Here is a 143,027-nt window from a genome sequence, read left to right as displayed (position 1 = left end):
ATAATAGAATCTTTATTCATCAAATTGTTCACGTATAATGAAATTATAAAACACACCAAATAAAACTAAAAAACTCACCAATTGGAATTACATAAACACACCAAATAAAATTACATAAACATACCAAATAATAAAAAACTCACTACAAAAAACACACCAAATAAAATTACATAAACATACCAAATAATTCACACCAAATAAAATTACATAAACATACGAAATAATAAAAAACTCACTACAAAAAACACACCAAATAAAATTACATAAACACACCAAATACAAACAAACATACTAAATAAACTTAAGTATCTTCAGCTTGTTTCAATGCCCACTGGTGCTCTATCAAGTCAATTTGCCGATCAATGTGCATAGATGACCTTTGAAGTGCAGTATATCGTTGAAGGACCCTTTCATTGTAACGTCCATCCCTTTCTAATGGATCGTGTTGCACGGGTTATTCGGTGGCATCATGCGCACAATATATCCGTGTTCTTGAATTGTTCATCGTGTCTGCCTCTGGCTCATATTCATCAACCGCATCATAATCGAACTCATCTTCCACAATCATGTTGTGAAGAATGACGCACGTCATCATGATGGATCAAAGTGACTCTACATTGAACATTCTGGCAGCACCCCTGACGATCGCCCAACGAGCTTGAAGGATACCAAAACAACGCTCCACATCCTTCCTGCACCCCTCTTGACAGCTTGCAAAGTGTTTTTCCTTTGCACTTCGCGGACGTGGCACTGTTTTGACAAATGTTTCCCACCGTGGGTAAATGCCGTCAGCTAGGTAGTATGCCCCTTCGTACCTACGTCTGTTGACGACGTACGTGACTTTTGGTGCCTTTTCTTACAGGACGTCGTTGAACACTGAGGATTGGGCAAGGACGTTGAGATCATTTTGAGCCCCTAGAACCCCGAAAAAGGCGTGCCATATCCATGTATCAAAAGATGTCACTGCCTCCAAAATGATAGATTTTGATCATTTTCTGTCCCCATATGCGCCTTGCCATGCACTTGGATAGTTTTTCCACGTCCAGTGCATATAATCGATGCTTCCTATCATCCCAGGAAAACCTCGCATCTCGCCCTTCTTCAGAAGCCTTTGCAAGTCCCAGCGAGTAGGCTTTCGGAGGTACTCTGCGGTGTACAAAGATTCGACTGCTCCGCAAAACCTCATCAGGGCCTCAAGAATGGTTGATTTCCCCATCCTCGTTATCTCATCCACTTGGTCTACAGATGCTCCATACGCAAGCATCCGCAACGCAGCAGTGATTTTTTGCTCAGGCAGGAGACCCATAACACCAAAAGCATCCTGCTTTTGCACAAAGTAAGAATCATGGTTGCAAACATCAGTCATGATTCTGTTGAACAAATGTCGTTCCATTCTAAAACGGCGTCTGAAGTACGTATCAGGAAATGCACTGTTATGGACAAAGTAATCGTCCAACAACTCTTCACCCCGTCGTTGTCTGCTTCTATCAAGATTTCTTGAACAGTTGGGCCTGCATATCTGAGCAACAGTCTGGATGACTCGACGGGAATGTGAGGCTCTGGCCATTCTTGTTTCGTCATCTCTCCTTCTACGCTCCTCATCCTCTTCCATCTCATTTTCGGCTATCTGAAGGTTGAACATTCCTTCAGATTGGTTAAACAATTCTTCCTCTTGCTGATCGATTTCCCACATCATCCTTGATGAAGAAGAAGACATTGTAATGATGGGTGGTGAAGAAGAAGCAGAAACTATGAATAATAAGATAGAGATGTTGAGAAAATTGGTGTGAGATTTGTGAGGATGGATGGTGGATTATATGGACGATTCAGAAAGGATTGGATTGTAGATAAGGCCACGTGGCATGCCGTCATTCGTTAAAAATCTGATCGAAATCTATCCTCAAAGATTCTGAAAAGATAATGACACGTGGCACGATCGTATTGGATAAAAATCTTATCGAAATCGATCTCCAATAATTATATTTTCGGATAATGACACGTGGCGCAATTTTGAACGAGTTAAAATCTGATCAAAATCTATCGTCAAAGATTCTCAAAAGATAACGACACGTGGCACGATGACATTGGATAAAAATCTTATCGAAATCCATCGCTAAATAATTGTTTTTTTTTTATAAAAAGACACGTGGCGCAACGAGAACAATTTAAAAAATCTTATCCGAAATTACAAATAATTTTATTTTGTATTATTTAAACAAACAAAAAAAACTAATATTTTATTGCCTATTGCCAGGGGGGAGGGCTCCAAGGGTGGAGATGCAAATGGCAATTACTGTTCATTAATGGCAGTTACTGTTCATTAATGGCAGTTACTATTCATTAAAGGCAGTTACTGTTCAAAAGGGTGGATTCATTAGTGGATTGCCAGGGGGAAAGGCTCCATGGGTGGAGTTGCTCTTAAATCTCTCATTTCCTGTTTGTGGTGCATGTTTTTCGATGGAACTATTAATATTGCTTATTGGTGGGAAGATTTTATTTGTGTTGGAGTTGATTCAAAGCTGACCAAACACGGAGAAGTGACTAGCCTTGATTACAAGAAGTTCTATGAATTAAGTACAAACATATATATTACAATGGCTAGATCTAAAGAGATATGGGAGTTTATGTACAAATCCATAGCATCAGAGGTAACTGAAAACTCCAAATTTCTATTTGTTTTACTTAAAAATAATTGTGTGTGTGTGTATATATATATATATGTATATATTAAATTTTCAATTGAATGGTGACAGTTTTAAAAAAAAATCTAAGAAGCATCATACGGTGGAGGCAGCAGCTCTTCTAGCCCATATGATCCTTATGATAGCAACTGATGCAGAACCTGATCTAGCCTGCAAGGTGGGCTGCCTTGTTTTGGGATGAGACTTTACAAGTTCACATCCCCAAATGTTTCGAGTGGTCGCTGGTAATTCACTTACGACGAGTGATAGTGCTATGGCTGTGGATCAGGAGAAGAATAGTAAGTTTCAAGAATTTTGCCCTACTAGTAAACTATGAACTTTTGTCTTGTGGTATTTCTTTTGTATTTATAGATATAAGATATTACTAATTTTGCAAATATAACATATAAACATATTATTATTTCTGCAAACATAATATACTAATTATTTTGTTGGTTAATATGCAGATCTGACAGAATCTTACCATGAGAAATTAGAAGATGCCTCCCGTAACACAATGTCCTTACTCAGTTGAGTCTGTATTTCAATTTCTTATTGTGATGGAACTGTTAGAGGTATAATAATAATTTAAAATTTGTTAATTATTATTACCAAAAAATACAAATTGTTGTGGTCTATATTTATCTGACAGAGAGACTAGGGCCGGCGGCAGAGAGAAAGAGGAGAGAGATGTGTGTTTGTAGAATTGTAGGGGAATGTGTGTGTTGTTAACCCTCCTATATTGTGCCTTTATTTATAGTAGTAAAGGGAGAGAATATATTATTTCTCCTCCAAGTAATACAAGTTGTAATAGGAAAGGATAACTAGAATCAAATCTTATCTAGGATTTACACAATCATACTTAAACTAGGAATGTTTACAACACTCCCCCTTGAATGTGTAAATACTCAAGGTAGATTCAACATCATGCAGAAGTTGAGGAAGTCGACTCGTCGGCATTGATTCCAAGGAACAACGTTTATTCTCAATAAGGTAGGAACTTGCATAAGTAGTAAGTCTCACTAAAAAACCCTAAGGCTATGGCAAAAACCCAAGTAGGGACAAAATCCATAGTCTAAGGAAAAATGCGTGAGAAATGCAAAGTCAAAAGAAATGTCTACAGGACGTCATCAGGGATATGACCAGCCCAAGGTGGGTGCCTCGTTAAAACCTAGTTAGGTAGCAAAAACCCAGTGGGAAAAATGCTCCTAATCGTAGGGAAAAAGAGTACATTAAGATCAAGCAAGTATCCAGAAGATACTCCCCCTAAGTTTGACATAATTCCAAAGAGAAATAGCAAAGTTACAACTCAGAAAGTTTACGCATACCAATTCCATGAACAAGCTTATGAAATGTCGCCTTCGGTAGTGATTTGGTGAAGAGGTCGGCCAGATTGTCTTGTGATCGGATTTACGTGACTTCAATCTTCTGATGCTCTTGTTGTTGATGTGTAAAGAAGAACTTCGGCGCAATATGCTTGGTGTTGTCTCCTTTGATGTAACCCTTCTTGAGCTGTTCGATGCAAGCTGCGTTGTCTTCAAAAATCGTCGTCAGGGCATTAACGGCGGGATGAAGATCATAGTAGCTTCGAATATGGCCCACTACTGCTCTCAACCAAAAGCATTCCCGAGTTGCTTCATGTAAGGCGAGAATTTCAGCATGGTTAGACGAAGTGGCAACTAAGGTCTGTTTAGTTGACCTCCAAGATATTGCGGTGCCTCTAACGGTAAAGACATAACCCGTTTGAGAACGCGCCTTGTGCGGATCAGATAAGTATCCAGCGTCGGTATAACCAACAAGGCGAGAATCAACCCGATGAGCATAGGGTGCGGCATCACTCGAGGATTCGTAGGGATAGAATAAGCCCAAATCCGTAGTACCCTTAAGGTAACGGAAGATGTCTTTCACGCCAGTCCAATGTCTGCGTGTTGGTGCATTGCTGTATCTTGCCAAAAGATTAACAGCGAAGGAGATGTCGGGTCTAGTGCATTGAGCTAAGTATAATAAAGCGCCTATCGCACTTAGATAAGGAACTTCAGGCTCCAAAATCTCTTCATCATCCTCCTTCGGACGGAAGGGATCTCGCTTTGCATCTAGCGTACGAACGACCATAGGAGTACTCGAAGACTTAGCTTTATCCTCATTAAAACGGCGCAACACCTTCTGGGTGTAGTTCGATTGATATACTAAGATTCCATCCGAACAATGCTCTATCTCGAGACCGAGACAGTATCAAGTCTTTCCTAGATCTTTCATCTCAAATTCCGACTTCAGGTGCGAAGCAGTTCTCGCGAGCTCTTTAGGAGTTCCGATGAGATTCATGTCATCGACATATACTGCAACAATCGCAAATCCGGAATGTGACTTCTTAATGAACACACAAGGGCATAGTTCATTGTTCACATATCCCTGACTAGTCAAATACTCACTCAGACGGTTATACCACATTCTTCCGGATTGTTTCAAACCGTATAGTGAACGCCTCAGCCGAATTGAGAGCGTGTTCCGGGGTTTGGAAATATTTGAACCAGTCAATGTAAGTCATTCGGGAACTTTCATATAAATTTCCGTATCAAGATCCCCATAAAGATACGCGGTTACTACGTCCATCAGCTGCATATCCAGTTTTTCGGAAACTACCAAACTGATAAGGTATCGAAAAGTAATCACATCCATAACGGGTGAGTAAGTTTCGTCATAGTCAATCCCGGGGCGTTGTGAGAAACCTTGTGCTACAAGACGAGCTTTGTAACGCATAATTTCGTTCTTCTCATTACGCTTCCGAACGAAAACCCACTTGTAGCCAACGGGCTTCACATGTGGAGGAGTAGGAACTACAGGTCCAAACACCTTACGTTTCGCAAGTGAATCAAGTTCGACTTGGATTACTTGTTTCCAGTTTGACCAATCAACTCTACGTCGACATTCATCAACGGAACGCGGTTCAATGTCATCGCTCAACATGATCTCAGTAGCTACTGCAAATGCTAATGCATCGTCGACAATCATCTCATTTCTACGCCACACATCATCTAAGCTAGCATAATAGACCGAAATCTCACGATTCTCGGGAGGAGGATTTGTCTCTTCAAGGACACTTCCATAATCTAGAATTTCCTCATGAGTTGGGTAAAATGAGTAAGCGATAGTCGGATTCACGGTAGGCTCTTCAGGACCTTGTGCCGTGGTTTTCCTCTTCCGGGGTTGTGAATCCTTTGAACCAAGGGGTCTGCCACGCTTTTGTGTAGGGGCAGATGATTGGCTAGCCGCTAATGTACGTGGATCACCAGAATTGGCGTCCCGGGCTTCCAGGAGGGTAGTCCGTCGTACATTTGGTACATCTATCTTTGCAGGCGTATTCGCAGCTGGAATATGTGATCTTGTCACGCGCGCTAGATCGGTGAAAGCATCTGGCATGCTCTGAGCTATACTCTGGAGATCTAATATGCGCTGCACTTCAGCTTCAGACTGAGCGGTGCGGGGATCTAAATGAGACAAAGTGGGAGTCATCCACGATAATTTACGTCGTTCATTAGGAACGTTGATGTTCTTATCTCCCCCTAACGGCAGGAAGACTGTCTCATAGAAGTGACAATCCGCGAAACGAGCGGTAAACAGATCGCCTGTCAAAGGTTCTAAGTAACGAATAATCGAAGGAGAATCATATCCGACATAGATTCCCATCCTTCGCTGTGGCCCCATTTTTGTACGTAAGGGCGGTGAGATCGGCACATAGACCACACAACCAAAAACGCGCAGATGCGATATGTCGGGTTCGCATCCGGTGACCAACTGAAGGGCACTAACTGGTTATGTCGCAACAGGCCTCAGATGGACCAACTTTGCTGCGTGCAATATTGCATGGCCCCAAGCAGCGATCGGGAGCTTGGTACGTATGACCAACGATCGAGCAATCATTTGTAAACGCTTAATGAAAGCCTCTGCCAGGCCGTTCTGGGTGTGAACATGGGGTACATGATGTTCAACTTCAACCCCAACCGACATGCAATAGTCATCAAAAGTTTTAGATGTGAATTCTCCAGCATTATCCAATCGAATAGATTTGATCGGATAATCAGGGTGGTGAGCCCTGAGCTTGATAACCTGAGCCAACAGTTTGGAGAATGCAACGTTCCTTGTGGACAACAAGCACACGTGTGACCAACGTGTAGAAGCGTCAACCAAAACCATAAAATATCTAAATGGTCCGCAGGGAGGTTGAATCGGTCAACAAATGTCCCCCTGAATCCGTTGTAGAAAAATGGGAGGATTCGAACGAATCTTGTCATAAGAAGGCTTAGTAATAAGCTTTCCCATAGAACATGTTTGACATGTGATTTCATGGATCGAACCTAAGCTTCGGGTTAGTGGATGCCCGTGTGAAGTTTTGAGGATACGGCGCATCGCTATTCGTCCAGGATGTCCCAAACGATCATGCCAAAGTGTAATTTTATGCGCGGTCCCTGTGGTAGGGCCGGCCACATAGTGGCATTCTATGGGGCGTATGGTCGTAGTATACAGACCACTCGGGTTACGCTCCATCTTCTCTAGAATACGCTTCTGGCCATATTCGTAGGAAGTTATGCACAGAAATTCAACTCCGTTTTCTACGTGGATTTCAGCGTGGTAATTGTTATCTCTAATGTCCTTGAAACTTAGTAACGTTCTTCCGGAACGTGGAGAATAGAGTGCCTCAGCAATGGTCAAGATTGTACCATTGGACAACATTATACGTGCCTTACCGTATCCTTCTATGGTTGGATGGGCCTGAGAGGGTTGTCAAAGGTGCATTCTTAGGTACGAAGTTAGTGAAATAGATGCGTTCACGCAAAACAGTATGCGTGGTTGCACTATCTGCCAGACAACTAACTTTCCCACTAGTCATACCTAGAATGAAAAATTAATTTGAATCGGTCACATACATAAAAGTTTATAAAAACAAGTATCAATTCAAAATAATTTCATTTATTCAAGGATTAAAAACTTAATATCCAAAATAAATCGCCAACAAATAATCCAAAACATAAAGGAAAATTGTTCAAAATCAACCAAAAAACAAGGTGGGGTTCGGCCACTAGGTGGAATTCGGCCCCAATTGTCTTATTTTAACTGAAAAATAAGTCTATGTTTAAGATTCTAATCTTCCATAGGAGTGGTATCCTCCTGAAAGTCAGAAACCTCCATCTTTGGAGTCTCCGGTTCGTCTACTTGCATGAAGTTTGATTAAAACTTCTTACGACGAGAATGATATTCATCTACAACCTTCTTGGGAGCACGGCAAATACGGGACCAATGGTCCTTTGAACCACAACGATAGCACATATTGTCATTCATTGTGGCAGGTGTTTTGCCCTTATTCTTGAAGTTCGGGGCCTTGGGAGCGAGGTTTGGGCCCTTCTGGGCTTTATTTCCTCCCTTGGATGGGCCTTGGCTCTGTTGACCATGGTGGGATGGCTTCTGGCCGCCCTTACCATGCCTTTTTTGGTGTTTTGGGTGCTGATTAGTGCTATAATGTGCTTCAGGCACAGTAGTAGCCTCAGTAGGTCGAGCTTGATGATTCTTTATCAACAGCTGGTTCTGCTTTTCAGCAAGAAGTAAAACAGAGATCAAATCCGAGAACTTAGTGAACTTCTGAGCTCTATATTGTTGATGTAGGACAATATTAGAAGCAGAGAAGGTCGAGTAGGTCTTCTCCAAGAGATCTTCTTCAGTCAAAGTTTCATTGCAAAACTTGAGAAGTGATCGGATTCGACAAACTTCAGAATTATATTCATTCACAGACTTAAAGTCTTGGAAGCGCAAGTGCTGCCAGTTGTGTCTTGCTTCAGGCAAGAATATGTCTTTTTGGTGATTGAAACGATCAGCCAAAGCGACCCATAATGCACGTGGATCCTCCTCAGCAAGGTACTCAGTTTGCAGAGCGTCATGAATATGTCTTCGGATGAAGATCATAGCAGTGGCTTTTTCAGCTTCGCCAACAGGTGCATCCGTTGCTTCTTCAATAGCAAGACGCAAGTTCTTTGCAGTGAGGTGAAGCTTCACATCTTGAACCCACTTGAGGTAGTTCCTTCCAGAGACCTTCAAAGCGGTGAAGTCGAGTTTGTTCAAATTCGACATGTTCCTATCACAAAATGGATGGACAAGATGTGGTTAGTGTAATGGAGAAAAAATCAATCCATTCACATAGGAGTAGAACATACAGGTTCTAATAGACATGTATTGGTTTAATTTTGCATGAAAAACTTCGGGTTTCATGGGTGATATATTTAAGTGAAAACTTCGGGTTTTCAAACAAGGCATGTTTATAAGAAACTTCGGGTTTCAAAGTAATTATGAACTTCAGGTTCATATATTCATGCAGGCAAACACAAATATATATGCAAACAAATATGCAAAGAATATATGCAAAAATATTGTATAATGATAATTGAATTAATTTATTTTTGGTCTTCGGGGCCAAATTAAAGTATGGGTGAAAATATAAAAACCCATATTATTTAAAAAAATATTAAATAATAAAATCTCGGGGCCTAAAAATATAGGCCGAGAACCCTCGGGTGGGGCTACAGGCCCACGGGGAGACCCCAAAAATTTTTTTTTTTCACAAAAGGCTGCATCAAGCAGGCCTAAAAGAAAACTAAAAAATCTTTTTTTTTGGACTGGGCTGCTGCAAGCGAGCCCAGAAACAAACAAATTTTTTTTTTTATTTTCGCGCGAGCCGCTTTAGGCTGGAGCCCACTAGGGCTCGGGTTGCAGGTATCAGACACCCCAGCGACGCTGGGTGTGCTTGGCCGAGGAAGAAGGCCGGAAAAACTAGGACGGCGCCATTGCAGGTGGTTGTCCTTGGTGTGTGCAAGCCATGGTTCGTCGGAGAACCAAGTATCCATCGACGGAGATGAAATCTCGACGTGATATCAAAACCCTAAAAATTGAAATCGAATTTTCAAAAAATTTCGACGAGATTCCGACGAGATTTCGTGGGTTTTTTCTGGGAATAAGGAGAGCTGCATGCTCTCTGCTTGCGTGGAGACCCCATCTGCAGGATGGTGGTCACGGGTTCTAAAGAACCCAGGTCCCAATCGCAAAAAAAATGTTTTTTTTTTTTCAATTCAATTATATTATATGCATGTATAATTTTAATGAATCACACATTTACGTTGATGCATATGCAAATAATAGTTTCAATGCATGTACATATGTAAGATGCAATTCATGGTAAATATCAAATTCACATAATTGTAGCAATTTTGATTATGAAGCATACACAATTTATGTAGAATCTAAAATACGTAAAACATTAAGTTGGGTCATGCATCATGGTGAATGTTCATGCTATCAGGGCTTGCAAAATATCGAGTTAAAAGTCGTTGTTTGGAAAGAGCTTGATTGCGTGATGATATGGATGAACTGGTTTGATGCAGAAAAAAAAATCTCCAACGTCAGATTCCTAAGCGCACCGGTAGGAGCGTGCTGATAACGTGTTGTGGTCTATATTTATTTGACAGAGAGACTAGGGCCGGCAGCAGAGAGAGAGGAGAGAGATGTGTGTTTGTAGAATTGTAGGGGAATGTGTGTATTGTTATCCCTCCTACATTGTGCCTTTATTTATAGTAGTAAAGGGAGAGAAGATATTCCTTCTCCTCCAAGTAATACAAGTTGTAATAGGAAAGGATAACTAGAATCAAATCTTATCTAGGATTTACACAATCATACTTAAACTAGGAATGTTTACAACACAAATGAATTTTGACAATTTTCTTTTGTAAATAAAAATTGTGACTTATATTTAATTTACTTTGTAATTGTAGTGTGGGTCCTGCAAAGAGATCAGCCACCATCTGCAAGTATAGTAGTTCATTCAATTAGTTCATTGCGAATGAAGTTGGGTTCTGATGAAGCAGTCTTAATGGTTGAATCAGTAGCTAGATTGGCTTAGCAAGTGTTTTGTAAAAACATGAAACCTCTTAGTTTGGAATGTTGAATTTCTTGAGAACTGGTATCAGAATTTCTTTTTGAAACTTGTATCGGATAAGTTCAGAAAAATAAAGTAAAGCAATAATACAATTTCCGTAGAGATAATGTAATTATGTTTCTGGTAAATCAGTGAAATCACTGAATAAAAGTCAATGGCATCAAAATTTACAACTGAAATGCTTAATTTCAAACCCGAATCGAACAATCTGCAAAACCATTAAGCGAGGCAGAGAAGCCAAACAGATCACTTCTTGCACCAGCCAAGCACATCTCCTAATGAATGGAAAGTAATGAAAAAGGAAACAGAACATATCCTAATGAAATCGGATGCTACAAACGAGAAAGTAACGTTTGTTACCTTTCAGAAACATATATGAAAGAGCTTTTCTTTGTTTGGCACTATGAATATCCTCCCTAAGCATGACACCACCAGCGTCTACCGGCCAAAAATGTATCATATCAGAACAAAGGCATATTTAGGTGCATAAAATCATATTAAAACAACACAGCACAAGGAAGAGATGTTTAGTTCAACCAAAGAAGGAAGACTGATGAACCAATTACCAGGTCTTTATGACAATTCCACACATTTCAAGCAGCAAATCCACAATTCCCATGGTATATGTAGAATCACTGCGATTAGGATTGAAATCTTTGACAGCCATTGAAGGAGCTTTGATCTGCACAGAGGGAACATAAAATCATAATGTGAGAATAATTTTAAAACGATAACAAGAAAAGCTTGGATCACGCCATGATTTGAAAATAATACATACTAAAACATTCAGCATAGCTTGTGTAGTCGTCATTGGCTAGCTTATGTTGCTGATAAATAGTAAAACTATATGCTTATCCAACATTAGAGGATATATGGGCCGTATGCATGGTCAGTTGAGCAGTCACATTCAGTATATTTAGGATTTAACCATTGTCAATGCGGTATTACCGTGCCAGATTATGTTTGCGAATGTATTCTGCTGTGCTCCTCTTGGTCAAGTTTGCGAATGTATTCTGCTGTGCTCCTGTTGATATTGACCAAGAGAAGAACAATAACTAATCCATATGAACGAGAAGCAGAAGAGCATCATCCTCAATCAAACTTTGTGCTGCCAAAGGATGGTTTTCCAGTGCTTTCATAATATGCACATCGCTCCCCCTCTACGTGCATAATTATAGGTTAGAAACAAAAAGAAAGTTAAAAACATACCATGAACCGATAACATAACAAATACAACAGCACAATAACGTATTACCAAGCACTACTACTGGCTGTAGTTAAAGATGTGGCAGGGTTGAACTTTTACCGAAAGGTCCAAAACTAAGCAAATCATTTTTAAGGATTCATTTTCTAACGTATAAAAACTACCAAAAAATTCCAACAAAATTATGCATCTGTACATAAACAAAGTTAAAATCAAATAGAGCTCTCCAACTTGACAAGACAACAGTGATGGCCCTTTTGCATTCACTGAAGAATTACCCATTACTTCACTGTAAGTTCATGAAGAATTACCCGTTACTTCACTGTAAGTTCATGGATGACAATACAAAAAGGATCCAGTTACCAAAATCTGTTGTCTTGTCAAGTTGGTAACTGGATCCTTTTTGTTTTGTCATCCATGAACTTACAGTGAAGTAACGGGTAATCCTTTTTGTTTCCATCACTGATTGAATATATTGGTAACTGGATCCTTTTTGTTTTGTCATCCATAAACAAGTTTTCAGTGGCACAAGGATGATAAAGTGGAGTAAACGTAGCTCAAGATTCATACACACAATATATTCAATCAGTGATGGCCATTTTTTTTTTGTCATCCATGAACTTACAGTGAAGTAACGGGTAATTCTTCATGATGGCAAGAGTTATCATCAATGAAAGATATATAGAATCTGTAACCATCAAAAGACTCTAAGGTTGCAGGTCCCCAAATGTCGGAATGGACAATTTCAAAAGCTTTGGTAGCTCTAGAGAGAGAATGGGGAAAGGGTAACCTGGTAAACTTAGATTTGTGACAAACTTCACAATCTGGGATCACTTTACAGAAACTAGGAAAAAGAAAAGACATAACATGTGAAGAAGGGTGAGCTAATCTCATGTGCCACAGCTGCTCCTTGTTTACTGTGTTTGAGTTTACGTAGAAACTCTTTGGAAAACTTGAAGAGAAGTTGACATAGTATAGGCCATTGAGGAAGAAACCTTTACCAATCGTTTCCTTCGAAACTCGATCCTGGAAAATCACACAGTGAGTGGAAAAAATTGCAAGACAATTGAGCAATTGTGTTATTCTTCCTACTGACAGCAGTTTGAAAGGAAAAGAAGAGACATGCATGACAAGGGATTCTTTTTTACTCGAGAAGATTTTGAGTTTCCCTTTGCCTACTATACGAACTTTGGTGCCATTAGCTACGGAGACAAAAGAAGGAGTGGAGAAGTTTTGAAAATCATTTAGTAAAGATGCATCGTTAGTCATGTGATCAGAAGCTCCTGAGTCAACTATCCAAAAATCACGACTACTACTAAGATCCAATGCAGTGGAAATAGTTGCAACAATACCTGGCACATCATTTTGTGGCACTGAGCTTGATTGTTCGAGGAAGCCAGCAAACTTGCCGAGCATGGCTGAGGGAATTTCATGATTTGTTGTTCCTTGTTTCTGTTGCAAGAAGTTAGCAAATTCATTTATGGGAGTAATGGGACTAGAGGAAGAGTTTATCACATTATTGGAGACATTGTCGCAAACAAGGTTTCCTCTAGGAGTGTAGGCAGGCTTCATTTGGTTTCTTGGTGCTCTTCCATCATCGTTGAACTTGGGTTTAAGTTCTGGATGAAGAATCCAGCACTTTTCTTTTATGTGTCCAACACCTGGACGACCTATCTTCACACAGTGAGAACACTTTAAGTCTTGTCGTTTTCCCTTGTATGGTCTGGAGAAGGTGAAGGCTCTCGCTTCTGATGGCCTAAGATCTGATTCTCCAACGACCACGTCTGCGTTCATGACCTTCTTTCTTACTTCTTCGCATTGAATAACATTGCAGACCATCTGGAAAGTGGGAAGTTCGGGTGTCATCAAGAGATGACTTTTAAGGTCTTCATACTCTCGTCCAATGCTGGCAAGCAACTGGAACACCTTGTCTTTTTCAGCACGCTTTAAAAGAATGGTTGTGTCCGTGGTATGAGGTCTGTAGAGATCCAATTCATTCCATTTGGCCTTCAAGTTGCCAAGATGTTGAACAAATGAGAGATTTCCCTGTTGTAATTCCGTAAGGTCTTTCTTTAGCTGGAAGACTCGCGCAGCATTGTTTAGATCTCCATACATGTCTCGTACAGAATTCCAAAGGTGGTGAGATGACACTGAATAACTGAAAATCTCAGCCATCTTTGGTTCCATAGAGTTTAACAGCCAAGACATGATAAGTTGATCTTGGGACACCCATGCTGCATAATCTGGTGAAGTTGTTTCGGGGATGATGTCATCCTTTTGAATGAACGGGAGCTTTCCACGTCCTCCAAGAGCGAGAGAAATAGCTCGTGACAAGGGCAGATAGTTGAATTCGTTTAGGAGCACAGAGCTCAAACGTTGAATTGGGTTGGTATCCATGGTTTTGTTTTTTGAAATTTTATCTGCTGGTGTTGCCATAATGGCTTAACTGGTTTGGATTTCGGAAGAACACAGAGGCAGGTCCAAGAGGGATCACTGCTCTGATACGATATAGAAAACTTGATGTATATTTCATGTGTAAAACAGTTACAAGTTCATACATAAATAGAAGAAGAAACGGGAAAGAGAGTGGAGAACAAAAGGTAGGGGACAATGGCAGCTCAGCAAGTATAATGATGACCTCCACTCTCTCTAACTTAAGCCACTAACAAGCTTTACAGCCACTAACAAGCTTTACAATGATGAGGGAATAACAAACAACTAATACTAGCACTAAGACTAGCTGAATGCAAGTTGAGCTGTTATCCATCAAGGCTAGATAATGCTTGCATTATTCTTCCAATAGGGTTCAAGACTGTAAAGACTGATACTTCAATACTTTGATCTGCACAGAGGGAACACAAAATCATAATGCGAGAATAATTTTAAAATGATAACAAGAAAAGCAAGGATCACGCCAAGATTTGGAAATAATATATGTTAAAAAAGTCAACATAGCCTGTGTATTCATCATTGGCTAGCTTATGTTGCTGATAGATAATAAAACTATATGCTTATCCAACATTAGAGGGTATATGTGCTATATGCATGGTTGAGCAGTCGTACTCAGTATATTTAGGATTTAGCCATTGTCAATGCAGTGCAAGTGTATAATATATTACCATATCAGATGATGTTTACGAATATATTTTGCTGTGCTCCTGTTGTCATTGACCAAGAGAAGAATAAGAATCTGGAAAGATAACCTCAACTTAGCACAAACAAAATCCAAATTACGGGTTCCAAAACTAATTGAAGGTTATGATTGTGGAAAATGTTGCTATCCAACTATGTCTTACAAATAGGGAAGGCAATACATGTAATGTATCTACCTGCATAACAAGTCTATGAAGGCCCAACTTATATCGAGAGAACTGTCAATGACCCAATCGCAACCATCTGAAAAAGCAACCGAAGAGAATCATCCTCAATCAAACTTTCATAGTATGCACAGCACTCCCTGTACCCGCATAATTATAGGTTAGAAACAAAAAGAAAGTTAAAAACATACCATGAACCGATAACATACCAAATACAATAGCACAATAACGTACAAGCCAAGACTAGGTTCAATATGAAAAAATTGTCACTCACTACTACCGGCTGTTTTTGTGGTATTACTTTTGTATTTATAGATATAAGATAAAAAAATAAAATAAAAAGAAGATATTACTATTTTTGTAAATATAACATGCTAATTAGATAGAAGATATTACTATATTTTGCAAATATAACATACTAATTATTTTGTTGATTAATATGCAACATCGACTTGCAGTACGTGACAGACAATTGTATTGTGGAAGTCATAATGTTTCTACTCGCCCAAGCTTGCCGTTTAGATCATTCTTGTGGAAGTCATAATATTTAGCTCTTGGTTACCCGTATCCGTACACCGTATGTTACCTTGTTTGAATGTCGAATCATAAATTCAGATAGGGAAGAATTTAAGTTCATCTATATTCTATTTATTTATGCATTTAAAATTATTATTCTTTAATTTAAACCTAAAATAAAAAGAATACTTGTAGAAGGAGTAAACGGGTGTGCATAACTTGTTTATGTACAAAAATTTACTCTCGAAAATACTATTGTGGAACAAAAAATAATCCAAAAAATCATGTAGGTGTTACGTAGATTTTTTTAGCGGAAAAAAAAAAGTAAAAAAGAAGGCCCAACCCGAACTGGACCGTGAAGCCCAACGCTATAAATAAAAGGGAACCGGAACCTCCGCCACCAACTCACGGAATCGATTCCGATTATCAAATCCCTAAAATTCCTTATGGAGCGTGATCGATCTGCAATCTCAGAGAGAGAGATAAAGAATATGGCGTCGGCGTCATCGTCATCGTCATCGTCGGCTTCGGCGTCAGCTTCAGGGTCAAAGTTAAGGGCAGACGCGAAACCCTACATACGGGGGTCGAACATCGGGTTTTCGTCGGAGGTACCTCTACCTGCGACTCTGTGCGCTTTCCCGGTTTGCGACGGTTCGAGGATGCCAGTACCGGTGTTCAAACCTTTTCCGGATTCTCCTATAGAAGAAGTAGCTCCTGGAGGATATACGCCAGGGCTTCTCCCCCCAGGTGATTGATTCGGACCCAAACTCTCTCTATTTTTTATTTATTTAATTTTTTTTACACTAATATTGTTGCTAAACAAATAAACTTTGAGTACCATTTTGATTTGACATTCAAATGATGATTTAATATTCAAAACCGTAAATTGACATGAATCGAACCGGAATCGGTATTAACTCGATTTTAGTAATAAATTTAAGTCGAACCGAACCGTTGAAATTTTCTAGTTTTGGTTTGAAGATTAAACTGCACCAAATTGCATCATGCCCACCTCTAATTGGATTCCAGCATCTACTAGTTATGTAACCGTTCTATACTTATTATCTTATATTTATTTAAACGATTATCCATAACCGTAACCATCAATTTTAAATCATCAATTTTAAATGGACGGATACTCCTATCCATGTATATTTTGGCCAGACCTATTCATTATTCACGTCCCATGCCTTGTTGTACCGTGAATTCTTACTAGGGCTTCTTGTTTGGTTTTTCAAGGTTTAGTATGCAACTTATTTCTCAGTTTTGAATCCTTCTTAGACGAAAATCATTATGCAATCGAAAACATTCGGTTTATATTGATTCTAAAACTGTCACAACAGATGAAAACTCAGCGCGGGCTTTTGTAAAGAATTTCATTTCGGTCCAGTTGTCCAAGGTATCTGAGGAAGTTGATGAAAGTTTAGTTGATTATGTCAATGCATTGGACCCTTCTAAAGTTGCTGCTCAAGTGGAGGCTGTGCTATTTGAACGGTGGGGTTTCTTTGATCTGTCGAAACCAGTGAGTAGAAACTATTCGGTGGTTTTAAGTCGCCTGAGCAACGATGGTATCAAAGATTTCCGCAGACACATTCTTCTTGGAGAGATCTCCCCGCAGACATTGTTCAACATGTCCTTAGATGAACTGTGGCAGAAGTACCTGCCCCCAAACAGAATGGGCCCTATGGTTTGGGAGTTTTGACAGCAGCAGGAGGATCAGTGCAAGGATGTTATATATGTGTGTAAATATGTATATGTGTGTGTGTGCGTGTGTGCGTGTGTGAAATTTGGCAAGACTGACTTGTTTTAGCAGAACTTAAGATTTAGATGTTGTTAGTGGTTTTCTCTATTCATTTGAACCTAGTCTATATCTTGTTTTATGTGGCAAACTGATATTTTCTCTCAAGATATTAGTCCATGACACCTCGCCTGAGAATTCGTTGCAACAGCATACCTCCGTGCACTAGGTTGGTTTGTAATCTTTATGCGTATCTCAAGCATAAGTTATATGCTGAACTGCCATCATTAGAGGAAAGGATCACCCGGCTTGAAATATGGATCCAGAAAGAAAATGGGTTATGTTTTGGAGAAAATCTAGTATACAACAGTCTCTACTATTAATCGCACTGATATTGTTTCATAGTATGGTTGGCAGGAACATCGCGTGCCAAGGCGTTTGTGCGCAGTCCCCTTCTTCAAAAGTTGACAGAGACTGGAATTCATCCGGACAATGTCCACACATCAGATTGACTTAATCATACTAGTTTCTTCATCAAGAACACCAAATTCTACTTCATGCCCTAACATACTCTCAACTTCCCACTTCACATGGCCGTCTCTAAGATTTCGGGGGCCTTTGGGTACTCAAGTCCTCTCACACTTTCAAGCTGGGTTCGTTTACTTATTCCAGCGAAGTTTTCTGAATGCATGGATAAACAACCGCATCCGTAATAATGTCACCTTTTACTTAACCTCTATATAAACTCAGGATCCAACATTTGCGTTCCAGACCAATTGATTGCATGTCACCAGCACTTCAAATTTGCCAAACTATCACTTGAACGGGTGGTGACCTTTCTATCGCTTTACAAACATTTATTTGACGGGTGATAACACTAACATCTATTTGACAGGTGATAACACACACAAACACCTATTTGACGGGTAATAACACTAAAACTATGTCGTTGAAAAAAGTTTCTCCGGTTCTGTACTAGGCTTTTGGCATCTTAGCCTCTTTCATCTCTTTGTAGAGATGGAGGGCTCCCTGCGCATCATTTTGACCAAGATTGTACTCTGTACCATTTAGTCCATGCTCATCCATTGCATTTTGTATGTCCCCAACTAATTTAGCCGGATCTCGAGCCTGGACCAAAATTATTCCGGCCACAGTTGAAAAGCAAGTTCCTTTAACTGTAAATGTACCTGGTAATCCCAAAAAATCTTGTAAACTCAACTCGGCCAAAGAAGAAAACCCAAAAGAACACAGAAACCGGCCCCGCATTTGAACAAGCTCGAAGCTGAGGATTCCGAGAACATATAGAACCGAAGTTGTCCAATGATGGCTCAATTTCTTCACAGAAAAGAATCTCAACCACAAAAACATTTACGACTCAATGCCCAACTTCCCTAAAATAACGAGCTTTTGTAACTTGAGGAGCAAGTAACCTAAGACATTGAAGTGGCCAACTTCGTTGAGGCGTTTAACCAAGCAGCTTGTGATCGAACTGGACTGAGGTTGAAAGGAGAAAAGCGTTTTACTGGACGTGCAGGGATAAGTTCAAGTTGATTTGGCGTTAGCATGTCGGCGGAGATGACAAGAGACCGGCAGAAAAAGAAGAAATTTTGGATATCTAGTTTAATAAAAGGGAAGTGCTTCCGCAACCCCCATTTGTTCCGGTTACGTTTATGTTTATTTATGTCTTTTTAATTAATTTTCTAATTTAAACCATAAAAAAAATTAAAAAATTAAAAAATCGCCCAAAGAGTAATCGAGTGTGCAGAACTTGTTTCTGAAGAGAAATATACTCTCAAAAATATTTTTACTATAATTGCATTATTTTCATTTTTGGCATGCTAAAACCTACTCAAACCGTTGAAGTAAAATTCAAATTTTAAGTTATAAACATACTCCAACTTGCTCCAACCCATAGGCCAAATATGAGTTTTAACCCAAAATTCATTTTTAGGGCAAGGCTGACCCACAATATATGTATATTTTTTTAGTTTTATATTTATAAATTTATTGAATTCAACAGCTAAGATCTAATATTAAAAAAGAAGATCTAACGGTCCAAATTTAATTCTAACGACTAAAATAATTATAAAAAAAAAATTATTTCATAAGTTTCATATTCTTTCATAGTGTTCCACAAGTTTTATGGTGTGGATTTAGTAATTTTTCAATACTTATTGGAATCTAAATATTTTTAGATTAAAATGTTCATAACATTAAATTAGGATAGTCTACATTTTTTATTTATAAAAAAGTTAATTTAATAATTTTTTTTCTTAAATTCATTATTTAATAATCTTGAGCTAAAATTTAACCCATAAGGATTAGAGCAAAAAAACTGCTTCTGAGGACCTGTTTGTTTCAATTTGAATCCAATTTTTAAGTGTTAAACCTAAAATTCTTGTTTGGTACGACTACAAATTTAAATAGCATCCAACATGTTTATTAAGCACTTCTCATGAACTATCGCACCTTGTAAACTCCACTACTTGGCCAAGGAAGAAAACCCCAAAAACACAGAAACCGGCCCGGATGTGAACAACCTCGAAGCTAACTCGCATACCGTATTTGATCCTAAAGGTGGTGAATAGCTGACATTGAGGTGCCAAACTTTTCCATCGATCTAAGATTTTGAGAAATATAAACCTGTTAACCCAAGAGTAACTTTTATCCATTAACCGACGACCCCCTTTACTTGACATTGTCGAATCACTAAGGTCAACTTTCATCCCAGCTTGACGGGTGGGTCTAGTAATCAAACTCCATTCTCTCATATTTAATAATGTCAAATTTTCGAAATGGAGCTCATTAAATTTTCGCATTCTTCTTCTTGGACAACATTGCACCTACAAAACAATTAACACCTTACGTCAAGGCCAAAAGCCTCACGCGCCCACGATGAATGGGGGGGGGCTTTGGCCGAAGAACCTCCAATGCCAAAGTTAGAATTTAGAGATAAAAGTATTTGGAGAGTTTTGCAAGAGTGTGGAACTCTCTTTTTTAGAAAAAAATAGGGTCATATATATAGGGTATGGAGGTGGCCGGCCTTTAGAGGTTTTTTGTGTGAAAATGGGTGATTTAATTGGTGATTAATGGATTAATTAGGAATTAATCCATGAATTAGCCAATTAATCTCCATTTATATGGAATAATTTGTAGGTTATGAAGTAATTACCTAAGATGAGGATGGATGAGATTATTTGGAATTGGTTACCTTTTTTGGACACTCTTGGCTTGATTAAAGAATGAATGTCCACTGCTCGCGCGTAGGACAACTGATGTGTCTCAAGGGTAACTCTGTCATTTTTATCAAAAATCCACGTGTCGCCTTATGATTATTTTTGGCTCCACAATTAATACGACAAAAAATGTAAATTTTCTCTATATGTATCATATATCTTGATGTACAAGTATGAATGTAAATAATATAACCTTAGTGACAATGAACAGAAGAAGGGGGTTTTTTTTGGGGGGGGGGGGGGGGGGGGTACTGTTGTAGTCGATTGTATGATGTATGTTATTGCTCTTCTTCATAATTTAGTTTTAAAAGAGGATGAAGAAACCACCAAATTATAATCTTGAAATTATAAATTTGGCTTGACTATATTTTAGACTCTTCGGATTTCGGGTGAATTTTCAAATAGGAGGCGAAGTTTTTTTTTTTTTTTTTTTTGCATTGCACTTTAAGGTATTGAAATTATATAAATTTGTGTCTTTGATAAGATTAATTGTATGATGTTTCATTAAATTGATGACGTGGTGAGCTTGAGATTTTTATATTGCTAATGTGTAATCCACATTTATACCACATTAACAAAAGAGCTTGTGAGCTTAATGGATGATTAAACGTTCAAATAGACAAAATATGTAACAATTTACATATTTTAAAATCTCATAATTCAAAGCGCGAAAATTAAAATCTCATGAAGCATTTTGAAAATCAGCTCAAACATAAAAAGTAAAAAATGTAATTAGCTCATAAAATTCATTCCCGAAAATCCAATGGCAGTAGTCGACCCGAGTATCAATCAAATCCCCGAACCCTAAGGTACAGTTTGATGCGTGTGATGAGACGGAACGCGCTCGTCTCTCATTTGGTGTGTCAAAGACAGTGGGATGCGCCATCCCATGGAACAAAATTTGGTTAAATTTCTGATCCACCTCTCTCCCTTGAACGACTCGTTCCACCCCGTGAAACACAAAATTATAAATTTTAAGACAAAAACGCCCCTTATCTTTTTCAATATTTACACCATCCAAATCATAAAACAACCCCTAATCCATCTTCTCTGCCGCTGCCTTTCTTTTCCCTAGCCTTCCTCCTCATTCTCATTCTCTCCTCATCCTCTCCCGTAGCCGCCAACTGCACCCAGCCAGCAGGCAGCAGCACGGAGCCACTTCTGTCACGCTGCAGATTGACCCATGTATATGCGATGCTGAAATTAGGGTTGTGTGTGGGTGTCTCTGCAGTTAAAGCCCTAGAGCTTTTTTGATTTTCCTCCCGAATTCGTTTTCTCTAAGTTTTTAGGGTTTATGCGATGTTGCAAAAGGTCAGAAATTGGGTAATTAGTGAGGAATTGGAGGAGTAGGTATGTGTTGCTATTTGGTTCTAGGTTTAAAGTGAGTTTATTGGGCTTTTTCTGTGAGAGAAATTGATGGAAGGGAGAAGGAGAATCTCGGCGAGTCCTCGGCCTTGCAACTGTAGGAGGGTGGTGGCGAACTGCGACCTTGCTGCAGTAGCAGGTAGTATACAAATAAAAATAAAAAAACCAGAAAAGGCAAAACCATCGCAAAATCGTTTAAAAATTCGCCAGTTTAGGCCAATTTTAAACGTTGAGTCAAAGCTGTAGAATATGAAAACCCTTTAGTTGTAGCTACCTCTGGAAACTTGTAGAAAAAAAATTCAAGCATACAAAGCGTACAAGTAAAAAAGGAAAACCATAATACGGATTTGCCATTTGACAATACTCAAGAAAAATGAATGTTTCCTGCCTCCTTTTTAGAGTGCATGGTACATAGAGGGGAAAAAAAAGGTCCCAAATAGCCATGAAGAAAGAATAATTAAGGGTTAGCACATATGTGTTCAAATATGAACAAGTTCAATAAAAAAAAATAATGTTCTGTTTCGTCCCACCCATAAACAATGTACTAAATAACAGACGGAATAAGGGTAAGTTAGTCATTTAATTTTTTAGTGTCGTTCTGTCCAACACTTATCAAACGTAGAATGGAACAACTGTCCCGTTCCGTCTTGCGCGTACTAAACATAATACAGAACCTCTGTTCCGTCTTGTCTCTTCTCGTTATGTCCCGTCTGCGTACCAAACAGTACCTAAAAATCCCATTCGAACGCGATCCACGATGGATCTGCAGTCTCAGAGAGAGAGAGAGAGAGAGAGAGAGAGAGAGAGAGAGAGAGAGAGAGAGAGAGAGAGAGAGAGAGAGAGAATGGCGTCATCGTCAGGGTCAAGGTTAAGGGCAGACCCGAAATCCTACGTGCTGAGGTCGAACATCGGGTTTTCGTGCACTTTCCCGGTTTGTGAGGTACAAGGATCCCAACGCCGGTGTTCTAACTTTTTCCGGATCCTCCTATATAGAAGAAGTAGCTCCTGGAGGATATACGCCATTGATTCTCCCCGCAGGTTTGATTCGGACCCGATCTCTCTTTTTTTATTTTTTTTTTAACTTTAATGTTAGAATTTGTTTTCTGTTTATCTATAATTAATTTTTCATGCAAGCTCAATTGTTCATAATTTCACGAGCTAATATTACTAATGATATATCCATATGCCATGTTCACCGTGAATCCTTGGTGACCAAGACACCTTATAGAGCTTTTCGTTTGGTCTTTCAAGGTTCAATATGCAACTTATATCTCAGTTTTGAATCCTTATTAAACGAAAATCATTACACAATTGAAAAAAGATTTGTAGAATTTCCACTATACTGATCCTAAAACTGTCGCAACAGATGAGAACTCAGCACGGGATTTTGTAAGGAATTTCATTTCGGTCGATTTGTCCAAAGTATCTAAGGAAGTTGATTAAAGTTTAGTTGATTATGTCAATGCATTTGACCCTTCTGAAGTTGCTGCTCAAGTGGAGGCTGTGCTGTTTGAACGATGGGGTTTCTTTGATTTGTCGAAACCAGCGAGTACAAAGTATTCTGTGTTTTTAAGTCGCCTGGGCCACGATGATATCAAAGATTTCCGCAGAAACATTCTTCTTGGAGAGATCACGCCAGAAGAGTTGGCCAACATGTCCATAGTCAAAATGTGGCAGAAGTATATGTCTAGTTTGGGGTCGGGTACTCTGCCACATGTGTGTCACTGTGTGTGCGTGTGTGTGGGTGCGTGTGTGCGCGCGTGTGTGTGAAGTTTGGCAAGTAAGATTTGTTTTAGCAAAAGCTGAACTTGAGATTTAGATGTTGTTGGTGCTTTACTCTATCCATCTGGACCTAGTTTATATCTAGTTTTTTTGTGGCAAATGATATTTCTATCACCTTTACTTATCCTCTCTATGACATTGAAGAGAAACCAATTGATTTGTGAATCCAAGGTCTATTCGACTGGTGACAACACTAAAACTATATCATATCGTTGCAATATAGTTTCTCCGGTTTTGTCCTAGGCAGATATAACAGTCAAAGAAATTTTGTATAGCGAATATCCTAAAGGTCAGGTTAAGGGTAAATAGATGATAGAAGAAAACTGCTTCTCAGTTGTATATTTGAAACCAACAATGGCTAATGGCTTGGCTTACAAATTTAAATAGCATCCAACATTTTTATCAAGTTGACAAAAAAAAAAATTTATTAAGCATTTCTGCTGAACTATTGCATAACTGTTATCAGGAGCCACAATTAATTTGTTGAACCCCAATATTTCTACCCTTCCTTGATTTCCTGGAGGAGCTTTGCCATGAAATTTGGTTCACCGTCCCCTTCACATTCGTTACCGACCTCTCTTAACTCCGGATGACCGGCTTTTTGTATCTTAGCCTCTTTCATCTCTTTGTAGAGATGGAGGGCTCCCTACGTATCATTTTGACCAAGATTTTACTATGTACCTGTTTGGACCCAAAATGTTATTTTGGGCCGAGCTTAGAAATGTTTTCAGCCCAGTAGCATTGATCTTATTTTGTTATGGGCCGTCTGATATGGGTCGGCCGAGTCTTACTACGAGAAGGGTTGGTTTGGATAACGATGAGGTAGTCGAGACCTAGTGCAACAAGGAGTTTCAAGGCTAAGGATGCTGAGATTTAGGAAATGAATCTAGTTTGTTTGAGAGCCTGGTTCAAAGTCCTATTGGGGCTAGGATTGGCCAAAAAACTAATCAAATTAGGATGAGGAGTGTGGATGCAAATTTCTTCCTCCTTGTTCTTGGACAAAATTGCACCTACAAAACAAATAATACCTTAAGTCAAGGCCAAAAGCCTCACGCGCCCACGATGAATCAGGGGGGCTTTGGCCGAAGAACCTCTGATGCCAAAGTTAGAATTTTGAGGGAAAAGTGTTTAGAGAATTTAGAGAGTTTAGCAAGAGTCAAAACCTAGCTTTTTAGAGAAAATGAGGTAGAATATATAAGGCATGGCCGACCCCCTTGGGAGAGAAGGTGACCAACCTTTTGTGTGTTGGGTGTGATTGGTAGTTTAATTAGCCATTAATAGATTAATTAGGTAATAAATTCATTAATTAGCTAGTTAACATAATTTAAAAGGAATGTTTTGGGGGTTACCTTGTAGAGAAGATATGATGAGGGATTGATGAAATAGGTTATAAATAAATACCTATTTTGGGCACTTTTGACTTGATTGTGGGATGATTGTCCACTGCTCGTGCGTAGGAATCCCGGTGTGCTTCGAGGGTAATTTTGTCATTTTTATCCAAAAATCCACTTGTCGCCTTGTGATTATTTTTGGCTCCACAAATGCCCCCACACCTGTTGGGCTACTCGCAAGAAAGGGCAACGGGTGAAGAGATTTTCTTGCTTTTGGAAACTTTTGATTGTTTCCTATTTTGATGTTGATTCCCTCTTTAATTGGAAATTAGATCCTTCTAGGAAAGGGAAATAAATTTCTCTCAAAACCTATTTAAGTCCACCTTAAGTGACTTATTAAATCAACTTTGGAGAGCAATTTATTTTACCCTACAAGAGAGAGAAAGCTTAAAGGATATTTGCTCCCTCTCTTCGGGCAATCTTCTACATCTTGCCCGTGCAAAGGATCGTCTTTCGTTGCTTGTTTCGTCTTCTTCGCGTAGCACCGAGGTAAGAAAAATTTAATTTTTCTCGTCTTCTTCTTGGATAGTGCTGTCGTAGGGCAGCAGTCGAGGTGGTGAGGCACGTCGGTTGGCAAGGGCCAGGAGTCGGCTCGGCATGGGCCGATGAAGTGTTGTGGCAGGGACCACTGCTTAGGTTGCATGGCTTGACTAGAACCAAGGGCAACTTGTGTTGCTGGGGCGCCATGATAGGCAAGCCGCATGGCTTATGTCCTTTGGGCTCTTGGACCTGATGTGGACCAGGCCGGTAATTGAGAGAAATGAGGAGGTCACGGGCTTCATGGGCTGCTAGAATGTTGGGCATGCAGACCTCCTGCCTTCTGGTCCGAGAAAAAAAATAAGGGAAAAGCCAGTATAGGTTGAGCTCCCATGCTGAGTACCATGAATGACGTTGGCTGCTTAATTCTCTTCGCCAAGAGAAAAGTGGGCTGCTCCCAAGAGAAGAGGTAAAGAGGATCAAGATGGATGCATTGGCTCATCTGAACGGTGTCGTGGAGCCTATTATGAATGAATGTGGAAAGAAGAGGTCTTCATCGCCTGCTCAAGAAATGCCAGTTGAGAAAACTGAAGACTTTCTTCACTGCTTATGAGGGTTCGTCTACTGCCGAGAGACTTGTGATTGACATGACTTATTCCAATGGGAAGAAAAATGAGGCTGCTAAATCTGAGCATGTGGCACCTGCCATGTCGAGAATGGCTTGTAAGATTGCTGATGGGATTGCTCAGCATAAAGGTCCTATTATGCCCCCAGTGCCGAAGTCTGTACCAAGACGTCGGTTGGGAGCTAAGTTCGGTTCACTTTTAGAGAGGTTTGCTATTATGAAGAGCGATAAAGTGGACTCTGTTGCTAAAGTGGGGCCAATGCCCACTCGCATTGCTGCTGAGACTGATTCACCTATTGGGAATGAAAAGGCTACTCATTTGGGCAGCTGTGAAAAATCCACTAAGCATGCTTTTAGGGAGGCTACTAAGATTTCTATGCTCTTGAAACCAGATATGCTTGAAGACATGGACGCTTGTGCCAAGTTTGTTGATAGCGTTAGAAAGGTTTGTTTGCCCAAGTCCCTTTATGAAGCATACGACCAAATACAGAATGACTGCTCTACTTGCTATGATGCAGATATAGCAAGGCTACCAATGAGGTATTGAAGACTATAGCAGCTGAAGCTTATTCCTCGACTGAGGAGATCAAAAGGTTGGATTCTGAGCTTGTTGCTTTGAAGGGTCTAATACTTCTGCCTCCACTTATCTGCAGCTTGAGACCGTTCGCCAAGAGATCGTTAACTTGAAGAATAGGCTTAACAAGATCCAAGTTAAGTATAAAAGTGCAAAGAATAAGATTAGATGTTACATACCTCAGATTCAAGATCTTGATTTTACAGTTTTTGAGCTTCGTTTTGTAGCTTATGCCAAGGATAAAGCGTTAATTGCTGCTTATAATCAAGTGATCCATTTCAAGAGAATCGTCGATAAGCTTGAACCCCAAGTGTTGGAACTTCAAGGTGTACTGAAGATCAACGAAAGTCTAAAGAAGGAAGTGGATGAGTTGCAGTACGTCCGTGTTGGTCTGCTCGAGGAGGATGAGTACTTAAAGGGTGAGAAAGATGAGCTAGAGGTTTCGAAACCTTCTCTATTTCTCCGGAAGACTTGCTTGCTTTTACTTTTGAGGTTTCCATTAGTGAAGTAGTTGGAGAAGTTGGTGCCCAGGCTGGGGCAGCCGGGGGTGAAGTGCTGGATGATGTCATTGTTAAGAGCATCGTGGCTGCTGATGGTGTGGCGACCGAGTAGTCATAGGATGTCTAAGCTGCTAAAGTGTAGTATTCTAGGTAGCCCTTAGGATTTCCTTCGGCCTTTGCTAGTTGTTTATAAACATGATTCTTTTGTTTTTCTTCATCTTCACTTCTTTTGTTCATGCCCTAACCTTTAAACTTTATAGACCAGTGGCAGGCGTGCTACTTTTCTATAAGCAGACAGGCCCACGTAGCTTATGCAATCGTAGGTGTTGGTGTAGAACTTTGCAAAGTTGTTAGTCATAGGGTTGGCAACCGAATTCCTTACTTACATAAACATATAAGTCCGCGTAACCACTGTGCTATTAACCTTGGCTTTTTCCAATTTCGTAGGTTGTGTAATAAGTATCACAACACTTTAGGACTTGGTGTAGGTTGTTCTGTGCTTGGCAGAGGTGAAGCTTATCAACTACGTAGCATGTCGACAATGGATAAAGCTTCGTATATGCACGCTAGCTTGTTTAACCTTTCACAATAATATGCGGTTATATAAGTCTAGTGTGGTTTTATTGCTTGAAGGGCAAGCCGTATGCAGTCTTCCAGAAATCGTAGGCTACTTTAGTGCACTCGGTAGCAACTTTAGGGTTCCAGGGCAATCGTTTGTAGGGCGTACTGCATAATGTGCCCCCTCCGTCTCTAAGGCCTAATTCTCCACGGATTAGGCCAAGAGACCTAAAATCTTTCAATTAGCTAAGCCTTGAAAATGACCTTTGTGGCTACTTTTAGGAATCTCGGCGCAAGCCATCGTGCATCTAGTTATACTAGGGCAATCAGGCTCATCCACATCTGGATATTCGGAGTGTGGAGTTTATCTTCCCGTCTTGGAGAGCTGACCCATGTGGATGTCGGGGAATTGGTTTACCCTCTCATACTAGAGAGCAATTAGTTTACCCTCTCGTATTGGAGAGCATGGTTGGTCCATCGGGGGGCGCAATTCATGCGATGAGTCCCTAAGAAGGGCATAGTCTTCTTTTGAAGTGCAGAAGTGATCAATTATTGTAAGTATACAGCCGAGCCAAGTTGTGATTACTTCTGAATTCCTCATTGAAAAATGAATGAAACGAATGAAAACTTAGCTGTAAGGTAGAAACTGCATAACAACTGGAAAGTACTCGGCTTGTGAAGTGGTGCCCGTCGAGCTGCTTGAGTCTTCGGGCTTTGATGTAGTGGAAGGTCACATATGGTACTTCTTCAGATTGTAGGTGCTCTATTGCTTTTCGATCTTTTTGTTGTTTAATGGTGGCGAGGGTGTAATTACTTTTGCCGCCTACTCTGCTGATTTTGTACAGACCTTCTAAGATGAGATCCATCTTTTTGGAGCCTTCTCTGCAGGCAATGATGAAGGCTTTTCTTAGGACTAGATCTTTGGGCTAAAACTGCCGAATCTAGGCCCTTTTATTGTAGCTGGAGAGGAGCTGCTGCTGGTAGGCTGCGATGTGGGTGATGCTTTGCTCGCGCTTCTCCTCTGCCAAATCTAAGCTTGTGGCCATCTCTTTACTGTTCTACTCAATGCTTTGTAGTAGAGCGATGATTCTTGGTTTGATGACATTTGGATGAATGATTACTTCTGAGCCAAATGCCAAAGAGAACTGAAATTCACCGGTTACTTGTCTTTTGGTGGTGCGATATGCCCATAAACATCTGGGGAGCTCGTCTGGCCATTTTCCCTTCTTGTTAGTGAGGGTTTTCTTGAGGCAGTCGAGGATCATCTTGTTAAATGCTTCGGCCCACCTATTGCCTTGAGGATATCTCAGCGTGGACATGTGTTGCTTGATGCCATACTTTTGGAAGAATTTCAACAAATCTTTACCGATGAATTGCGGGCCGTTGTCGGTGATGATAGACTGAGGAATGCCAAATCGGCAAATGATGTTCCTTCATATGAAGTGCTCTATGTATGTTTGAGTCGTGGTCGTCTTGGGCTCTGCTTTTACCTATTTGGTGAAGTAGTCGGTTGCCACGATCATTATGCCTCTGCCCCCAGTAGCAAATGGCATAGGTCCTACCAGGTCGATTGCCCACCGCATGAACGACCAAAGATTCGTCTGCAGGTGTAGCTCCCTGGCAAGCAGTGCTGGTACCGACTTGTAGTTTTGGCAACGGTCGCACTTTTGTACAAACTCTTTAGCATCTCGGTGCATAGTGGGCTAGCAGTAGCCTGCGTTAAAATCCTTATGTGCTAAGGATCGACCTTCGGAGTGATTTCCACAAACGTCTTCGTGGATTGAGCTTATAACCTTCAAGTTATCGAGAAACGCTAGGCAGCAGAGATGTGGTCCGCTGTAGGGTTTTCAGATAAGAATGTCGTTCCACATGTAGTAACGTGCTGGCTTGATTTGGAGCTTCCTAGACTCCAATCTTTTTATGAGGAATGTGCCATTGACCAGGTAGTCTACAATGGAATCTTATCAGTTTGGAGTTGTACTAACCTGTGACACATTTGATACTGGCTTCACCGCTATGCTTGGCTCATCTGGATACTCCACCAGAATAGAGCGTTTGAGTTGGTGATCGAGGGCGGAGCCTAGGCCAGCTAGTGCGTCCACATGAGCATTGTCTGCCTTTGGAACTTGAGTGTGGGTGTAAGTCTGAAACACCTCATGTAGTCTGGCTAGTGATTAGTTGGGAATCAGAATTAATTGCGAGCTTTTCCACCTCCAAGTCTTTTTCCATTCAGAGGCTTACTAGTAAGGTCTCGTACTCTGCTTTGTTGTTTGATGCTTTAAAGCTTTGAGTGATCGCCTGTTCGGGTATCGAATTGCCTAGGGTGACAAAGACTATGCCTGCTCTCGAACCTTTGTAGTTGGATGCGCCGTCAACATGCAAATGCTAGAAGTTTCCATCAGGTGGACTATACGCGGCTAGGGTGTGCTCGGCTACTTCCGGGGAGTCGTTGAGCCGTTCTATTACGTCGTGAATGCGTGGTAAGGAGTTGTGAAGCTGGTGCCATGTTACACATAGTAGAAACTGCTCAACTGCAGGTATAGGACCACTCTAGAGCTAAATTATAGAGTAAATGTCAGCTAGAGCTGTCTGACGCGCACCAGGAGGTAATGCTCAACTGCAGTACATGTTGCTCATATGTAGAATCTTTTAGGGCGATGAAGATAAAACTTGCTTCTGGGTGTGTCCTTTCAGTGTTCGTGTGCCATTGGCGTGTCTTTTGGGCCGAGTTGTTGCGTTTGTCAGAAAACTTTACATCCGCCAAGGTCTACACTTTTATCGTCACGCATTTGGATTAGGCAGAATAGTGCGTTATAAGGATGACTGCATGCGTTTGAAGATAAAACTTAAGCTTCCGGGTTGCAACAACTACCGTCAAAGTTAGCTTTTGAATTTCTGATAGCATCGATGAGAGCTTTTGAATGGTGGAATACAGGTAGACGGGCCCCTAGCTCTTCTTATATAATGGTAGAGCTTATTGCTACTTTAGATACCGTCAAACATACGAATAAGTCATATGTTGCTTCCGGTTTGGATAATAGGGAGGTGATGTTGGGTACTTCTTCAAGTCATTGAATGTGCATCAGCGAGCCTCGTCCCAAAGTGCATGCTTTTCTGCCAGAGTGAAAGAGTCCGACAGAGTTAGATCTTCTTTCATAATCAATTTTCTGAATAGCGGATGGTATGCTGGAAGTCCTTTTTGGAAGACTGCTCTAGCTATTGAGTCATTGCATCCGACTATCCTTACCTTCTTTGCTTTGAACCTCTTCACATAGTCACGAAGCGACTCATTTGGGTTCTTCTTGACATTGAACAAATGGTCGGACTTGATCGAGCGATAGGATGAATATTCTTCGGTGAAAACCAAAGAAAGTTCGTCGAAACTCCGGATGGATTGTGGCAGCTGGGTGTAAAACCAATCTTGCACCTCACCTTATAGAGTGGTGGCGAATATCTTGCACATGAGATCGTCATTGTTTCGATAGAGGATTATTGCTCTTCGGTAATGCTTTAAGTGTCTTTCTAGGTCTTTATCCCTTTGAAAAATGTGAAATGTGGCATGCTTAACTCGCGTGGAGGCTCTGCCTGCTCGATCTCGTCCATGAAGGGTAACCTGCTTATGTTGGTCATGTTCCGTCATAGTGCCTCATCGATAACCTTGTTAAGTTGGAAATTGAGCAATCGCTTGGTCAAGAGTATTCTACTTCTTCCTGAATTTGTCTGTGTTGGGGTAGTTGAGCTATCGACTGCCCCCAGCCGTAACTTGCTGGTCTAGGTTGCTCTTCCATGTGTTTGGCTCGTCTATGCTGCTAATGCGGTGCATATGGTGCGTTCCTAGCAGGCGAGTGAGTTCTTCGCAGGATGCCGGTTGAACTTAAGCCGGATTGAGTAACTGCTTCTCTTCATCTGTCGTGCTGCCTACTTCGATGTGAGGTAGAGGATGCTCATTGCGGGTTTAGCCGCGAATGAACACTTTGCCTGGAAGGTTGCTCATGTTGACTATCGGAGTGTGACCCCAACCATGAATATATGCTCGTCCATGGGTCTAGTCGAGAGTACACGCTCCTACGCGCTCTAAGACGGGAGTATACGCTATCTCGAGGGCCTAATCGGGAGTGTACAATACCCGAACGCTCGGTTTGTAGCTGGTCGAGTGGCTATTTGTCAGGACGCTGCTGGAAAGGTTCTTTGTCTGCCCTTGTCCTACTTCGTGACACCTCGTCTAAGGCACGTTGCAAGAACTGGTTCACCAAAGTCTTCTACTGTGCGAGGGCGCTCATCAACTCTATAACTTGTTGAAACAAGTGTTGTTCTCCATTTAGGTTGGAAAAAATTGAAAAGAATGCATCTCCGGGGGTTAGTATGTTCATAAAACAAATGGTTTTCCTATTATTAGTATTATTATTATAAATTATGATCCACTCACTTTTTCTGCTTCTGTGCCCCCTCAGGAGTTAGGATTCGAGGCACACGATCTTAGCGTCAGGAGTCTACAACATAGGTATTCTCGAGTCTACTCAACTTAGGTATTATTTCCTCGTTCATATCTTTTCTTAGTAATTCTTTCGTATTATTCTGGTTTAGTTGTATGCTCTTAGCACGTTCTTGCTTTGGTAAAATAGTTCTAACTACATATTCTATAGTTGTATGCATGTTTAAATGGCTTCGTCACCCTCGAGTGTCAGCCAACACGTGCCTACCCTGGTATGTTAGGATATCGGGGTTGGGGCGTGTCAACGACACCAAACGGTGAGAGGAGTGACTAGTGAGAGTCAAGTTTGATTTCTTGCTGGTGAGGAGGTGAGGAAGAAGTGAGAGATAGAGTTGTGATGGAGAGTGATGATGTACACGAGACCCCAGCTAAAAATAAAAAATAAAAAAATGATATAAAGAAAGAAAACAATGTAGTACAAATGTACTACCACTCAAGAAAACAATTGCAATAGTACTAATAGTGTAGTACCACTTAACCACAATAGATATTTTTGTGAGAATTGGGAGAAACGGGTCCATCTAGGGCCCCGTTTTCTTAAGCTTTTGCACCCGCCCAGCCCTGATAATTTTGTGAACCTGCCCAAGCCCTCCTCGTTTTGTCTTTACAAATTTTAGACCCTCCCCAAACCGCATGGAACCGGCTCGCCCCACGGGCCTAGGGCCCGCTTGTCCACCCTTACATTAAAGTTTAAACCACTAGTTCTAGTTAAGCTTCTTGATATTAATAGCTTAATTAAAAATAATAAAAGTGCAAAGAATAAGTTAAGTATAGAAAAAAATTATATGAGTCCAAAGAAAATTTCGTTTGCAAGTGGCCCTTTATTATCGTGATGAAAATGTGTTGAGTCATTACATAATAATGTGGATTTAAACCTCATCAATGATTAATCTAACAAAATTATCGTTTGAAAAAAAAAATCATATATTTTAAATTTTAAAATTAAAAGCCCACTCTTACTACCTCTTTCTTCGGATCCCCTTCTCTCCAATACTTCTCTCTCTCTCTCTCTCTCTCTCTCTTCTATATTATCTCTCTTCCTATTTTCTATATTATCTCTCTTCCTCTCTCTCATATCTTCCAACCTCTTGTCTCTATCCTTCGAATCTTTCTGTCTCTCTCTAGCTCCTCTGCCTTGGACCGCTCCTAGAAATGAGGAAATTGTCTCCGTAGAACTCCAGCAGGGAGGTGCTGGCTTTTTTTTTTTTTTTTAAATTGTAAAAATTTGAAAACAATTTTATCTCATACCAAACAAGTTTTTGGGTTTTACAAAAAATTATTCTTAAGAAATGGTCTTAAAATTTTTTTAATAAGATACTAAATAGGCCTAAATTGTCTTCTAGAAAACCATTTAAATTTCGTGATGGGCACAGACGTTGAATGTATGACGTATGATGTGAGTCTTTTTCAAAATTTGACTTCGAAAAAGTGTAAAGCAGAGCAGTAAAAAATTTTTTTATCAGGACTGATGCCATCCAGTGGAGGTATCTGACCCAAAAAATAAAAAATTACAGAGGTAAATAAGATTTTGACATGAGGAAACAGATGGAAAACAATGATAAACCCCACTAATCCTTTTTGTGCTGCTGATTTATCATGATTCAAATCAAAGCAAAAGTCGTTTTTAGGATTCGTTAGAAAACGTATAAAAATTACTTTTAAAGATTCAAACGAAATTATGCATATGTACTGTACATAATCAAAATTGAAATCAACCAAAAAAAGAGGTCTTCAGCTCGACATGACAAGAGATTTCGGAATTCGATCCAACAAGTTGACAATAAAGTGGAGTAAACTAGCTCAAGATTCATGCGCACTGTCATCAACATATATAGGTGATTCTTCATCATGAACTTACCTACAAGTAACGGGTAATTCTTCATCATGGCAACCAAAGTAAATCAAAAAGCACAATTCGGAATTCAAAACGACATAAATCAACAAGTAGACTTGTGGAAGGAAACGACACAAATAAACGACTAATGTTACACGTATCATCTATTTGTGTCATTTCTTTAATGAATACAGTCAACTAATACATATGAATCACGTCTCTTTACTATTAAATTCATTTTCCAAAACATGCTTTTCCACAAACATGGACGAATACCAAGCAAGACAAAGATAAGACAACTATTTGATTAGTGGAGAATTTCTAATGGCCCCATGCAAGTCATATGCTTGGCTCCGAAGTCCAATTGCAGAGTTTGTCTGCGCAATTAAAAGGAAAGGAAGACTATGTATAATTTTTATTATTTGTAATCTTGTCACTGGACTTGTATAATTTCTTTGCTTTCCAAGGTCTTCAGGGTACTAAACGGATTCAGAAAGAAGAGAGGGTGAGGAAGAAAGAAATTTTTTCAAAGTAGTTTTTAATAATAAATATTAATTATGAGACCCAAAGGTCGAAGAAGTGGAATACACCATGAAGGGAGAGTCTTGGCGGACAAGTCTCCCTCATCATTTCTCATAAAAGGATTGGGTCATTGAAAAAATGTTGCATTGCACAATGGATGGCTGTGGTCCCAACAAAAAAAAAAACCAGCCAGAAAAGTAGAGTGCACAAAAACAAAAACAATATACACCGCTAAAAGCGGAAGGGGATTAACATTTAGTACTACAGTATAATGGTAATCATTTTCACTTGTAAGTGAGAGGTCTTAGATTCGATTTTCGTCAAATGCGAATTTGAACTACATTATTAGTAGCCCATTTTGAGGCTAAATCCATCCTCTCCTCTTGGACCATCTCCAACCCTTAGGGTATTTTAGCCCGAGATTATTATATAATGATTTTAGCCTAATTTTTGTTTTGTAACTCTTTTGAAAATAAAATTTATGTAGATCATCTTAATTCATTTTTATGAACATTTTAAACTAAAAATATTTAGATTCCTATAAGTAATTAAAAATCATACACATACACATGTATTTATAAAGTTTTAATTGAAATTTGATTTAAATCATTTGAAACACGTTATATTTGATCTCATTTGATCACATCGGTTGGATTATAAGTAAAAATTAATAATAATAATAATAATTTAAGCTAGACTTAATTTATGGGGGAATCTAGCCAAAAATATATTTTCTCCCCATGACTTATTTTAGCCCAATGATTAGAGATGGTTTAGGGGGATTTTCCGTAGTACTGAGTGACGGTTTTGCAAGATTTAAAGCTTATATTTTAAACTTTGTCTCATGAGTTGGAAATTATCCTAACGTAAATAATATCGTTTATAAAAAAATAAAAATAAAATAAAGCGGCTTGGGGGTTTAGAGGAGGGGCTCATCGTAATTTTATGGCGGGCGGAAATAGCATAGAAGGGGCTGTGTGATGATTATCTTTAACCCACTGTGCCCGACCACGGAATCAACATTTACCCTTTTGGGATATTGCTGAATCATTTCCATGGTCACGTACTCCGCCATTTCATGACAATAAGGCTTGTGCCTTGTGCCCGACCACGGAATCAACATTTACCCCGTTGGGATATTGCTGAATCATTTCCATGGCGACGTACTCTGCCATTTGATGACAATAAGGCTTGTGCCTTGTATTTTGTTAAAGACTTGTGCAATTTCATGACGATAAGACTAGTCCATTGTCACTTACTCTGCCATTCCATCGTTTAATTTTGGTCCCTAGCAGTTAGCACAATATCCAATTAAGCTAAATACTTGTTTCATTTAATCATGATTAGTCCAAAACATTTTGTTAGTGACCTAAATCTCCTATACTTTGTAATCCCTTGTATGTGTCTTTGGTCAAATGTAATTTGAGCATGTTTGATCTCTATCCAAATGGTTATACTGAGATCGAGAATCCCTCCAAAATTATGGTCCTAATAAATTACCATCTAGTCGTTTTATGTTCCAAGGACGAGTTAAAAATCTCACATGCTATAGATGGGGAAGAGAGAAGCTGTTTTAAGGAAAGAAGAAAGGCAGATTCTCTTCCCTCCCTCTTTATTTTCCTCTTCCATTCTCATTCTCTTCTCTCATGTTTGAACGCTCAAGATTTTATCGTTGTTTTAAGGAAAGAAGAAAGGACAATGATTCTCTCCCCTCTTTTTTTCCCTTCCATTCCCTTTCCTTCTATTTGAGGGCTTAAGATTTCATTTTGTTTTTTCATCTTTGTAGAGTGAAGAAGTTGAACGCTTAAGATTTCATCTTTGTAGAGTGAAGAAGTTGAGGTTCCACCATAAAATCTCAAGATTTCATCTTGTTTTTTCATCTTTTGTAGAGTGAAGAAGTTGAGGTTCCACCATAAAATCAATTGGTAATATAGTGAGTACCTAGCTACTTATAAGCACATGCAAGGTCCATCCTCCCATTATATGGAATTCATTCTCAACACGCCCTCTCACGTGTGGTGAGTTTTCAAGTCTAAAGCGTGGATAACACAACGGATGACTTGGAGCTCATGTGGCCGTTGTTAGGCTTCACACTTGGGACAACTTACTCTGATACCATGAACAAAATTTGAGGTTCCACCATAACACCAATTGGCAATAGAGAGTAGCTCAACCTCTTATAAGTCCTTACAAGGTTTCTCCTTTCACCGATGTAAGACTCTTTTATCTTCAGTGAAAGGAGAAACCTTGATAGGGCTTATAAGATGTTAGACTATTTCTCGTATTGTCAATTGGTTTTATGATGCAACCTCAACTTTCTTGATAGAGAAAAAGAAGAAGAAAAAAAAAAAAAAAACTGAGGGGGGGAGTGAGGGGAGGGGAAAAGGGAGGGAAGAGAAACCCTTCCAATAAGAAATGGCTCAGGATCAGGCTCACACGGTGAACTTGCTATTTTTTTACAGTAAAGAGTGAAGTTCTTACACGGTGAACTTGCTGTCTCAAGTTTAGTGCCGGAAAAAGTAAAAATCATATTTCAATATATAAGGCTCGGCAGATACTTCCCTCCAAAAACCACCACCCATCAATACGCAAACTTCACGTCTTCGCTAGCTCTCTAGCTATAATCCTCTTCCCAATTTCATACGGTCAGGCAGCTCGACTAAAACTATTCCTCATTCTCCTACTCTCTCACTCCATTTAACCACTCTTTCTCTCTAAAAACCTCAAACCCTATTTTTAATGTCATCTCAGTCTGAGAAATCTAGTCACCACCACGGCCAAAGTCTGTGCCCCGCCGCGGGAATGCCTCCATCAGGTAAACATGTGACCCTCAAAAAACATTTTGGCACTTTAGGATTTTATTTATTTATTTATTTATTTTTACATTCTCAGTTTCATTTGTGGTTTAACTCATTCATTGATTGTTGGGACATAAGGTTTGAATGAGGAGAAACCGAAGGGATTCAAAGTGTGGTCACTACAACCGCAGCCGACCACCATGGTTGACGGAGACAAGAATTGTCATCGGACCACCTTCTCTAGTAGTCGGATAAACACAAAGGTAAAAATGAGTTGCCAAAGTGGACAGGAATTTTAATTTACAATTAATGTTGGTTTTTGGTAATATGTAATTATTCTGTGTTGTAATAAACTCCTCTGATCTCTTAGGGTAACGCTGAAGATTACCAAATTTCAAAAATGGAGCTTCACAACTTCAAAGATAATCTTCAATGTTTATGGGATAATTTGGTCGGGGAGTGTCAACATGGGCCATTGGTTGATCAGTTTTTGTTCAACAAGTGCATGGATTATATAATTGCTTTGTCACAGTTAGTGCTCAAAATTTTCAAATTGCTATTGTTAAAAGGTGCTTTTTATCTGGTAACTAAGCTCTCAATTGTTTTGTTTTATGTTAAAGTAGCACTCCTAGAACTCATCGTCGAGCTGCTACTTTGAGGGGTCTGCAACTGGTCACATCATTTATATCTGTTGCCAGGCGAGAAACTACTCGTAGAGAATTAGATGCTGAAAAGAAGAAACAAACTTTCGGACCTCTTGTGAAATCACTGAACAAGAGGTTCTCAATGACTCACGACAAGATAACTATGTTAGAGAAGATGATGTGCAAGATATCAAAAGGGTAGGATAATTCTGACTTGGCTTTGTAAGTAAGAAGCAAAGAAAATTACTGATACGATTTTATAAAGTTTTTGTTTTATCATAATCCTTTAGTTCAGTCTAATCCATCATTGTAGGTTATTTGTGCATTGCTATCGCTATCGTCAAATCGATCTAGATATTTGGATTTCATGCATAGAGTCACTAGGTGTATGGATTCTTTCCTATCCATCACTGTTCTTGCAGAATGTAGACTTAATGTATTTTGGATTGGCACTGAATGACAAGGTAAGTTTGGGATTCTTGATACGTCGACTTAAAGCTGTTTTCCTTTATACTTGTGCTGGACAAACCTTATTTATTTTCCCCCTTTTCTGCTTCTAAGAGTGCTGGTGTAAGAAACGCTTCTGTTGACGCATTGAAAAATCTTTATGAGTTTGATGATAGTGTTCCAAGTCTTGGTCGATTCACTAGAAGATTTTCAATTCAAATGATTGCTCTTGCTAGCGACAATGACATTTCCATAGCTATATCTGCAACTGTCCTGGTTAAACAGCTACTAAGGTGACTGCAACTCATTAAAAATTAATAGTTCCTTATCTACTTTTTTTTCAAAAGCTCTTTGAATGAAGTTAATCTTCACTGTGCTGCAGACACCAGCTTGTAACACCACAGATTAGGCATGTTACAGGAGCATTATAGTATGAACATTTGATTGCTCAGGATTTCAATAGCACCCATTCTGGTGCAAAAGGTTACACTCTCTGAACTCTATTACACTTTGTGGACTGTTATGATTGTTTGTTCTCTATCGACAGTTTTGCACATAAACTTTCTTTTATGTTTTTTTTTTCCTGCATAAAACACCCATAAATCTCTCCTTCCCCATTTGTGGTGCAGGTTTTTCGTGCCATGATCATGGAACCATTAATATTGCTTATCGATGGGGAAATTTTATTTGTGTTGGGGTTGATTCAAAGCTAAGTAATGCCTTAACCGGAGATGTGACTAATCTTACTTACAACAAGTTCTTTCAAATAAGTCGAAACATATATATTACCATGGCTGGATTGAGGATGCCATGGGAGGATATGTGGCAATGGATAGTATCAATGGTAACTAAAAACTCCATATTTCAATTTATTTTCCTTAGAAATAATTATATATATATATATGTATATTGATTTTCAATTGGATGGTGACAGTTTTCAACAATACCTGAGGAGTCACGGACGGTAGAGCTAGCAGCTAACTTAGCGTATCAGTTTGGTAGTCCCTATGGCACGGTATGCAGCCTTGTTTTGGGATGGGACATTACAAGTCCACGTCCCCAAATGTTTCGAGTAATCGCAGGTATATCACTTACAACGAGTGATAATGCTATGGCTCTTGGGACAGGAGAACAATAGTAAGTTTCAAGAATTTTCCACTGCTAGTGAACTATAGACCTTGTTTTGTGATATTGCTTTTATATTTATAGATATAATATATTACTATTTTTGGAAATAGAACCTACGTGCTAATTTGATAGAAGATATTACTATTTTTCAAATATAACTTACTAATTATTTTGTTGGCTAATATGCAGTATAAATTTGCGGTATCTGACTGACTATGATCGTAGGGAATTAGCACATGCGTTTGACGATACAATGTTCCTACTCTCTCAAGCCTGCCGTTTAGATTGTTTCTGTGGTGGAATTGTTAGAGGTAAAATTATAATTTAAAATTTGTTAATTATCATTACCAAAAAAATAGAATAAAATTGTGACTTTTTCCTTTGTAAATAAAATTTGTGAAATATTTAATTTACTCTGTAATTGTAGGGCGTGTACTGCAAAGAGATCAGCCACCATTCTGCCAGTATCTTAACTTCTTCTATTAGGTCATGATGAATGAAGTTGGGTTCTGAATGTTTTGTCTGGCCGATTGCAACCATATCCCATATCCACCTACTAGTTTCTCCTGAGGATTCTGCATCTAAGAACAAGAGAAAGAAGCAGTCCTAATGGTTTAACCAGTAGCTTAGCAAGTATTTTGGTAAATCTTGAAACCTGTTAGTTTGGAAACTAGTGGGCAGTAGCTTTCAACCTTGAAGCTTAACTTAGGTTGGTTGTTAATATTTACTACTTGGTTACCCGTATATGTGTGATGTATGTTTCCTTACTTGAATGTTGAATTGTAACTTTCGTGGTATTTAATGAAGAATTTAAATTCATCTACATTCGTTGATCTGATATGTTTCCTTTCTGCAAACTGGTATTGGGAACTCTTTTTTGAAACTTATATGAGAAAAAGGTTGGATTATAAGATACTTTCCACTGATATCACCTTAACATAACATATAATATAATTTCCATTGAGAATATCGTGCACTTATATTTCTGGTAGATCAGTAAGCGCGTGAATTCCATTGAGATCATGTACTTATTTCCATTGAGATAGGAGACGGATGTATTAAGGGACGGGGGTGATCCCGGGACAACCTGGGTGCTCGGATAATTGGCTGTGAGGACTTTCGAGAACCATCTAAGTTTGGGCTGTAGTGGAGCAGAAGAGCAGCATGGCTGCCGCAGGTTCTGCAAAGGGACACTTTGGATGCAGTCCCTAGCTATCAATATTCTTTGATTAAAACCTTGTTAGTTTTTAGTTTTTGATTGAGGTCCCTGACATTAATGTAATAATGTAAGTTACTATATTTTTTAAATTAAAAATTAAAAATTGAAATCTGTAATTGTTTATATTAATGAGATTTTAAATAAAACCCATAATTTATGGGATTAAAAATAATAAAATATAAATTATACTCTCTATTATATTGTGTGTGTGTACATATATGTATGGGTACATTAACCAAAATTAACAAAAAAGGTTATTGTACCAAAACATGGATACATTCTCAAATCAACGAAAAAGAATGTACCCATATAAGTTTAAACATGGATTAAAAAATTTGAATGGATTTTATATTAAAAAAAGGGTACATTTTACATATAACAAATTGATATATTTGAGAATGGGTACATTTAAGATTAAAAAAATTGAAAAATTATATGAATGGGTACATTTAAGATTAAAAAATTGAGAACCTTTTTATATAAAAAAAAAAACTAATAGATACAAACTTAATTTAATTTAATTTTTTATTATTTTGGAAATGTTTGAATTGAAAATTAATTAGAAGTTTAATAGAGGTGTGAGTATTAAACCCTAAATTAATTACTAATTTTTATATTAAAAATTATATAATAAACATGTAAATTCATTATTACATTAATGCTAGGGACTTGAATCAAAATTTGAGATCTAATAAGATCTTAGTCAATGAACAGTAATAACTAGGGACCGGATACTAATTTTTTCTTTTGCAAAACAGCAGGAGGAAGAGAAACAATTTTTTTTTTAAACGACTTGGCCAAAGACGTTGTTTTGGGCCAAGTGATTAAACAAAATGATTAATTACACTAACACTTCCTGAAGTTTATAGTGTTTTCACAAAAATTCCTAACGTTTGAAACATTACACTAACACCCATTGAGGTTTTAATTCACTTTCACATAACTACTATAGGGTGACATCGCCTCAAAATATTTTCTTAAAGACAAATTTGCCCTCATTGTTAATTAGTTTAAAAATAAAATAGCCTTTTAAAAAGTAAATATAATGAAAAGAATTAATAAAACAATATCACCACCTGCTCCTCCATGTGGCCAATACGAAAAAGAGGGCAGAATACGGAGAATAGGAAAAGATAGTGGCCACTGCAATTTTGAGAGCGGCAGAGAAGAGGAACCGCACCACCAAGAAACAAAACCCTAGCACTGCTGCTCATCTCCCACTCCAGAAATGCCTTCCTTTAATTTCCTCATCCCGGTTCTGTCACCATTTGCGAAATCAATCGCGACCCCAGTCATTACCATCTCTCTATCTATCTACACACACGCGCGTACATATGTACACACTGATATCGATAGATAACTATCTGCTGTCACTGCTGAGAGCCTCTCGGACAACGTAGCCAAGGACACTTAAGGAAAGATAATTGTCAGTAATCCTTCAAATTCTGTCTATTTGTATCTATTTATTCAACAGACGATATAGATTGGTCCGTCGGATATGGACATAATTAAAGGTCCGCAAAGATCCGAGTCTGCAGTGGGGTGGTGGGTGAAGGGAGGGGAAGACCGACGTGGACGAGAGAGGTTTATTTATGTTTTTCTTGATCTTAACTTTTTAAATTACTTTTCAAGTAATTAATAACGAGAGTAAATTTGTCTTTAAGAAAATATTTTAAGGTAACGTTAGCCTTCTAAGGATTATGTGCAAGTAAATTAAAATTTGAGAAGTATTAATGTAATATTTCAAATGTGAAGAATTTTTGTGAAAACACCATAAAATTTTAAAGAATGTTAGTATTATTAACCCTTTACAAAAAAAAAAAAAAAATTAAAAAATTAAAAGCACAGCACGTATGAAACCTTACCCATCCTCGTGAAATGGCATTTAGTGGTAGGCTAGCAGCACCATTTTAGTTTCAAAAGTTCAAAGCATTTTAAAATAGATAAAAGCAACTGAGTTTTCAGTAGTCAGAGAGTAGGGTGTGTCACCTAACATTATAATTAAAGGAAAACTAATGGAAGTTTTCAGTAGTCAGAGAGTAGGGTGTGTCACCTAACATTATAATTAAAGGAAAACTAATGGAAATGGTTTGAAAATTTTGAGTTTTAACAATAAGGACAAAATAAAGGGTAAAATGAATAGTAAAAATGTGATTTTTTGTTAAAGTGAACAGTACCGCGGATTTTTCGTTAAAACTCTCAATAATTAATGAAAGGATGATGTAGTATTCACCAATACTTTTATATCATATGTTTGACACCGTTAATTTATTTTATTTTTTCTAATCTAATTATGACCTGCCACTTATTACTACAGTCTAGTGGTATTCCACTTCACTTGTAATTGAGATGTTTTAGGTTCAATTCTCACCAAATACGAATTTGAACCATATTATTGATAGCCCTTTGTTAGGCTAAACCCACTTTCTCCCCCTTAGTGTAGATAATATCAGTTGTTCAAAAAAAAAATCAATCTAACTTGTGAAAAATATTTTGTAAGATACTACGAACTCGTAATCACTAGAACTTCCATCTCATACTATCAAATTTACTAAATATTCAAGGAAAAATTATGATATTTTTGTATGCTATATGTTAAATAATAAACCTAAATTCTAAATACAAGTATAGTTTTTTAAGTGTAAATAGTCACTTATTTATATGTTTTATGCGCATAGATCATAGCCCGTCGCTTGACTAGCGCCTAGTGTACCTTTATTAGGACCACCCGATGTTAGAATCCGGAATCCGCCACTGATTGAGATCATGTACTTATTTTTTAATTCCCACGTATTTTTAATATATTTAGAATCAATAAGTGCGTGAATTCCTCTTTAAAATCGGTGATCTACAAATTGAAAAATCAAGAACTATACCTACTTTTGTTTTCGCTTCCCAACTCATAACATCTCTATTTTAAGTAAGTAGACTTTATTTTATTTTTTTCCGCCATGGACTAACATTTTTGGAAGTTATTTATCATTAGCAGCCCTTTTTTAAACTTTTATTTTCCATTTTTCTCAGCCCCATGTGTGTCCAAAACTAAAACTCCACTCTTGCTTCATCTTCCTCGTCTGTGCTCTTCTCCTCCAAACAAAGGTACAGAACCGGCCCAAGCCGAAGAATGATCTTACAACCACATATAAGTCAGTGACATGGTGAATGATTTTGGGATGAAAGGTTTTGCACAAAATTTTGGTTGAGTTACATGGTCATCGAGAAAATTTTCAAAGTAACTGTCAAACTATCACTTGACATTACTAATTTACTCTGCATAACATAATCGAGAAACTAGTATTAATATAGTCCGAGTAATTACAAATTCCCCTCAACATAATTTTTGGCACGTCGAGTGGGACCCATTCTCCCTCTCATCTCTAATTATATGGGAACTAATTCCGCGCGTGCTATGCACTTGCCTACAAGGAAAGACGAAATAGCACCTCAAGTCACAGTCAACTTCCAGGAGCTTCAAGCTGCCCCATTTATGGGCCAACAGGCAACATCCATGACGTGCTGGATATTGTACGTCATTCACTATCGATCAAGCGCCGACTGCGTGCAAAACCCCGAAGCCCGCCTTTGGCGTGACGGCTTGCAAGGCAACCCCGAAGGTGACAAACACCCAAGCCGCACAAACTCTGTCAAAAACTGCGATGAGAAATGCACCAAAGAGGGCCGCTAGAGCACTAAGTAAGAAGATTGGAGAGAAAGCGGTTGAAACTATTCCAGTGGCAGCTGCTGATGGTAATGCAAAAAGGACCACCAAGGTCAAGTACGACGAAGCTATCAAGGCTACTCAAATCATGATTGGTTCAATCCGGATCAACTTGGTCATTCCGGTTTCTACATCAAAGGCTACAGATGCCCCAAGTAAAACATTCCATGTCAACTGCGACACCGCAAAATCAATGGTGTTGAATTCTACCAACAAAAAAAACCCTCACTTCTCAAGGATTGTTGTGAAGTTGCCAAAGCATCAAGGTTGACCAAGCTCAATGAAGTCGAGAAGACAAATGGTGTGAAACAAAGCTCCAAAGTTCGAGTGATGAGGCTCCACGCTCATACATAACAGGAGTATCCCCAAGTCAAGTCAAGTCAAGACCTGACGACAGGGGGTATCGTCCAAGCCCCAGGGCAAGCCAAAGCCGGAAATAGGCCATGACACCGCTTTTCAAAATGCAAGTTATGATAATGATGACCCTAAAAATTACTAAGCCTACGTAGCGCGCAAGCCGAGTAACTAATAAGCTAATTACGTCATTCGGTTGTGTGCGGGGCATGCCAACTCGACGGCCAAACTCAGCCGGTGAGTAAAATTTGTTGATGTTGCATTGGGTGCGCTGCTGACTTCTGAATCTCGGGACTACAGCCGAGGAAGGAACACGTCTCGACCTTCTGGTTCTAGAGCCTAAAGACAAGGCTACTAGTTCTGCGAAGTTCAATATCAAATTCGGCTCTCAGGATGCCGAATCTAGTAACCTCTGCCAATAAGGATTCGAAAATCCTTCTCGACCGAGACTTGGATAGATAACCAGTCGACCTCAACGCAGTGTTGTTTATCCAAACTAAAGGTGCTCCGGGGTCGGCTGATTCTACGGCAACAGTGTTGTTTATCCAAACTGAAGGTGTCAATGGTTGCCTTCACAATGTTGTTTATTCAAACTGAAGATATTTTGGCAAAAAAGAAAATAAAAATCTCAAGGTTGTTAAGAGGTTTCGCGTAGAGCGAGGATTTGCACAGGGCAGTTTGTGTGTTGAATTGGAGAGGGCTTTTCGTTACTTGCAACTTCGTATTTATAACGAGTCTCCTTGATCGCCAATCCAATAGAGATCTTTTCCGAATATCCCAAAAACAATATCAAAATAACTGATATTATTTTAAATATATTTCGGCAAAAATCTTCCTAGTCTCCTTATGCATGTAGACTTTTACAAGAGGAACAACAGGTGTCCTTTTGAGATCTCGAAATACCCTTTCACACTGTATGCACACTGTATTCCCACCATCAATTCTGATCACTTTGCACCCAATCTGACAATACCCATCACCATGCAAAAAAGCCTAGTCTACCTAGGTCTCTTATCTCATCATTATCCAAGACCATGATTGTACTTTTGGAGATCATAAAATCCCGTATGCTGATCTCCACTCCAAACTGTTTCAATCTACACGTCTTCTACCAGTCATCCCAAATTAATTTGAACTGTACTGCTTGTATCCTGGATTTAGAGTAATATTAGGTTCAAATAATTTAATATATTACTAAGAGATAATATCATGATTAAAATCACAATATTATTTCTCAATAATAATATAAAATTATTTCAACCATTTTATCATTCAACGGTATAAAATCATGCTAATTCAACGATCTCGATTACTCGGGCCGATAGTGTAATTTTGAGCCCAAACAGATACATCACTCCAAAAATATGTGCATTTCCTCGCGTGGCATTTCCAAAAGAGAAGTCTCAACAAGTCTAAGAACTACTCAATGTAGAGATGCAAATTCTCTCACATTCGAGAAAAAGATTCTGAAGATGTTGACTAGCCAAACGCGAAACATGAAGGTTGACAAAGACGACGAGTCTTAGACCATGCTAGTTATGGTGACTAGTGCATCAAGCTCTTGAAGAACAACTTGAAGAAATGAAGAGGAAAATAGTTGAGAACAGTGCTCAAATAGCATGGCTACAGGCTCAAACTGGAAACTCGAAAGCCTAAGGTGGAAGAGCATGATAGTGAGCAGCACGATGAGCATGAAGGAGAAGAAGAGGAAGAGAAGAAAAGTTCCTCGATTCGAATCACTAAAAAGGAAACAAAGGCAATGATGGCTGCACAAATGTGTGAATATCGAAAGTCCCTAGCTCAAACCAGTGTGCTAGGGTGTCAAAAGCCAAAAGCCATATACATCTCGCTATGATGCATTACCATTTCCTAAGGGTTATCAAATACCAATTTTTGAATAAGTTCGATGGAATACATGGCTCTCCCCAAAAACATTTGGCTCGCTTCGACTCTGCATGGGGAGAAACCTCACAATCAGAAGCTTTCCTCGTCCGCCAATTTGTTCAATCCTTTAAAGGAGCCGCTTTCACTTGGTATACCCAATTGGCTCCGGGATCCATCATCACATGGGACAACATGCGGGGGGCTTTCCTGGCGCAGTTCGTAAGCGCCATGAAGAAAATCACAAAAGAAAGCACAAATGTGTTCATCGCAAGATGGATGAGCTTTAACATCCAATGCGTGCAGAACCTCAAACGTTCGACGCTCTAGTCTCGAAGGCATGCAACGTTGAACGACAAATTGCTAGTAGGAAAATGGTGAGCCAGAAGTTTCGGGCACAAAGCAAGAGAACTGACGATAAAGGGAAAGAGGAGTCCATGGCTGCCTTCACTGAAACAACAAAAAGTAAAAAAGTGGCAAAGGAAATGAAACTTCAACAGTTCTAACATTCAAGGAAAGAAAAGAAGTCGAGTATGCATTTGACGATGAAGATGTCGAAGAAATGCTCACAGAACTCTTAGAATTAATGCTATCGAGTTTCCGGAGCCTAAGAAACCCGATGAAGTCAACAAGACAAATTACTCAAGTTATTGTCGGTACCACCGGCTCGTTAGTAATCCAACAAAAGATTGCTACGACGTCAAAGACATGATCCAAGAGATGATTGACAACGGAGAAATAGAGCTGGTGTAAAAAAAGAAGAAGAAAGAAATCCCTCGAACTACGACGGCTTGATCCTCCACAAAGAGGGTACGTAGGCAATCCGTCACATGTGTTAAACGCTACCACCCAAAGTGAAATTTACTTTCTTCCCCAAAATCAAAAGGGGGTTCAGCCATAAACCATCAAAAATACTGTTTTTTCACTAATGGTATTTGCAAGTGGTTAAAAACCTACATACTACAAGTTCTCAAATTCACTGCAGAGTGCAGAAAAGAAAAATCACCAAGTCAAAGCAAGAGGTAAAGCCTCGCACGTGGAAAGTCATTTCCACGCACGATGAGGGTATCTGTTTGGTGATAAATTTTTCCCAAATTATCTCAAAGAATTGAATTCTAAGATTGGATGGAAATTCATTACACTAAAGTAGATACTCAAAATCTAAGAAATTAAATGAGAGAGAGTCAAATCCTATTGCAACACAAGTCTTAAGGACGGACACATTAAAGACCCACAAAGGCATACAACTACTTTAGTCGTAAATTGACTTGGCATAATTCGAGTTTGTTCGATTTTAGTCAAAGATAAATTTGAACTAGATTATTACTAGTCTATTATGAGGCTTAATCCATTTCCCTATTCTTTTAGTGGAGATAATATCGTTTGTTAAAAATAATAATAATAATAAGTTTGTGTATGATTCATTATACCAACCCTAAATTGGAGCCGAAGGGTTTATACTCAAAAACATGACACCCACAGCTAAGACCCAAACCTAAAAGGTTTTGGTTTGGACCCAAATCAAAATCCGGGTTCAAATTTTGCTGACCTAAATCTTGACAGGGCTCCACTTTTTCTTAAAAAAATAAAGTGGCTGAATATAAAACTGAATGGCCGACAGTTGAGCCCAACGTGGCAGGGGCCTCAGCTGTCCAACGGTAAGCCTGAAAAAATGAAGGCCTTTCAATTTTTTGGGCTTTTGGTTATCAATAGTCCAGATCAAACACCTTTTTTTTTTTTAATTGATACAGCGGTGTATATTTGTTTTTGTCAAATTTAAAGGTAAAAAAAAAAATTCAACGACTTAAATTTAAATCCTGTGGTCAAAACAATAAAATAATTTTTTTCAAAAACAAATCCACTTTAAAAAAAAAATTATCCCAAACTCTATAAATACTCATTCATTTGTTCATTCATTTACACAAAATCAATTTATTCCTCATATAATTTTCATATCCTTCCTTCTCCCCCCATTTATTTTGAAGATATTTAGGACAAAATGCAAGATGTCCAAGTTGAAAGAAAAAAGAAGATGAAGCTTTATGTTGGCTTGGTGTCGCGATTTCTCAAATGAAAATTTATTGTTTCTTGGTGATTGTTTAGGTAGTTTTGATTGGTGAATATTGAAGTTTGGTTGGTATGTATTGAAGTTGGTTGGTTGATGTGTGTATTGAAATTTGGTTGATGTGTGTTGAAGTTTGGTTGGTTATTGTTGTGTTGAAGTTTGGTAGGTTAGTGTGTGTATTGAAATTTGGTTGGTGCGTGTATTGAAGTTTGATTGGTTAGTTTGTATATTGAAGTTTGATCGGTTGATTTGTATATTGAAGTTTGATTAATTGGTGTGTGTATTAAAATTTGAACGACTTGGCTTGGATCAACTCCTTTAGACTCCGGCTTGGAGCCAAGTATTTCCCTCCCAAAACCACCACCATCACCACTCGCCAATGCGCAAACTCCACAAGCTTAGCTAGCCCTAGCTATAAGCCCTTTCCGTACGGTCACGCAGCTCTATAAAACCTATTCCTCAATCTCCCACTCTCTTTCACTCCATTTAGGGCTGGTTTGGTATTGCTGTACTTTGAAAAAAAACTGCTGTGAGAATAAGCGGCTGTGGGTTTTTATGTTTGTATTCTATCAACAGTTTTGCATATAAGCTCTTTTATATGCTTTTTATCTCCCTAATTAGGAGCACAAAAGTTCTTTACCCACAAATCTCTTTGTGCAGGTTTTTCATGCCATGATCTCAAAAGCATTAATATTGCTTACCGCTGGAGAAATTTTATTTGTGTTGGCGTTGATTTAAAACTAAGTGATGCTTTGACTGGAAAGTGGCTAATCTTACTTACAACAAGTTCTATCAAATAAGTCGATATATTATAATGTCCAAAATAAGAGTGTCGTGGGAGGATATGTGCCAATGGATAGCATTAGCGCTAACTAAAACTCCAAATTTATATTTTTTTTCCTAATTTTTTTTATAAATATATATTGATTTTCAATTAGATGGTGATAGTTTTTAATTATATCGGAGGAGTTGCAGACAATGAAGCTAGCGGCTAATCTAGCCTATCGGTATGGTAATACCTCGGGCACGGTGGACAACCTTGTTATGGGATGCAACATTACATTCTCATATAATTTGAGTGATCACATGTACATCATGTTGGAATTTATTAGGTTTATTTAGGAAATTAATTAGAGCTTTGATTTGATTTTGTAGTCGGGTATTTTTGGCATTTACACATTAGGGTTTCTTAGGTCTATTGCTCTATAAATAGAGCTTGTAATTTAGTTTGAGAGATAAGTTAGTCACAATGTAGTCTCTAGAGTTTTTGTAGCCGTCTCGGCATTCTCAGTTTGTTCAATAAAATTCTTATTATTTTAGTCTTATTTGTTCCGCACTCTGATATTCAACTCATCACTTACTACCGGGGCTAGTGTTATGGCTCTTGGGACAAGAGAAATAGTCAAGAATTTTTTTATTTTCTATTAGTGAACTATAAACTTTGGTTAGTGTTATTGCTTTTGTATTTATCCTTTTTACGGTTTTTGAGATAAATTTAAGGGAAGAAATGATTGGACTATGTACCCCGTTCATACTTCGGCCAGTTGAAAAACTTATTTTACTGTTTTGACCATTTGATATTTAATTGTTTTCTTTTACTGTATTTTGATAAGCATGGTCATTTCAGTGGGTTTATAGATTTAAGGAGAGGCCGTTATTATTTCATTCTCTTGTATTATATGCAGATAGAATATATTATTATTTTCAAATATAACCTACTAATTATTTTGTTGGTTATTATGCACTATAAACTTCTATAATCACAGGGAATTAGAACATTCTCCCACAAATCACCCAAACTTGCCTTTTAGATAGTTTTAGTGCCGGAATTGTTAGACGTAAAAATTATAAATTAAATTTTATTTAATTACCATTACATAAAACTAAAATAAAATTATGATTTTTTTTGTCAATAAAAGTTGTTGACTTATAAGTCAAGATTTTTATTGACAAAAAGAGTCATAATTTTTTTTTTTTTGGTAATTATAATTAACAAAAAATTATCATTTTTACCTCTGACAACGCTATCACTAAAATGATCTAACATGCAGGTTTAGGTGAGTAAGCAAATTGTGTTGTGAAAGGCATGTCCTAATTCCCGTGTTTATAGTATACCAGATAACGCAGATTTATGATGCATAATAACCAACAAAATAATTAGTATATTATATTTGCAAAAAATAGTAATATATTGTATCTATATATAAAGCAAGAACATGAAAGGACTATGTGTAATGTTTTAAAACCCTGGAATACCCTACTTATAAAAAAAATAGCAAAAAATAAGATCAAATATCAAATGTACATATCAGTAAAAAACGAAAGGCATTCAACCGGCCCAGTATGAACAGGCAAAATAGTCCAATCATTTATTCTCTCTTGAATTTATACCGTAAAAAAGATTAATACATAACAAAATTCACTAACAGAGCAAAATTCTTAATACTTACTATTGTTAACTTGTCCCAATAGCCATTGCACGAGCTTCCGTAGCAAGTTATATATCTGCAACCACCACACTATGCCGAAGGCGCTACCATACTATATTGTTAGACTATATTGTTAGGCTATATTAGCCGCTAATTCCACCGCATGCAATTCCTTTGATATTATTGAAAACTGTCACAGTTCAATTGAAAAAAAAAAAAAAAATATATATATATATATATATATATATTGAGGAAAAGAAATATAAATTTGGAGGTTTCATTTACCACTTATACTATCCATATGCATTGGCACATATCCTCCCATGACACGCTCAATCTAACCATTTTAATATATATGTTTCAGCTTATTTGACAGACACCTATTCAGTTTAAGCATTTTTTAGTTTTGAATTAACTCCAACACAAATAAAGTTTTCCGAATAGTAATGGTTCGATCACGAACAACCTGCACCACAGGGAGGGAATGAGAGATTTCAGAATGTTGTAATATCTCATTAATGTTGTTTTATTTTTTTCGTTGCACTCTTTTTCATTCATGGTTTTCTTTATCGATTGCTGAGTAAACCACAGTTTTTAAAGACTAAATACTGCTCTGCAATGTTGAACAACAATGAGCCACAGTCAAACAAGTAAATTTTCCAGTTTTACTTAGGTCTAATAATTAATCCATTTACGTGAAGGCTGGTATTAACCACAAATTGAAATTGGTATGGGTTGCTTTCAATGGAAATTATGAAAATTTCAAAAGAAACTTTAGAGAATGTCAAACACTGATTTAGACAAAATATAAGAGTTTTTTTCGATATTTAACCGATATGTCAGAAATAAGGACGAAATCTATCAATTTTAGCCGAAACTCAAGAGTTTCTTCGATATGAAACTTCACCCCTTCCATATCTCTCTTTGATTTTTCCTATATGTTCACAGAATATCACCGTATCGAAAAAATTTCAAACATTGTGTACAACTGAAAACACAAGCCAAGCACACAATCGGTTATGAGGAATTGGACTCTTGAGTTGAGAGTGATGAACACGAGGTCGGGAATTTTTTTATTTTTTTTGTTCATACGGAGAAATTTTAGTTGTGGGCTGTTTTCAACAAAATTGATGGGCCAAACCGAAGCAAAGTGCTGCTTCGTAAGTAGGCCGCTAGTATTAATGATGGGCCCAATTTATGTGCCCAGAAGAAGAGGAAAAGATCCGGCCCGGCCCACTTCAAGGGCACAAATTTCTTATAAAGTGAACCCACGGAGAAAGGTCAAAATATATGCAAGGGGCGCCAAATATTACACTGACAAATTAGAGGGCCAGATTGAACAATTTAAATAAGGCATCGAAGTTGAACGGCTGAGATCGAGAGTTCTCGAAATTACGGTCCAAAATTACCATCTGGTCCTTTTACGTTTCCAAGGACAAGTTAAAATCTCACTTGCTCTCTCAGTAAATGGTCAGAAGAAGTAGCAGAGCTCTGAAAAGTGAAAGAGAAGAAAGAGGGAGATGGGGAAGAGGGGAGCTGCTTCCAGGAAAGAAGAAATGGCGCAAGCTCAGCCTCACACGGTGAAATTTCTCTCTCCTGCCATTTTTTTTACAGTAAATATTGAAGCTTTTTGCTTTTTTTTTTCTTTTTTAATTTTACATTTGCAAAACCCACATGCTACATTTTAATTTCACGTTAAATATTTTTATGGTTTTTTTTTAATTTTTGATTTCTTGGTTAATGGGTTAATTGTTCTCTTCTTGTGGAGATTTACTTTTAAAACTTTTAAAATAATTGAAAGCGTTTTAGAGAAAATATTTTTGAAAATATTCATTAAAAATACAAGTAAATTCTGAAAAAGTACTTATGCTATCTGGAAAAGCACAGCTTCTTGTAGAAAGCACATAAAATGCTTTTGGATCTAAAAGCACTTTCAATCATTTTAAATACACATCCAAACGAGCTAGCAGTTTATGTGTCCTGTGCTTGATTTTCTGTTTGTTTTATAATTATGTTGCCTTTTAGGTGTCAAGGTTTGATTTTTAATTGGTTTTTTGTTTAGGGATGGTGATGGGATTAGGGTTTGTGATTAAGGTCAGAGATGTGTTGGTTTATTGCCTTTTAGTGCTGAAAGTATTATTTGATTTAGTGAAATTTTAGTGGAAGTTCTTGTTTTAATTTGTTCCGAGTGTTGATGTTTTCTCTGCAAAAAAACTAGTTTAATTGCTTAGTTATGGTTTGATTTACTAATACGTGATCCTGGTATTGAAGTTAAAGCCTAAGGCAACAAATGCATCATTTGAAACTGAGAAACCACAATCTGAGGGACCAAATCCTGCTCCTGAGAGAGTGGAACAGCACCCCGAAAACGCTAGCCCGAAAACTAACTCAAACCTTAGGATGCAAGAAAAATCTGCCAAACCATCTCATTCAAGAAAGAGAGTCAAGCAGTACGATGCCATTGTTAGGCGTTCTCTGCGCATTCGTAACAGTGTTACGCCTGTTCAAAACGGGGACATAGAGCCTGTGTACGAAACTGTTAGTGAGAGTGAGACGGAAGATGAGCAGCCTCTTTTGGAGGAACCCCCTGTGAATGGGACAAACTTGGAGGAAGGACAGACCTCGGGCGAGAAAAGCATGGAAGAAAAAATGGACTATCTTCTACAACTCTTGGAAAAAATGAACTCAAAGGTAATCACCTCGCCGTGGAATAAGATTTTGTTACTTACTTATATGTATTTATAATTCATTTATGTTCCTTATAAAGAACCCCTTTTTATTTTGTGAAATAGGAAAATAAGAGAAGCCCTGGATTTTCTGAAAGCCCAGAGAAGAGATACAAAAGCTTGTACATCGACTCTCAGAAGAAGGTTATTTCCGTTTGTCGTCATGAACTATCTTATTGTCTAGAAATATGACATTTCGTCCTCGTGTGCAGATTGAAGACTTGACAAATGAGAACCATGAGCTTACTTCGAAATTGGAAGTTGCTCATGCCAAACTTGAAGGGGTAAGACTATTTTTGCTACCTTGAGACCGTAGTTTATAACAGGTTTATAACAGTATTCAGAGGATTAAAAGGGAAAAAAAAAAACCAAAAGAAGATGATAGTTTTGCTGCTTTTGCATGTAGTCTTGGATTTTTTTGGAGTACTTTGAACTCTAGTCCTTGTTTCCGTTAAATATGCGGAGCAATGTGCGATTATCATGTTTACTTTGTTTGGTTGTAGTTTGAGAAAGGGACTAATGCGTTTTCTGAAGTGATGGAGAAAATGAAGGACGTGATTTTGGTTTCAACTTTATCGAAAGCTACTGAAACATTTATGAATTTCTCATCTCAAGCAGCACGTGATGCACTTTCTCCTCAGGATTCTGCTCAAGATCTCAAGTCTGCATCTAAGAACAAGAGAAAGAAGCACTCTTAATGGTTTAAACAGTAGCTGGATTGGCTTAGCAAGTATTTTGTAAAGTGTGAAACCGGTTAGTTTGGAAACCCGTAGGCAGTAGTAGCTTTAACAATGAAGCTTAAGTTCGGTTTAGTACTTGGTTACCCAAATGATGTATGGTTCCTTGCTTGAATGTTGAATCGCAACTTTTGTGGTCTTTAATGAAGAATCTAAGTTCATCTATATTCTCTGATTTGATATGTTTCCTTGTTGAGAACTGGTGTCGGAATTTCCTTTTTGAAACTTACATGGGAAACGAAGTTCGGAAAAACAAAGTAAAGCAATAATTTCCATTGATACTTATGTTTCTGGTGAAGTGAAATCACAGAATAAAAGTCAATGGCATCAAAATTTACATCTGCGAAAGTTAATTTCGAACCTGAACAAAACAATCTTCGAAACCATTCCCTAATGATCTCCACGAGAACACTCGTCATCAAGCGAGGCAGAGAAGCCAAAAAGATTACTTCTTGGTGTCTGATAAACTTCATTATCAGCAGCAGCATCACCATCTTCACCATTTGCCTCGTCTGCTGTCGGTCGTGGAGGAGACGAGAAGTCTAGGCACAACCCTTGTACAACTTGTTCATACGAAGCAGAGAGATCTTGGGAGGTGAGCTGGTGGTACTCCACAAGCTGGTGGAGGCATTGATTTTCCCTAACCAGGTTTGAATTTTCATTTGCTAGTCTTGATTTCTCAGCTAGCAGTGCCTCCAACTGAAGCCTCACCAGATCATCTTCCTCAGGCCTCAACCCTTTATCCATCCCGTCCCAGAGCCTCCGATTCTCCTCCTCCAGCAGAGCACAGCGCTCTTGCATAAAGCATAAATCCGATCTTATCGACTTGAGTTCCCGGGCAAACGAAGCTGCTTTTGTTGCCATTGAAATTGCAAGCTGTGGAAAGATAAGCACACAATTAGGATTAGCAATCAACTCAGAACCCAGCAAAGATTTGACAATGAACAAAAGAGAAACCTACATTTTTTGCTTTCTTCAGCTTCCCGTCTTTCGGGCCTTCGTGCTCGTGCTCATTTTCTTTCTTGGATTCATCTCCTTGTTCCTCTGAGCAATGACTATCGTCGAATTTCCTCTTCAATCCTACATGGGAATCGTCTGCACTCTGCTGTTCTTCCGATTCCTTCTCTTTACTCTTCGCCTCCGAGTTGCTCAGATGGCTATGGAATATCTCTGTCAATGTGGGTGGCTTAGCTAGATCGTTGGCTCCCTATATAAACACAGCAAACAAAGTAGTCCCATAAGCTGAAATCCCACATCGGTTGTGACTAATTTCTACAGTTCAGGCAATCAAAAAGCAAATTTCAAATTTCAAACATTACTATTTAGGGTTCTTCCACTATACGAACACCGAAAAATACCATCATTGTGGCACATTGAGCGGTGTACAACACCGTCTGATCGGTCTCATACACCACATGGGTCATTTCTAAGCATCCGCACTTAATACATGTTCGTACCCTTGAAAAATCGCCAATTTAATCTCTTTCAATTCAGATCTGATATACATATATTTTACTGTGACAAAATTTGTAAAAAGTTCAAATCTTTAACTGCAGACGGGATCGAACTTTACCTGAAGAGCATTATCCAAAGTGTTGGAGAGCTGAGACAAAGTGTAAGCTATGGAATCGAACCCTCTCATCAAAAGCAACGAGTCCTCCTTCCTCGCTCTCGCAGGTTTTGTTTCTCCGCCATTATTTTCCTACAAAAAAAAAGTAAAAACATTCAAATCCACAACCACAGCAGAAACCCCAATTGAACAATAGCCAAAAAATTACAGTAAAACCAAGAACTCACCGTTTGAATTGGCAGAGACGGATCGGCATTTGGTGGGTTCTGAGCAATTGGGATTTTGGAGTTCCGATCGTCGAGAAGCGCATCGATCCGGCTGCGGAGAGAGCTCCAGAAGCGCTTATCGGAGGAGGGGCTGAAAACCGGAGAAGAAGAAGCCATGAGTGATTGCTTGCTGAGGTGGGCAGGCGATGGCGTGTCCACTGAAGCTGCCATTTTTTGGGAGAGAAGAGAGGAGAAGGGAGCAACGGCTAGTCTTTTGGGTTTTGCTGGAGCTTGAGATTATGTGGGATATTTAATTGGTTTATTTAATTTGGTATATATAGAGGAGCCGAACGGCAACGTTACAAAAATAGTCAATCAATCAAATTATTATTGATCTCAAGATCCTTTCAACTCAGAGTGGATCTGAACCACAGCTTTCCCCTTCTTTCCTATCTCTTCACTAACAAAGTTCGTCGCCTTTTTTGAGGTGTGGGGTGTGGAGAAGAATTATTGTGTGTAACAGTAACATCAGCTACCGTTATATATATTTTTTTCGTTAGAAAAGGAATTAGCTCACTTGTAAGTGAGAGGTTTTAGGTTCGATTCTCATCAAACACGAATTTGAACTACATTATTGCTAGTTTATTATGAGGCTTAACTTACTTCCCCTCCCCCTTATAATAGATAATATCGATTGTTAAAAATAAAAAATAATAAAAAAAGGAGATTAGCTTGTGGTTTTGCCACGACATTCACCTTTTAACGGATCGGAAAGATAAATAAAAGCATTTCAGTCTCTTCCTTACCACCATCGTGGAATTCAACGTCAGGAATTGAACCAAGACATGCCATGTGGAATATTGGCCTGAAATTCGTCGCCAACTCCTAGACCATCATGTGATGGATAATAACATTAATGGTATGTTGATTCGTTTTAAATATATAATTACTTGTGATATTGTAGTTGTTACTGTTATAGTCAAAGCGTGTTATAATTAATATGAGTAAATTCATGAATGATCATGGAATCGTAATTGATCAATTTATTTTAAATCCAATCATTGTGTTTTAAGATCATTAGCTTAACACACTTCAAATGTTGCATCTCATTAAATGTCGTTTGTCGATATAACACTAGTAATATTATACCTTAAAGTTTGGAACTCATTGCACAACGCGTGATATAACTTGAGTGAATTTATAGATAATCGTGAATTGTAGATGATTTGTTCAAATCAAATGTCAACTTTATCTCTTTAAATATCTTTTGTCAATTCAACAATCATTAATATTTTCTCTAAATATGAAACTCATTGTGCAATGCGTATTATTATTTGAGTGACTTCGTGGGCTTGCATTTCTCTTGCTTTACTTACATGGAATGGTTATTGTAATTCTTTATGTTCTTGATTTTTTTGTGTTTACTGAAACATAAGTACTAAATTATTTAAATTTTTAACCTTTATATGTTTATTAATACATTTAGAATCAACAAACACGTAAGTTTCACTTTAAAATCAATAATCTACTAGTTAAAAAAAATTAAGAACTATACTCATTTCTCTTTTCGCTTTCCCAACTCATAGCATCTCTAGTTTAAATAAGTACACATGTTTTTTGGTTTTCCACCATACAACAATAACAATAGGGGTGTGCTATCTACACACCTCTTTTTACTTCTCACACACCAGTTGTTAATTTTTGTCCGTTGATCTTCTTCAATTCATTTGATCCGACAACAAAAAATTAGAAGGGTGTGTGAGAAGTAAAAAGGGGTGTATATCACACCCCTAACAATAAAGCCTTATCCCATTAAGTGGATCGGCCGTATAAATTTTAGAATGTCATTGTACTCGATTTTGTGCCAAGTCTTTTGTTAGCTACAAGTACGTCATGTCTTTTCTTAGAGTCTCTTTTCAAGTGTTCCTAGGTATTCCTCTACCATTTTGTCCTGAGCCTCTGTCTCATAAACGCATTGTCAAATTGGAGCATTGGTAGGTCTTCGGTTCACGTATTCAAACTACCTTAACCAATTTTTTCTCATTTTATCTTCAATTGCGGCCACTCCTAATATTACGCTATTGACTAACATTTTTGGAAGTTAATTATCATTAGCAATCATTTTTCTCACTTTTATTTTCCTTTATTTTTTCTATTTTTTTCATCTCCATGTGTATCCAAAACTAAAATTTGAAAGGAGATAGACTCAAAAGTGGGACCTTTCATAGACTTTTTGCTATCTCATTTTTTTTTACAATATTTTATAATGTTAACACGAAAATTAACATCAAATTATGATGTGATAGAAAATCCATGAAAAATCACACTTTTGAAAAAAATTCCTTAGCATTTCTCGAATTTTAATGAGCTCAAGGAATTAAAATAAAATAAAAAACAAAAAGAGAACTTTTTCGTTTTTCTTTTCTTTTATCTTATACTAAAAATTGCTGGTTCTCACACAATCAGCAACTAGACTGGTAGTCATCGATGGCCACTCTTGCTTCATCCTTCTCCTCTGTGCTCTTCTCCTCCACACCCTCCAACCTCTCTCCGCCGTCTCTCTCCCCTCTCCCCCGCCTCTCTCTCTCCTCCTCCTCCCACTTCTCCACTCTCCCCTCCTCCCTCTCAGCTTCTCACTCTTTCCTCACACACCCTGCCACTTCCAGGCGCTCCAACCATTGTTCCTTCAGCATCAAGGCCAGTGCGGAGGAGAAGAAAAAGGTCTTGATAGTCAACACCAACAGCGGTGGCCACGCGGTTATCGGATTCTACTTTGCCAAAGAGCTTCTCGGTTCCGGCTACGATGTCACAGTCTTGACAGTTGGTGAAGAAAGATCGGACAAGATGAAGAAGCCCCCATTTACCAGATTCTCAGTTAATATCTCCACATTGTTTTTCTTTCTAGATTTTCGATGTGGGATTAATCTCAGGACTCGTTCGGAATTGCTTCTCTAGTAATTAAGCACTGACCCTAGAAGTGATTTCATTACAAACACACTGAAAATATTCATTGGAAATTTGGAAGTGCTTCTTGAAGAAGCATTTGGCAGTGCTTCTTGAAGTAGCATTCCAAAGACAATTAGAAGCGCTTTTGATTGTCAGAAAGCTGTTTTAGCTATTTCAGAAGCAATCCAAAACGTGTCCTTATTTGTTTATAACGTTGGAATTGTTGTGTGATCTGAATGTATTTCTTTGTTTCTCTTTAGGAAATTGTAAGTGCTGGAGGGAAGACAGTGTGGGGAGAACCTGCGGCAATTGGGACGATTTTCGAAGGAGCAGCATTTGATGTTGTGTTGGATAACAATGGCAAAGATTTGGACACTGTGAGGTCTGTTTCTTCAATGCTTGAATACCCATTTTTCAACTTGTGCAGCCTTTTTCTGTATGTTCATACGCTGTCAGGGTCAGCCCGAGATTTTGAGCGCCCTGTGCGGAACTTAAAATGAAGCTAGTCGGGAACTAAACAGATCATACTAATTTAATTTGGATACTTATAGGCCTGTGGCAGATTGGGCGAAGAGCTCCGGTGCGAAGCAATTTCTGTTCATCAGCAGTGCTGGAATTTATAAACCAACTGAGGAGCCTCCTCATGTTGAAGGCGTATGTTTTCGTGTCTTCAAATCCCTCGTTGCATATCCTAATCCCTTGTGTCTTCAAATCTTCACTTTTTGCAGGATGCTGTTAAAGCAGATGCTGGTCATGTTGCAGTAGAGAAGTACATTGCAGAGATATTTGGTAGCTGGGCAATTTTCCGTCCCCAGTACATGTTAGGCTCCGGCAACAACAAAGATTGTGAGGAGTGGTTCTTCGACCGTAAGTAGATAACACGAATAAGCACTTCTCTGATGTTTCATTACTTCTCTGATGTTTCATTCATGCATCACAAAACTACAATGCTGTTTTCTGATAATCCTGCGTGCAGGAATTGTGAGGGACAGACCAGTTCCAATCCCTGGTTCCGGAATGCAACTTACCAACATCTCCCACGTTCGAGACTTGTCCTCCATGCTCACTCTAGCCGTTGAGAACCCGGATGCTGCATCTGGTAACATCTTCAACATTGTAAGCGAGCGTGCTGTGACTCTCGACGGATTGGCAAAACTTTGTGCTCAAGCTGCCGGACGCCCTGCCAACATAGTCCATTATGATCCAAAAGCTGCTGGAGTTGATGCAAAGAAAGCCTTCCCATTCCGTAACATGGTAAGAAATGTTATTGATACAAGAGGGCACTTATGAGTTTCAAAGCATCGCGCAGTCGCTCTGTACTTGACATTGTCGATTTTTCGTATATCTTGCAGCACTTCTATGCAGAACCAAGAGCTGCCAAGGAGATTTTGGGTTGGAAGTCCACCACAAACCTCGCCGAGGACTTGAAGGAGCGATTTGAAGAGTACTTGAAGATTGGGAGAGACAAGAAAGCCATCAAATTTGAGTTAGATGACAAGATACTCGAGTCGCTTAAAGTTCCAGTAGCAGTGTGATCAATCAGGAATAATGGTTTTTCAATTTTTGCATCTGTGTACTTATTTTTTCATCAGGAAGCAACTTACTAGATGTCATCATCTAAGTAAACCAAATTAAAATGCTGAAATCTTTAACATTGAATCTTACTTGAATCTCGAACGTCCAAATACGAGCCTAGTGTACAACAACAGAACTGTAAAATTAGCTCATACAGAAACAGTCTAACTTATCTGAAAATTTGATATCCGAACAAGTTTCGAATCAAATGAAGAAAAAAAAGACAGCAAACTGCATGAGTCAATAATTTTATTCCCCTTGCTTAATATCAAGGCCCTTAAGCTTTGATTCCAAATCATCCTTGTCATCAGCCCCTTCATCATCAGCCTCCTCGTCAAGGTCTTCGCCTTCAGGATCATTCTCATCCAAGGGTCCCAGCACATCTGGTGAATTCTTGAAAATTTCCTTTACCTCATCAATCCCCTCGTCGGATATGAAATTGCTATTAATGTTCAGCAACTTGAACCCGGGTTTGTTCACAACAGCCTGCGCCAAAACCCTTGCTCCAACCCTTCTAATCGAATTTGTGCTCAAATCAACCTCAGTTAACTGACCATGACCCTCTGAAATTGCTTGGCTAATCAAAATTGTACCTTCATCTTTCAGGTCGTTCTCAGCCAAGTTTAACTTGGTTAGGAATTGTTTTGCCGCTATACAGGTTGCTAGAGCAGCAGCCGATCCAGCTGTAATGTCATTTCCAGCCATTTCCAGAACTTCAAGCGAAGGTGCAGTCTCTTTGAGAGAACTGGCAAGTGCTTCTGTTCCTTCATCTTCTAAGTTCAGATAACTCAGGTAGATTTCAGTAAGATCTCCAAAAGCAGATAGGGATTTACTCAGAGCAATCCCGGATTCTACTCCAAACATGTTGTCACGCAAATCAAGCTTCTTCAAATGGGTACAAGTCCCAAGTGCTTCAGCTAAAGCTATGCCCCCTTCAGAACCCACCCTTGTGGAAGAACAACGGAAATCCTCCAAGAGAGGTGAACGCCTCACCATTTCAGAGATGGCAATTGCCCCCTCATCTCCTGTCATGTTGTTGTGAAATTGAAGGACCCTAAGCTTCTCAGTGGATGGGATAAACTTAGAAACAGCTCTTGCAGCTTCTTCTGATATGCCGTCATTCATCAGATAAAGCTCCTCCAAATTGTTTTGTGATCTCAGAAGTGACCCAAATGCATTGACACCCTTTTCGCCCATGGCATTGTCTGAAAGGTTAAGATACCTCAAAACACATCCTTCCAGGGCTGAAGAGAATATGTTCATGACTTTAAGAGCTTCTTCTTCTGACCTTCCTGCAATAAAATCTGACAGGTCTACTTCTTTCAGTTGATCTTTGATAGACAGTAAGATTGGCTCAGCAACACGGGCTGCATCCATACCAAAGCTTCTATTGCTAAAACATATCTTGGTGTAAGGTTTTTCATGTTCCTTCAATGGTTTTAACAGTTCCAAAGCCTCCTCAGAATCAATAAAGGACCGGCGACCACCAGAAATATCAAAGACACTTTCATGGCTAGCAGTAGCTTTCTCATACTGCATCACCTCTCCATCTTCCTTTACTTTGGGCCCCCTTTTTAGGACTTCCAGCATAAGCCTACTTGATTCTTTGGCGTAAATTTGAACTGCCGAACTTCCATCACCATATGGTTCCTTCTCAAAATGTTGGTCTCCGGCTGCAAAGGCTATATCTTCTATTTGCTTGGCATCCTCCTCAGCTTCTTCTTTACTAAGCAGGCCATACTTTCTAGAGAAAATGGACGGAGTTATGAGATTCTTGGTCATTCGATCAACAAGCAGTATCCTGGTGCTCTGACTCGGGGGCCATAATTTGATAGACACCGTGCGTTGGTGGAAAGTTTGTGTAGCAGAATCCATGTCAAAAGTGACCTGGAACCATGCATGGAAGTGATAGTAAATTAAGATGATCAACGCAAACATACATGTTACAGTAAGGAAGGGAACCAATAAAAGAGACACGAGGTGATCTAAATAACAAAAAGTAGCAGCAGTAACTGATTATTCTCCGTCACATGATTACATTCACAGAAAATCGAGTAATTTAAACAGTACTTCAAACTAGCAGTAGTATTTTTGTTTTCAAACGCCTTGTATGAAGACCAAATAACTAAACCTCCAAAAGGGTAAACAAATTGCTGAACCTCAAATTCACACAATTACCTTCATAGAAAATCAAGTGATTCAAACTAGCGGTATGCATTATCATACTTTTTGTTTTCCGATGAGTTATATGAAGACTAAATAACTACAACTCCAAATCGGCAAACAAATTGCTGAACCTCAAATTCTGTACACCGCACATGACCACTAAAATACCACTAAAATACTTCTAAGAAAACAAGGAAATGCGAGTAAATGATGCTTTTTCAAAAATTGTATTTCGTTCAAACGAAAACTATTGCACACGCCCCTCATTCGCCCTAATAGAAGGTAAGGCAAAAGCAGCTTAATAGATAATTTTCGGGAATATATGACACCCTCCTCCATCAGCATAAAGATGAGTCCTTTAAAATCGAACTTGTAAGAAAAACCCATAAAATATCAAATCTTTCGCATTCATGACTAAGTAGCTTCTGATCCATAATTCGAATAATTCATCAAAGAAACAAACGATAGACTCTTTATTCATATGAACAAAATTGGAACGATACGAAAAGAATTCTTGAAGATTTTAAATCACAAAACTTCAATATCTAATTCCAAAAACAAATGACCAATGCTTTCCAAACCTAACAAAGAATTCACGTAAAGACAATTTAGCGATCCAGAGGAAACCAAAAGTTAACGTAAGGATTGTAGAGTGAAAGAAAAAACACAAAATTTCCTGTTTGGCTTCCAAGAAAATTCAGCATCTCATAACCGCCAATCCAAACACTAAAAATGGTACAAGATCTTCATTTCTTATCCTCCATAAAAATTAAACAAGAAATTTGATAATTGGATGAAGAAAAACAGTACCTGCTGTTTCTCGGGAAGCAGAGAGGAGAGAATACAAACCCTAGAAATTGAAGTTCGAAAGAGAGAGAAAGCTTTGTGTTCGGATAATATTATATATTTTCCGGGAAAGTGAAAATTTTCTCGGAAACGAATCGAATCTGTATGGGGTTTTGGTGTGTGTGGCTCTCAGAGAGTAATCATATGAAAAAAGATGCGTCGGCGGAATTAGAAAAATTGAAAGAATTTGAACTGGAGGGAAATCATGAAATCCCCAAATCTTTTTTTCCAACTTCAAAAAAATGGGAGCGAAAGCGTGCAATTTAAGGGGTGTATTTAATTGGAATTTTGGAGGAGTTTAATTCTTTTAATGAATTTAGGGGTATTTAATTTGAATTTTAAGCGATTTTCTGAAATTTAATATATATTCAATTAGGATTTTAAGATAGTTTATTAAAATCCTTAAAAATCCGAATATATTTAGAATTTTAAATAAGTTTATAATATTTCAGGTGTATTTAATTAGAATTAGGATTTAAAAAATTTGGAAAAGTTGAGAAATTATAGGGAATTTGAGAGATTTTGCAGTGTATTTTAAGCATCCACAAATCTCACCTCTCCCCATGAGATTTCGAGAGAATTGAATCAAAATTTTACATGAAATTTCTACAAATCAGTTAAAGTCTATAAAAATCCATAAATTTATAAATCTATTAAAATTTCTTAAATTTTCAATTAAATACACACCCCTAAGTCGTCCCGGTTATTCTTTTTCTCCCTCCCAATTAAATGAACGCCCTGAGTTTTGCGGTTATTTACGAGATTTACGTCGGTTGGGATTTTTGATGGTTGAGTTGGGCTTTGACATTGGATTTAGGTCTCTGGAGAAATTTGAGTTGGGCCTTCAACTTTATCGTGTGCACTTGAAATTGAAGGACACGAGAGATTTTTCTATATGTCATGAACACGGTCAAGTACAAAGTGTTATGATACAAGTAGTTGAATACTTGGAAAAAAAAATTTCAACCACTTGTATTCAGTGGCGAAGCCAGGAATTTTCAAGGGAATGGGAGAAATTTAAAAGAGTAAAAGGCTCCAAAAAAATATAACAACCAAATCCTTTTATATGGTGGAAAATTTTAATGTCGTTCATAATGTATCAATACAAACAAGTTACAATTGTTGTCGGCGATGTTTAATGTCATGAAAACGTTGCACAATAAGTTTATTATCAATAGAAGAAAAATATATCTCTTACTGTAAACAACAAAGCTATCACTCAACCATTGATCTTCTTTTTTGTTACACAATGGTATTTTGAGAATACTTATAGCAAAAAAAACTCTCTTAACTGAAGCGGTATCGACCAATAATACCAAAGTCAAGACCAAAGTATTGAAACTCGTCCTTTTGTAGTTTTCCTCTGCAACCCATTCCTTTTTCCTTTTATTTTAAATCAACTAGGCCCAAGTTTTGGGCCAACACCATGACTGCAGCAGCTAGGACCTCATTCTTACTTTTTTGTTTTTTTTAAGCTTCTAGTTTAAAATTAGGATAGCCCAGCGCCTCTCCCATTTGCTCATGCCTTCACACACCAGCGCCGCCGATTTTTCCTTTGAGCTTCAAACCCCACCTGTGTACGAGATCTGCGAGGTGCAGGGGTTCGAAGAGGGGAGAACAGGTCACGAGTTTATGTTCTGGTGGCTGAAATTCTTCTTCCTCCTCCTCTAAGATTATTGGAACTTTGTCCCTCACGGTGCTGCAAGTTTTCCGACGTGACCAGAGGGGCGGACTGTCGCTCCCAGGCTTAATTTTCGACGAGGGGATGGGCGATCGCCCCTCCTTGCTCCCATATAGCTTCGCCAGTGCTTGTATTATTACACTTTGGTGTACCGAGCCGTATTCCTCACTAAAAATTGCTCCTCATGCACCCGCACACATAAATAACATGACGAACGCCTCTTGAAAACAACTTACATGCCTTTATTTCATTGGTACGGTGCAACTGAAGTGGTACACTTGTGCTGTATTAGTCATTTTCTTGTATTGGGCTTCACCATGAGCAGTTGATTAACTCAAAACAAGGGTGTCTACCACTCCGCCTAATTGTACTTAGGCCTAAATGTTAAAATTATCATATTTTTGTTTCTTTGAATGTAAAAAATAACGTATACATATTATTTGTCCTATTAAATAGTTCACCAATATAATACTGATACGAAATATAGTTTCTCTAACACTTTCCGACAAACAATTTCTCAATTTAGTTTTGCACCGACATAATTTGCAGTCCAAATTTCTAAGCCGGTGGGATCCGACATCTGCCAGCTGTACCCACCGGACTGTAATTTTGGCCTGGAATCGAGGACTAATGAGGAGGGGATGCCAACAAAACTTTTAAGAAACTTGTTACGTGCAGCCTTACGTTCACTTGTCCCCCTCAGCCCTATGCCAATGCGGAATGCCAAATGCCAGCTGTTGGGAACAATCTCAAGCATTAACTGTTCTTCACGTGTGAGCGTTTCACTCATCACGTGACTTTTCAAATTTCATATGTTGTCATAAAAAAGAGTAAATTATAGCAATAGTTCTTTAATTTTAATTAAATTAGAGCAATGATCATTCAACTAAAAATTTATTACCATTGGTTCCTCAACTCATCAAAATGTGTAGTTATGGTCATTTTCGTCAATTTGGTTAGAATTTTGTCAAAATAAGTTATGTTAGAAGAACCATTGCTACAGTTGGGGTCTCTCAACTCATCAAAATGTGTAGCTACGGTTCTTTTCGTCAACTTCGTCGGAATTTTATCAAAATGAGGGTTAAAGTTTAGGGATTATTGCTCCAATAGGGTTAAAGTTGAGAGACCATTTCTCCAGTTGGATTAAAGTTGAGAGACCAATGGTAATGAATTTTTAGTTGAGGGACCATAGATGCACATTTTGATAAGTTGAGGAACCAATGGTAATAGATTTTTAGTCGAGGGACCAATGGTAAGGCCATCTCCAACCGAGAGTTGGCCAGCGGGCTCGTTTTAGCCATCTGGCGCTCCAAGATATTAATATTTTAATGAACAGTACATGACCATATTTGCCTCCGTCTCCAACCGAGGACCAAATGGTCATAGGGCTAGTTTTAGCCCTGTCACAAAAAACCGTCTCCAACTTAGAGCCATAAGGCCAAACATAATTTATTATTTAAATTTTAAAACTACAACAACTTAAATTTAAAAACAACAATTTAAATTAAAAAACTACAACTTATATTTAAAAACTACAACTTAAATTTAAAAACGACAAATTAAATTTAGAAACTACAAATTAATGGTGTAGGAATGGTGAATGAATATTTTAGGTATTTATAGGAAAAAAAAATTCGAATTTTTAAGAAAATAAAACAAAAAAAAAAGGGCCCCAAAAAACCAAAAAAAAAACAAAGAATTTTTTTTTAATCCAACGGTTAGCTGACTAGCTATTGGATTCAAATTTTAGTTTTAGCATTCATGTCGGTTATAACTGACAGGATTAAGAGTTTTTCTGGCCAGCCCTTTCAGATTCCGTGGGACCTTTTTAGATTCCACGAGCCGTCTAGCCCTCTGGACCCTTTGGTTGAAGATGGCCTAATATATTTTTAGTTGATGGATCATTGCTCTAATTGAGTTTAAGTTAAATGATCATTACCACAATTTACTCCATAGAAAATAATTGGATAATATTGAAAGTGCCTTAATCATCACGTAAATGGTAGGAATATCAAATGTTAATTGATGGTGAAAGTTAAGAATATCATTGAGATATACCCATGTATGAGTGTTTCACTAAAAAACGTAACGTGAAATGACAAGGAAAAAATCTTGAGTAAAACTGTGAGATTAGATATTTCCAAAGTGATAGGTTATTCAAAATCCAATCAAACCGTAAGAACAAAAGGAGGAAAACCAGTCACCCCACTTGGATAATGATAATGGATCATAAAGAAGAGAGATCATTTCTAAGTTTCTGTGTTCAAAGTCACCAAATTTGAAAATCTAAACATCTTAATTTTAATTATGCAATCCTCGTTAACCTATTACATTGATTAAGATCACATAAAACGAACTCTTTGAATGGCTCAGAACTCTCCCTCTTGTTCGGTCCAAATTGTCAAATTCCACTGTTCCAAACACGGAGATTTAGTGAAGATGAATGATAAACGTATTTGAACTTGATTAACAATTAGGGATTAATCAAGATCCACACCTTATGGTTGCCAATCATTATCAATACAAGTGACCCACTGAAAGGTGTCATGTCCTATCTTGTGGCATTATTAAAGGAGAAATAGAATTATATTTAAGAATTTGGATTATTCACATTTTTATTTAGTAAAGGACTCTCCTGGTCTCCTACCTTACACAACGCACATGGGTCCTCATCATGTACGACAAAGAAAACAAAATTTTACACTGTAAGTACATGTATTGAGTTTCATAAGGTCATTTCTGGGTTTTTATCCTATTTTACTTCTTACACACTTCTTGATCATTTTTGTCCGTTGATCATGTTCAATTCATCTGATCTGATGACCGAAAATTAAAAAGATGTGTGAAAAGTAAAATGGGATGTGTGGATATCACACCCCTTTTTATTTACCGAAAATTTCTAATGCACAAGGGAAATTTATTTGATATGTACATCTTTCATCACGTGTATTGGCCGCTTCTTAGCACTTTCACTTTTTCTCTGGAAATAGACATGGCAAACAAACCATGTATCATTTTCGTGTCATACATGTATATCTTAACGAGTTGTGTCATGTCAAATTCGTTATCTTAAAATATTCTTAATAGATTATCAGATAATAACCCGATTAGTTAACGAGTCATATCGTTTTGTGTCAGATTAACAGGTCACACCAAAAATTATCATACTTAATGTCTAAATCTGACAAACGATATCTTATTGGATTCTTAAGAGGTGACTCAACAACGACTCGATGACAATCTAACTTGTTAACGGATCGACTCAAAATCTGTTATTTTCTTTTCGTGTCGAATTAATGAATCATCTAAGAAATTGTGAAGCCTATTTAGAAGGATGTAAATTGTAAAGTAAAGTTTTCCTATATTTTAATTACAAGGAATTAAATTTGCAAAGCTAAATACTAAAATTTAAATAACTATAAATTATAATTTTGAGTGCAATCATCCACCTCCTCCATTTGCGGTGTAAAAGAAAAGGAAAGGCAGTCTTGAGGGGTCCCACTTCACCATTGAGAAGGCAAGAATAATAAGAAGTCTTTGCAGCCCATCCCTAATAAAAATTGGTGTTGAGTACACACCGACACCTTCTTTTATGCAAATTTAGAGAGAGATAGACACAGAGAGATCTCCCCTTCCATGTGAAGAGAGAGAGAATGAGGAAGAGGGAGTAGATGTAGCATTGCCTTTGCCTTGGGGATTGCATAGAGAAAGCAAAGCAAAGCAAAGCTCTTTCTCTCTCCTCTCTGTCTCTCTCTCCTCCTGACTCTGCAGCAGATTGTTTGCATAAAGGTGATTTGGCGCCAGAGAGGAGGAAGAAGAAACTCCATGAGCTACTATTGTTCTGCCTTTGCTTGTTCATGTAAGCAAAACTCTCTCCCTCCCCCCCCCCCCTCTCTCTCTCTCTCTAAGTTATTCTCATATGCCCTGCATGAACAGCATTGTTTAAATTCATTGATTGGGGACGTGGGATTTGGATCTTGCATCTTCTGAATTGGGATTTGATGAAAAAGCTTGTTCCTTTTTATGTTTCTTGATCAGATAATTTGTGGGTTGTTCTTGGTTTGTTGAGTTTATTGATTTCCTTTTCTGGGTTTGTAATTCTATTGATTATTTGACTTCAAGTTCTTATATTTTTTGAGAAATTTGCTTTTGGGATTCAAATTTTTGGAGCATTTGATGATAAATTAGTCTCAGCTTCATATATTTGGACATTCTATACAGCTTCAAGTTCATAATTTTAGTAGCTGTTTCAGATTTCAATGCTTTTTTTTTTATGAGTAGAGAAAGTGGGTAGGAAGTTGGTGCTAGAATTGGATCACTTGGATTACTACTCAGGAATCAAAATAATATAAAATGGATGGAAAATTGGAAAGTCTAACTGGGTAGTTGGCTATTAATGTAAGTTGAGACAAGTTCAGGGGGAAATCGGCTAATACTTCTATAAATTTAGATTTAGATGTTATTCAGTGTCTGCAATTGATAAGAGGAGCAAATATTTAGGATTTAGAAACCAATTTTTAGAAATATTTCAAGAATAATAACAAAGAAGGTAAAAGTGCTTCCACATAAAGTGCTTCCACATGCTCTTTCGTAGTTTTTCCTTTCGGGGTAAAGATGTTGTTTAGTTCTTTCGTCCCAGTACTTTTAATGCTACCTCACAATAGTTTTTCGTAATGCTGCGTTGTGTGTTCAATGAAACTTCTGTCGTACCCAAAATATAGAACATGTAACGCGTATTGTATTTGGGCTACAATTTGCAGAGACATGCCGGATGACTTGTTCATTTTCGCTAAATCAATGTTTTACTTTGCAGCTTGAATATGGGAACTTTAGCACTTGACAATGAAAATGGAAGTTCAGATGTTTACCTCTCCTTGGGGCTTACGACATCGGGCAAAGGTGTAGTGAAAACTCCTCGGGTGCTGTCACCTCTCTCTTCAATTCTCGAGAGATCTGTTCAAAGGAACGAGATGCTATTGGAGACAACAAATATTAAAGAAGTTATAACCATATTTCATGGTTTAAGAGCACCCCCTCTGAGCATTCGACAGTATATTGATCGCATCTGTAAGTACTCTGGTTGTAGCCCATCGTGCTTCGTTGTTGCGCAGATCTATGTTGACAGATATCTTAAGTGCACAGAAGTGCATTTAACTTCTTTCAATGTTCACCGGCTTCTGATAACGAGTGTAATGCTAGCGGCGAAATTTATGGATGACGCGTAAGTACTAAATCATAGAATCTGATTTATGTGAATCATCTCGTTATTGGAAATGCTTCTGACATTAAAGATTCAAACGCGGTTTTGCAGATTCTTCAACAACGCATACTATGCAAAAGTGGGAGGAGTGAGCACAGCGGAGTTGAATAGGTTGGAAATGAAGTTCTTGTTTACGATAGATTTCAGACTGCAAGTTAATCTAGAGACATTCACAAAATATTGCTCTCAACTGGAAAAAGAAGCTGCAGGAGTCCAGATCGAACGCTCAATCCAAGCTTGCGGGATCAAAGAGAATTGGTCGAAGTCGAAAAAGGAAGATTCAACTTACGCTCGCACAGTTGCGAGATGACACAGATTGTCGTATCATCTCAACGTTTATTACACGAATTTTCTGAATTTCATTGAGTTACACAAATTCCGATTGTTAGGTAAAACGAGTGAACAATAATTTTAGTATATCGCTTTCGTTTTGTGCAAAGTTTCGGTTTCCTTGTTGTCCAAGTGTAGAAGAAACAGATTGTTCAACTGTATGGGTAAGAAATAGTGTGCAGGTGAGTTTTCCTTTTTGTTTAGTAGCAACTTTGCAACTACTGGATTTACAACTTGCGTGTGATACAAGACACAGCAAAATCACACAAAAAAAATCAAAATCTCCGTTGAAAGTACGGCTTTTCAAACCGGATTTTCAATTATTCGTGCGAATTACTACATATACGCTACACAGCAGTGTGCCCGTCTTCAAAGTAAGAGTCTTTGGGGCATGCACCCGAGATGAAATACACGAAGAGGCCTCCGGTTGAGATTTAGTTTACAAAAACTTGATATTGTTTTGAGTATATATGTTATACCTTACGAGCGCGAGCCAGCATTGCCTATATGCTCATCTCCCGGCTTCGGCTATGAAACTTTTCATGGCTGTCTCCTTAATCGACGTTTTTACTCCAAGATGAAGCTTGGTTTTTAGTCTTCATGGCACCGGCATCTTCACTTGCCTGGACTTTGGTACTCCATGAAGATGCTTAGCTTGTGCATGTCAGCGATTGGGGTTCTTTTTATGTTTATAGAGTGACCTGTGAAGCTTGACTACTTGCCTACCACCAAGTCGTCCCAATAAAATATCATCTGGGAGGCCTCTCGAGCGCGATCCAACCAAACCTCCCTTTCCGAAAATCTGACAACACACGAAATGCTGCTTGATGACTATCCCCATTGAACATGTGAACGGCAAGCTTCTGAACATATCTGCAATTACAAATTAGCAGAGATTAGAAAACTTATACCCACTTTATGCGCATGAGGTTTCTTCAATTTGCTAGCATGGTATCTGAATCTTGAGCGGAACTGATTCTTAACCAAATCGTTTATTACAAGTGAAAATACAGATGTTAAATAGAAACTCGGATTCATACGTTTTTCCACAGTGACCATCAGCATCCATCTTGTAGCGGTTGTTAAGAGCCTTTACACCTGAGAAATTGAGAATGATTGGAGGCAGTGAACACCAAGACAAAATATATCTCAAAGATTTCATATGAAAGATAAATCTCAAATTTGAAATATAGTTTTTAGATGTAGAGATCTGTTCTGAAATATAGGGACCGAACATCCAAAGTACTAAAGTACCTTGATTCCAATCTACTGTATTTTCAGTTACCATGACATAGATTTACGTAACTGAAACCCCATAGAATTGAACTTCCCGGGCTCACCAAATTGGCCTATTTTACTCATCCACAAAATTATATACTCTACACAAACGTTAGAGGTGACTGGAGCTGATTTTTAGCTTCTACAACATTATTGTTCCCATAAGCTAACAGACATTGAGATACCTTACAAAAGGTGGCAAAAAGATGGCACCCGGTGTGCTCGTTTGAAAGAAAATTTCCAATGTAAAGGCCACATTGACAAGTACCGTCAGAGGTTAGTAGATTGAGCTGAAAAAGAAATGTGATACATACCTACTGATGGAAGCTTTGAAAGCATCTGGACCAGTACTGCAGCAATATCAGCAACACCGTAGGATCTCTCTCCAATGTCATCACAAATAGCAAGTTTTATTGCTGCTGTTTGATCACTAATCCGCATAGGGAGTATGCCAGGAGAGTCTAGCAATTCAAGATCTTTCCCAAAATGAACCCACCTTAAACAGGTACAAGAAAGTTACATAAGAAGAAAAATATATTGAAGAATTTAGTATGTTAACTTCATTGAAATGTGGTTTCATTTTCCCTAATCTTAATTGCATCTTATATGCATGTCTAAGTAACCAAAGCAGAAGTTTATACTTCAATTCTCTTGTCACTCCAGGTCTTGGAGCAGCTGCGCACATTCTTCGCTTCAGCAAACGGTTAATCAAAGACGATTTCCCAACATTTGGATATCCAACTATACCAGCTCGTACCTGTTTGTAAAAAGGAATTCTTATCACTGATCATAAGTCCTATATGAAGCATCAACTGATAGCTGTAATTATATTCTTTGGATTAAAGCAAAACTACAGTTCCCCATTTCCCTCATCTATATAACACAAGAACTATTTTGTTAGGGCACAGTTTGCCTTCCAAAAGTTCATCCAATTACTAATTAACATAAGTACTCTCACCAGACCCGTTGACCACTAATATTATCCGATTTGTAATCAAAATCATTAACTAGATAAAATCATTTACGAATATATGGCTCTTTTTGACAGTTTGTAACGCTAGGCAAAGATAGTTCATTACCCCAGTTCCTAGTTGTCAGTTTCGTGAACTGGAAATTTCAAAACTAAAAACCAGAAAGAACGTATAAGGAACCCACCGCACGTGGAAGAAGTCCTTTGGCTCTGCGTTTGACATTCACATCTGCTGCTAGTGATCTAGCTAACCGGCCTAACTTCATAGCTCCCTGTACTTGCCACGTTTAAGAAATCAAATTCTGCTATAGCATTTTAATTTAGGGAAAGCTGAAAAAGGATTCTCTTATAAGGGTGGTACTGGTACCATTCCAAGTTTTCCATTTGAAAACACAACTTTCGTTCCCTCCCTTGCGAAATAGGTAGCCCAAGCATTCCGGTCTGCCGTGGATATCATGTCTTCCCTATTCAACACCAAAACTCTTTTCCTATTACCAAGCCACAGATCCATCTGTTCACAAGAAAATAGAGACAAAAGTTTACATAAATTAAGAAAAGGGTGAAGGCTGAATAGTTTTGAATACCAGCTCATGGTTACAAGCATGACAACGATCAACTCAAGAAGCGACAATTTCATAATTTCATAAAGAGCTCGGACCTGTGGATGACTAGTTGACATAGGAATTCTCGCATCTCGAACCTCTATCACTACATCCATCAACTTGAGTTGGTTTTTGAGTTCCTTTTCCGTTTTAGCAATGTGACCTGGGTACCACTGTCCAATTATGCAGCAAGCATATAAGCATATCACCTTTAGAAAACTACGGAGGAATATCCACATATAGAATCTGTCACAAACTTTTAACCAAACACAGAACTGGGGACACTAAACAGACAATAAGCCGTAAATAAACCACTGTTTAGTGACCATAAACCATCTGTTCAGTGTCTCTCCAGCTTTATTTTGTATCAAAAATTTATAAGCAGTTCGGTTTGTGCATATTTCCCAAAAACTATAACTTCCCAATTCTTGAATAATCCAATTATATTAGGTCATGCTTCTAATAAAAGTGCGTCTACTAAAAAGCACCTATCAGAAAAAGTGTTTTTCTGAAAGTACTTCCCAATTCTTGAATAATTGAATCGTGGGTTACCTGAACAGGACGCAGTTGCCTGGTCCAGTGATAAAGTTCAGCATCCAGGTCACACCAGTCATCATCATCCCTCTCTTGGAACCCATCCAGATTGGCACCTCCATTTTCGTACCAGCTCGGAGCTCTCCCGCCACCAATAATCTGCCAAAAAATAAAGGTTTCTCAGAAATATCGATTCGTTCAACTCAAATGATCCACCCAGAAAAGATTCAACCACAAAACAGAAACCCTTTTGTGGTTTAAAAAAACATGAAAAGGAAACTGCAAATTCTTGCCTGGATTGAGGGAGGTGGGGATGAGAGAGAAGCCGTGGCGGAGAGAGAGGTGGAGGATGGCGGTGGTTTCAGATTGTTGTTCCGGCAGAGAAGAAAGTGAGTGTGGGTTGAGGAGGAGGAGTTGGGCAGCCGGAGGCCTGCTACTTGAATAGCCATGGCCATTAGCTGCTGTAGGTCTCTGAAACTGTTGCTACTGGATAATGGTCGGATTTAAAACTAAAATTTAGCAAACGGCATGTCGTCTCTCTCAAGGCTTTGACCGAAGTAGCCTCTTTGAAACGGCAAGGCAAAGGGTAATGCAGCAAAAGCTTAGGTGGGAATGTCATTGTGCCTATTTGATATAAAAAATTCTTTCAACCGAAATGTTATTTGACATCAACGTTAAATTTTTTTTTATTAATTTAATGATGGATCTCTTGTTGCACTACATTTCAACGAATACAAATTTTGTTTTACAATTCTATTAATAAATACAACCATTTAAAAATTTACTGCATGACAGCGTGGGTTCGAATCTCGTCGCTGCTAATCTAACAAAACTTATGGTTTGACAAAAAAAATAAAATATAAAATATACATTAATAAGAAAACAATATTTAACAATTTGATTGAAAACACACAAAATTTGACATAAAACTTTAAATTATCTCATCAATTATAATTATTATTTCACCATTATAATTTGACTTTCTAAAAACATTTTCTAACAGGGAAAGGGATCCTCTCTGGATCTCTTCCTCCTAATCCACCAACTTCGAAAATCCAGATCATTGAAATTTGATTCAATGACTAAAGTTATTATAACTTTTAAAATGAACCTCTATTTGTAACCATTGAATTAAATTTCAATAGCCCAAATCCTTGAACTTTGTGGATTAGGAGGAAGAGATCCAGAAAGGATCATTTCCTTCTAACAGGGTAATTTTCGGTCGGATCCAAAAAGTTTCAGAATCAAATTTTAGATAATTGACTACAAGACTTGCATATAAATTCAAAATATGTATTGAAAAAGTTCTAAAATTCTAAAATTTATTGCATTATCGAATAGATAAAAAATAAAATATTATTGCAAGGTTAAGTAAGCAAATAAGTAAAAGAAAACTAATGAAAATGATTTAAAAACTTTGAATTTTAATCAACAGGAAACAAAAATATCATAAATAAATAGTACCAAAAATGACTTTTTAGAGTAAAAATATCATTTTCGTTAAAAGTGAAGATGTTTCGTTAAAACTCCAATAAGTAAAGGAGATAAAGAAAATAAACGATGAAAATCTTACTGCTAATCACAATGTGCAATCTGCTGCGCATTCCATAAGCCAAATGGCATTGCATGTTTACATACTAAGAAACTAAACAGAAGCTACCTACTTCTGTAACAACACTCACAGAAAATGATATCTACTACTTTCTGTACATTTCTGCTCCTCTATCTCCATACTCTCAAAAATCGACACTACGATTGCCCTACGCATCTATGCCATTGCCTCCTGCTGCTGCTGCGAGGTTGCCTCGATTGGCATCTTAAGCGCATTAGTAAAAAATGTGCAAATGTCTGGTATCACACGGTCCACCAACGTCGGATACCTGAGTATTTTCATGACAAGATTTCATGTTACTGTAATGCTTGCTGGACAGCGGACACAGATTTAAAGAGAGAAAGGCACTGCTTACCATGGTTTCTCAACCAATTCCTCAAATTGCTCCAGTAGAAATAGAATGCATGCTTGCTGTAACGACATGGCGTTGAAGGCCTCCGATAACTCAAACATGAGCGAAAGATTTTCCACGCAGATGTCCTTAATAAGCGTAGTAAGAAGCAATCAGACTAAACCGGGAAAACAGAAGAGTAATCAATAATCACCAACAACTTTAATAGGTAGCGCACCTGAGCAATGGCATGCTCGCAGAGCCGCTTGAGGCCCTCCAAAAGATACTGATCAGCAGCTCTGAGGAGATCCTGAGCTATATCCAAAGTGACATCTACCGATCCCGTGTACATGAATCTGGGAACAGACAGGATCATAATGACTGTTAGGGCCGAAACTCAGGTGCATTAGCGATTACACTATAGTTCTTAAACAGGGGTAGAACTTCTACCTCATCATCAATTCAAAGGCTTCCCATCTAATATTTGGAATCACTATGTCCTTTGCATCTCTCTCCTACAATACATCGTTTTGGCATTGCATTCAGAGAATCAACGAGTGGAAAAGGCCAATAAAGATACGAGTATAACTCAATTCTTACTCTGTAACCACCGTCAAACATGGCACGGAATGCATCAGATGAGGCACGCAAACAAATTCTGTGGGCATAGAACCGTTTACCTGATAGAAGTAAATCATACAAACGTATTACTGTACAATTACTATTAAGTGACTAAACTATCTTGTTATGGTGTTGTTCAATGATAGAGATGGTTTACTCAGCCAAGACTTGTACCTTAAGAGTTTTCTTTGGCTCTAGGCACCACATTACTAAAAAAAAAAAAAATATATATATATATATATATATATATATATATATATGCAAAAGAACAATGCCCACCTTCAACTAAGAATGTGATGTCGGAAAGGGTAGGATTGTTTACGTATTGCTCACCCAAATACACCTGAAAATAGATCACGTCTACCATATCAGAAAGTGCATCAAACTCCATGACAAAGTATGACAATAGTACCGCTCAAAAATAATATACACGTCTTCCAAATTATATAGTGTCCCTAGCAGACTTAAAAGTAAAGTCGCAAAATTACATGCCCACTAAACCAATTAGACCTCAAGAAAATACCTGTGGGGAGGGTGATGGAGGAGCTGCATCCATGCGAGCGAGTGAAGTGACTTTTGTAGCCAATTTGTACAAGGCCAAAGAACCATCATGTTTCTCCTTATACTGCAGAGACTTAAGAAGCCCTAAAAGCAACTCTAATCCTGCAAGTAACGAATTTGTGCAAAAGATCAAATTCTTGGAACCAAATGTGGTGAACTTATAATATCAGCAAGGTAAGATAAACCAAACTTTCTGATTCCTAAAGTTCTATATTTTGAGGCAATTCAGTTACAACACTGAGTGAAAACATACAAGCAAACAAAGAAAGGAAAAAGCCCCATTAAACCAAGCAAGCATGCACATTATGAACTTCTGATGCTTTATTGACATCAGACATGCTGTCTGGCAGTTAAATAACCAAATCTCTAAAGATGCAACATACAGAATCCTAGGAAAATTTCAACGCATAAGATTCATACCTTTGTTAGAAATAAAAATGCTTTCGCTGTCACTAGGGTTGCAAAGATGAGCAAGAGCCAAAGCCACTCTTCTTCGAGTGGCCTTATCTGCAACCCTCATCATATATAACAGATGGTTTAATACCTGTTGAGGGAAATCAGGTAAGGAATTTGGAACATACTAAACAAATGTCTGTCATGTGATACGAGCACAAGATGACATTACAAAATGAAATAATCACCGAACAGCAGAGAAAAAAAAAAAAAAAAGACAGTCCAATGTGAAAGAACTCACTTGTCCACAAATCTTCTCCTCTAGTCTTTTCAATGACTTTGCCACGCATTCCTTGGTTTGCTGAAAGTATCAAATAGTAAAAGACATTTAGGCAATAATTCATGACCTACAAAAACCAACTTAATATCATATAACGTTTTTTTTAAGGGGAAAATTACTTGAGCAACGAATACTCCATCTTGGAATTTCTGAACACCTCCAAACTTTATTATAGTTGCAGTGTTATCCTGCAAAATAAATCTCAAAATAAATCTCACTTTCATACAAGATTAAAAGATGTATAGAGGAAAACTGCATGCACTACAAACTGTAACTGAAGCAAGGAACAGCAAACTATACCTCATTATCTGCAAGACCATATAGACAAAATGCAGCATTATGTTGCAGAGAGATGTTTTTTGAATCAAGAAGCTTGATTAGAGGCATTATACCACCATTGTGAGCAATGCCAGCTTGGTTATGTATGTCCTAATAAGAAATCATTGAGGAATCCGGTAAGTTGTATATTCCTTAAAATTTAACCACCACTTAAACAAGTAAAACAATCTAACGACAGACAAACAAAGTTGGCAAGTAACCACATGCCAGTAAGCATTTATGATGAAAAAACTATATAGCCAACAAGAGATTTAACACTAATAAAAAGAAACTTGCATTACAATTAGACATGCGTGTAATACTGCAATCTTTCCCTTTTCTAAAAGTACAAAACAATCCAAAAGTACCATACTTTATTAGGGTCCCTACCATAGATACTTTTTACACAAGCAAAGTAAAAATGAGTTCTAGGACTGTTTAACATCCAGTCGCTAATATGATACTTCAAACTGTCTTATTGTGCTTTCCTACATGTATGCATTAAGAGAATAAACAATGAAAAAGAGTAATAATACTAACCTGTGCCAACCTCCCAAGCGTAAAGGCTGACATCTCCTGAACCTGTGCATCAGGTGACTTAAGCATCTCAATTAACGGTTTTAAAGCACCCCTCTGAGCAATGTGTGCCTGCATTGACCATGTAGTTATAACATCTAACAATATCATGTATCATACGATAAGAGTATAAGGGTAAAAGACACAAGGATTAACCAAAATGGTTTTATTTTACCTTGCAATCTGTATCAGCTGCAGCAAACTGGCCAAGTAATAAAGCAGCTTCTCTTTGGCTCTCAGTACATTCAGAACTGTCAATGAAGTAACAAACAACAGAGTTGTCATTGTTTGAAACCTAAGTATATTTTTCAGGCAAAAATGATAATAACATGATTGTTCCAAGGAAAAATTACATGTTGCAATATTTCAGAATTACCTGAGCAATCCAATAATAGGTTGTAAAGCACCAGCAAGAAGTACTAATTTCTTGATGTGTGGGGATGAGTGGACAAGATTGCCTATTACACCAACCTGATAATCCCCACAAAACTTCAGCAAGAGCTTACAGAACAATGAGGTTATAACTCTCAAGTTACGAGAGAAGAAATATTAAGTATATCTCGAAGCTCACCGCTTCAAAAGACATCACAGGATCCTCAGATCGAAGCATTAGTACCAGGGTAGGCAAAGCATTGCACTCTACTACAATCTGGAATTTTGCAATTCAAATCAGCTAGATACTAAAGATTCCAAAATCAGTTATGTAACATCTCAAAAAGGTAAACTTAAATACCTGGTTCTTGTTTTCATCATTTTTAAATGCCAGAGTCCGAAGGGCCCCTGCAGCCGCTATCTGTACCTTTGTGTCGAAGAAGTTAAGCAGTTGAACAAGAGGAGGAATTCCACCTTCAATCCTGAAGTTCAAAGATAAACAAAGCCATAAGTACTGAGACTTTCTTTAATATGAGACTCAGGACAGTAGAAGAAAACAGACCTGACAAGGTTCTTAATGTTGCTATTTTCATGGGCAAGGTGAGCAATTGTATCACAAGCTCTCCTGATCACAGCATCAGGTGCCGGTGAGTCACTTCCCCACTTGTGCCTTTTTAGCAGATCAACAAGATGCGGTAAAGCTCCGGCATCAACCACGAGTTGTTGATACTCCGGCTAAATAACATAAACACAGATACAGAACAATACCCATCAATAACAGAGCAAAAAGTGAGATAAAACAGATTTCTTTTCGAAATCTAATCAAGAACAAGCTACCCGCTAAGAGATCAAACATTTGCATTGCAGTGAAGGTATTTTTTTACAGAACATCATAACATAAGTTAATGCCCTAAATATTTACAATCCTCATAAGATCTAACATACCAAAAAAATATATTACAAATGGATACAAGAACAAGCAAAACAAAATAAAATGGGCAACACCAAACCAACAAGGCTCCTACTTTACGAGGGTCGGGCTGGAATATCTATCATACAGAGCATTACCCTTGCTTTGCAAAGAGAGTGTTTCCACAACTCGAACCCATGACCTTTCGGTCACAAAGGAAACAAATTAAGTCACTGTAAAAATGTAATGAAGTACCAAAAGAATGCTAATACGGTGTTAAATTCACCTTAATGGCAATAAACCCCAGGGCATAAGCACAGTATTTCTCGACCTCGTGCTCGTACGGGATCGGGCTTTTTCGGCCGTCTGTCGCCGGCGGAGGCGCCTGCAGATGCTTAACAAGCGCCGGAACTGCTCCACAGTCCACCACGATGTCCACAAGCTCCTCTGCATCCAAATTACCAAAAAAAAACCTAAGCCCCAAACAATCTCACAAGATTTCGCTCAGATTAAAGATGAACAAACAGTTAACTCCAAGAACACCGGCCAAAATAAAAGACAACAAGCAGCACGCTACCTTCTTTGGCGGTGAGAGCAAGGCCATGGGCGGCCTGCTTCGCAAGGAGGCGGTCGGGCTGCGCGGACGAGAATTTGGACTCCAGAATCCGGACCTGCTCGCGAACCCGGGCGACGAGATCCGGCCGATCGTCTTGCAGTTCGACGACGGCCGGGACTTTCCGGTCTGGTTCGCCCTCGATCCTCTCATCTCTGAAGTCTTCTTCGAGCTTCCGCTTCAACCCTCTTCTGGTAGTGACGGTTCGCGCCTGAGAGCGTTCCATGGAGTGTGGGAGAAATGGTAAATTTAGAGAGGGGTCGGGGGTAGTTTGGGAATAAAAGTGCGGTTGATGGGAATTTCAGAAGTAAATCTGGTCGGACGAGCTTTTATATCACGCCGTTAAATTTTTGAGCTCCCGCCTAAATAAATTTGAGAGGATTAATACAAATTTTGGCTCCCGCCAAAGTAAATTTGTTTTCGGTTTGATATGGACTTTACTAATTTGGGCCTGGTGTTTTAAAAATCTTGTTTATTTTTCTTAATGGGCTTCGGTAAAAAAGGGCATGACTTGGGCCTATTGAGAAACGGTGGGCTGGGCTTTGTATTTGGTTGTTGGTTGTATTTAGATAAGTGCTGGGCCCTCATTCTTAGGGCCACTTTTGATAGATTTGGTAACCATTTTGCAATTTTAATTTTTCAATTTTTGTGTTTTATATATGCAAAAGTGATTGATAAAAAATAGTGGTGAGAGGGAGAGTAAGAAACAAAAATTAATAAATCAAATTAAAATTAAAATTTTGAAAGTAAAAACAATTTTATAATAATTTTAGAACTCGTTTGGATGTGCTTTTAGCACTTAAGTGTTTTCTGTAAAAAAACATCAGTTATATGCTTCTTCCAGGAAGCAATTTAAGTGTTTTTTCAGGATTTACTTGCATTTTTACTAAGGATTGGTTTAAAAATATTTTCACCAAAAGCGCTTTCAATCATTTTAAAAGCATATCTAAACGAACTCTTAGTTTTTATTATATATACATTTCACGCCATCATTCATCTACTCTTCTATATCATCATTTCTCTAATATAGTTTTCCATTTATTTCTAAGATAAAATAATAATGTGAAATGATAAATGAAATGGTTATTGAGTAAACCCTTAATGAATCTACCTTTTCGGGAGTTTTTAATTGACACTGATAACTAGTGGAGCGATGTTCTTGTTGATGGCACTAGCATTGTTGGTAAATAATGGAGAATATCAACATTATTGACAACCTGTTGATGCGTTATTTATGTCATGTGAAAATTATTAGCGTGGTGAGAAGATATAAACATAGTCATGAAAGTAGCCAGAAACATTTTTTTTATAATGTGAGAGAGCAACTTTGAATAATGAAATTAAATTGAAAATTCGATATAATGTTATAAATTTTATTGTCCAACAACATGATTTTGGACAACTAGTGTTTAGAACACTAAAATTGTAAACCATTAGCTAATGAAAAAAGTTAAGTGGCTAAGAAGGGTGAGAGGGTAGAAAAACCACAAAACGTGAGAGGGTAACTTATATTTTTAGATAGAGCAATTTTTCTATTGCAGAAGGAGTTGAGTAGGGGCAGCTGCCTACTGTAATAGAGATGTTTGAGAACACTTCTATGCTGCCGTTTCCATACTTTTTCATTCAATAATTCTCATATATAAAAGAATGTGTGTTTGTATGTGACTAGATCAAACGATCATCTACTATTGACGATCAAAGAACATACAAATTAGGGGTCGTTGACATATAAAAAACAAAGCGTGCAGTGCAAGTTGATATATTATACTAAGAGTACACTCATAGTGGACTGGCAGTTGAAGGCTATAGTGGAGTGAGTGTCGGCGGTGCTTCGTAAACAAGTAAACAAAAGAGTGGATGCTTCCCATGTAGTTCCCAATACAACACATCACATCATCTAAAACACGACTTCCATCTCGACCTTTCAACTCTCCCTTCAGATTCCCTCGCTCACAGCTAAGCCATAGAGCCAGCCATTCCTACATATATAAATATGTATATACACGGGAATTTGGTTCCTCTCCGAACAACCTAAGGATTAGGAAATTCGAGCTATTGATTTGTTGAAAGAAAAGTCGGATTTTTTATTTTATGTGAAGTGAGCCAGCGAAATAAGTTAATAGAGATCGTCGAATTCAATTTAAATAGTTCAGATTGCCTGATTTTTTAGTTAACGGAGATCGTCAAATTTGGTTCCTCTCCGAACAGCTTAAAGATCAGATTACCTGAATTAATAGAGACCGTCGAATTTAATTAATAATTCAGATCATCTGGTTCTTGAGTTTCAGACATTGAAATCCGGAGTAGATTTATGTCCTATACACGCACATATATAGTTTTTAACTGGTTGCACAAAACTCGAGAGTTTTGTCCTTTTCCATTCACCAACACCTAAATGACAAACAAGTCAATCTCCTTCTTCATCTACACAACACGGGCTAGGACAGGTGTTTTGTCCACGAATAATAGTAAAATTTTAATTGAATCCATATGTACAAATGGGATTTTTTAATTTTATCATCACATAATTACTTAGTGTTATAAATTTGTTAATGTTTAAATACATATTTTAATTATATTGAAATTGTTAATTAGTTTATTAAGATAATTCATCTAACTACACAAAGTTTCGAGTTTGTTTCTCTTCTCAAATATTGTTTAGTATAGAATGATATACGCGACCTTAGTAGTTAATACTAGATCATATAGAAATTTTCATAGAGTGACCGTTCATATCAAAACAGATGAATACATAGTTTTTTTTTTGATAACTTGACGATATGACTATTATTGGTACTCTCAGAAACCAGATTAGTTAGGCCTAATTTGTTAAAAATACCCTAATATAAAATTATGTGTAAGTCTCTCTCTATGGGAGGAGGTTTATCTACCCTCCTATTCTCATCTCCATGTAAGTCTCTCTCTATGTGAGAGTCTCTCTTTATAAAATATCAGATGTTGATGTAACTTAACCATGACCGTTCAAATAGAAAATGATGAAAGAGTAGAAAAATTAAGAAGGTAGAAAATCATCATCCCTATCTATATCACGGTAGTGATAAATCCGTTTTATAAAAATCTCTCGTGCCATGCGAATGTTATTAATTTGGTGACAAGTTTTCCACGTGAGTACATATGTGTACTTAATTGTAGGGGCCAGGTAGGCTCAGTTGGCCAGTACAATGGAATCTAGTACTACATGCTAGCTGTGCCCTGCACTTGTAGTTCCCATCAATCTTATGTTAACTGAGCTAATTTAAATCACTTAACTGAAACTAAACCTTAATTAGGTTCTGATTAAGTTTAATAAAATCTAACCTGTTATTTAACAAGCGATATTATATACATTAACAGGTGGAATGATGAGCTAAGTCTCATAATTGGTTAAAAATAATGTGGTTCAAATTCGTTTTTGACGAAAATCAAATTTAAAACCTCTTTCTTACCGCTAAAGATAAATATCATTAAACCGCTAATAAAATATGTCCACGAGATCCAAATAAGATCTTTCGGGGAGTGAGCTTGCCAGCAATATGCTTCACGGGACTCGTACACGTACGTCCCTACACAGTCTACAGGTAATGAGTTCACGGTCAATGGTTTTGATTGAATTAAATGCCAATTGCATTGGCGTGAGTGTGACCAGGGAGGACTTGTTTGACTAAATTAAGTTGAAAGTTAAACAACAATTTTATGCGGAGTTTTACTTAACTAAAACAATTTTACGAACGATGATTCTTACCCTTTGTTTTCATTGATGATTTTAATTTAAAGAATATGTCTGTAAAAAATTAATTAAATACGAAATTGTTTAGTCATTTTATCGTTGTTCAACAAACACGAAAAGTTTTCAAATTCGATACTAAATTAGACTGTCTGCTATGTGGTTTAGTTGAATTTTTTCTTCCTTTAATATAAAAATATAGATGTACTAAAAAAAAATACAAAAAGCACGAAAAGTTTTAACAATATTAATCGGCAGTTAGAAATTTATGATTTGGTTTGTTTCTTGCAACATTGATCGTTAAAGAGTGGAGTAGAAAATGAATTAGTATACGTTATTGGAATTTGGAACTCACATGGTATGAGTTTGATGGTCAGCCATGCACCACCCGCATTAGTGCCAAATGTCTTCCTTAGAATAAAAGCATGAAGCCACAAACTCGAAAGATTTTTCAGTATGATCAGTATACGATATGGTACACCACTTGTTACTATATAAATAGTAGGATATGTATAATTAATAACTTAAAAAAAAAATTTCTCACTACCTACATAAAAATACGTAATGTACCACTCGTGTTCTCGTCACAACCCAAACAAACCGAGATCCAAATTAATTAACGTGGGATTCAGCACACCACATGCCTCGATTTTCATCCCCTCAAGATTGTAATATGATTCATGCAAATTAAACGTGGGGTTTTCACCATTTTATCAGCAAAGGGTCTTGTAATTTTCTGTCTTGTGTGTGTAATCTCTTGAACAACCAATTAATTCTAAATCATAAACTTAGTTTATAAAATGGGGGTTTTGAACTTTAATCCTTCAAGAAGATTAAAATTTAATAAAAATATGGTGGTTAGATTGGATATTGATTTTAATACCTTAATGTGCACTTAATTCAAATTTATATTATTTTTTTGTTTTAATATTTAATAGATACCTTATTTAATGTCATTACATTAAATTTTAAATTTATTATTATACACATTTAATTCATTAATTTTATTTAACATTCTATAATTAGTGTACCTAAACATCTGTATTATAATATATTTTACTAAATTAGTATACCGAAATGTGCATACCTAAATATATTTTAGTGAAATAGTGGCACATAAGAAAATATGCAAAAACATAATTGTACCAAAAATTTCATACCTAACCATATGATACTAAACTAATGTACTGAAATGTCGGTACCTAAATATATTATACTAAACTAGTGTACCGAAATGTTTGTACCTAAACATATTATACTAATCTAGTGTGCTGAAATGTTCGTACCCAAATATATTGTAATGAAATTAGTGGCACATAAAATAAATGCAAAAACATAAGTGTACCAAAAAATCTTACAAAATGTTTTCTTATATAAGATACTCACCATAATGAGAATTAAAATTTATAATATTTTCATAAAATTTAATTTATGAACACCATTAAATTACAAATAAAAAAGAGAGACAGTGCATAAATATGCTGACATTAAATAGAGTCTAGGGACTAAAATCAATTTTAATCTTGTATAAGACATTTTTCTAAACTTCATCTTATTTAGGTATTGAAATCTAGTTTTCTATTATAAAATTGGGAAGTTTATTTGTAGTGTGAAATCCGTTTTCTTAACGGATTCTTACCAGGTGACACGATAACGAGCTAACTCACTAATGGGTCGCGTCGTTTTGTGTCGGATTAATAGGTCTTTAAGAAATTGTCATGCCTAATGTATAGACTTGGCAAACGGGTCGACTAGTTTACATGTCATATCAGTTATCTTAACGGGTTTCTAACGTGTGACGTGATAACGATACAAATCGTTAATGAGTTCTTAACGAGACCCCTATAACGAGCTGACTTTAATGGGTTGACTCGAAACTTGTTATTTTCGTATCGTTTCATGTCAGGTTAACAAATTGTGCAAAAGATTACTATACCCCATTATTAAAGATATGACGTAAAATATTCTAAAAATATAGAATACTTGGTAATATACTAAACAATAATATTGTCACAAGGAAACAAAAGGCTCACTATTAATCAGTCACGAAAGTTTCTTGTGGATTTTAGTTGGGGCTTGCAGTGAGAGATTCCAACATCCACAGAAAAGTATGCAATGTGCCCCATAGGGCCATACCGATCTATGACTTCTTTTGGATTTTTGGATGACAAGCCTAGCTAATTTGTATGTCAAGTGGTAAAAAATAAATATGAATTACCTCATGTAACATGTTTTCAGATCTCCCACCACCGACCAGTTCCACTTGATTCGATCATTGGTTTGTGGATTGACAGTATACGTACTACAGACCTTACAGTATGTCTTCCATGCATCCAGTGACGACTCCTGAATTTTCCCCTCGAAAGTAATTAAATTGAAGGCTGCACGTCACTTTGGCTAAAAAATATCGAAAATATCCTGAAATCTTAGAATGCTAATGAAGCATAGTAAACAATGGAATTCGGCCTAAAAATATATTTATATCACTGCAAAAGCCGTGAGTTGAACTCATGGCGCCGTTCTCCTTGAATCATGCATATGCAAATATAGAAATACGTACTTAAGGCTAAAAAAGGATGGAGCCAAGAAGCTATAAACGTAAGGACATGGACAGAGACTGCTTCGTCGTGATATTGTGTCTAAAGTAGAGGACAAAAGACGATGGAAAATCCTACGTACATCTGGTATGTAAAAACAAAGCAGACAAGATCTTATCGCAATCTACGTGGTATTAGCTCCCAGGGTTCGAAAGAGAGAGATACACACGTGTGCATGGGATCTGGATCGCATGGATGTATGGGCGGTTTGTGATTTGGTCTGGTATAATCAGAGAGATCAGCTGATCCTAGGGTTTTAAAAATATTCTGGTTTGGTTTCAAGACTTAATGATTTTGTATCGTTAAGCTGAAAATAATGTCGTTTTGAGGATTTTCATAACAAATATATACCGCAACCGCACAGTATTCTTATACTATTTAAGTTGTTTCTCCTTTTAGGGAGTAGGATTATCTCTCTTTTTTTTTTTTTTTCCTCCACTCCTATTTGAATGGTTACGGTTAAGCAACGTCAACATCTTATATTAATTTTTTATAGAAAGAGAAAGACAAAATAGAGAATGTGAGATAAGGAGATAAAAGGAGATAAAAAGATGAGGAGAGAGAATCATAGTCCCATTTTAGACAAACTTTACGTGTTTATATTTAATCAAATTATTTTCACACCAAACGAAAAATGAAAGAAGAAAATTAAGAACAATTGACAATATCATGCATGATGCCATGCATCCTCTTGAAATAACTATAAAATTGACTTCAGATTTAAAGTGATGAAAGTCGATTGTAGTGGTAAAGTAAATATCTTACATAATTTATCAAAAAAACCGTTAAAATTGACATGTGTTTTGCACGTGAGAGAATAAAAATGTAACTTTATTATAAATCCGTTAGACCCACGCAATATCAAATGATCAACGATGACCATCTCAAGACATATGTTAATTTAAGTTTATTCTAGGAGAGTCAAACGTTAGAATTCCTTGTCTCACAAGTATTGTAAATTAGCTTTTTTTTATTATTTTCCAATAAATTTTAATCCTTACAGTTTAAGACTTATGATGAATATAGAAAGGGGTTTATGAACGAAATATGTCGAATTCGATGTTTCTGTAAAGTTGCTGCAATATATTATTAACAACTTGATTAAATATGTAGGCATGTTCTTGATGGAACTGGCTAGAACTACAAGTTGTTCTTCCCAAGCTTAATCATAAGCTGAAAGAATATAATTAGCCAAGCATTTTACCTAATTAAATAGTTTGGAGATGAAAAATTAAAGGTGGCTCTCAATGCTTGGTCTGATGGAAATGGATATGATTCTCAATAGGAGCATAACTTGGGTCTTAATCAAATGGTTTCATCACTAAAAAGTAGAAAAACTTACACCCTTTCATGGTATCTTAGGTCTTAAACATATGTGCTATAAGAGTAATTGATCAAAGCATGTAATGAATAAAATTGCCCACCAAACCACTTTAAGTTAAATCTCTTTCTTCCTTTTGAGCAAGGATGATATTAATATTCTTTAAGTTCAACCTCTTTCTTCCTTTTGAGCAAGGATGATATTAATCAAATTGATTTCAATTTGCAAACCAAACCCTTGGAGACAGACCATATGTTTTTGTGGTGACTACTTCGTAGTATATTTCAACGATTCAAACCGTTTATCTTTTAGGTGGTCTTACTTCATAGATAATTTCTACAAAAATCTCCGAAATCTGAAACCATATGACTATTGAATTAAGGGTTGGGTTTTTTTGTAGAATCGCATTCGTTCATTTTCTTCATTACATGACAGAGTTGCCCCCCAACCCCCCAAAAAACATATGTAAAAGATTGTGTAAAAAAGTGGTGCCACTAATCCGTATATAGTCTTACTCTACTCTCTTAAATGAAATATAATACATATTAAGTGGAGACCTCCATTGAAAATACATAAATAGGTAATGAGTTATGAAGAGCCAATGACCCAAATTAATAATTTAATCAAATATACTTAGTATTATATTGTTAAGATGATAAAGTGTCCATATTAATTAAAATATATAAAGTCTAGAATCTGCTTTACTAAAAGAGGAAACAAACACTTTTAAATAATAAGCATTGATATGAAACCAATAACTTTGATCAGTAAAAAGGAGATCCTACCACAATTTTTTTTGTTAATTTTAACCATGCATGATTAAAAGTGAAAGAAAAGTGGAGTGGATACATGTGTGAATGTGATGGGATACAATAATATATTTTCTTATTTATAAGTTTAGAAGAAGATGGGTTACTCTCACTATCAACGTCATGCTATATCCATAACTTTAAGCCGAAAAAATTACCCATGACACCTAACTGCCAACTGTCACAAATATTGATTTTCGTAAGAATTTATAAATCGTGCACTAACAAAGACGACTCAAACTTTAATAAAAGCGACACACAAGACATGAACTTTACCAACTGAGCCAACCCTCGTTGACAATGATAATATGTCTTTATAACCAGTGGCACTACTAGAAAATTTGACTTTACCGACAAAAGTAGTTTGTTGGCAAAAGTCAAAATTTGTAGGCAAAGTGTCTTTCCCGAGGAAAAAATTTGTCGGCAATTTTGTCACGAAAAGCATGTCGCCTAAGAGTTTTGCCGACGAATTTTGGTACTTCATCGGCTAAGATTCAACTTTTCCCGTCAAAATCTTATTTGTCGGCATTTCCATCTTTTCCGACAAATAATTCATCGGTATAGGCCTTTTTAGCCGACGAATAATACTTTTTAGCCTACAAAATGTGTTTGTCGCCATGAATATTTCGTCGGCACAACCTTCTCTTTGCCGACAAATTGGTTTTGTCAAGAAGACATTTCATTTATAAAAAAAAATGCTTTGATGCTCAGCTCTTACATATGCATATCAAAATACAATAGACAATTGTTAAGAAATAATATTTTACTGATTGATAAATGTTGAATGTACATCTAGAGTCTAATACAAAAGTATCGTTAGTGAAATCATAAAACAATTGAAGGAATGTTACACATGAACCAAATAAAAAATATCAAAAGTCATGGACTGAACTGTTCATACAAAAGCTCCCCTTGTCCTGGTCTCTCGTCCATCTCTGCAGTAGGATTGGCTAATGGCTCCTCAGGCGACCCAAACTCTCATGTAACTCAAACTTGAACTCCCTGCATCGACTAGCCATGATTCTGTTGAGGTAGTCATAGTTTTCGTAAACGGTTAGATTGAAATAATGATTAGAAGCTCTCAAATGTGCTAAATATCATTCCTCTAGATTGATATAATGATAGAGATCGTAAAAAATATACTAGAAGCTTCTCAGAGTCTAACTTCTAAAATTAGAGTCTTTATTTCCACAACACAAGAAAATGAGCATTCCTAGCTTTAGATCAAATTACCTTCAAAAGTTCAATAACCCCACATATGCAAACTCAAACATTTAAAAAGATTATATTACGAGTGCAATTATATATTTCTCGTTTAATGCTAATATCAGAAATGTGAGCATTTGTCATCATGCAAGAGGTGGCTTACTGAAGAGCATCAATTGCAACCTTAAACCTTGGACGATATAGCACCATAGTAGAAAATGGGGCAGAGCTGCAACAACACCACAGTAGTACAATAAAAAATGAAAACTTAACATCATATTAGTATCAAGCATATAGTGAGTTTGATTAAGCATCGGACATTTATCATACATAGATTCTTAGAGGCCAGGACAATGGTTCATCCAACCTTGTAATGAACATTTCAAACCACCTGCCAATCAAGAGGTTTTCTTTAGTCCCTTAATAAGATGCAAATCAAAATGAATGAAAGGAGGTACAATAAGTTACACAATAATAATTAGTAGCAGTTCAAATCTCGGATTAATTAGCAGCCCTCAAGTACGGAGAGGTTCTCCTTTAGCCTCTTATGTAATAGCTGACTAAAGCACTCAGTTATTTTCATCCAATCGAGGTATATCAAACATCTGATTAAACCACAAACTACAAAGCTTTATTAGAGTTTACACAAACATGAAAAATCTAACAAAGAGGATTAGTTCAATAAAACATGTAGTGTCAATGTAACATAATTAAGATTAAGAGATGACTGATGCCATACAACAACTGTTTTCAGCACAAGAACTCCATGTACAAGTCTCGCATTTTCTGTGTTGACATTGAATCCAAGTCCAATTGCACTTCAGGACAAGATCCTAAAATGCAACATACAATAAATTTAAACCACTGCACTGTTCATAACCAAATGATACTAGCATAGTAATATTTACATGGTCACCTGCTGAATGTGAAGCAAGGTGCCAAAAAGACTTGCTTCTTGGACAACTTGGGAAGGTTTCTTTGCTCTAACTCCCTTCAGAAAACACACATATCACCAAATGAAAAGTACCGTTAACATCACAGTTAACAAACCCGAGCAAATAAAAAATATGAAGCCATTTTCTAACCTTGTTTGACAACCTATTCAATTCCCTTCAACAGGTACTTTTGACAAATTACAAGAACCAAGCATTGACCCTGCACCATAAAAATCTTTCAAACATACCCAAATTAAACCATTACAAGAACCAAACACAAAACAAGAAATCATTCAAGGCACCTCCAAAATGTAAATGGATTGGAAATCAATATCAAACCAATATCACACAAAATGGCATCTAGTTAATTAAAAATTATATTAAATAAAAAGAAAATAACTAAACCGCTATACCTTTGGCGCGTTGCGGGTTTGTGATTGGGAATTGAATAGACGGGCCGAAGGAGAGAAAGCCGGAGCAGATCGAGGCTAAAGGAGTGGGCTGCGAGAGAAACAATTCGGTATTTGTGGAGATTTGGGGTTTTCGTGTTTAACCAGATGATCGGGATGAGAAACCAATCTAGAGCCTAGAGGGTGATGACTGCAAGGTAATTTCAGAGTTGGAGTAGGAGGTGGCATCGAAGACTTTGTAGAATAGGAGCGCAGATTCGAGTCCACGAACGGAAGACGACAGAGCGAGAGAGACGAGGCAGCAACAGATATGTGAGAAACGAGGGAGAAGCCCGGCGCTAATTTTTTAATTAATTAGGTTTAGGAATTTGAAGATTACCACTTTTAATTCTAACCGGCAATTGTTCAAAAAAAATTCTAAACGGCAAAATAATTTTTTTGTTGCCCACTTAATTAAAGAAAACGCGCGACTTAAAAAAAATATCATTTTCAAGAAGGCGGGAAAACTCCCACCAAATTCTTACCCAATAAAAATTAAGTTTGTCGGCTAACAATATCTTCGCCGACAAAATATTTGTTGGCCATAACCTTAAGTCGTCGGGAGAAGTTCTTACCAAAACCTTAACCTTGGTGCTCGTATTTAGCCAACAAACCAAAAAAATTGTCGGGTAAAAACTTTTTTGCCGACAAAATAAGTTTTGTTGGCTCAAAATTCGTCGGCAAAATTAGATTTTCTAGTAGTGTGGCAGAAGTGTTTTTTTTTTCCGGATCGATATATGTGGTGAGTAGTTTTTCTTGACAATATAAATTACTAGTTTTTACATATTTTCAAAATAAAAAGGTCAAATTATAACATATTTGAAGCAGATATTCATTGAAAAATATGGAAAGTCAGAGACAAAATATGATGCAAAACTACAAGATCTCCGAGTGAGATGGATCTTTGATTTTCCTAGATCATTTTTGGTAATATACGGTTAGGATTTTTAATTAATTGTCCTAATGGTCAGGGATCCTTTTTTTTTTAAATAAATGATATTATTTACAATAAAAAGTAAAGCAGTACATTAAGTTTCATAATGAATTAATAATAATGTTATTTAAATTCACTTTTAACAATATTTAAAACTTTTCACTTGCAAGTAAAATAGAATATCATTTAAACCGTAGTTTTAAATAGCTGGGTTGCCCTTTAGATACGACGACTCACTTCCCAAACTTGTCCGCCTCAGGTTGCTTCTGTAACACAACCAAGTACAGCGGCACGCATTAGGAGCCACCCACATTAGCCAATTTCAAGCCGCCATGCCGCCAACGTCTTATATTGTTTTATTTTCTTTTTTATTGCTCGAGTATTTGTGTTTTTCTCTCAATTTTTAATTTATTAATTCGACAATTTTTATTATGAACTTATTTGAAATTGTTTTTAAAATGATTGAAAACGTTTTAATGAAAATATTTTTCTGTTCACTTCTATTTTTATTAAAGATTCGTTTCAAAAACATTTTCAACAAAAATGTGTTCTAAAAGTATTTCCAAACTAGCTCTATATTTTTAGATTCGTGTATATTTTATAAGCGACGCAACTCTAGTCATGACTCGTTCATGCAATAGACTACCATTAAATATAATAATCAGACACTAATCATAAATCATGGGACAGTAAATAAAGAACATGTTGCGAATCAAATTTGCAATTATATATTACTGGAATAACAGTATTTAAACATATATATACGTTAATGCAAGTGTCACCGCCTTTCATGTCAAGAGAAGAAAGGCCAACTGACTAGTATTTCGTGAGAAAAACAAAAGTTAATCGACAATTAGACTAAACAAATCAAAAGTATAAGGGCTCATAACCCTGAGTGAATGTATATAGGGAGCAAGGTGGTTGTAAGATTTTGAAAAATATACATTCGAAGGTTTTTCAAGAACCTTCTGAATGTTTGATAAGGTTCTTTTGTATCTATTAAGTGTTTGACATCCGCAAGTTGTGTCAACAATATTCCATAAATTCTCAATAGCACTCATCAGATTGCTTCAGCATATATCAATATATGTTGACAAGTGTACAACTTGGTTCGTCTGACGATAACAAGCCCACCAAGCGCACTTCCCGCTCTGTTTTTATCTAAAAAATTTGAATCCTAACACCCCAAAGTTCAAATCTTGAATCTACCGTTGTCATAACAATATATTTATTTGTGTCGTTTGTAAAATGTAATTGACGTGTTAATCTAGAATTGTTTGCTCAAAGCACGTTTATGGATGGAGAGGTTGATCTTGATCATGAAATTGGTCATTTTATAAAAGTTACCAAAAAGGTACAAACTAGTACAATTAGCGGTAAATTGGGAGAAAGAGACATTGGAAAGGACTTGCTGCAAATTCTTATGGAGATGAATAAGTTGGTGATGAAAATGAATGGACGGCCGTGATGTACTGTACCAAAAAACAAAAATATTAGTACTTAGCCACGTAAAATATTAAATCCAGAGCTCAAATTAGATGAGGTCCCCCCTAAACGGCCAAACCAACCTCACATTCCTCTCCTCCTCTTACCATGAAAGCCGACGGAATTGGAAAAATCATGCACACTGGAATATCCCTAGGATTCTCTCTTCTTTTCTCCTATGTGAATGTCATCCGCAGTCCCCACGGAGTCCCCATCAGCACAGGTTGGCTAGCTCTGCTCCACGGGCACGAGAGAGATAGAAGAACTTTTATGACATGATTATACTGTTGTTGTGGTGTTTTACGTATGTGATATAACATCATGGAGAAAACACGCGAATGATATGTTTATTGATACAATACCTAAAGTTGGATTCGTATCATATCAATCACGTAACTAAGTCATGTTATAATGTGCGGTTAATAACGAACCCGTAATTAATAATAACATCACACTCATAAACTTTATCATCACACTCTTTCATATTTCTCACGCATTGTTTAAGAGAATTTTTTTTTTTCACCATCCTAAAGTGATGGTGATGCTCACAACCTTATTTATCACCGCTGGATGAGTTTAAATTTCGAGATCTGTGTAGTAGATAGATACAAACTTCAAAATTTGAACTCATCTAATGATAATACGTAGAGCGGTAATGTCACAACCCATCCCGAAAATTTAGTATCGTGGATGTGATTTGACGGAATTGCCCTTGAGTTTTGGTTGAGCATTTCAAATTGAAACAAGGTTGTGGATCCAATTATGTTTTATTTTCCCTAAAGTTTGGACCCAATTGGAAGTTAGAAAATTATGGGTTGAAATTGATTGGTTTCAATTGGACCACACAAGCACACTCTCTTCTCTATGCCGTGTCTCACTCTCTATCTCTCTTGGACTTTCATTCTCTTTCTCTTCTTCCATTTCGTACGGACACACTCACCATCGAGCCTCCAAGCACAGATCAAAGGTTTTGAAGGCACCATTGTGCTCGTGAGGACCCTACGAACTCACCCATACCAATTTCAGTTAAGAAATCTTTCGATTTCACGTTGAAATCTCGAGGTCCGATTTGAGTACTGTTCACAAACTTTGTAATGGTTGGTTTTTAGGACAATCCAAGCTCACAGTGAGCTTTAGGAGGTTCTCACGAAGCTCGGGGACGTTCGTTTGAAGGTTTTGGACGTCGGGATCAAAGGTTTGAGGGTGGCCGGTTTTGGTGAAATTTCCCAACGTGATTTCGAAGGATTTGGAAGTTTTTAAAGGTATAGCCTTCTTCCTCTCGTAATTTGTGAAGTTTTGGTGAAAATTTCATGGAAAATGGTTGAGAATCGAGCGAGAAAATGACGATTACAGGTCTGCCCAGTTTCTGGCGTAGGCGAGTTTTTTCGGCGTCTGGAGGAAGGAGATGACGCTCGTGGGGGGCGCGTAGACCCGTGCCTATCCTGACGTGTGGGGGCGCGTGGCAAGTCCAAAAATTATTCTAAAAATACCTCGACGTCTGTGACATCGAGTAGGTCATTGTGGTATATTCATATACCCAAATTGAGCATCGTATGAGAAGTTATTACATATTGTTGGTTATGTGCTTTAAAATAACATTTTTATAGTTGTTTCGCATATAGGTGATACCTATCCCGAGGACGAGCGCATTCAAGGATGTCACGGGGGTTACGACCCTTTGACTTACCAGTGAGTGGGCAGAATTTTCTGTATTTACCTATATACTATTGATTTTTCCCAGAAATTGAATTTAAATGAAAGTATGTTTTAAAATGTCATGCATACATTGTATGAATTGATAATTGTTGCATATATATGTTAAATGGTGTTGTGGACGCACAAGTGAGTATCAAGTGAGTTTTATGTTAATCATGTGATTTATTGTGATGTGAATTGTATTGAAAACTCAAACCTGCACCCTTGGTGTTAGTGCTTATATTATTCACCACGCACCACACGCTCACCTTGGATCCAAGTAGGTGCATGTCGTACAGACCATTAGAGGGTTCCGACATGTCTGACATACCATGAAAGGTGGTTCCAACTTGTAGGTGACTTTAGAGTATTATACAGCTGTTGATGAGAGAAGCACTAGAGCGTATTATTACACCATTCTTGTCGTACAGACTACTTCAGGTAGTTCCAATGCATGTGCAGAGTAGTGCCGTACAGGTCACAGTTGGTGACTCCGGTTGGATTGGATATTGAGCTATAGAATTAACCATACAGGACCAACTGCAAGGTCTCTGGTTGATTCCTTATTTCACCTGTTATAATGTTGCATCCTTATTCTGTTATTGACGTTTATAGCATGACATACTTTCTGGTTTTTTTATAAAGATTGGTGATTTGAGATATTTGAAGAATTATATGCATATTATGTTATTTTCTGGGAAAGTATACAGGTTTTACAGCGATGGGTTAGAAATGTTGTTAAATTGAAATGTTTTCGAAAAACTTTGTTTTACTGCCACACTCAATTTTGTTTTGCGCCCCTCCAAGTTTTAGTTAGCGGTGTGGTGGCTCACGAGGATTCCCACGGCATTCTAACAAACTACATAAACGTAGGACTCACCTTCGGGTGTTGTAATTTAATAATGTTCCTACTTGACTGCACCTAGTACTTATGCTCTGAATATGTGTGTTTCACACTTAAACTTACTCTAGCATGCTAGTTGGATATTATTGCAAGTAGTTGGTTTTTATTCCTTCGTATTTCTCTTATCTATTGCTTCCGCGTCGCACTTTTGGTTACGTCATGCTCACGTGATAGCTAACACGCCTTGATTCTAGGATCGGGGTGTGTCAGGTAAGTATTACCACCACTTCAGGATGGTGAACAAAAATGCACTCCATTATATAATAAGCCATAAATCTTGTCTTATTTATTGACATCATTGACATTGCAACTTCAAGTAGAAATTGGGGAGTATATTAATTGAAGAGGACTTGAAAAAAAAGGAAGACGACGACTTGGGTTTCTAAGATATTAAAGAGGTTGGGAGATGGGAGAGAGGGTATGATAAAGTTGAGTTTTAATGAGTGACAGGAAGCATCGAGAAATAGCGTTGTTGGTGATAAAAAGTTAAAATAATTTTTGTACACCGATGAATTCACGAGCTATTTTAGCAAAAATTGAACTTAGACTGCTGGAGATGCTCTTACAGTATCAGTATGTGAAATCTTGCTCACCTAAAAACGGGATTCGATTTCCTTTTCATTGCCTATATTACTACAGATTTCAGTTGGTAGCTGAAAATGTGCAAAAGGATTTTCAAGGCATACTCTCTGTAGCTTGATGTTCTCAAAGTACTAGAAGGTACTGTTTTGTTCAATAATTCAAGGTTGCATATGGATATGACAATGTCATTCATACATTCATTTTTACTTTTTACAGATCGCTCTCAAATTTCAGTCGTCATATTGAATGAATTGACAAATCAATGGCAAAAAATTAACAAAATATGTGGGAAGCAAAAGTGAGTGTGTAACACTATCCATCAAATAATACATGTATATATCTGTGGGACTCACATAGGTGCCACATCGTCATATTAGCATAAATTTTTTACAAAAGTTAATGGCAGAGGCAATGTTAAACCATGTACTTATAATTCGTAATTCTTCAATATTATTCTTCTCACTCGAATAACACTTGTTAAATTCAATGACATTAATTAATGAATTTTTAGTATAGGGACCAATTGTAAATTATGATGAAAGTTCAGGGACCAATAAATTCCTTTAATTTTTTTTTTTTGTACATTGATATTTTTACACTAAAGGAAGGGGAAATTCCTCTAAAATTTAAAACAATTGAACTCACTTTTATGAGAATCACTTACATCCGTCATTGATGGGAGAAGGATATTTTGTATAGTTCAAACAGTTGCACAATATCATGCGTTTTAAATTTTAATTTCCTGTGATCAGATCCAAAACTTGTTTAAGATACTACCACAATAACATAACGGGTGTAGATAAAACCTCTCTCCTCCTATGTGGTGCTTTAAATAGAGAGATTTTGGTTAAAGAATAATGACCTTGGAGATTGACACCAAATTTCATAAAAGTAGCTCAAAATTAATTTATGGAGTAATTAGGTTTTCATCCTTATTTTTACTACTCTATTGATTAAAACCTTATTACTTTTCAATTTTTGATCAAGGTCCTTTGTATTAATAATATCATTAATTATTTCATTAATAAAATATTTTTTATTTATAAATATATTCATTTAATATTAAAAATGTTACAATTAGTATATTTATATTTATGGCTAAATTTTTTATCATATATTTTTATTTTTAGTTTGTACCCATTTTTAATTTGCAACCCTTTTTTAATTTGTACCAATTTTCCTTTCAATTTTAATTTGTACCCATATATTAATTTCTTTTTGTGCCCATATTTTTTAAAGTTTTATTTGTATTGTACCCATATTTTTTAATTTATTTGTACCCATTTTTATTTTTGCTAAATGTACCCATTTTGAAGAATGTACCCATGTTTTGATACAATAATTTTTTGGTTATTTTTTATGAATGTACCCATGTTTACACACACACACACAATAGTATATTTATATTTTAATATTTTTAATCCCACAAATTATGTTTTTTATTTAAAATCTCATTAATATAAACAACTATAAATTTTAATTTTTAATTTAAAAAATATAGTAACGTACATAGAAATAAATTATCAATTAATTTTAGGGACTTGGATCAAAAATTGAAAACCAACAAAGTTTCAGTCAAAGATTGTTCATAACTAGGGACCGCATCCAAAGTCTCCCTTAATTTATACTACTAAGAAAATTGATGTTTTTGTGTAACAGTAATTTGGAGTTAATCTGAAATCTCAGCATAAATTATAATTGGTGTTTTTGTGCTTCTTGAGAGAGACCCTACAACAACTATGCCAATGTAACACTATTTACGCATTGTTATATTGTAGGCGACATTAAAAAATATAATTTTTTAATATTAGTTAAAGATACTGGCACAATGTTCAGAAGTGTTTTTAAAATAACTGAGAGCATTTTTTGTAAAAATATTTATGGAAAATCAATCATAAAAATGCGAGTGAATCTTGAAAAAACACTCGAAGTGCTTCCTGGAATAATCACATACTTCAAGTGCTTTTGAAATTCAAAAATATTTTCTTTAAAAGTATTTTTAGTAATTTTAAAAATACTTCCAAACGAGTCCTACATTGTACTTAGCTAAAAAGAAAATATAATCGTGCACGTTTAGTTGAATAGTTAAAGATGCAGAAGGGGTCATTATTAGCTGCTACTCTTGCTAAGGTGAACCTGAGATTGGTTACAAATTACATCTTGCAGAAAACCTACCAAAAAAAGAAAAATTACAGGAAAAGGAAAAAGAAAAAGACCAAATTCTAACTAACGCCCGTTAACGACAGGGCTAACGGTGGAATCCTTGCAGGGACTAGGTGGCAGACTGCTCCTTCCACAAGCCACGAGTCGTTGCACGAAACCATCGATTCTCTCTCCGTTTGTCTCCGTCAATAACCGCTTCCCGCCAAACGGTAACGATTCCACTCCTCTCTCCTTCAACACCGCCGCTTCCCCCTCCGATCGCTGGCCCGCAACCCCTTCGCTCCCCAATCCGAACGCCTGCAACAAACGCCGTCAATCATCCCGTAAATTGAACCAGATAAAATTAATTTAATTTCCCTTAATTATATACCTGAATTCTGACGTAATCAGCGCGGTTATAACAGAAGGCGTTTCCCATCATCTGGTCAATGGTCTCGGAAACTCCGTCGAGCACAATGTCAACCACCGACGAGGGCGAGCACTTTCCGTTACCCCGCCCCGCCTTCTCCACGCTCAGCGGGCCGTTACCTAACGACAAAACCAGCAGGTCCTCGACGCCATTGACGGAGGGGAAGTCGCGCTTGTTGTTGAGCACGTGCGTAACAGCTGCCGCCGTCGGGTTGTTCATCACAAGACCGCCGTCCACGGCCGAGCACGAAGTCTTTCCGTCCACGGATCTCAGGCTGAGCGGCTTGAACAAGCCCGGAGTCGATGACGTGGCGCGGCAGACTTTCCACAGCTCGAAGTCGAAACTCGCCGACTCGGACGCGTCGGCTCTGGAGAACACGAACGGGGCGGAGCTCTTCATGTCGTAGCAGGGAACCAGGAGAGGCTTACACGTGTCCTTGAGCGTCAGAACCTTGCCGTCCTCCCTCGTCAGAAGCTCCGCCAACGCCTTTTCCATGCTCCTGCCGGAGAACCTCCGGTGCCGGCGGAGCACTCCACCGAACCTCAATTTGAACAAGTCAGCATTCTTCTCGAAAACCGAGTTCACAGCATCTTTAGCGGTGAAGAGAGGGCGGCCGGAGCCGTCATCGGCGACGAGCATGGCGGCGAGGACGGCACCGATGCCGGTACCGGTGACGAGGTCGAAGTAATCGGCGATTTGAGCATGGGAATCTCCGGTTTTTAGTCGGATCTGATCCTCGAGGTGGATCAAGGCGGCTCCGGCGACAATGCCGGTTGTGCCTCCGCCGTCGATGCTAAGAATCCGAGTCTTCTTGGTGGTGTCGCGGTGGGAGAGCCACTTCTGCTCCAGCTTCGTGAAGATCTCTAAGGTCACCTCGCTCAGCTCCATTTTGTGATTATCTGAATGCTTTGCGAAGAGTGAGAGCGTTGTGAGTGTTATAGTGATAGAGTGTTCACGCTTTGTTACCGAGAAGCTTTAATGGCGGAAAATTGCTCGTCTCTCTTTCTCTCTCTTCTCGTTTTTCTCTCTCTAGAAAATACAAAACGAAGTGGTTTTTGGGGTAGTTGGAGAGTTAAGAGCAGAAACATTGGGAGTGGGAAGACTGGGGAGTGTGAGAGTGGGACGGCCTGTATGGGAAGGACCTTGGTTTTATATACGCGGGACGCAAGCCCCTTCCTTGTTGTCACGTTTTGCATCTGTATGTTTCCTAAATTATATTTTGCACCTTCAAATTTGGATCGCATAATAAATTTATGAAAAAGGATTTTCACCGGATTTTTTTTGTGGAGATCTTAGGAATTCCGTGATTGTGACAATTTATTGTACATTATGCGGGTCAAAAATCGTTTCAAAATTTAAAATATAAAATTAAATATAAATAGTACCTAACGAAAACTAATCGCACGATGTACGATGAACAGTCACGATCGCCGGATCCTTTTCCTAAATTTATACCTTATTTTGAATATTGCAATGCTATGCATTAACATACGAATTCGTTACAATGTTATACATCTGTTAGTCAATCGTTAGAGGGGTGCATAAAAAGATAAAAATGATACATGTCCATAGACGAAGTCAGAGATCTGTATGAATGGGGATATCCTCAAATAACATAGTCAAAAATTAAAAAGCTTAACAATTTACTAAACAAAACACACATATACTAATTCATAAGGTTTTTCATACAACATATTACAATACCCCATCGATGTGTTTTTATGTTTTGAAAGCATTGCATGACAACTTCATTACCAATACCATCTAATATCTCTCTCTATAAAATAACCATGTACATTTTTCCTCCGCCAAAAAAACTTAGCCCCCGCTAGGCCCAAGGTGGCTCCGTCCATGTACATGTCTATTATTTTCTTTTTAACTGTTATAGGTGTGAGCAAATACAAATCAAACATGACATCTATCAACGTAACAAACATAAGTCATTTTAAGTCATCTTGTGGTTTTTAAGTGGTCAAGACACACTTCAAAACGGAGGCAGATTCTCTGCCCTCCCACTTCCCATGTTCTACTGTTTGTGTGATTACGGTTAAACCACATCAACATTTTATATTACTATTCATTTTTGTCTTATTTTCTCTATAAAAAATAATATAAAATGTTGACGTAGCTTAACCGTGACCATACAAAACAGGAGGCCACGGGAAGTGGGAAGGAGGAGAATCTGTCTCCCTTCAAAGCCGCTCATATTCATTGCAAATGATACGTTTTAACTAAAACTTTCGTACATATGCTATACATTTACAATCAAACATGAGTTTAAATAGTTTTTTTTAATCTTTTAATAACAAATGATATTATATACACTAAGCGGGTGGGTGAGTGGGTAAGCCTCACAATAGGCTAGCAATAATATGAATCAAATTCGCCATTGGAAAAAATCGAACCTAAAACATCTCATTTACAAGTAAAAAAGAATATCACTTTATCATAGTACTAAGTGACAGTTTGAGTAGTAAATTACACTAAAACAGAAGTTTGAGTAGTAAATTGGTTAGATTTTTAATTTTGGTGGTATTTGTGTAATTTTACATATTTGTTATTACTTATTAGTAGTTTTATTAATTTGGCATTTTACAAAAATCGTGTGTGATGTCCTTGCACGTGCAAATGCGCGTGTAAATTTCGGGTTACGGGAAGGCGCGAACCTCGGCTTGTTAGCCGGCTCAGCTGCCGCTCGTCAACTCTCTCTTTTTTTATTAATTTTTTACGTGTTTTTGTTTTCTATTCAGAATATTCTGCTTAGATTGTCTTACAAATCAGATGCCAAAGTGACGAAGGAAACGCCATGGAACTAACACCATGTTAATCCCCTTAATTAACTCAACTAAACACTAAACAAATCAAGCTTACATTTTTCATGTTTTTCTTTTTGTTCTTTTAAGAATCTATGATAAAATTTATCATTGCAATGTCGTTTACGAGAAAATTTTCAATGTACCGACGGACGGTACATTATACGTCATTATATAGTTGGAGGGTTTTTTTTTTTTTTAAAGTATCACTCCAATTGTATAATAATATGTGGCGTACCGTTCCATATTCTAGTCACACTAAAAAACCTCTCATGGTATGAAACGAAAACAACCTGCATATATCTTGTTTTGTACTTTTTGTTTTTGTTTTTATCTCGCATTATATGATTAATCAAATTGTAAGGTAGTTTTCACTCTCACATTATATGACAAATCACGTGATAAGAAATATATCAATGAGAGATTTTCAATGCTCAATTACACAATAAAGTCGCTCGTTTGCAGGGCGGGATTGGTAGTAGGAAAGCAACAATTGATGAAGCATGATAGGAGAAGGACAATTAATACTATGTAGAAATTATGACTCTTTATCTCATTGATTCACAATGTGTATGATGTAATACACAAGTTTATGAGTGGTAGGAGTCCTAAATATTACAGTTGAGAATCTTAAAGTACAAGTAATCAAAACTCATTTACAAGAATTCATGATTGACTGACCTAACATATATATGCAATATGTATAGATAAGTTGATTAGAACAATGTGCTTTGTTTATGTACTTAAATCAAACCATAATCCCCATTATTCATATTAGGTTAGAGTATTGTTGGAGTAAAAAAAAAGTGTTCGGTAGACAAGCAAACAGACTTACACTCTCAGATGATCAGGAAGCTATGCATCCTTTCCCTTGCAAACATATTAGGGTTTTCTTATTCTCTATTGGTCTATCTCAATTTTCGACAAAAAATCTAACTTGTAACCGGTTATATATTTCTTCACTTCTTTCTCTCTTCCGTGATTTGTATTTTTCTCACTCATTGAGTAACTCACACACCCCTATCTCTTGCCAAAAAGCCAATTAACATATAAACTACCAAGCCAAGTTAAAGTTAGCAACATTGGATACCGTTCCACTTGATCTAATGTGCTATATATTACTATAATTGCAGGTTTATTAGTCGGTTGAATCTTAACTGATTATCTGATGATCCGACAGAAAGTTCTAAAATCTCATGTGATACTGCTAAAAAAATCTTGATTAGCATAATTAAGTGATGCATTAAACTAATCATGCTGAGTTAATTTGTACCCCAGTGTACTACTTTACGAGCTGAGATTCTCTTCAGACCTCATCGTCTGGAGCTAAAAACCAGCAAGTTCAGATTGTTCAAGAGAGAAAGATCAAGACCCTAGATTTAAGTTAATGAAAATCGTTAAATTTAATTTGAATAGTTCGAATTTACTAATTCTTGATCTCGGAACAATGGAGAGGATCTCAACTCCTACTTTAAAATCTCTGCTGTGAATATCTGTAAACCTGCCAAAACACAGACTGTCTCTGATCACAGGGGTATCCATGGCAGCATACACAACCACGCAGCCAAACACACACCATATCTTAGTGTTGAAGTCCCATCTCAATTACCATTCTGCATTCAGATCTGAATGATACAAGAAACATTTGGTCACGACATTCATGTGTAAAATTGAACCAGCAAAGCAGAGATTTCCCTCTATCATACATAAAAAAATACATCCCTCTGAATTTTGTTGGAAATTTCATAGCAATTTCAACCTCGTAAAACCCTTTAGTCATTTCATAGTGCATCGAAAAATTTGAATTTAATTTCTGTAAATTCTTGGTGTCGGACTCACAATGAACCAGAAAATTAGAGTCATGAATATGAGTTCAAGCCGAGTGTAATATAGTGGGGTAAGTCTATTAACGTCACAACACCTATGTAAATTTAAATTGAACTTAGGCATCCTGATTCTCGTATATTAATTCAGTGTTACATGCTTTCTAACAAAAAAAAAAAAGTAACCTTCAGTGTTACATTAAGGTGTACGAGTTTTTATTTTCATATATGGAAATCAAATTCACATAAAACATTATGAAACACCACAAAAATTATCATATTACTTTTGTAAGTTGTTATTGACAGTACAAAAAGTTCATGCATTGTCCACAATGTAATTTTTTTCACTTTTTATACTGACAATAGTTCTCTTACTTTTTTTTCTAAATTTGCTATCTTTTAAGCATCAAAATATGTAACCACCATAGGGTGGGCCAATAGTTGAAAACGAATTTCAGACCTATATTCTACATGGCATTCCTTGGGTTCGATTTTTGGCGCGGGTGAATAACGCGATAGTGGCCAAAGGAGGCTAAAATATCTTTGTAAGTCATATTAGTCTCCAAAAGAGTGGACAATCGTGACGAAGCCAAACCACCAACTGATCTCCTTTCTATAAACATAAGCATGAAAATGTGTAGATTTCTCATTGGACTGCCGAAAGGCCCAAAACTCCACTAAAAAATGGGTTACATGGACCATTCTTCAACCACTAATCATTTTTTTAAACAATGTGTTCCACTGAAAAATGGGTTACATGGATTGGACCATTCTTCAACAACTAATCATTTTTTTGTACCCAACAATATCACCATCATAGGCGTGAAAATTGTAACAGTTACTTCTCAGTCAAGTCTTAAGGGGCTTTTAGGGCTTCTCATTATGTGAGCATGCTTGGAAACAGACTCCCTATAAAGACAAATTTCCTATAAAGACAGATTTCCTCTCATCTTGAATGCTTTCCTTAGCTAATACTAATTGATTCACCGCATCTTCTCCATTAAGAGATCATTGCATCTCGCCAACCTATCTAGGCATTATCCCCATGGCGAAGCATCGAGTGTTAATATGATATGTATAGTAAATAAAGGAATCCACCTAACTGAACTCGATAACGAGCAAACGTTAGCCAAGTTCTCTTAGCCGTTACGTTAGGGTGACTCGAGAAAGCTTGAAAGAATAAGATACGTAGAGCGTGAACCAAGGTTCATAGGCGGATCACAGTCGAATCTTGTAGATCCTAATTCGCTTTCTAATCGCTTTCGGGACCAGTCTTCAATGGCATGAAGCTTTAGTGGCATATAATTGGCTGCCTTTACTTCTCAGTCAAGTCTTAAGGGGCTTTTAGGGCTTGTCATTATGTGAGCATGTTTGGAAAACGTACTTGGTTTGTTTGTTTTTTTTGCTAAGATGTTTGGTAAGTTAATTTGTTTAGGAAGTTTCTTCTAAATTTTTATTTATTTTTAGGTTCGAGTTGGGATTGAATCGTCTATTAATTGAAGACTGCTGGAGACAATATCTAATAAACTGGAACGACGTCGGTAAGATTAAGTGCATAGATACTTTATTATTGATATATGAAGCAATATGCAAAGGACTTAATAAACACCAAGCAAATGATGGGGTAGGAGATAATAAACACCAAGCAAATGATGGGGTAGGAGATATTAACACTAAAATCCCTAATATTTAAATGAAAAGAAAGTATTTTTCATAAATTAATCTTAGGGAACTTTAACGAAAAAGTCCTGGTACTGTTCACTTTAACGAAAAACCACATTTTTACACTAAAAAGGTCAATCCTGATACTATTAACTTTACCCTTTATTTTGTCTTTATCGTTAAAACTCAAAGTTTTCAAGCAATTTTCATTAGTTTTCCTTTAATCTTGGGATCCATCAGAACTTGCATGATAGGTAGCCCTTTGGAAGAATGGACAGATGGAGCTCGGCCATTCTTGTGTACGGTAGCTTTTTGAAGTGGGGTTTGCCATTGCTGGAAGAAAAGGAGGAGGATTAAGCTTGAAAATTGGGGCTGGGTTTGGTGGTGGATGAGCCCTAGAATGGGCTGAAGTATGCCTGGAATTGGGCCGTGGCTTGGAAAATGGCTTGGTTTTGGGCAACGGCTTTGGGTAAGGCTCGGACTTAAGGGAGTGACCTTGGGTTCGAAGGGATTGTGTTCCAACTTAAATGTGATGCACTAGAGCTCGGACTTAAATGCGATGAACTAGGGCTTGAGCTTGAGACAGATGGACTAGGGCTCAAGCTTGAGGTGGGTGAACCAAGGCTCGGGCTTGAGGCTGGCGGATTGGGACTCGAGGCAAATGGACTAGGTCTCGGGCTTAATGGGGGATGGATTATGGCTCACGTTGGGAGATGGGCTCGAGGTTGGTTGGCTCGTAGATGGGGCCAATGATGATGGTTTTGGGTCGAAACTTGATGCGAAAACTTTGATGTAAACCTTCTGGCTGTTGTCGCAGTGTCTGGGGATACTTGATGGGTGTTTGTTTGACCTTCTTAGATGGGACTGGACTAGACTACACTAATTGGTAGTGTAGTCTGATGTTTGGTATGGACAAAGATTAAGTTTAATGGGATTAGATCCGACTCGCGCGGATTAAACCCTTTGCTAGGAGTTCTTATCGAAGCACCCAAAAATGCCAGGATTCGTAAGACCGCATGCACTCTTGCGAGGGAGAACCTCGCTCATCCTGCGAGAGAGTGTTGTCGACGGCCTCCTACCTCATCGTCGTCCTCCTCATCCTCAATTCTGCGTTCTGCTCACCCTTATCTGCTCATCTTGTCTGGTAAACTTCGAATCCGACTTTATTTCTTCAATTTGTTTTGCAAATCGTGATATTACTGGGCTTTATTTGATTTAGGTGTTTTGGGTTTGAGAAATTTTCAATAATAGACCTCTGCACTTGAACAAGTTAGGGTTTTGATTTTTAGGGTCAAATTGAGATTAGAATTTGGGGTTTTCTGATTTTATGCCATTTTCAGTCCCAAAATGATGATAATCATCACAAAATTGTTGTTGTAAAGGCGAATGCAAAACCTTATGTTTGTAATTTAGGTCTAGTTTCAACAGATTTTGGTATCAGGTTGGACTAGAGTTTTTGGATTTTGGTATTAGGTTTGAGAAATGAGTTGAGTTGCATCCTATACATTATATAGTTTTCCTTCTTTCTATTCCTTTTTTCGATTTCTTTGATAGTGAGAGGAATCGCATCCTACATGGTCATGCACCAATGTTTTCACTTTCTGGCAAACTAAGTATACAACAAGCCAACGGTTGTGCAAAGATTGGCTGCCACTTATAATACTTATTCATGATTTGAACTATCAGCTGCTAAATCTAGCCAAAACTTACTGCAACGGTGTGTATGTATATGTTTTTTAATATATACTTATTCATGTTTTTGAACACCACAAACAACTACTTTCAATTCACCCAACCCCAACTTTCTTCTTTATCTCCATGTTATATTTTAGGTTTTTTAAAATGATATAGTTATTGTTTCTACTCACCTTTAGATTTTTTTTTTCGGGGTGGAAAATGCATGATAATATAAACTAGGTAATCTTACACAGTTTATATTGGAAAGAAAAGATTGGGGGTATGAATACCATGTATGTGGAAAGGAAATGCTTGCCATCACTTATACCATTTTGGAAAATTAGTGTGATCTTTGGCAGGGCTTTTTGGCAAAAGGAAAGGTCAGATTAGTTTATGGTATGCAAAAGTGGCGGTTTTGAATGCTTTCTGTGCTCCTTTCCCATATTTGGGGTGTTGGCACAGAAAAATAAAACATTATGGACCTAGTAGTTGGAGGAAGAAAGAGTTTAATTATAAAACAACATTTTCTTGTAGGATTAAGGAGTTGAACAACAATGAATTTGGCTTATATCCAATGCATTGGTTTTTATACAAGGCATAAAATCTTTTGTCTCTTCATTAGCTTACATAGAATAAACCCTCAATTATTCTCATCTTTGACTATTTAGTGAGTAGGATGTATACATATCATTCCTGTAATCACTCATCTTATGAGCAATATGTTCATGATGGATAGTTGTAAGAATAATGTTTTTAAGATGCCTTTCTCTGTCTCTCTCTCTTTCTATCTCTCACTCTCTCTCTGGTTCTTTTGAATTTGCGACTACTGTTTGTAAGATGCCTTTTTTATGTATCTAAATTTTTTCCATCTGTTTTTTTATTTCTTATTTATTTATGGAATCTGGGTTTATTGAAAGGTGTTGAATTTTAGAATCTAAGTTGAGTGTTTGCAGGTTGTATAATGCGATTTAGTTAAGGTTTACATGTTAGAGTTTGTCAATCTGTTAAATTTTATGTCGGGCAAGTGGGAACCTGGGGATTTTGATTCCATTTGAACCTGGGGATCTTGATTCCATCTGTTAAATTTTAAATGGTTTATCAGCGATGGCCTACTCATAATGTTTGATATGCCTAATTCTGTTCTCTACATGAGGTAACCTGTTGCCTTACATGATGTGTGATGCCTTCTTCCTTCTGCCTTTTAAGTCCTAGTCATAATGTTTGAGATGCCTAATTCTGTAGTGCACTTGTACACAATGCATGAGTTTTATGGGAATTAGATTTTCATATGTTGGCTAGGAAGGCATGCATGGTAGTTTGAAAGGTGATGTACCAAACAATATGTAAGCAAGGATGAAGATGTCAGGATTGGTTGAAATCAGTTTTGACCATTAAATATAGGTTGGACAACTCGGAATCAACATTGGAGGTTGAGTTGGTTGAATCTGAACATTTGACAGCCTTGCACTTGTACTTATTATAAGTAATGATAACATAGAGTGAGACGTATGTGATTAATGTAAGATAAGATTGTGAACCTTGCATGCAGTGGTAATTACTTCTTCCATGGCTTTAGAATAGAGAGTATGATGATCAATGCAATAATCAAGAGCAAGATTATGGAAATCATCATGCATTTTCTTGACTTCTTTTGCAAGCTCTTTGCAACTTGTAGGGCAACATTCTATAAGAGGAATCCCATTTAGTAATTACTTCTTCCTAACTTTTGTTCTTGTGTAATGTCTCATAAACTTTTGTTATTGTGTAATGTAGGGCAACATTATGATATCTTGAGTGATTCAACACTCCCTTTGGAGCGCCGTTCCTTCGTGCACAGCGATTCAACACACCCTTTCCGACGCCGTTTTATCATCTTCTCCAAGCTCTTTCTTTTGCATACTGTTTATAGAGGATGTTGTATAATTACTAGTATATATATGTATATATGCACATAATTAGACAAAACAAAAGTTCCATACACATGATTATTGTTATTACTAGCCTAGGAATGCATAAATTGTTCATGATCTTTTCCTTTTGCATATTGTTACTAGTTTTCTTCAAACTAGGTGGAGCAAGCCAATTTACGTGCTAGGAATCCAAATGTAGCAATGATCAATGCGCAACTATCCATTTGTCATTGTGCCTCGTATCATTGTGGTCTTGGGATTGAGTGCAATTGTCATGGTATGGACTGAAATTGGCTTATACATACAAGAGCAATTCCAAGTAATTATTTCACAATTGAGTAAAAAACTGAACTTGTCAGACATAATTTTCGTTCTACTCAAATACAAGTATAAACAAACACCTTTAACTTTAATCTACAACTTTAAACCAAAGATGAATAATTAAGAAAAGCATCCTACACCCTGTCGATTGTTGGGAGAACACTTTGTTATATTCATGTTTGGAACAATGCTACTCTTGAATCATGTATGTTTCTTTTGTTGGCAGGAAAATTTGGTTTTTATATTTTTATTGAGTCTCACCCTAATCCAATATTATTAATTTTAATACTTTTAATAATATCTTTAATAATAAAAAAAACAATTAAAATAGAACAATAATGTAGTCCTAGTCTGAGCAAATATCAAACTGGTGACAATACTATTTTCATTATCCTGCTTCTTTGTCCGATACTGCATTAAACGTTTCACTAAGCTAGTCCAGCTTAGTCTAGTTTAGGCCAGTCTAGCTTAGTTCCTGCAGCTAGTCCAATCTAAGATAGTTCGATGCAACAAACGCACCCTTGAAGTGTAGAAGAAGCTGCCAGTTGCATTTAACTGTATACGCACATCATGATCTTTGCTAAAGTGAAGGGTAACCATTGGATGTTTTGTCTTGCATTTTTTGAAATGTTTTGCGTCCACATGTATAACATCCTGCTTCTTAGCTTCGTACTTAGAAATTGCGCATGCAATTTTACAATGCGTGTTAAAGAAAACCAATTCAACAAAGCTACTACGTGCATGATGATTATTTAGTAGTGCTAAAACCACCTTTGTAAATTAAAACAAGCATTAGATCAGAAAGGCTCACCGATATAGTCTCCAACAACAAAATGCTTAGAGCGCGACCAAGCCTTAGAACTAAAATGACCTTTGTTAGTCCACCCATGGGAGTTGCCAAAAATGTATTGGGCACCAAAACAGACACCAACCGAAGCCATTGCCATGAAAAAAACCATCGAGCTCTTAGCCCAAGCCGCCATGGCCACAGAGAACTTTTGTTTCTTGAAATAAATAATAGCTAGATAATTATACGTGTGGATTAATTGTTGAATGAGATTGTGAGGAGCAAATACAAGACGGTATAGATGTTTAAAGAGTTAGGCTAATTAACGTTCAAGATGGTAATTAATTCGTAATTAGGGAGAAATATCCTTTGATTAAATTCATTGGAGCGTCAGGATCAAATCAGAGGTCTAGACTGCAATTAAATTATTACTAGGGATGTTTTTTCAATTGTGCAATGAAAAGTGCCTTGATCTATGGGATGCCAAATTTTTTATTATTTGTCACTTAATATTACGATTTAGTGGTATTCATCTTTAATTGTAAGTAAGAGGTATTATATTCAATTCTCGCTAAAGGTGAGTTTGAACCACATTATTGCTAACTAATTATGATGTTAAGTCCGCCCCCTCTATATTAATGTAGATAATAACGTTTGTTAAAAAAAAAATGTTTTTACTCGTTTCATTTGTTTATATCCTTTTACGCAGAGTTAAAACATTTTTTTTTTGTCGAAAAAAAAATCTTTTTTATTTACTTTCCTTCAATTTGTATGTATGCCCTACATTAGGAGCGAAGGTGCTTAGGAAAATAATAAAAACACACTTTTTTTTTTATCTACTTGCACATTCCTATTTATCATGATCGCTGAGTTCGTTTGATTTATTTTATCAAAAAGTCAGAAATAAAAGATATGCGAAAAACTAAGAGCTCATTTGAAATTGATTTTAAAATAAATAAAAGCATTTTTGTAAAATTGTTTTTGAAACCAATTTTTAGTAAAAATCTAAGTGGATCTTAAAAAAAAAACATTTTAAGTGCTTCTCGCAAGAAACAAATAATGATGCTTCTTTCATAAAACACTTAAAATGCTTTACAAATCCAAAATCAATTTCATTAAAAACGTTTTCAATTATCTTAAAAGTACTTTCAGACGAGCACTAAAAGAGTTGTGTGAAAATCATATTTTAAATGGTTAATAGGAAAAGAAAAAGTAAAGGAAGCTACGTGGTTTGGTAACTATATATTCCTGCACAAGTGCAGGATATCTCCATCCCGTCTTTGGATTATCTAATCCGAGAATACAAACAAATCCCAGAATTAAAATAGCGAAGGCCAAAATTCTTATCCACACCCCGAGAACTTCAGACCATTTTCTACTTGTATCACAGTCACTACTTCACTGTTATCTGTCTCAGCCCCAGAAGCTTTACTCAGAACAAAAGTTTTCGGCTTTCATGGCGACCCACTTCTCTCCTGCAACCCCTGTCCGCTTCGTCCTCCAGCCCAAGCAAAACCCTCCCAAAACCCTCCTTTCCATTCGAGGTACGTAACCCATCAGGCAATATTTACATTCATTGCATGCTTATTACTGGTAAATTGATGATCTTTATTACTTGCTTGCAAATTTCAAAGGTACCCTTTTGGAATTCAGAATTGTAATCCTGCATAACTAAGTGGGTTGAGTTTGTAATTCGGTTTTGTTTGATGGGTATTTTTTTTTTTCGCATGCTAAATGCTGTAAAAGTTGAGATTTTTGCAGATTCTTTTGGTGGAGGGCCGGCGTGTAAGAAATGCCAGCCTAGAACTGTTAATGTGTGCCCATGGAGCTCGTCTGCTAGCTATGTGAGGTCTCAGGATAGTGCTGCGAAGCTTTCGGGCAATGCCATTGTTGTGAAGAAGCAATTGTTCCAAAATAGGCAAGTTTTATTTGTGCCACAGAATTAATACTCTGGCTTGTTATTGTTGTTGTTTGTAACTTGTAAGGGACTGAAAATTGGGTTATATTGCATTTGTTGACTTATCATGCAACAACAATATACTTAAAAGTGACACGACTCTGTTGTTTGACACTGCATATATGCTGATATTATCCTAGCAATTTGATAATGCAGTAAGAATTTGGGTTGCATAGTGCGCCACTATGTATAATCGAATTGTGATGAGTTATTGATTGTGTGGTGGGTTGATTTGCCTTCTAATATCTTTCTTATATCCAGAGCTGGAATTGTAAGGGCTGCTACTATCGAAGAAATAGAAGCGGAGAAGTCTTTGATAAAGAAAGAAGCTGTAAGTTTGATTATGATATCGTTTCATTAAAACATGTAGTATGCAATTAGGTTGGAGAGATTTAAGGCTCTTTGGATTTTTTGGTGGAGTAAGGAAGAACAAACTTGTATTGAGTATGTTAGTTGTATTTCAGGAAGGAAGGATGGAAAAGACTCTTGAAACTGTACGATCCAATTTCAATTCTATTAGGACAGGGAGGGCAAGCCCGGCCATGCTGGATAAGATTGAGGTATGAATTAATTTAGGGGGTTGTCTAGCTACTTTTGCAGTTCATTTTTGTGCAGATTGAGAACTCGGTAGTGTTATTTTGTTTTCTCTTAGATTAGTTATAACACAATACATTTTTAGGTTGAATACTATGGAAGCCCAGTTGGCTTGAAGACCATTGCTAATATCAGTTCTCCTGAAGCAAGTTCCTTCTTGGTTCAGCCATACGACAAATCCAGGTATTTCATAAACTGAAGGTTTGAAACTAGTAATGGTCATATAAGATCAGTGCGCCATGCTGCATTCACAGTCTTGAAATAAACACGTCTGCTTTGGGATAGCCACTGTTAAATCTATCCAAAATGAGAGGAGGAAGGCACATTATAAACTAACGTAAGCCCCAGTTGAAAATGCTAACTAGTGGGCGAGCACTTCTCCGTGAGGAGCTGTTTAGGATTTTATCTGTATGTATGTAGAATAAGTAGATGGAGTACATGATAAACTTAGATATACTGCTGATTTTACCAGTGAAATTTACTGCCTTCTCTTTTGAATCTTTGATAACCTAAACAAAATAGGGATTCTCGTCAGCTGTAAAGAGCTTGTGTCTTCTATTGTAAGAATGCATTGGATATCAACTGATCATGTCGATTAGTAGTCTTTTTTCTAAATGGTGCAACCTCTTTTTTCAGCTTAAAGGCTATAGAGAAGGCCATCGTTAGCTCTGATCTTGGTTTGACTCCAAATAATGATGGAGAAGTAATTCGGTTGACCCTACCTCAACTTACATCAGAGAGAAGGAAGGTGTGTTCTCATTCTTTGAGTTCATTACATAACTGACCTAAGGGCTTTTCAACTCTTCCTATTGTATTGGCCAACGCACATGTACCGAGATGTAATAACTAGTAAGATAATTTATTGGATAGGAAATTTTTTTATACCTTGGTGATCATAAATGAAGGATACAGAAATTCTGATATATATAAGGATACGGAAATATTCTGTTTCTGACGATGCAAATAATCAGTCATTTTCTTTAATGTGTGCTTCCTTTTTCCTTTTTTCCAATGCAGGAATTGTCAAAAATTGTGGCAAAACAGACCGAAGAAGGAAAGGTACAGACATACCATAGCATCCTTGGCTAATAGTTGGATAAAACTCTCCTTTGCTAGTTTGTGAATAGTATTTATGTTTTGAGACTTTTGTATATGCTTAACCAGATCATACAAATTGATATACTACATAACTGATCCCCAACCCCAGTTCCCTTTCCTTTCCGTTGTTCATGGCGAGGTGTCATCATGGCACCATGTTGAAGTAAAAGCAGAGGATATACTGCATTTTAGAAATGCCGTCTATGATAACCATTAACATTTCATTCATTCAAACTTCAAAGCAGTTGATCTTGTTCTTCTGAAATACCTATTACTCGATGGTTGTAGGTGGCATTGAGGAACATAAGAAGGGATGCTCTAAAAACTCTTGAAAAACTTGAGAAGGTTTGAAGCCCAACCCCACAACTTCTCTTTCTTTCTCACTTCCCAGCATTTGCATTTCCCCCCCACCATTCTACTTCTACTGATTGCCATCAACATTCTTTTCCTAAAGGCCAAAAAGCTTTCTGAAGATAATGTCAAGGACTTATCAAGTGATTTGCAGGTAATTTATAGCTTTTGTGTCCTTCACTATTAGGTATCGTGGTTTGCCTGGTGACAAAGAAACCAACTGACTGATTGGTTTCTTTGACATCTCTTCGGGATATATCCGGCACCTATGTCTTGTTTCACGATTGGTTAGGTTTCATTTCAAGGGTTACAGTAGAAGATATATATTTTCATTATCATTTCAAGCACCATTGGACTTCAGTTGAGTTTAGAACAGTTACTGAAAGATACGGTATTTACGTATTTCCTTTATGCAGAAATTGACAGATGAGTATGTGAAGAAGCTTGATGCCATATTCAAACAAAAAGAGAAGGTAGTACCTCCATTTAATAATCTGCTACGTTTGCGAATATCTGCACTACCTGCAACCTAATACTAGTACATTCATGCTGATTCTTACGTTAACCTAAGTCATTTGGTGTCATTCTCGAAGTTTAACGGAAATTACAACTTTGTTTCAGGAATTGCTGAAGGTGTAGTGACTGTCCATGTACTGATGATGTAAATGGTTGAGCTTCTATCTCGAAACCTTTATAGGTGTTCCTCTATCCCGTGCGGGAACTTCCAGTGCTGTTTATACCTCCTCCTTAGAAAGCACCTTCTTTTGATAACCAGACATTTTGTTTCAATATTATGTGAAAAATATATGCAATTTTCATTTGCAAGGCTTTCAAATTTCACACATCACTCAGAAATTCAAATTAGTCTTTATATTCACTTCTTTTACGACTTCATGAAAAGGAAGAGATACTTGTGTACGTTGAGAATAAGTCCCGCATTGATAGGAGGAGGGACCTTGCATGGGCTTATAAGAGGTTGAGTTACTCTCCATATTGCCAATTGGTTTTATGGTGCAACCTCAATTTCTTTATGATATCAGAGCAGGTTGTCCCACATGTAAAGCCAAACGGCCACACGCGCTCTATATCATCCTGTTTGTGTTGTGTTGTCTACGTGTTAGGCTTGAAAATCCGTCACACGTGAGGGGGCGTGTTGAGAATGAATTCCACATTGATGGGAGGAGGGCCACACGCGCTCCATGTAATCCTGTTGTGTTGTGTTGTTCATGTGTTAGACTTGAAAATCCGCCACACATAAGGGGGCGTGTTGAGAATGAATTTCACATTAATTGGAGGAAGGACCTTGCATGGACTTATAATAGGTTGGGCTATTTGGAACCTCAACTTCTTCAATCTAAGGGCATGTCGACCACGTCTTTTGTACGACAACGCTTTCAAAGGTACGAGACTTCTATATTTTGGTCTCATCCGATTCTATGTTGGAGTAAGAGTTGCCTTAGTCAGACAACCTTCCAAAGTTTCCCTCCGAAGGATCTTTCATTGGAGATAACATGGCATTTGTCCCATCGTTCTGTCTTGTAAAACCACACTACCCTAGAAACCCACAAAGCCAATCCTACCCTACCCTCCAATACATAAAGAAGAAAAAGGAAAAGGCATTTGGTGATTTGGTCCCATCATCTAGATATTTTGCTGTACAATATACTGTTTTTTTCTCATCACGCGAAAAATATAGACAAATAGATATACTTCCAGTGTGAATTCATGATTTGAATTTTGGGTGTTAAAAGTGCAACTTTTTTAGATAGAAACAAAGCTTAAAAAAAAAAAAAATTCAGCTTATTCTGTGATGCGTTTCATTTAATACTTTGTGAGATTATTGTCGTTAGTCAAACTATGTTACGCACATATCAATAAATATAACATATGTCAAAACAATTTAATGAGTGATATCAATAGAATTTGTTGAGTGCTGTCGATACAACATGTTGAGATATGCCTAACATGCATTACATCAAACACTTACTAGGCATAAAAAAGACATGTGCTAAACGTTCGAAGAGTCCTCATACTACCTTTACATACATATTTTTAGGACTTTGGTCTCAATGTACATCCGCCCTACTTCCAGTTACACCGAAGAATTTGCTCCTATCATCCCATTGCGGCATTGTGCTTTTTCGGAACTTCCGACTGACAAAGGATGATAATTCTATTAGGAGGTACGAATATCTCTGGTTCACGACTTCTCTTGCGTTTATGATCACAAATTACGGCAATCTTATATTCCAAATCAGTAACTCATTACTTGAAAAACCAGAAGTTAGATTGATTGTGGGGTAGTTGATTCCATACCTAATTTTCTTGTATTATTCATGACTTTTCAAACATACAATTGGAAAATCACCATTTTAGGGGCATCACCTTTATGTTGATTGCCTCCTCTTTTGAGTTCAAGTGAGTCTTTTTCAGTGTGTGCACAAATGCAAAAGAAAGATGAGTTATCTTCATCATAGCTCACAACCCTCTTTTCGTATATTAATCGGGAATAACTACTATTTTTGGCCCACTTTCATCAACCCACACTACAAAAAAGTCATTTTCTATGTGATACGTTTTTATGACAACTAAACGTTCGTTTAGAAGTATTTTTAAAGTAATTGAAAACGTTTTTAGAAGAAATATTTTTGAGTTCCAAAGGATTTTCAAGATTTATTTGCATTTTTACTAAAAGTTGGTTCAAAAATATTTTCATAAAAAACGTTTTAAGTTATTTAAAAAAAAAAAACTTTCAAACAAACCCTAATATGTTGCAAATAGAGTTGATTTCAACACAATTTTTCTCTCATGCATACCTCATAACTCATGTTTGTTTCTAACCGTTAAATCGAATAAACTAAAGAAAATCAACAGACAAAAACAAACTAGGCGTGCAAATGAGAAAAAAGGGTTTGTAGAAATAATCTCCCATAAAATCACTAAAAAGACGACCAAAGTGAAAGTACGGTATGTAGCCAAGTTCGTTAAGCAACGTGTCTCTTCCTCTACACTTAATCTGAACCCATCTCTCAATAGTTTAGATTAAATTAGATTAAACTTCGAATTAAAAAACTGATGAAAGTGATTTTGATTAAATTTATATGTGCATGCCATTAACAAATTGAAAATAATGTTGCAGTCGCATGTTTCTTTGGAAGATGAAACGCAAAATATGCATATTTTTTGCAAACAAACTTTTGAGTTTGAACTTTGAATATTTGTCCGGAGTTCTTCTCTATCTCAGCTGAAAAAACAATTAATATATCCAGTCTCCTTCAAGCCCTAAGCCAACAGTGAATTGATGATTCCTCCACTAAATTTTTGTTTAAAAATCATATTTTATTGGAAACTAATATGTGATACTACTTTTTTCATAGGGATGTGCTATCCACACATCATTTTTTATTTCTCACACATCCCTTATTAATTTATATCCGTTGATTTTCTTTAATTCATCCAATCCGATGGCCGAAAACTAAAAAGGTGTAGGAGAAGTAAAAAAAGGCGTGTGAATATCACACCTCTTTTCATATGATTTTTAACAAACGTTTTTGTGATGTCTACTCTGTAATGTATTTTAATGATCTAACCGTTTATCTTTTATAACATTACTAATAGATCATCCTTGCACAAAATTTGACAAATAAAAAACCATTAAGACATTTATTTGTAGTAAAGAAAATAAGCTAATACGGTTCTATAAAACAATCATAAACCCTTAATCTACAGTCATATGATTTCAAATTTAAATGATTTTTGGTAGACATGATCTTTGATGGAATACCTAAAACATTCAAAATGATTTTGACCGTAAGATGATAAATGAACGAACATGATTAGTGATATTCGAGATCATTAAAAAGAGGATTATGATAGGATCCTATTCTATTTTTCTTTGACCTCCACGACTCATCACCTTTAACAAAAAAAAAAAAAAAAAAAAAAATCCTTCTACACGAAAATAAGACTTTTGTCGATCCGAACAGCTTTGCACTTTGGATCTGATTATTCAAATATTTTGTATTATTTTATATTTCGTTTTATTAATAAAGTGCCACTAGGGTGGATGGATCATCTTGTCTTAACCTTCTAAATACAATGTTCTTTCCCACTAAATAATTTATAATAATGTTTAAGTTGTCTTAACCTTCTAAATATAATGTTTAAGTTGTACAATAATATTAATACGTGTTAATAAATTAATGGAAGATAGATGAAGTCAAATTACATTAAAATTTAGTATAATAAAACCAATTAGTAAGCTAATATGATGTCAATCATATACTTTAGTGTGCTCTACAATGTAATTTCATAATTTAACTTCGTTCATAGTGCATTGAAAATATTGCGTATGTCAATAAACGTTAATTGAGTTAGTAATGATCGTTCTTTTTGTTAGACCAAAGTTTAGTTCGAATCTTATTGACGACAATTCAGGACTAGAACTTACGTACTAAAACCTTTTCTCTAAGTCCTCAAAAAAAGCTTGTAGCATGCCTTAATTCTGAAATGAGATAGCCTCCCCTCCTCCTAAACTTATTGAAATTGAAAAAAATATTGTGCTCATTTATTTATATGGTCATAGTTAGAATAATATTTTTCAAATTCTCAAGACCCTTGCTAAGAATTGACAGCTCGGATCCCACCAATATATAATCTATGGAGACGTGCGGCTTATTATAATAATAGTAATACAAACTTATGCATGCAATTAATTACGGATTAACAAACATTGCTTTAGCATTACCTTGTTGTTATGGATTAAACAAAGCTTTGTTTCTCTTTCATTCTTTCTTATATAAAAAAAATATATCAAAACGAAATAAAATATGACTTTTCCAAGTATTGGGCAAGTGGGATGGATTCCTTTCTTTAGTTTTTATTAGAAGCATGCTTTTTGTTTTAGCACTCTTTTTTTTTTATTAATTAAACAAAAGGAAGACTAAATTATTAGTTTTTCCTAATGGTCGAGATTCTCTTTGGATCTTTCAATTCTCTGCGTTCTACGATAGGTGCTGGCTCCAACTGCCAACCCATCACGCCCATACTGTCTTTCGACCTTCAGTTGCTCAAAACTGGTCCTTCAATTCTCTGCGTTGTACGATAGGTGCTGACTTCAATTGTCAACTAACCACGCTCACACCATTGTCTTTCAGCCTTTGGTTGCTCAAAACTGGAACCAAGTCCTCCTCCTAGATAGAGAGAGAGAGAAATGAGTTGGAGAGAGAGATAGTGAGGAGAGTGAAGAAGATAAACATAAAAAAGCAAAAAAGAAAGTTAATTAATTCCTGACAGTTCGATTTTCGGTTGAATGGACATAATTGAAGAATTTGAATGGGAGGGATAGAAAGTAAGAAAAACTAATGAAAATGACTTGAAAACTTTGAGTTTTGGGACAAAATAAAGGGTAAAGTGAATGACATCATGATTGACTTTTTAATGTAAAAATGTAGTTTTTCGTTAAAGTGAACAATACCGAGAGCTTTTCGTTAAAATTCTCTAAAAAGTATCCTATTCCGTTTACTAGAAGCATGCTTTTTGTTTTAGTAATCTTTTTTTTTTCTTAATTAAACAAAGGAAATACTAAGTTATTAGTTTTCCTAGAAGCATACTTTTTGTTTTAGTACTATTTTTTAATTAATTAAACAAAAGAAAGACTAAGTTATAAGTTTTTCCCATGCTTTTTGGTTTAGTACTCTTTTTTTTCTTAATTAAACAAAAGAACGACTAAAGCTATTATTTAAAATAAAAAAGCACTAACGTGTGCAGCCAATATAGAATTATGATACTTAATTGTACTTTATTATATTATTTTTTCTAGCTTGTCGTTAAACTAATATTTTGCGTTGATCTGCATTTTCAAAAACACAAATAAAAAAATAGTCAAGTCTTTCTGTTATTTTAAATTATCAGAAGAGGAATCAAATTTGGAACCTCGAACGTAAGTTTTTACCCTTAATTTTTTGAACTGTGAACCCTTTGTGAATCAGTAAGTTTTTTTTTCTTCTTCTTTTATACAAGCAATAAGCTATTTTTTTTTTTGTAAATAAAAGTTTAGAGAGATATTAGTTACTTTCATCACTAGCATTAGAGTATACCTACAATTTCAACTGGAAAGGGCAATAAGCTATTTTAAATTAATCATAACTATGAGAAAAAAAGAAAGAATCAAACTCAAATGCACAAAAATAGTAGAGGGTATTGAAAAATATAATCTAAAGTGCGACATATCAATCGTATTGTTCACATATATTATAACATGTTATATACAAAGTTACCACCTTCTGTTTTGGATATATATAAAAAAATACTTTTATGCAACAATCAACGAGTTGATAATTACGAAAGAGTGACCATCGAATCCGAAAGACAAGATATCAAATAGAATGATACTTGCAATTCTCAATGCATGGGGCATTTTTGTATCTATCTGCATAGTGAGAGAGAGAGAGTTTTTGTCTTCCATTTTGTGCGTTTTGATGATTTGACGAGAAACGAGAAGAAGCAGCTGAGAATAATATGAGCATGGAGAGAAGCAGAGAAACAAGAAGGCCAACCATGGCAGCAAGCAAAAACCAGAAGAGAAGCATGAGAGAGCAGAGCAAAAAACAGAGGAGGTACAGAAGAGGAGATCAAGATCAAGACAGCACAGAAGAGAGCTTGGGTTTTTCCGACCACCAAGCTCCGCCGCCGCTAAAGGCTGCCAGTGAAGTGATCGGAGTTGCAGTTCCCAGAAAAGCTCGCTCAGGTATAGCAACATCCAAATGCAATTGATAATATCTCTCTCTCTCTCTCTCTCTCTCTCTCTCTGTTTTGGGTTTGCTCTGTTTTTGGATTTCGTTTTAAATTTGATCTCTTTTTTTGCAGCTGCTGGAAAGAGGTCGCATGAAAATTTCTCTTCTGAGAGTTATGGAGGAGTTGGGGAGGAAGAACAGAGTCTTCAGAAGCTGAGCTTTAAAGCTGCGTCGCTTTCTTTCTCAAACGTTTCATCGAGGAAAACGATGGTCAGTTAGTACTACGTTTTCAAAAAATGATTTTTGAAGAAGTTTTTTTGGAAAGTTTTGAGATTTTTGAGCTTATGAATTCATATGTTGCAGAAACGAAATGGACCCAAGATTCGGATTCCGAAATCTTCAGGGCCTGTAGAAGAAGAGGACATTGAGATTGAGATCGCCGAGGTTCTCTATGGCCTTATGAATCAAACCCAGAATTCAAAAACTTCGAAGTGCGAAACTGAAGATAGAAATGGTATTAGCGACGGTTTCCTGTTTTTTATTTTTGATACAAGCGCGATATTCTACTTTAAACTAATCTAATCTGCGAGCTGGGTATTCGAACGCGAGTGCAAAGGGATGCGCATCCGCTCTAGTCAATGATTTTTATCTGTCTGTTTGCGTTTGCAGATTCCGAGGAGAAGAAAGCGGAGGATGGAAGTGCTTCAATGGCGGTTCAAAGCAGCTCAGCTGGTGAAGGGGTTGAAGTCGAAGAAAGTGACCAGCCAGAAAAGATTGAAGCTTGCTCTGACGGTGCATCAGGGTCAATGGACTCGCACGAGGAGAAAGCCGAAAATCCATACGCGGAAGAAAAGAGCATCATCGCCACAAAAGCCGAGTTTTCGTGTGAAGATTCGAAAGGGACAAAAGCGTGAGCATAAAAAAATCTTTGCCTTGTTTCTCCTTTTCTTGTTTGATTGATATCTGTCATCGAAACATCTGAATGATTCGGTAAACCTGAAAACGAAATCTAATCAGTTCTTTGTTTTGATGGGTGGAAATTGTCAGGATTTCAACTGGGTTGGAGCATAAGAGGAAGAGAGAGGGGGAAAGATTTGAAATTGATCTGATGGTGAGTTGTTGTTTCTCGGGTTTTCGATTTGGTTGCATTTTGTGTAATGCTTCTTGTTATCTCCATTTCACTGATGCATTGTGGCTGATTTTCGAGCAGGCTCCTCCTCCTATGGACCAGGATGACGACTTTACAGATTCTGTATCTGATCCTAAACCTCCGACCCAAGATGTAGATATGGTAAGCGAACTCACCCGCTGAATTCTTTAGGGCTCATTTGATAACCATTTCGCTTTTAGTTCTTTCAGTTTCATGACCCTTCCGTCATGTTTTTTATGCAGAAGATCGAAGTTTTGGTAAAGAAAGAAGAGAAAGTGGAAATATTTCCGGAGGAAGTTGTGGTAGAAAAGCTGGAAGAGAAGAAGCAAAATGAGAATCCAAATCAAGATAGTAGCAGTAAATCCACTACCAGATTACAGGTTTCCAGTCTTTCCGCTATGTCGAAACTTTCCTTTTTCTGTTGATTTTTCTTTAACTTTAGGTCTGAATTTTGCTGTTGTGCAAATTGCAGCCTTCCGATTCCCTTCTGCCTCAGCCGCCACGAAAGAGATGCGCAACCCACTGTCACATTGCTCACAACATTCACTTGCATCAGAAGGTTGCACAGACAACCAATTTCTGGCCAGCAGCAACTGGTTCTGTTCCTCAATGTGGCACTAAGCCAGACATCCCATTGCTGGGAAGCTTCTCAGGTCCGAATCTTCAACATTCGCAGAAAAAGAAGCAGGCTGCGCCGAAGTTTTCAAGTGATAGTGGAAAAGACAGAAGTTCCGAGGCTGGGAATGTCATAGAAACATCACATAAATTGCAGCTTTCAGTTCAGCAAACTCCACAGCTAGCCTATGCTGGTAACCAAATGGTATGCATACTTTAACAACTTCGGTTGAGTGGATGTAAATCAACTTCTGTAAGTAGTGTTTTGAAAATTTATCACTGCTCTTTCTTAATTGCAGCATGGACATACTTTCGCACTTCCTCGGGTTGAACATCAAGCAGCTGTTGCACCAACCAGTAGTAAATCCGTCGTGTTGAAATTTGCACAATCAACAAACAATGCAGCACTCTCTAGCCATTTAGCTGCTAGACCTCTGGAGAGTTCATCAGTGAATTTTAATGGCTACCAATACCCCATTTCAGCTCATATACAAACAACACCAGTGTTTGGGGGAGGAAACCCTGCTCAAGCATTGCCTTTAATCAAATCGCCTTTCATTTCGAATCAAATGTTTCACCCTTCCTATGTTCAGCAGCATCAAGTCCAACCGTCTCATCAAAACGCAAACGCTTCATCACCTTCTCACAGGCAACATGAGTCCCATAAACCGAGGGAAACACAATTTAGTAGCAACAATTGTTTTTCTTCACAAAAGCAACGTGTATCCCCAGGTGAAACGAACATGGAGAATGCTGCATCTCCTGCTGCCTCTCATGCTCAGAACAGTGTTTATGGGCAGAATTTTTCGGTTCCATTTCAACCCGTCAACTTTACCCTGATGCCTTATGTGACAATGGGTGGCGGTGGCGGTGGCAGCGGCAGCGGAAACCAGGTTGAGCAATCACATAAACAGGGCTTAAAGGGTGGAGTTGAGCTCATCCCATCTAAGGCATATGGCATGTCATTTTCCTCCGTCACTGGAAACAACGGCTCGGGTTCATGCTTGAACTTTTCATCCATGGCACAAAATCCTGCAATATTTCAAAGCGTCCCAGATATGGCCCAGCAAGGGTATAAAATCACACCAGCACCTCAAGCTGGGCATCAAAAGAATCACCACCACCAAATATCCCAAAGGAAGACTGATGGTGGTTCGAACAATGCTGATGATGGGTTAAGAGCTGCTTCTGGGAAGTCTTCATCAGGTATTGTGCAGAGGCAGACCCTTGTTTTCGACAATCCATCGAGAACTCTCAACTTCATGTCGTCGAGTTCTCAACAGCAGAACCTGTTCCAGTTTCAGCTGCAGAACCCACATCTGTTGCAAAAGCAGCAACCCGCTGTTGCTGCCAAAGTCCCGAAAAGCGCCCCGGTTTCCTCCAAAGCTCTAATGCAATGCAATAGTCATCACCAATCTTCTCAGTTGAAAAACTCAACAGTCATGACTTGTTCCCTGCAACAAAGAAGAGGTTCACAAGGTCAGACTCAGATATCTTTCGGTGGAAACCCGAAATCAGCCTCAGCACCACAAGGACAAAAGAGACTCACTAACCACCACTCTTCATCAATCTCTGCATTACAGTCGCAGCAAACCGAGAATTCTTCGCTGAGCGGTAATGGCCCAATCTCCTCCCCTGCCTGTGGGAGGAACTTGGCATCAATTTTGAGCACATGTCCCAGCCACATTTCTGAACTCAAGTTCTAGAATAACATTTGCGGCAGCAAATGCTGTGACTCTGCTAATTGCTTGCTCTACAAGTCTCACAGTCAACGATATTCCCCATTTCCCGGTACGAATTTTTGATCCCGAAAAGGATGGTCCAGCCCCGGCAGTGCGCTGTCTCGAATCATGAAAACTTGTTCAAGTTCAGTAACTTCAGTTATGGACTTAAATTCTTTTTCTGTACAAAATTATGAACAGCAATTTTATCCTTTTTTTGTTTTTTTTTTTGGCAAACGCTATTTTGTATATTATTGCTTGTAATTTTGTCCAACATGCTTGAATGGACCTGCATTTCAAGAATAAACCAAACTTACTAGCTTTAATTAAATGATTGAACAACTTAATCCGATTCTCCATAAGCGATCGGCACAGGAGCTTACTCTATGCTTCCCACCTCCTTTCCGTCAACTGCTAGAATTTAATTAACATATATTGAAACTGACCGGGTATGAGCATGCTAGAGTCTTCTTGGGTCTAAGTTGGAAGGTTGCTCAAGTCACATCACAACTCATCGAAGTTCAAGTTGCAACTGCAACTCTAGCCCTCATTCTCGGGTAGAGTTGCAGCTGCTACTAAACTGTCATTTTTTGTTACCAACTATCCCTTAATTCTAGGGTTTATGTCTTCTAGTATTTCAGCTTTAGATTTCTTGTAACTTGCAACTAGGGCTAGCCTTTTTTTATCTTTTGGTCTCTTCCTTGTAGCTGTTTTGTAATTATTCAATGGGTTCTTTACCTGGCTCGGTCTCTCTATAAGAGCCCTCACTTGTAATACCAATACATGATGAAAATATACAAACAGTTTTGTTAAACTGAATTTCAATATGGTATTAGAGCAGGAACCATAGGGTCCTATCTTTGCAGTCCGATTCATTCAAAAAAGAAAAAAACTTTGTTTCTTCTGTTCTTCATTCACCGTAATGGCAGAAGATCAAGCTTCAAGCCAAGAGGCTACAAGCTCTTCAAACACTCCATCTCCCAGTATAATTCATGGTGAGATCAATCCAAATATGCGTCTGTGATCCGTGTTGCTAAACGAGTTCAATTACCTACCGTGGTCACGTGCCATTTCTCTTGCCCTAGGTGGAAGATCGAAGCTAGGGTGTGTCAATGGAAGTATTAAAGCACCTCAACCATCCTCTACATTGTATGGTGCATGGCGTGCAAATGATCAACTTGTTATGTCTTGGATACTTAATTCCATGGAACCTAAGCTATCTGAGCTTTTCAGCTACTTAGAGTCTTCTTGTATTTTGTGGGAATCTATCAAAGAGATATATAGCATCCAAAATAATGATGCTCGTATATTTCAACTCAAGAAGGACCTTGCTGGGCTAAGGCAAGGTGACCAATCCTTCGTGCAACACCTTGGAAGCATGAAGTCGATGTGGAATGAACTCGACATGTACCGACCACATACAATCGATTCCGCTACGCTCCTTAAAAGAGCTGATGAAGACAAAGTGTTTCAACTCTTGGCAAGTCTAGGAGCTGAATATGAAGATCTTCGAAGTCATTTGTTGATGACCCTCGATCTGTCCTAATTTAATAGTGTTTGTCAAGCTGTTCAAAGGGAGGAAACTCGAAGAAAAGTCATGCACATTGAGCCTAAGTCTAACTATGAGGCTAGGGCTTTCACTAGCAATCACAAACACACTAGTGAAAATTTTTTCACTGGAAAGAAGGCAGATTGGAAATGTACTTACTACAACATGAAAGGGCATCTAAGGGAAAAATGCTGAATCTTGCACCCGGAGTTAAAACTAAGGTTTGATAAAGAAGGAAGAATGATCAAAGAAGGGAAATGAACCACTCCAAAGGCTCTCAATTCAACTAGTTCTTCGATTGGTGGAATTGCAAACTTCACTGCAAATCCAATAGATTTGATAAATGAATTTGCTAGTTTTTTCAAAGAAGAGGAGGCACCACTGAAGATGAGGAAGTGACCACTAAGAATCCTAATGCCATACTCGGAAAATTCACAGGTTTCTTGACTGAGACCACAACTCAAGACAATGTTTCAGGTATTATCACTACCCTCTCGAATGCACTCAATGAAATGACACATGATTGTTGGATTATAGACTCAGGTGCCACTGACCATATAACATACAAGTCTTCTTGCTTAGATAAGTTTCAAAATATGCCTAAATCTACACGTGTGTCTGTAGCAAATGGGAAAGGAGAACCTATTCTATGAAAAGGAAAACTTAAACTGTTAAGTGATGAGATCGAGTCAACAACTTTGTATGTACCCTCATTTCCCTTCCAGCTTTTGTCCATAGGAAAAATCACAACCACTCTAGATTGCCTTGCCATATTCTCTCATCACAAAGTTGTATTTCAGGATCGAGTTACTCTAAAGAAGATTGGTGAAGGGTTTCTCTCAAATGGACTATATTATCTTTCCAAGAAGTTCAAGCCTGTCAAAAACCCTATTACCAGCGTAAGTTTCATTCAAGAATACCAACTTTGGCATCTTCGACTGGCCCATCCCTCAGAACCTGTGATGACCAAAGTCTTTCCTAATTTTTGTAAACCTCCACATGAGTGTAAGATATATCAAATGTTAAAAGCAACTAGACTTCCTTTTGTTTTTTCCAAGTCTACAACTAGTAAACTGTTTGAGGTTCTGGGGTCCTTCTCGTGTAGACTCATTTGATGGATATAAATACTATGCCACGTTTATTGATGACTACTCTCGGGTCACCTGGGTTTATCTCTTAAAGTTCAAGAGTGGATTTTTTCATGCTTTCAAAGACTTTCATAAACTGATCACAAACCAATTCTCATCTAAGTTAAACATCTTACAATCGGACAACGGCACTGAGTACACATCTAATAACATGTCTAATTATTTGAGCAATCATGGGATTTTACATCAAACTAGCTGTGTTGGTACACCACAACAAAATGGTGTAGCTGAGGGAAAGAACCGTGACTTATTGGAGAAAACAAGGTCTCTTATGTTTCAAATGCATGTTCCCAAAAGGTTTTGGTCTCAGGCCCTTCTCACTGCAGCTTACATCATCAACAGATTTCCTACTCGTGTTTTGAATTCAAAATCACCTGTTGAAGTAATGAAGGGAAGAAATATTGACATCTTACACCTTAGAACCTTTGGGTGCACTTGGTATGTACATGTTCAAGCTGCACATCGAGATAAGCTCGAACCCAGAGCTGTCAACAGTGTGTTTATGAGATATTCAAGCTCTCAAAAAGGATATAAATACTATAATCCTCATAATGGAAAGATTGGAGTCTCAAGAGATGTTCGATTTGATGAGTATACTCCATTTTTTTTCATAAAGGTTGAAGTGAAGAACCTCAGGGGGAGAGTCTTCTAGACATATTTCCTTTGCCTACCCCAGCACACCTACATGAATGCAATTCTCAAAATGTTCCTCTTGAACATCTCTCAAAGTAACGTGTGGTGAGGAAACAGCTCATGATCAAGAAAACTCAATCACTGCACCACAACCTGTCTTGGCACCACGAAGAAATCATACTCGAGACAGGCATACCCCATTAAGGCTATAAAAGTACATTATGTACAATGCAAGACATCCCATCTCCAAAGCTTTAACCTATAAAAACCTGTCAACATCCTATGCAACATTTCTCAATCAGTTGTCCACTAATGTTGAACCAAGGAACTTTAATGAAGCTTCTCACATTTAAGTATGGTAGGAAGCAATGGAAGAAGAGCTTAAAGCACTGAATGACAACTAAACATGGAGTGTGGTTGACCTTCCAAAGGAAAAAAGGGCAGTAGGGAGTAGGTGGATATACAAGACAAAGTTCCATTCAAATGATAGTATTGAAAGACACAAGGCTCGATTAGTAGCCCGTGGCTTTACACAAACTTATGGCATTGACTACAAGGAGATTTTTGCTCCTGTAGCTAAAATTAACACGGTCCGAGTGCTATTGTTTGTCGTAATTAATCATGATTGGTCTCTATTTCAAATGGATGTGAAAAATGCATTCCTCCATGGTGAACTTGAAGATGAGGTATACATGAAGCTTCATCCCGGACATCCGCAAGAGCATGAAACTAACAAAGTTTTCAAACTTCACAAGGCTATATATGGACTCAAGCAATCCCCATGAGCCTGGTACTCGAAGTTAAGCTTAGTTCTTAAAGCTGCAGGGTTCCAGAAGAGTCATGCCGATTCTTCATTGTTTGTTCGCAATGGTATAAATGGTAAGCTCATTGTCCTTATATACGTTGATGACCTTATTATAACGGGTGACAACATTGAAGAAATCAACGCCCTTAAATCCTCTCTTCATCAACAATTTACTCTTAAAGATTTGGGAATCTTAAAGTATTTTCTTGGCATTGAAATGGCCACATCCTCCAAGGGATTGTTCCTAAATCAAAGAATATATGTACTTGATCTATTGGATAAAGCTCACATGTTGGATTGCAAGCCAGCACGTACACCTTTTGTGAGTAAACTTCAATTAGATGTCCAAAGTGAACCACTGTCAAACCTTAGTGTCTATCAACATATGGTAGGAAACCTGATCTACCACACAATTACATGACCTGACATTGCTTATTCAGTAAGCCTTGTCAGCCAATTTATGCACTCTCCCACATTGATTCACTGGGATATTATAAAAAAAATACTTAGATACTTAAAGGGGTCCATTGGCAGAGGCTTGCTCATGAAGAAACATGGCTCAAATCACATTATGGCATACACAGATGTTGACTGGGTAGGTAATACACTTGATCGCAAGTTTACCACTGGTTTTTGTACATTTGTTGGTGGTAATCTTGTGACATGGAAGAGTAAAAAACAAACGGTGATTGTGCAATCAAGTGTTGAGGCTGAGTATAGAGCCATGACATCCACGACTTGTGAATTAATCTGGTTAAAGAGTCTCCTAGCTGACCTTGGCTACATCGACACAGAACATATGTCTCTATTTCGTGACAACCAAGCTGCCATGCACATAACTTCGAACCCAATTTTTCACGAAAGGACAAAGCATATTGGGGTTGATTGTCATTACATCCGTGCCCAAGTCCAATCCAAAGTCATCAACACAGTGTACACTCGAAGTTCCGATCAACTTGCTGACTTGTTCACAAAAGCTCTCGACTCTACTCATTTCCAAAGATTGCTGAGCAAGCTTGGATCAATTAATCCTCTTGATCCAATTTGAGGGGGAGTATTGAAACTGACCGGGTATGAGCATGCTAGAGTCTACTTAGGTCTATGTTGGAAGGTTGCTCAAGGCACATCACAACTCATCAAAGTTCAAGTTGCAACTGCAACTCTAGCCCTCATTCTCGGGTAGAGTTGCAGCTGCTACTAAACCGTCATTTTTTGTTACCAACTATCCCTTAATTCTAGGGTTTATGTCTTCTAGTATTTCAACTCTAGATTTCTTGTAACTTGCAACTAGGGCTAGCCTTTTTTTATCTTTTGGTCTTTTCCTTGTAACTGTTTTGTAATTATTCAATGGGTTCTTTACCTGGCTCGGTCTCTTTATACGAGCCCTCACTTGTAATACCAATACATGATGAAAATATACAAACAATTTTGTTAAATTGAATTTCAATAACATACGTTAAGGTTAAACGTAACCTTAAAATCTACAAAATAAATGGAAAAACTCGTGCGAAAAGTCTTCAGTTTGCTGAGAACAAAATGAAAAAGAAAATTCTTGCTCAGAAAATTCTATATGTCGTTATCATCAGCATGAACACCTGCAGATGCACGCAACTATTGCAATGAAATGTACCGCAAAGGGTCCACATGGATAACATGGACTTAAAGGATTACCATTGTGCTAAAAGCCCCTAAGAATACTGAAAGTAGTTAACTATTAACGGTATTACTTCTCACAACTATGGTCGCGTCGGAAGCTACGGTCAGGGTGGCGGCGGTGGTATAGTAGGGCCTGACGTGCTGGAGGAGGAATGGGTGGGAGTGTGCTTATACTTTGATAGACACCATGGTTATGGTCTTATACTTCGAAGTCTGAAAGGCCAGTGAAATGTGAAGATTACGGTTATGCAAGCTGACACATGATCAGCACGTGATATGTGGTAATTGCCTAATTGATTTGTATATTGGGCCTGAAAACTGGGCCCTAGAAGGTGTGCAATATTATGGGTTTGGGTTTTGAGTCCATTTGATTTATAGTTTTTCAATCACCATAAATTGTTGGACGAATATTAGTTCTTCAACAAATTAGTAGTGAATCCATGTTGGTCCGAAAAGAAAATGAAAAGTTTTAGGGACAATTTGAGATGGTATTACAAGAATCATAATATTCATTAAGGATCAACTGCGTTTTTTTTATATTAAAAAAAAGCTCTGAAAAGCAGTTTTTAAAAAGATTTTATCTAAATACCATAATTTTTAAAATAAACATAATATTTTATTTTTACAAAATATTTTTTTATTGCTTAACTTCAAAATGAAGCATTAAAAAGACAATACCAAATAAGGCCTTAATTTTAGCAACTTGGATCCGATTGAACGTTGACTTTTGCCTTTTGGACTCTCTATAATTGTGAATAAAGTTTGGAACTAAAGCTTGTTAATTGTTTTTGATGTAAAATTTGAACTAAACTAGCCATGAAGAAAGGCCGGGGATCTGCTGTCCCCAAATTTGTGTCTCGTTAATGTCTCTTTTCTAATATTTCGACATGTGTCTTTATTTTTAACTTTCGATTTAACAGTGTCAATGTTAAATAATATTAAATAATTAAATAATTAAAATTTAAAAAGTAAAATCAATCATCACTCCCACTACCCATCAACTATTCAACATCAACACCAATCTTTCGCCGGAGGAACCCTTCATCAACTATTCAACATCAACTACCAAGCCAACGTGGTGCGCAAGTCGAGTAATTAATAAGCTAACTACGTCATTCGGTTGTGTGCGGGGTGTGCCAACTCGATGGCCGAGCTCGGCCGGTGAGTAAAATTTGTTGATGTTGCGTTAGGCACGCTATTGACTTCATGATCTTGCGACTGCGGCCATGGAAGGAACACGTCTCGGCCTTTGAGTTCTAGAGCCTGAAGACAAGGCTGCAAGTTTTGCGAAGTTCAATATCAAATTTGGCTTTCAACGTGCCGAATGTAGTAACCTGTAACACCTCACTTCGCCGAGAAGGTTAATGAGATGACCACTGCCAATAAGGATTTGAAAATCCTTCTTGAACGAGACTTGGATAGATAATCAGTCGACCTCGACGCAGTGCTGTTTATCCAAACTGAACGTGTTTCGCGGTTGGCTGATTCTACGATAATAGTGTTGTTTATCCAAACTGAAGGTGTTTGCAGGTTGCCTTCACAGTGCTGTTTATCCAAATTGAAGATGTGTTGGCGAAAAAGAAAATAAAAATCTCAAGGTTGTTGAGAGCTTTCACGTAGAGCGAGAGCTTGTGCATGGCAGTTTGTGTGTTGAGTTGGAGGGGCTTCTTTCGTTGCACCGAGTCTTGTTTTATAGGCAAATGTTGTGTGGCGTGGCCAGATGATTTTGTAGAGTCCAATTGCAATTCTATTTTGCGGAACTGAAACGAATTCGTGTCCTTCAAATTTCATGACTTCTAAAATAAAGCCTATCTAGGCTTTATCACACCATATCAGAAACCTAGCCCACCTAGGCTTCTGATCTCATTAAAAAAACCTCCAGCAGAAACCTTTACTTCCATCACCATGCAAAAACAAAAAACCTAGCCTACCTAGGTTTCTTGTGTCATCATCACAACCTAGCCTACCTCTTTTGCCTAGATATAATCATCCACTTCACAATTTCACCTTTATCCTATGCATGGATTAATTGCATGAAATTAACCCATATTAGTTGCATTACTAGATGCCGAATATCCCTAATTAATTTGAATATGTCTTGGCTTCCTGTTATCCAAATTAGAGATATTACTTGCATCTCATCTATTTCATTCCAATCCTTTATCCAAAGGATAATAACAGCAGGCTAGCATGCGTGATCTTAGGCCTGGTAAGATGAGCTTGGCATCCGAAATGTGATTGCATTTGAACACCACAAAATTATAAAATATTAAGATAATTCCAATTATTCAAAAGATAATTAGTATGATTATCATAATCATAATAATATAAATAATTGGAAATCATCTTAATATTTTACTCATGTGACGATCTAAAACTCCATACATTTAACGGTCTCGATTACTCGGACGGATGGTGTAAAATCGGGTCCAAACACTTGTATAAAAAGTTAGACAAAAAACAACAAATTTAGCAAAATTGTTTGGCTAAATCGAATTACGAATTTGTAAGTGTCAAAATATAATTATAGGGTAAATTATTTGGCTAAATTGCAAAGTTTAAGGAGAAGGTGATTGACGGCCGCATTATTCTCGAAGATTGAAGGGAGATCTGTTGGAATATAAGTATGAGATAGAAAAGTTTTAGGAACCGGCTATATATGTTCAATTTGATAGGAAAGTCTTATTAACAAGAGGAATGCTAGTCCTTATTTAAAAAAAAAACAAAAATTTGCACAGCATTGAGATCAGTTTGTTATGGAACAAGGAAACAAGCCTCTATCTGATTTGGTAAAGACTATAGATATATATGTATAGTGGCCTCTCCTCTCACAAAACACATGCTCATCTTAGACATAACTAGAATACTAAAGGTATGCTATTTTTTTTTTAAATTTTTTTTAAATTTTAAATTTTTATTTTGTCTTAGGGTTTATCCGTGATGGGGAAGATGATTTGGAATTTGCAATTGGCTAACAGCAACTATGCAATGCTTTGAATTAGAGAAGGAAACCTTTAGTTATATGTTTGCTTACATATGCATTCTAATAGGAATTTGTCGTCTGAGCAGCGTGTCAAAGTTGTTAGGATTTACTAGTCGTTAGGGTTAGGTTTCCTAGTTTGTAGGGTTATTTTCAATAGTTGTTAATAATCCCTATTCTTTAGGGACAAGTTGTTTGATTTGCTTCTGACTTTAGTCATGTACCACGTTATTGAGTGCATAAACAAACATTTATTTACAAGTTTTCTTGAGTCTTCATCCTTGGGTTCTAACATCTGGTATCAGAGCTCGGTCACGAGGCCATATCAAAGCTAGTTTCATTGTTCAACAATAACACCATGACCACTAAAAGTAGCTTTTTGCAACCTGCAATTCCGAGGTTTGATGGACACTATGATCATTGGAGCATACTCATGGAGAATTTCTTGCGCTCTAAAGAATATTGGAGCTTGGTAGAGACTGGGATTCTTGCAGTAGCAGACGAGATGGATCTTACTGATGCACATAAGAAGATCATTGATGATCAAAGGCTGAAAGATTTGAAGACTAAGAACTATTTGTTCCAGGTTATTGATCAATGAATTCTGGAGACGATACTGAAGAAAGATACTGCGAAAGACATCTGGGACTTCTTGAGGCAGAAGTACCAAGGCACAACATGAGTCAAGTGTGCACAATTACAAGCTCTTTGCAAAGAGTTTGAAGTTCTGCATATGAAAGAAAGGGAATCAGTGAATAAGTACTTCGTACGAACTCTCACCATAGCCAACAAGATAAAAATTCATGGGGAAAAGTTGGGAGATGTAGTGGTCATTGAAAAGATTTTGAGATCAATGACTCCTAAATATGACTATGTGGTGTGCTCTATTGAAGAGTCTAATGATCTCGACATCTTGTCCATTGATGAGCTCCAAAGTAGCTTGTTAGTGCACAAACAAAGAATGGGCAGGCACACGGTTGATGAACAAGATCTGAAGGTGACTTATGAAATCCAGCTAGGTAGGAGAGGTGGACGCAGCGGTTTCAGAGGAAGAGGACGAGGGAGGGGTAGGAATGGACCTGACAAGTCTACCTTTGAATGTTATAATTGCCATGAACTTGGGCATTTTTAGTGAGAATGCCCTAAGAAAGGGAAGGATTCAAAAGGTTTCTACACAGAGACAAATGAAGAAATGTTGTTGATGGCTTATGTGGATATCGAGGAAGCTAACAAAGAGGAATTATGGTTCCTGGATTCGGGATGCGGTAACCATATGTGTGGCAAGAAGGAGATATTCATAGACTTTGATGAAACCTTCAGGAAATCTGTGAAGTTGGGGAACAATTCAAGCTTGGTTGTGCTAGGTGTAATACCCTGCAATTTTAAATATATGAGTTATATATATTCATAATTATGGAATGTGGAGAAAAGCGGAAATGAATCGATTTATGGTTATGGAGAAATTAATCGAGAACTTTCAAGTTTTGGTTTTCGGAAATTATTAAAATTTAAGTATTTTCATTATTGAGATTTTATCTTAGTTTTGACAATTTATACTAAGTTATTTGAGTTTGGTTTTAAATTAAACTAGTTACAAGGTTTAAAGTTTGGACATTAATTATTTAAAATCTGTAGACTTTTCGAGGTCACAAATTATATTTTTGAATAGAGCTCGATCTCACGAACGCGTAGGCGTAAACCGTTCGTGAAACAGAGTTCTAACGAAGAAGTTATTAACGTTTAAAGTCAGGGACATTTTGGTAATTTTAAACTCATTTAGAAGACTCCAGAAATCTGGAGCCATGAGTTGTGCCACGTGTGTGGCTGTGATTAAAGAGAAAAATAAATGATGGATGGTTGTGATTAAAAGAAAAGAATAAAAAGGAGGAAAAGGGAGAAAAAGTGACCAATGGGGAGGGAGAACCAGAAGAGGAAATGAGAGAATGAGGGAGCGGAAGATCCGCGACCCGTGTAAGGGTGACCCGACCCGATCGGGTTTTGCTCGGTTTTCCGAGGAAATTTCACCCTTTTTCCTGCGAAATTCACCAACCCAACTATTGTAAAACCCTCCATAACCTTCCCTCTTCCTATTACACCCCAAAAATCATGAAATTTGGCATTGAATTTGGGAAAACTGCACCGGTGGGTGCGATGAACCCGTGCCTTCGTTTCCCCCAATTCTGAAACGATTCCATCAAATTAATACCACCATTAGACTCCCCTTAAGGTCTGGAACAAAGCCCATTCACTGGTTAGGGTGTCGGAGTTGTTTTGGAGACGAATCAAGAACACCCAAAAACAAGGGTTTCTGACGGTTCGTGGCCATTTTAAGGTATTTCCCGGCCAGATTGGCATTGGTTGCAGGTATGAAAGTTTCTCTACTCATTGAGATGTTCATTTCTGTAATGTTTGAGAATTTTTAGAAATAGTTAAGTTTTCCGGCGAGTCGGAGCAGCCGACTGCCATTCGTGGTGGCTGGTGTGGCGGCGCACTACCAGGGAGCCGACATTGTTTTTTTATGCGAACTTCATTATTCTAATTATGTTTTTGAGACCTAATTGCTGTGGTTTGAATATTAATATGATTGTAGTATATGTTGGATTAAATGAATATATTTAGATTTGGTTTGAACTTTGGAAATGTGAACTACGAAAGGCTTGATCCCACTTAAGGGTACGTAGGCAGTCTAACAATGTTAGATGCAGCCTTAACCATTTCGAGAACAAATTTGCTTTGAATGGGAATCTATCTATAAAAAGGGAGGAAGTGACCAAGTGAACATATAAGTAGTACATTTGGCAAGGAAATTATGAATTATAGACCATGGAAGGAAGTAAGGACTATAATTAAAGAATTTCGACTGGTGATAGTTAAATAACCGAGAATAATCATACGTTGGAATTGGTCCAAGAAGAGTAATTGGGAGATTTATTTACAACACAAAATCCTCATGCTTTCATAAAATGAGATGTGTTATAGATTTTGTGAGTAATTCATAGTTTGTTCATCAAGAATTTATTTATATTAAGAAGTTGAGTTAGTAGAAGAAATTTTAGATTTAGAAGAGAACCTATGCACTGCCTTGGTAATTAGGATGTGTTATATTTTTTTTGAGAATGAATTAAGGATTTTAAATAATTAAAATTGTGATTTAACATTTAATGAATAAAACGAAGTTTATTCTAGGCCTATCCACCAATTTAATTCCCGAAAGTAAATATTTGGGGTCGGGGTGTTACAAATGGTATCAGAGCAAATGATCCTACATTATATTATGAGATATTATTGAAATAGTGAATGTGAATTGTGGATTGTGGATTGAATTAATATTGCATTATTTTATATGATCTATGAAGGAATTTATGTGGAATGCATATATTGCGAATTATGATGTTTTGAATTGAATTGAATGGGTTGACAAATTTTGGGTGCATGGAATTCCACAAGCCTTATGCTCTTTTACTTCTTTTTATTTTCTTCTCAACATGAAGGATATTTGACACTTTAATCAACTATGCATTACAGAAATGCAGGTTTAAACTTGAATGTGGAAAGAAGAATAGTGGCTCTAATCAATATGATTGTGCCCAAGGTATTAAATATCGGTAATATCGGAAATATCGGTAGTCCGAAAACACGGAAATATCGATGGAAATATCGGGATAATATCGATATCGATAAAAATTACATGGAAACCACGGAAATTGTAAGAAAAACTTGGAAATTTTTATTGAAACTTTGCAGGATGTTTATTTAGTCAATTATCTATTAGTTTATCACAAAAAATTGGAAGGAAATGCATTGCATGATGGATTTAACATTATCAAGTTGATTATATAGCGAGCTGACAAACATTGTGAGTGTAGAAAATATGTAGTAATTAATGAAAGAAGTCTAAACACACCATAATCATTTATATATAATGAATTAGTACAATATTTTACACTTTAGTACCACATAGAGTTCCTATGAGGTTCAAATTTTTCACTATCTTCATCATCTCTATGTGTAGAGTGAGTGTATTGTGAAGAGTAGTTATCAAATGATAAATCCCCAAAATAGTTTTGCATGTAATTGTTAACATGCCACCCATATGGATCCGAGATTGGTTGAGGTTGTCCATAAGAAAAATCATTTGAAGATTGAGTCTGGGATTGTTTCCATGAGTCGCTCGATTCCATCCCAACAGGAATGGGATATGAAGGGTAGGGAAATGGTTGGTTATGAGTATAACCATAGTTACTACTTCCCAATCCAACAGAGTCCGAAGTTCTAGATAACGAGTCATCTTCTTGACTTGACAAAATCCCCTTGCCTCTTTCTCTACGAGTATAGTCCTTCCCTATGGCACCAATTCTTGGTCCTGCCCGTCTACTGCCATGGTCATCATCCTGTGTTGCATGCGTGAAGTTTCCATCACCAGTGAAGGGGCTCATAAATCCGGGAGGTGGTCCATAATAGTTTCCACATCCACCACCACTACCTCCAGCTCCACTACCTCCAGCTCCAATGTATCCTTCATCATTCCCACCTCCGATGGTAGGTGAGTCTCCTGATCTTGTACTAGAGCTATTATTAGTATCAGCACGATGTTGTGGTTGTGTAGGATTGGAAGAAGGTGGAATTCCAGTGTTTCTTGGTCTTAGGCGCAAAAGTTCTTCCAAATAGTCAACGCTGCTAGATCCCACCTCCTCCTCTAATACTCTTTCTACATTTATCCCTTCATTACGTGCTTTTTCAGCAACTCTGGGAGCTGGGTTGCCTTCATCATCATCTAAATGAAGAGGTCTAATCCATTGATAAAGTTGGTTACCGTCTATATCATCATCTTCACCAACAATATCAAACACATCTAGTGGGTCACCACGGTCGACATGATCTATTTCTGCTTCTTCTTTATCTCGAATTTGAAGCTTCATGTTGTAGTAGCAATACACTAATTTTTCCAACCTACTATGAGCCAATCTATTTCTTTGCTTTGTGTGTATGAGTGCAAATGTGCTCCAATTTCTTTCACAAGCAGATGAGGAAGCTATTTGTGATAATACTTTGATTGCTAACTTTCTCACAGTTGGTGCATCGGTCCCATACATGATCCACCATTCAGCTACAATGAAAAACAATGTTGATAAGCCTAATAACTCCAACAAATTCTATTATAAACTTATAGTGAAATATGTTTACACTCACTAGGAGACATTGTTGTTTGAGCAGCAATTGATATTGGTTCTCCAAAAGTTCTTCTTGCATCTTTAAACCATGTTAGCTGAATTCAATAAATCGTGTTAGTTTAATCCAACAAAGTAATTATTATAATTTAAGTAATTGTGTACCTCATTTCCAAATTGGCCAACTGCTGGTGATGCAGGGTCTAATTTAGAGTATACATTATGTACAGCACGTATAAGGGTACCATTATCTCTAACATAGGGTCTGTATTGGTATCGAGGATTCAAATAATATGCTGTTCAAAGAAACACATACTCTAATAAGAGAAATAATACTTATGCAACTAAACAAATGAATTGCAAATTATGACATAATTTATACCTGCTGCATGCAAATCGTGGTATAATGTTTTATACCATCGGTCTTCAATTATCTTTATGACCCACCTTGCACCATGTTTTCTTTCCAATTCATCCTTCACTACACGCATCAACTCATATATTCCCCCCATAGTAGGATACACTTCTGTGTCAACAATCCGTAAAACCTTGTAAAGAGGTTCAAACACTTGGCACACATGTTCTGATTGAGTCCAAAAAGCATGATCAAGTACTATACTTTCCACCATACGACCTGCATTTGAGCGGCTGAAATTGTGGTTGGCCCAATCGTCACTAGTGAAATTTGCTTTAACCCTGCTTTCTTCTTAAGTAGGCTGTTTAATGCAATATAGTTGGTGGCGAATCGAGTGGTAGCTGGACGAATAATTTCTCCTTTGCAAAATTCACGCATCTTTGCCAACAACCAACCGTGATTGTAAATATAATTTGTGATCGTTCTAGCTCTTTTGACCACAGTAGCAACATTCTCTCTCTTCCCCATTGCCTCAAACATAAGATCAATACAATGTGTTGCACATGATGTCCAAAACACATTATGATGCTTCATTAACTTTTTTCCAGCTTTGACAAATGCAGAACCATTGTCGGTCACGACTTGGACAACATTATGCTCTCCCACCTCCATGATTACATCCCTCAATAATTTGTAAATATACTTGTAATTCTTTATATGGTCTGAAGCATCAACAGACTTAAAAAAAATGTCTTTCCCTTGGAGTATACCATGAAGTTTATGATAGACAATCTGGTCAGGTCGGTCCATTCGTCACACATGATTGTGTAACCATTAGTTTCCCACTTTGACCTCAACTTGTTAACATACTCGCCAATGTCTTTATACTCCATATCCAAATATTTGTTTCTTATCTCATAGGGAGTGGGAGGTTGTACTCCAACACCGGCCTGTTGACATCCCACTACCATATTTTTGAAATGATGTGATGATGCTTTCTCAGCAGGGACATTTTCATAGATAAAGAACTTGCTAATTAGACGCCCCATTCCCTCATTCACATTACCTCCAGTGAAATAACTCATGTTGATGCACAAAACCGGAGGTCTTGGAACAACAGAAAGTGTCAGGTTTTATGACCTTCGCTTGGTTGCTTCGGTCACTAGTGAGGATAAGTACGTAAATGAATAGAGACAGAGAAGCAAACACAGGATGTACGTGGTTCACCCAGATTGGCTACGTCCACGGAGTAGAGGAGTTCTTATTAGTAGTGAAGGGCTTACACAAGTACAAAGGATCAAGCTCTCAATTTAGTGAGTTCTTGTGAATGATTTCACACAAAATGGCATTAGGCAATATTGTGGGGGAATGACCCCTATTTATAGAAAAACTTGTAGCTTTGTCACATTGACATGTGTCATGTTATGATTGGTTCTTGATGTTGACACGTGCTGCGCTCTGATTGGCTTCTAATCTTGACACGTGTCGAGTAGTGATTGGCCTCCTGGTCGGAGGGGAACTCTTCTGGGTCCTTGACAGTATAGCGTTGGCCGGTGCTCGGTAGTTTCGGGATTGGTCAAGTATGGTACAAACAGTGCTCCCCTAAGTTCCCGAGTGAGGGAAACTCCTCGGTTGGGGACTTGCAAGATCCAATCCCTTGAGTAATCACGAAACTTCTAAGTACCGAAGTGTGGTCTGATCTTCATCTGCCCTTCTCTGGAAGTACCTTTCCTCCATCCGGGAATGGTGTACTTAGCTGATGTTGACGCACAAGGTAATGTATCAATTTCACTTGAAGCTTAGTTGTAGTTTCGGGCTTAGTCAAGTGTGATACAAACCCTATAGTAGGAGTCCCCCAAGTCGCCGAGCTAGGAGATCTGCCGAAAGAGGTGACAGACAAGGTAAGCAGTCAAACTTCCAAGTAAGCAACCCAGGATCAGAGGTTTGACGTCGGCTTCCGGTTGATTGTTCTCATTCTCCTTGTCTCTCATTCAACTGCCAGGATAAGGAGAAGCAAATGGATAAGAGATGATATGAGATACTTTTGCTTTTGAAGAAGTAACTTTCCACAGGCTTATTCTTGAACTGTGCTGGAGGGTTTTCTGGTGCCCTTCAGAGTATAAAGCCGACTCAAAAATTTGAGGGTCAAAACAAGTCCATCAAATCTAGAGTACGTTCGACCTTGATGATATGGGATACTTTTGCTGTTGACGGAATAATGAATGTGGTATGGAAAGGTGTCGTGCTGTAGTGATCTGTTTCAGCTCACCGTTGAACCTTCTGCTTCAATCTTTTGCATGGCAGAAGTGGTGTGCAACCTTTGCATTTAAATGGTCCTTCAGAACATTCCTTCATAGTGACTCATCCACGCTTGGCAGCTTCAGTGTAAAGAGCCAATATCTGATCAACTGTCATGAGGTATTTGCCGGTGGAATTCGTGACCTTGACAGCAGTTGAGGATGAGTACTCGAGAGCAATGCTAAGTAAGCAACCAGGCAAAGGCTCCAGGCAGTCAGTTCCAAATTGGAGGTTTGATTTCAGGTTCCGACTGACTGCTCTCTTTCTCCTTGTCCTGCAGGTGTGGACAAGGACAAAGACAAAGACAGGGAGAAAGCATGATATGGGATACTCTTGCTTTCGACCCTGATGATATGAGATACTCTTGTTCTTGGTGTGGCTTATTTGCTGAGGTATTATCGGGGGGAAATAAAGCTGAGTATTTCGAGAGGTTATGTTGAGGGTGCCTTTTCGAATGTGAGAAAGGGT

The 143,027-nt window shown here is 37.4% G+C and overlaps 11 protein-coding genes and 1 long non-coding RNA gene across 14 annotated transcripts; 7 read left to right on the top strand and 5 right to left on the bottom strand.

Moving 5' to 3' along the window:
- Positions 1-16,053: 16,053 nt before the first annotated feature.
- Positions 16,054-17,596, top strand: LOC103449005 (uncharacterized). The gene is made up of 2 exons (XM_008388278.4): positions 16,054-16,437; positions 17,034-17,596. Exons 1-2 carry the CDS (start codon positions 16,137-16,139, stop codon positions 17,390-17,392), a joined length of 660 nt encoding a protein of 219 aa, XP_008386500.1. The 5' UTR covers positions 16,054-16,136; the 3' UTR covers positions 17,393-17,596.
- Positions 17,597-37,253: 19,657 nt separating this feature from the next.
- Positions 37,254-39,440, top strand: LOC139189577 (uncharacterized). The gene is made up of 4 exons (XR_011573345.1): positions 37,254-37,599; positions 37,721-37,845; positions 37,953-39,156; positions 39,303-39,440. It is a non-coding gene; the product is annotated as an uncharacterized lncRNA (long non-coding RNA).
- A 12,345-nt stretch (positions 39,441-51,785) lies between these two features.
- LOC103448998 (uncharacterized) lies at positions 51,786-55,095 on the top strand. 2 transcript variants are annotated; one of them, XM_008388269.4, is made up of 5 exons: positions 51,786-53,047; positions 53,739-54,158; positions 54,260-54,337; positions 54,406-54,477; positions 54,697-55,095. In XM_008388269.4, the coding sequence occupies exons 1-5, from the start codon at positions 52,988-52,990 to the stop codon at positions 54,889-54,891; spliced, it is 825 nt and encodes a 274-aa protein (XP_008386491.1). In that variant the 5' UTR covers positions 51,786-52,987; the 3' UTR covers positions 54,892-55,095. The 2 variants fall into 2 exon arrangements, with proteins under 2 accessions (XP_008386491.1, XP_008386492.1); XM_008388270.4 differs by having other exon boundaries at positions 52,863-53,047; positions 53,745-54,158.
- A 93-nt stretch (positions 55,096-55,188) lies between these two features.
- On the bottom strand, positions 55,189-57,224 carry LOC103448999 (uncharacterized). The gene is made up of 4 exons (XM_008388271.4): positions 56,728-57,224; positions 56,504-56,632; positions 55,892-56,137; positions 55,189-55,806 (listed from the first exon to the last, which is right to left on the bottom strand). Exons 1-4 carry the CDS (start codon positions 56,935-56,937, stop codon positions 55,321-55,323), a joined length of 1,071 nt encoding a protein of 356 aa, XP_008386493.1. The 5' UTR covers positions 56,938-57,224; the 3' UTR covers positions 55,189-55,320.
- Positions 57,225-59,107: 1,883 nt separating this feature from the next.
- LOC103449001 (chloroplast stem-loop binding protein of 41 kDa a, chloroplastic) lies at positions 59,108-61,311 on the top strand. Its single transcript, XM_008388274.4, has 6 exons — positions 59,108-59,580; positions 59,913-60,034; positions 60,204-60,306; positions 60,381-60,519; positions 60,629-60,906; positions 61,005-61,311. The coding sequence occupies exons 1-6, from the start codon at positions 59,194-59,196 to the stop codon at positions 61,185-61,187; spliced, it is 1,212 nt and encodes a 403-aa protein (XP_008386496.1). The 5' UTR covers positions 59,108-59,193; the 3' UTR covers positions 61,188-61,311.
- On the bottom strand, positions 61,284-64,517 carry LOC103449000 (RAN GTPase-activating protein 1). Its single transcript, XM_029089181.2, has 2 exons — positions 64,204-64,517; positions 61,284-63,114 (listed from the first exon to the last, which is right to left on the bottom strand). Exon 2 carries the CDS (start codon positions 63,100-63,102, stop codon positions 61,477-61,479), a length of 1,626 nt encoding a protein of 541 aa, XP_028945014.2. The 5' UTR covers positions 63,103-63,114; positions 64,204-64,517; the 3' UTR covers positions 61,284-61,476.
- A 4,850-nt stretch (positions 64,518-69,367) lies between these two features.
- Positions 69,368-71,696, top strand: LOC103449002 (cyclin-P3-1). The gene is made up of 3 exons (XM_008388275.4): positions 69,368-69,779; positions 70,734-71,141; positions 71,232-71,696. Exons 2-3 carry the CDS (start codon positions 70,741-70,743, stop codon positions 71,488-71,490), a joined length of 660 nt encoding a protein of 219 aa, XP_008386497.1. The 5' UTR covers positions 69,368-69,779; positions 70,734-70,740; the 3' UTR covers positions 71,491-71,696.
- Positions 71,697-71,771: 75 nt separating this feature from the next.
- Positions 71,772-75,487, bottom strand: LOC103449003 (DAR GTPase 3, chloroplastic). Its single transcript, XM_008388276.4, has 9 exons — positions 75,188-75,487; positions 74,913-75,053; positions 74,417-74,533; positions 74,126-74,269; positions 73,944-74,030; positions 73,430-73,545; positions 73,103-73,284; positions 72,551-72,608; positions 71,772-72,383 (listed from the first exon to the last, which is right to left on the bottom strand). Exons 1-9 carry the CDS (start codon positions 75,347-75,349, stop codon positions 72,260-72,262), a joined length of 1,131 nt encoding a protein of 376 aa, XP_008386498.1. The 5' UTR covers positions 75,350-75,487; the 3' UTR covers positions 71,772-72,259.
- Positions 75,488-76,470: 983 nt separating this feature from the next.
- Positions 76,471-81,903, bottom strand: LOC103449004 (ARM REPEAT PROTEIN INTERACTING WITH ABF2-like). The gene is made up of 19 exons (XM_008388277.4): positions 81,506-81,903; positions 81,215-81,375; positions 80,581-80,753; positions 80,380-80,500; positions 80,218-80,295; positions 80,023-80,117; positions 79,822-79,897; positions 79,611-79,718; positions 79,053-79,181; positions 78,872-78,940; positions 78,714-78,773; positions 78,440-78,563; positions 77,982-78,121; positions 77,738-77,801; positions 77,438-77,517; positions 77,288-77,352; positions 77,076-77,193; positions 76,862-76,986; positions 76,471-76,774 (listed from the first exon to the last, which is right to left on the bottom strand). The coding sequence occupies exons 1-19, from the start codon at positions 81,765-81,767 to the stop codon at positions 76,663-76,665; spliced, it is 2,160 nt and encodes a 719-aa protein (XP_008386499.2). The 5' UTR covers positions 81,768-81,903; the 3' UTR covers positions 76,471-76,662.
- Positions 81,904-100,285: 18,382 nt separating this feature from the next.
- Positions 100,286-101,939, bottom strand: LOC103413368 (probable inactive patatin-like protein 9). Its single transcript, XM_008351836.4, has 2 exons — positions 100,716-101,939; positions 100,286-100,642 (listed from the first exon to the last, which is right to left on the bottom strand). Exons 1-2 carry the CDS (start codon positions 101,640-101,642, stop codon positions 100,409-100,411), a joined length of 1,161 nt encoding a protein of 386 aa, XP_008350058.1. The 5' UTR covers positions 101,643-101,939; the 3' UTR covers positions 100,286-100,408.
- An 11,142-nt stretch (positions 101,940-113,081) lies between these two features.
- Positions 113,082-116,591, top strand: LOC103413367 (ribosome-recycling factor, chloroplastic-like). The gene is made up of 11 exons (XM_008351835.4): positions 113,082-113,291; positions 113,509-113,665; positions 113,966-114,035; positions 114,169-114,264; positions 114,384-114,481; positions 114,935-115,046; positions 115,316-115,357; positions 115,685-115,741; positions 115,851-115,901; positions 116,164-116,220; positions 116,369-116,591. The coding sequence occupies exons 1-11, from the start codon at positions 113,204-113,206 to the stop codon at positions 116,384-116,386; spliced, it is 846 nt and encodes a 281-aa protein (XP_008350057.1). The 5' UTR covers positions 113,082-113,203; the 3' UTR covers positions 116,387-116,591.
- Positions 116,592-122,131: 5,540 nt separating this feature from the next.
- Positions 122,132-126,298, top strand: LOC103413366 (protein TIME FOR COFFEE-like). 2 transcript variants are annotated; one of them, XM_070808611.1, is made up of 9 exons: positions 122,132-122,495; positions 122,615-122,751; positions 122,845-122,995; positions 123,151-123,391; positions 123,529-123,592; positions 123,692-123,772; positions 123,877-124,011; positions 124,104-124,451; positions 124,546-126,298. In XM_070808611.1, exons 1-9 carry the CDS (start codon positions 122,267-122,269, stop codon positions 125,950-125,952), a joined length of 2,793 nt encoding a protein of 930 aa, XP_070664712.1. In that variant the 5' UTR covers positions 122,132-122,266; the 3' UTR covers positions 125,953-126,298. The 2 variants fall into 2 exon arrangements, with proteins under 2 accessions (XP_070664712.1, XP_070664710.1); XM_070808609.1 differs by having other exon boundaries at positions 123,874-124,011.
- Positions 126,299-143,027: the final 16,729 nt, after the last annotated feature.

This window comes from Malus domestica, chromosome 11 (genome assembly GCF_042453785.1).
Source record: "Malus domestica chromosome 11, GDT2T_hap1".
NCBI lineage: Eukaryota > Viridiplantae > Streptophyta > Magnoliopsida > Rosales > Rosaceae > Malus > Malus domestica.
The sequence above is the reverse complement of the archived record's forward strand: the minus strand, read 5'-3'. Positions and strand labels throughout refer to the sequence as shown.

Excerpts from the sequence above, each read along its gene's own strand:
- LOC103449000 (XM_029089181.2), bottom strand. The coding sequence starts at position 63,102 with ATGGATTCTGCTACACAAACTTTCCACCAACGCACGGTGTCTATCAAA.
- LOC103449004 (XM_008388277.4), bottom strand. The coding sequence starts at position 81,767 with ATGGAACGCTCTCAGGCGCGAACCGTCACTACCAGAAGAGGGTTGAAG. Across the intron at positions 79,719-79,821 it reads CAGCTGATACAGATTGCAAG|GCACACATTGCTCAGAGGGG; the intron begins GTAAAATAAAAC and ends TGGTCAATGCAG. Across the intron at positions 77,802-77,981 it reads CTCCATCACCCTCCCCACAG|GTGTATTTGGGTGAGCAATA; the intron begins GTATTTTCTTGA and ends ATCTATTTTCAG.
- LOC103449002 (XM_008388275.4), top strand. The coding sequence starts at position 70,741 with ATGGGAACTTTAGCACTTGACAATGAAAATGGAAGTTCAGATGTTTAC. Across the intron at positions 71,142-71,231 it reads GCGAAATTTATGGATGACGC|ATTCTTCAACAACGCATACT; the intron begins GTAAGTACTAAA and ends GCGGTTTTGCAG.
- LOC103413367 (XM_008351835.4), top strand. The coding sequence starts at position 113,204 with ATGGCGACCCACTTCTCTCCTGCAACCCCTGTCCGCTTCGTCCTCCAG. Across the intron at positions 113,666-113,965 it reads AAGCAATTGTTCCAAAATAG|AGCTGGAATTGTAAGGGCTG; the intron begins GCAAGTTTTATT and ends TCTTATATCCAG. Across the intron at positions 114,265-114,383 it reads CCATGCTGGATAAGATTGAG|GTTGAATACTATGGAAGCCC; the intron begins GTATGAATTAAT and ends ATACATTTTTAG.
- LOC103448999 (XM_008388271.4), bottom strand. The coding sequence starts at position 56,937 with ATGGCAGCTTCAGTGGACACGCCATCGCCTGCCCACCTCAGCAAGCAA. Across the intron at positions 56,633-56,727 it reads CGTCTCTGCCAATTCAAACG|GAAAATAATGGCGGAGAAAC; the intron begins GTGAGTTCTTGG and ends TTTTTTTTGTAG. Across the intron at positions 56,138-56,503 it reads CTTTGGATAATGCTCTTCAG|GGAGCCAACGATCTAGCTAA; the intron begins GTAAAGTTCGAT and ends GTGTTTATATAG.
- LOC103413366 (XM_070808609.1), top strand. The coding sequence starts at position 122,267 with ATGAGCATGGAGAGAAGCAGAGAAACAAGAAGGCCAACCATGGCAGCA. Across the intron at positions 122,496-122,614 it reads TCCCAGAAAAGCTCGCTCAG|CTGCTGGAAAGAGGTCGCAT; the intron begins GTATAGCAACAT and ends CTTTTTTTGCAG. Across the intron at positions 123,773-123,873 it reads CGACCCAAGATGTAGATATG|AAGATCGAAGTTTTGGTAAA; the intron begins GTAAGCGAACTC and ends TTTTTTATGCAG.
- LOC103449001 (XM_008388274.4), top strand. The coding sequence starts at position 59,194 with ATGGCCACTCTTGCTTCATCCTTCTCCTCTGTGCTCTTCTCCTCCACA. Across the intron at positions 60,035-60,203 it reads AAAGATTTGGACACTGTGAG|GCCTGTGGCAGATTGGGCGA; the intron begins GTCTGTTTCTTC and ends GGATACTTATAG. Across the intron at positions 60,520-60,628 it reads TGAGGAGTGGTTCTTCGACC|GAATTGTGAGGGACAGACCA; the intron begins GTAAGTAGATAA and ends TCCTGCGTGCAG.
- LOC103413368 (XM_008351836.4), bottom strand. The coding sequence starts at position 101,642 with ATGGAGCTGAGCGAGGTGACCTTAGAGATCTTCACGAAGCTGGAGCAG. Across the intron at positions 100,643-100,715 it reads CTGATTACGTCAGAATTCAG|GCGTTCGGATTGGGGAGCGA; the intron begins GTATATAATTAA and ends CGTTTGTTGCAG.
- LOC103449003 (XM_008388276.4), bottom strand. The coding sequence starts at position 75,349 with ATGGCCATGGCTATTCAAGTAGCAGGCCTCCGGCTGCCCAACTCCTCC. Across the intron at positions 74,270-74,416 it reads TGTCAACTAGTCATCCACAG|ATGGATCTGTGGCTTGGTAA; the intron begins GTCCGAGCTCTT and ends TCTTGTGAACAG. Across the intron at positions 74,031-74,125 it reads CAAATGGAAAACTTGGAATG|GGAGCTATGAAGTTAGGCCG; the intron begins GTACCAGTACCA and ends TGGCAAGTACAG.
- LOC103449005 (XM_008388278.4), top strand. The coding sequence starts at position 16,137 with ATGGAGCGTGATCGATCTGCAATCTCAGAGAGAGAGATAAAGAATATG. Across the intron at positions 16,438-17,033 it reads GCCAGGGCTTCTCCCCCCAG|ATGAAAACTCAGCGCGGGCT; the intron begins GTGATTGATTCG and ends CTGTCACAACAG.
- LOC103448998 (XM_008388269.4), top strand. The coding sequence starts at position 52,988 with ATGGGGAAGAGGGGAGCTGCTTCCAGGAAAGAAGAAATGGCGCAAGCT. Across the intron at positions 53,048-53,738 it reads CGCAAGCTCAGCCTCACACG|TTAAAGCCTAAGGCAACAAA; the intron begins GTGAAATTTCTC and ends CTGGTATTGAAG. Across the intron at positions 54,159-54,259 it reads TGGAAAAAATGAACTCAAAG|GAAAATAAGAGAAGCCCTGG; the intron begins GTAATCACCTCG and ends TTTGTGAAATAG.